Genomic DNA, 144,179 nt, shown 5'->3' on the forward strand with positions numbered 1-144,179 from the left:
ACTTTTGACTCATTATTTGATATTAGTCTTTTAAAAATATTCTGCCAATCTGATGGATACAAATATCTCACTGTTGTTTAATTTATAATTTCCCAATTACTAGTGAGATAGAGTATCGTTTATATATTTATTGGCCAATCACATTTCTTCTTCTGTGAGCTGCTTGTTCATGACTTTTTTACCATTTCCTTATTAGTAACTTTTAAGAAATGATTTGCAATTTTTTATATTTTTCCTATAATGTCATTTGTTAAATATTTTGCAAATATTTGCTTTCAGTCCGTCATCTGATTTTTGTCTTTTTGTATGATGATGTTTCTTGTATAGAAGTTTTACATTTTGGGGAGGTCCAATCTTTTCCTTTATTTTCCAGGTTGTCTTGTCAAGGAAGGTCTTTCCTCCTCCATGGTTATAAAATATTCTCCTATAGTTCTTATTATATGTTCATATTTTGTGCATTTATCTTAATCCCATAATGTATCTGGAGTTTAGTTTTGTATATAGAGTGAGGTGGGGGGTGTCTAAATTTAATGCTTTCAAAGTGGATGGCCAATAGTTTTTGATGCTACTTATTGAAAAGAGCATATTTTCGCCATTGATATGAAATGTCACCTTTATCACAAGTAAAATTATAGGTATGTTTCTGGAATCTATCTTATACCATGAAAGAGCCTTCTTTTCTTGTGTCAATACCATTGTTTTTGTCAATACAACACAGTTTGCTGTGATATCTGGTAGGGAAGAATCCCCTTTCCTCCCCTTATACTATTTTTAATGTTCTTGGCTATACTTACACATTTTATCTTTACATAAATTTTAGAATTAACTTGTCACAGTTTATAGATGATCCAGTTGGAATTATGGTTCTAATTGCATTTTATTATGAATTTATTAACTGGAACAGAACTGACATTTTTATAATATTGAACTTTTATATCCAGGACCATGGTATCTCTACAGTGTTCAGGTCTTTAAAGCACTTTAGTGACGCTAACATTGCTTTTTATCTAAATCTTTCATGTTTGTTGCTAGATTTATTTATTCCTATATAGTCTAGTTTCCTTTTAAATTGTCTTCTCTAAATGGTACTGCCAGTCTTGTTTCAGCAAGATTTTACTCACCTCAGAGGAACTAATTTGTTTGAGTTATATAATATTCTGTCATACTGAACAATATGGTAACATTTATTCTAAGTAGAAGAAAACATGCTAGATTTAGAGTCATGAAACATGAGATTGCACCCACCATTTATTATATGTAAATTATTTACATATAATATGTAATCATAAGGTTTTTTTTGGTTAGATTCTTATCTGTAAAATGGGAGCAATAATTTTAACTACACACAGGGTCATTATGAGTATCCAGTGAGATGGTATTTGGGAATATGCATTATATAAATGTAAAGGACTGTCAGTAGAAATGTTTTCACTAAAACATTTGGGAAAATGGTGAGTGAGTACACATTTTTATGGACTTAATAAGCTCTGGAAGATTCCTATAACTCAAATATCCCTGTATGTTACAATATCCTTTTAAGTTAAAGAGAAGTAAACTTGTCAGAAACCTTTTTCAAAAGTCCATTAGAACCACTGCATAGGTATATTATGAGAGCTTCAGGCTGTAAAATAGCTGTCATTTATTGAGCATCTTCTAGATTCTAGTCACAGCACAAAGCACTTTACACATATTACTTAAATCTACAAGGTAGATATTATTATCTTCATTTCAAAGATTCTTTCCTTCTTTCCTTTCTCCTTTCAAATTTACTGAAAAGTTGCAAGAATAGTAAAAAGGAAATCTGTATGAAGTTTATAGCAATACAATCTTACCTCAAGGAACAAGAAAAATCTCAAATAAACAATCTAACACTACACCTAAAGGAACTAGAGAAAGAAGAACAAATGAAACCCAACGTTAGTAGAAGTAAAGAAATCATTAAGATCAGAGCAGAGATAAATGAAATAGAAACAAAGAAAACAACAGCAAAGATCAATAAAACTAAAACCTGGTTCCTTGAGAAGATAAACAAAATTGAGAAACCTTTAGCCAGACTCATTAAGAAAAAGAGGGAGAGGACTCGAGGGAGAGGACTCAAATCAATAAAATTAGAAATGAAAAAGGAGAAGTTATAACGGACACCACAGAAATACAAAGCATCATTAAGAGACTACTACAAGCAACTCTATGCCAATAAAATGGACAACCTAGAAGAATAGACAAATTCTTAGAAAGGTATGACCTTCCAAGACTGAACCAGGAAGAAATAGAAAATAGGATCAGACCATCACAAGTAATGAAATTGAAAATGTGATTAAAAATCTTCCAACATGGGGCTTTCCTGGTGGCGCAGTGGTTGAGAGTCTGCCTGCTGATGCAGGGGACACGGGTTCATGCCCCAGTCCAGGAAGATCCCACATGCCGCGGAGCGGCTGGGCCCATGAGCCATGGCCACTGAGCCTGCATGTCCAGAGCCTGTGCTTGGCAATGGGAGAGGCCACAACAGTGAGAGGCCCGTGTACCGCAAAAAAAAAAAAAAAAAAAAAAAAAAATCTTCCAACATGGGGAAGGGTAAGATGGGATGAAGTGAGAGAGTGGCTCACTTATGGACTTATATATACTACTAAATGTATGGACTTTAGTATGGGATGAAGTGAGAGAGTGGCTCACTTATGGATTTATATATGGACATATATATGGACTTATATATACTCCTAAATGTAAAATAGATAGCTAGTGGGAAGGAGTCGCATAGCACAGGGAGATCAGCTTGGTGCTTTGTGACCACCTAGAGTGGTGGGATAGGGAGGGTGGGAGGGAGATGCAAGAGGGAGGAGATATGGAGATATATGTATATGTATAGCTGATTCACTTTGTTATAAAACAGAAACTAACACACCATTGTAAAGCAATTATACTCCAATAAAGATGTTAAAAAATAAAAAATCCAACAAACAAAACCCTGGACCAGATGGCTTCACAAGTGAATTCTATCAAACATTTAGAGAAGAGCTAACCCCCATGCTTCTCAAACTCTTCCAAAAAATTGCAGAGGAAGGAACACTCCCAAATTCATTCTATGGGGCCACCATCACCCTGATACCAAAGCCAGGCAAAGATACTACAAAAAAAGAAAATTACAGATCAATATGACTAATGAATATACATGCAAAAATCCTCAACAAAATACTAGCAAACAAAGTCCAACAACACATTAAAAGGATCATACACCATGACCAAGTGGGATTTATCCCAGGACTGAAAGGATTCTTCAATATATACAAATCAATCAATGTGATACACCATATTAACAACTTGAAGAATGAAAACCATATGATCATCTCAATAGATGCATAAAAAGCTTTTGACAAAATTCAACATCCATTTATGTTAAAAACTCTCCAGAAAGTGTCCATAGAGGGAACCTGCCTCAACATAATAAAGGCCATATATGACAAACCCACAGCAAACATCTTTCTCAATGGTGAAAAACTGAAAGCATTTCCTCTAAGATCAGGAACAAGACAAGGATGTCCACTCTTGTCACTTTATTCAACATAGTTTTGGAAGTCCAAGCCATAGCAATCAGAGAAGAAAAAGAAATACAAATTGGAAAAGAAGAAGTAAAAGTGTCACTATTTGCAGGTGACATGATACTATACATAGATAATCCTAAAGATGCCAGCAGAAAACTATTAGAGCTAATCAATGAAACTGATAAAGTTGTAGGATACAAACTTAATGCACAGAAATCTCTTGCATTCCTATACACTAACAATGAAAGATCAGAAAGAGAAATTAAGGAAACAATAAATTACCTAGTAATAAACCTACCTATGAAGGTAATAAAAGACCTGTACTCAGAAAACTGTAAGACACTGATGAAAGAAATCAAAGATGACACAAACTGATGGAGAGACATACCATGTTCTTGGATTGGAAAAATCAATATGGTGAAATGATTATACTACCCAAAGCAATCTACAGACTCAATGCAATCCCTATCAAATTACCAACGGCATTTTTAACAGAACTAGAACAAAAAATCTTAAAATTTGTATAGAGACACAAAAGACCCCAAAAGGCCAAAGAAGTCTTTAGGGAAATAAACGGAGCTGGAGGAATCAGACTCCTTGACTTCAGACTACACTACAAAGCTACAGTAATCAAGACAACATGGTACTGGCACAAAAAGAGAAATATTGATCAATGGAACAAGATAGAAAGCTCAGAGATAAACCTACTCACCTATGGTCAACTAATCTATGACAAAGGAGGCAAGGATATACAATGGAGAAAAGACAGTCTCTTCAATAGGTGGTGCTGGGAAAAATGGACAGATACATATAAAAGAATGAAATTGTAATACTCCCTAACACCATACACAGAAATAAACTCAAAATGGATTAGAGACCTAAATGTAAGACTGGACACTATAAAACTCTTACAGAGAAACATAGGGAGAACACACTTTTACATAAATCACAGCAAGATCTTTTTTGACCCACCCACTAGAGTAATGGAATTTAAAAAACCAAACAAATGGGACCTAATGAAACTGAAAAGATTTTGAATAGCAAAGGAAACTGTAAACATGATGAAAAGACAATGCTCAGAATGGGAAAAATATTTGCAAATGAATCAATGGACAAAGGATTAATCTCCTAAATATGTAAACAGCTCATACAGCTCAATATTAAAAAAACAAACAAGCCAATCAAAAAATGGGCAGAAGACCTAAATAAACATTTCTTCAAAGAACACATACAGATGGCCAAGAGGCACTTGAAAAGCTGCTCAACATCACTAATTATTAGAGAAATGCAAATCAAAAGTACAGTGAGGTAGTACCTCACACCAGTTAGAATGGGCATCATCAGAAAATCTACAAACAACAAATGCTGTAGAGGGTGTGCAGAAAAGGGAACCCTGTTGCACTGTTGGTGGGAATGTAAATTGGTACAGCCACTATGGAGAGAAGAATGGAGGTTCTTTAAAAAACTAAAAATAGAATTACCATATGACCCAGAAATCCCACTACTGGGCATATACCCTGAGAAAACCATAATTCAAAGAGATACATGCACCCCAATATTCACTGCAGCACTATTTACAATACCCAGCTCATGAAAGCAATCTAAATGTCCATCGACAAATGAATGGATAAAGAAGTTGTGGTACATATACACAATGGAATATTACTCAGCCATAAAAGAACAAAATTCGGTCATTTGTAGAGATGTGGATGGACCTAGAGACTGTCATACAGAGTGAAGCAAGTCAGAAAGAGAAAATCAAATATTGTATATTAACGCATATATGTGGAACCTAGAAAAATGGTACAGATGTACCAGTTTGCAAGGCAGAAATGAAACACAGATGTAGAGAACAAACGTATAGAAACCAAGAGGGGAAAGTTGGGTGGTGGGGTGGTGGTGGTGGGATGAATTGGGAGATTGGGATTGACATGTATACACTAATATGTATAAAATAGGTAACTAACAAGAACCTGCTTTATAAAATAATAAAATAAAATTCAAAAATTTAAATAAATTCCCATTTGATAGTCCCTTTCTTTTAATTTGTGAGCTTAATCCATTTTTTGTTTATTCTAATTGCAGTTAAATTGGGACTGATTTTTGTCATTCTATTTCATTTAAAAATTTTACTATATTGTCTTTTTATTTCTATTTAATTGAATTGTCCTAATGATGAATTCCCTAGTTTATTTTTGACTGAATTCATCCTGCTGTTTGTCTCATATATTATGCTCTCAATTTTAAGTACTGTGTTTATTCATATCTGTTATTTTTCTTAATATCTTTTTATGAATATTATTATTACTCATATTACTACTATCTTTCCTTATCTCCCTAAATATATATTTTCATGTTTATTTTAAATTATTAGCCATTTGTTCTGGCTGTTTCTTTAGTGCTGCCTTTCTTTTATAATGGCCATATCTTCATGTGACTTATTATTTTATCTTGTGAGATCACATTGACCTAGGGGTAACAATTACACTGGAAATGAATATTAATGAAGGGCCACCGGTCAGGCCCTAGTCTGTGTCCACCTCAGTGAGTTTGAGGAGAGGGGAAGAAAGAGGGCTTACAACATAGCACCATAAGATCGTTCTTGTTTAGTGCCACTCTACCAGGTAACTTCTCTTTTAACTCTTAGGAAAAAATAGCATGGTGAGGTTGTCAACACTATAGGTGGTAATATTGCCAATCCTGGGGTTTTTAGAGTAGAAGGATAGAATCTGGCAACTGTACCCATTTTCAATAATTCTTCATCTCATTACGGCTACTGAGCTGCCATAAAATCAAGATTTTACCTAGCTGACCCCTGTGGTTGTGCTATTGCTGTAGATTTGGGTGTTGAAGGGACAGGCCATGATTTTTTCAAAGTAACAGCCTGAGAACAAGAAGAGAACTTTAAAGATTTTCTCCAATTTATCTTCTCACTGCTTTTCAGACCATCTTTGGCCCCAGGCTGCATGGATCTGTTTCTTATACAATCGGCTCAAGACAGTCATCATGCTCACCAGGGTTTCTCACGTTTTCTTGATGATTCTGGGAATCCATATTTCCTTCTTATGTCTATGGTTCTATCAAGTTTGACATTTGGCAAGAAGCCAGCAACAACACCTGCTGGTTTTCTATTCAGACAAAAAACTTGTAAAAATTTTTCTACATAGTCAAATGGCTATAATTTCTATTTTATAACTTCTGGGTTTTCAATGCAGATTGTGCATGCAGTTTCCTAGGTTTATTTTCAAGATTTTATTCTTTTTAAAAAATTAAAGTCATTTATCCATCTATAATTTATTTTTGTGGATGATGTAAGATTAGGATAGGGATGACTCTATTTTATTTTTCCAGAAAGACAGTCAGTTGTTTTATCATCACTTAATAAGGTACTCATCCTTTTATTTCTGTTTGGCTATTTCAGTAGCAATACCATAATAAATAAAGTGGCTTTGTTATTAAGCTCTTGAATCAGTAGTAAATTAGCTGCAGTTACTCTCAGGACAGTCCTATCACCAAGGATGGGACTCATATCCAGCGTCACTAATTCTGGCTATGTCTCCCGATTTTAATTGGATATACTTACTGAATCATTTTTTATATGCCAAAATATTTAAAATAAAACTTGCCAAAAATTAGCTTTTGATGTAAGGGTCATCTAGTTTGGTTGGCTTATTGATAAGCAAATCATACCTTTTTCTGTTTTTCTTTTTAAATACCACATTGTTTTTTAAAGTTAATTTAAAAAGCTACATTATTAGTGGTTGCTGCTAAGGGAAAGCAAATGGTATCTTTGATTGTCTTATTTAAGAGGCTTTCCAGTTGGATCCTGGTTCTTCAGCAGATAATCCCAGTGGGGAACACCTTGGTGATGGCTTCAGATGTGGACTTCTGTAAACTTGATATCAGGTGTTCCTTTGGTTCCTGGGAAAGAAGGTACATTATTTATCACCACCAATAGTTTCAGTGGTATCCAAGAAAGAGTGCAGGACTTTCCAGAAATCATTAAATGATAGCTTTCACAAGGGTTTCATCTTAATGCTGGTTGAATCCCACATTTCAAAGACACTGCCTAAAATTTGAAAGCAAATTGTATGGGGGAAAAACAAACCACTAAATACGGTTTCTTTTCATGTGCATATTTATATTCATTGCATCCTGTTTCCATCTGACCCTGACCCACCACTGGTCCAAGAATTAAATCTCTCTATGTATGTCTTAACTCAAAACAACTAGGACTGCAATTTTGCCCAAGCGTATTAAAAAGGAAATGCTTGATTTATGTCTTAAAATGAAAACATATCTATATGAATTGCATCTTCTGTACCCTGCTTCCTCACTACCTAGCTCCTTACGATGATTTAGGTTTCTCTGAATATGACTTAACCTAGAAAATCTCAGATGGTAAGATCTTTAATTTTGCATAAATGTATTAAAAGGGAAACCTTGTGATTTGTATTTTTAAATACATAATGAACACCAAGCAGCTGGGTCAGCACACTGCTATTTCCTGGAGAGAAACCATAGCAATATTTGGGCTCATCAAGCATCATAGACAGTGATATTTTCCATATGGTCTCCAGAGAATGTAAAGCTTAGCTCAGTGCTGCTGCTTACATCATACATAAACAAGCCAAAACACCATTTCTGCATGCATGGTAAATGTTTTTTCATTATATTGATTTCAACAATTTGAGAACGTCTATAACCAGTATCTTCCAGGCCATATCACAGTATGACATTTGGAAATGTCACTTTCTCCAAAAAGAAAAGGAAGGGAAATTTTTCCTCTCTTCTACCTACAAAGTGTGAAATTTGGATCATTTTCAAAAGTTTGTATCCCAAAGTGATACTCTGCTTGTTTATTCAGCAACCCTTCATTGAGTGTCTCCTGGGTGCCATGTATACTGTGTATTATGAGTATAACAATGTCCAGGGAGAAAAATAAACCCAAATAATTAGTTATTCAGAAAACCGTTGTATTGCAGCTATAGTAAATGCTTCCAAGGAAATGTTCAGTTTATAAAGAAAATGTGTGGTAGACAAGAGGCTGAGGAAGAAATATGACTTCTTGGGGCTGACAGACAGATGTAGTTGCTGACCTCTACTAACATAGAATAGGGTAAGGAGACTCTCTGTGACACTTCTTTTGCTACTGGTATACCAAAGGAAAATAAGAAATCTTTGAGAGAGGACAGTGAAACAAGTGCAGACAATGTGTGGCTATTCAAAGTCCCAGAGGCCTTTTCAGTCAGGGTTGCAATACTTCCTTTGGGCCATGTGTTCAGAACAGTGTTTCTTAAAGTGTCATCCATGCACCACCTACAGCCAGTTCCCTGGTATGCTTGTTAAATATCAAGACTCCAAGACCTAGGTCCACTGAATTCAAATGGGGATGTATCGGGAGTCAGCATTTTACACAAGCTTCCCAGTGATTCTTATGTACTCCATAATTTGAGAATTTTGCACTGATTTAGATTCTCATGTTTATTAGACCCCCAAATGACCTTTGTGCCCTTTCACTTTTGTCTGTGAATCAATTCTGGGATTACTTCACAGGGAAAGTAAAGTGAAGCCATTGGTCAGATATCTGGAAGCAGCAAGGAGCCAGCCTAATTCCATGTGAAACTGAAATCCTCGCAATGTGAGAAAGAAAGAAACCTGAACGGGAAACCAAAATATGTGTTTGAATTCTGGCCCTGTCACTCACTATGTATAACCATGGAAAGTAATTTCTCCTCTCTCTTTCTGTTTGTTCATAAGATGATCCACATTTTCCCAACTTCAGTCAGTGGAGTATCACCTTGAAAATAGTATCACCTGTGCTATTAGAAATATTTTTCTTGGGCTTTCCTGGTGGCGCAGTGGTTAAAAATCCACCTGCAAATGCAGGGGCCATGGGTTCGAGCCCTGGTCTGGGAAGATCCCACATGCCGCAGAGCAACTAAGCCCGTGAGCCACAACTACTGAGCCTGCGTGCCACAACTACTGAAGCCCGCACGCCTAGAGCCTGTGCTCTGCAACAAGAGAAGCCACTGATATGAGAAGCCTGTGCACCACAATGAAGAGTAGCCCCTGCTTGCTGCAACCAGAGAAAAGCCTGTATGCAGGAACGAAGACGCAATGCAGCCAAAAATAACATAAATAAAATTTATAAAAAGAAAACACAAAAAAACAAAATCCCAATTCCAGTAACTTAAAAAAAAGAAATATTTTTCTCTTAATTGTTACTTAAGTTTAATTTGAAAAAGGAACTTCATATCATTACCATAAATGGAAAACCAATCATCACGATAATTAGAAAGTCATAAGTATAAAATATATAACAACTAAAAATTTAAAAAGTCTATCCCTGAAGTGCTAAAATAATCAAATCTACTTTTAATATTATTATTACCATACTTGGGGAAACAGCTAATTAAATAGTATTTAAGACCATTTTCTGTTTTATAAATCTAAGGACTTATTGGAGTGTCATGCCAATTATTTCATTATTTCTGGGAGGAAAAAAGTTTAAACTTGAGAAACAGTTTCTGAAAAATCAACCTTGGATGATTATCAGGAAAAAGTATCATAACAAAAGCTATGAAAAAAATGACTTTTTTTTCCTCAAAATAAATGGCATTTAATGTTACTGTAATATTTAATTAAATGCTTATATTAAGTATACAGTATTTAAGCAAGAAATATTTTTCTTAATAACATCTTTTAACTGCATCTGTTTCTTTTTTCAAATGACTAAAACTAGAACAGAATTAGAAAAAAAATTACAGTTTTAGCATAAATGAAATTTGAAATCTGTCCACAGTATACTTATTGTGCATCATTTTTCAGCTTTATTGAGATATAATGGACATATTGTGTAAGTTTGAGGTGTACAACATGTTGATTTGATACACTTATATATTGCAATATGATTACACCATAGTGTTATCTAATGCTTCCATCACATCACATAATTAACATTTCTTTTTGTAATGAGAACATCTATGATCTAATCTTTTAACAACTTTCAAGTAAATATTGATAATACAGTATTGTTATCTATAATCACAGTGCTGTGCATTAGATGTGGTCTCTCTCTATATATAGACCACATCTTTTTTATCCATTCATCTGTTGATGGACACTTAGGATGCTTCCATATCTTGGCTATTATAAATAATGTTGCTATGAACTTTGGGGTGCATGTGTCTTTTCAAATTAGTGTTTTCATTTTCTTCAGATATATACCCAGGAGTGGAATTGCTGGGTCATATGGTAGTTCTACTTTTAGTTTTTTGAGGAGCCTTCATAACGTTTTCCACAGTGGATGCACCAATTTACAACCCACCAATAGGGTATGAGGGTTACCTTTTCTCCACATCTTCCCCAACATCTGTTATTTGTGGTCTTTTTGATGATAGCCATTCTGAGAGGCATGAGGTGATATCTTATTGTTGTTTTGATTTGCATTTCTCTAATAATTAGCAATGTTGAGTATCTTTTCATGTGCCTATTAGCCATTTGTATGTCTTCTTTGGAAAAATGCCCATTTTTGATTGGGTTGTTTATTTTTTTGATATTGAGTTGTATGAGCTGTTTATATATTTTGGATATTAACACCTTATTTGTTAGATCATTTGCAAATGCTTTCTCCCATTCAATAGCTTGCCTTTTCGTTTTGTCGATGGTTTTCTTTGCTGTGCAAAAGCTTTGAAGTTTAGTTAGGTGTTTATTCTTGCTTTTGTTTCCTTTGCCTTAGGAGACAGATCCCAAAAAATTGCTATAATTTATGTCAAAGAGTTCTGCCTATGTTTTTTTCTAGGAGTTTTATGGTTTCAGGTTTTACATTTAGGTATTTAATCCATTTTGATTTTATTTTTGTATATGGTATAAGAAAATTTATTCTTTTACATGTAGCTGTCCAGTTTGAAGAGACTATCTTTTCTCCATTGTATATTCTTGCCTCTTTTGTCATTGACTAACTGAGCATAAGTGTGTGGGTTTATTTCTGGGCTCTGTACTGTTCCATTGATCTATGCGTCTGTTTTTGTGCCAGTACCATAATGTTTTGATTACTATAGATTTGCAGTACAGTCTGAAGTCAGGGAGCGTGATTCCTCCAGCTTCATTCTTCTTTCTCAAGATTGTTTTGGCTACTCAGAGTCTTTTGTGTTTCCATACAGATTTTAAAATTATTTGTTCTAGTTCTGTGAAAAATGCCATTGGTATTGTGATAGGGATTGCACTGACTCTGTAGATTGCTTTGGGTAATATGGTCATTTTAACAATATTAATTCTTTCAGTCCAAGAACATGGTATATCATTCCATCTGTTTGTGTTGTGTTCAGTTTCTTTCATCAGAGTCTTATAGTTTTCCGAGTATAGGTCTTTTATATCCTTCATCAAAGGAATTCATTTAGGTTTTGTAATAACAAAACAATAACATAATAATTGGTTTCTTTAGTAAAAATAAAAAAGATAGTCAAAACTACCTATGGTAAAGACTAACAACTCTCTATGGGACTGATTTTTTTTTTCTGTTAACTGGTAGTATTGAAAAAGTAAAGATGAACACAAACTCATCTCATTTGGATGTAGTGTTATACTAAATAAGATGAGAAGCCTGTATTATCTACTGGGAAAAAGGTAGAACAGTTTCTGCCTTTTTCAGAGAGCTGTTGGGGGGATAAGATAATAGATTGAAAGTATTTTCAAAAGTTGTAAAAGACTAATAGCCTAAGAGATTATATATTTTTTTCTTATAAGGACATAATGAGAATTTATAAGAATAGTTTCTTAATTTTTACATTGGATCTAAGTGAGCTATGAAAATCTGATAAAATTATGATCCTTTGACTCAGAAAAATGTGCACACATACTACACGCATAAATACACCCAGACTTTTACATACATTTTCAGGGTATTCATGTAATTCTCAAAGTCAAATCACTGGACCTAGAAGTCCATGAAAGAGATAGTAAGATTCTTTGGTTTTACAATATAATGACTAGAGTCTGATATCAACAGGCTAATACTATAGCCCTGTATCAACATTACCAATATGGAAAGCACTCAGTGCTATCTACTTATATTAGATTCAAGAAAAATGTTTTGTGAGAAGATGATGGGATCAACTTGTTTCAGGTCCTGACTAAAAGAATCTAGTAAAAAGTGGACTCTCATCAGAGACAGAGGCTGAGGGATTAATTTAACCAAATACTTGAGGACCTACCTGTTGCTTCAGGTGCTGGAATATTTTATTTGACCTTCACTTATCCATTCTCCAATGCTCTTCCTTTATTTCTGTAAAGCTGAGTGTCTGACATATCATTCTCCTTCTCTCTGGAGAACTTCTTAACATTCCTTGCAAGGCAGACTACTTGCAGCAAATCCCCTCAAATTTTGTTTGTCTGAGAAAGTCTTTATTTCTCCTTAATTTTTGAAAGAAAATTTTGCATTCTGTAGAATTTTAGTGTTTTTTTTTTCTTTTCAACCCCTTAAATATTTCACCCTAATCTCTTGCTTTCATGGGTTCTGAGAAGTAGTTACATGTAATTCTTATCCTTACTGTTCTATACGTAAGTTGTTTCCTTCCTCTGGCTTCTTTCAAGATTTTTTCTTTTTCTTTGATTTTCTGAAGCTTGAATATGATATGACTGTGTGTAGCTTTTGATATTTATCCTGCTTGGTGTTCTTTGAACTTCCTGGATTTGTGGTTTGATGTCCGACATTAATTTGGGAAAAATTCTTAGTCATTATTGCTTTAAATATTGTTTCTATTCCTTTCTCTCTTTTTTCTCCTATTTCCATTACATATATATTATATCTTTTGTAGTTGTATCACAGTTTTGGGATATTCTGTTCTCTTTTTATTCATTCCTTTTATTCTTTGATTAATAATCTTGGAAATTTCTATTTTCATATCCTCAAGTTCAGAGATTCTTTCCTCAGCTGTGGCCCCTCTACTAATGAGCCCATCAAAGATATTATTCATTTCCATTATAGTGTTTTTTTATTGTTTTATTTATTGTTTTTTGTTGTTTATTTTTGATTGTTTCTTAGAATTTCCATCTCTGTGCTTATATTATCCATCTGTTCTTGCAAGTTTTCTCCTTTTTTCATTAAAGACCTTAGCATATTAATCATAACTTTAAAAAATTCCTGGTCTGATAATTCCAACTGCCATATCTGACTCTGTTTCTGATACTTGATCAGTCCCTTAAAACTGTGTTTTTGTCTTTTAGTATGCCTTGTAACTTTCTGTTGAAATGTGGTCATGATACACTAGGTAAAAGAAACTAGTAACTAGGCCTTTAATAATGTAGTGGTAAGATGGTGAGTGAGGAAAGTGTTCCTTAGTCTTATGATTAGGTCTCAGTCTTTTGGTGAACTTATGCCCCTGGACTGTGAACTTCACCAGTACATCTCAGTTTCACTCTCTTAGGTGAGACAGGGTGACTGGAGGGGTCTGGAGCTCTGTGTTTCCCTTCCCTCAGGTAGGTTAGGCTCTGATATAGCACCAACAGATTAGGCTCTGGTAACATAGTTTCCCCTGAGGGAAGGCCTTGTTAAGAACAGAATGATCTGGCACATTTTAAAATGGTTCCTTTCCCCTCCCCCTGCTGGAAGAGCAGGGGATTTTTCTCTGATATTCACTATGAGAACTTGTAGAGCTCCTGAAGATAAAACTCACAAAAATGTGAAGGCCTCCCTATGACTGGGGTCCCCTAGAGATTTTCCCTCTTAGATATGTCTACTCTGAGCCTCCAGCAATTTGTCAATTATAAATTAGGGTTTCCTACCCTGGTACTGGTCCTGTGGAAGTTTCTGCTCTGATAAGTTGTGATTTTCTGTACTTGCTTTTTTGTCTGTAGAGTTTGTCACAGCAGTTTACCCTGTGATCTCACTTGTTTGATGGATCTAGGAAGTGTTGTTGATTTTTCAGTTTGTTTTACTTTTTACTTGTTGTAAAGAGAGCAAGGGCTTTGAAGCTCCTTGCATGCTGGTCTGAAAACTGAAAGTTCCCTGCTGGGTTGTTTTAAATTGGTGAATGGACTGATCCTGGTAGAGAATGAAAAAGCTTCTGAGGCTAAAACTGGGTATGTGCATAGATAAAATGTGTTATACAAGTGGAAGAGGGAAAAGAAATGAGGTCCCACCTGACACAAAAACTGAGGTTTTTCTAGATGACTGAGGTTCTGGGGTTGTGACCTAGGATGTAAAATGGAGAGTACTAGTATGCCCTAGCTTCAATCATTTATTCCACATACTTAGGCACTGGGGATATACTAATGAAAATATCTCTGTCTAAAGAGTATATAATCTATTGGACACTGTTGGTTGGCTACTCAGCTTCTAGACTCATGGCGTTCATCTATTTCTTCAGAGGTACCATATTGCCTTCCATATCAGAGCACTTACTCTTTTTGGTCTGCCTGCTATGCTCTCCTTGCCTGTTTTTCTCCTTCACCTAGACAAGTCTCTCCTATCTAGAGCAGACACTGGTGGTTGACTACACATCATCTAACCTTAATCTTCATCCTGATGTTTTAGTTATTTGCTCTTCTCCACACAACCACCTGCACCAGTGATAGAGACTACCTCCCCTGTCCAAGGGCAGATCCTGATTCATCTAAGCTAAACATGGAAATCTCATTTTCTTTTTCAGTCACTAGCTTAGGAGAGTGTATTTGACACAATTGTGGTTGAGAAGGCATGAGAGGAAGCCTGTAGGAGGGGTTCTAGGAAAAGTTTCTCTGCTTCCAAGAAAGAGAGCTTTCTAGGAATGTTTCTCTGCTTCCAAGAAAAATATCAGACTTTTTATTCCTTTTCACACAGCTGTGTCTTGATGTGATGCCTGGAACTTCTGTAGCCATTTTACCAACTTGAGGATGAAGCACACATATGAAGTAAAGCAGAAGCAAGAGAGATACAGAGGAGTGGGACTGACGAAATGTGATGTGGGGAGATTGCCTCATTCCTGGACTTCAAGTGTTGTGAGATAAAAATTTTCTTTATTGTTAGATTAAGAGTTTCTGTTGATGTCAAAAGTACCATTATATATATCATTCTTCATCAAACAACTCAAAAGTCAATTCCTCAAGGAAGGCTGAGCCCCACTCCCTTCAAATTAGTCCTATTCTCTTATTTTATGCTTTTGTAACTTCTTAGACTTTTCATCTATAGCATTTACCACAATTTGTAATTAATTACTTCTGTGATTACTTGATCAATGCCTGATATTACCACTAGACCATTAGCTCTACGAGGGCCCTTATGTCTGTCTTCCTCACCACTGTGTTACCAATGCCTTGAATAGTGTCTGGCACATAGTAGGTGCTAATGAATATTGATAGAATAAATAGATGAATATACAAACATTTATTTAAAGCTCACTGGGATCCAGAGGAAAGGGTGCTTAAGCCTGACTTGGAGAATCAGGGAAGGATTCACAAGAGAGGTGAAAGGAGGAAGACGAGTTTTCCTGGCATAAAAGGTGGTAGGGAAGAATAGTCCAGACAGTTGGAAAAGTATGTGCAGCGACACAGAGGTATGTTCTAAGCCATTTAGTCTGAACAGATCACATTTTCATTGCAAGAACTTTTGGTTCAAATCTATCCTCAAAATGATATTTAACATAAAAGGGTATTTTTGTTCATAAAGTGTCTCCTGTTTATTAGCTTAAATTCTGAACAGAGAAATTACCCTCAGTGTTACTCAGCTTTTCCATGGATTTCCTTCTTTTGCATAAATTCCCTCTAATGAAATTCATTTATTTACCTTTTAATGGTCCATTAGGGGGAGAAATAGAGAACAACAAAGATACCTTGTGACATGTCATTCTGGTGACCTGTGAAGTTATTCTGATTAACCAGCCAAGAAGCTAATATTCTGCAATTCAAATTGGAGAAATAGAACAGACAGTAAGAGTCCGCGCTGCCAAATAGGGGTAAATTCTAATCCAAGTTGCATCAGATCTATTATGAGTTTGGAGGAAAGTCAAATCTTTAGACTATTATATCCAGGAAACCTAATCATCTTCAGTCAGCACCAGTTGTCGTAGCCCATAATATGTCATGTCCTATATAATACTTCAGAAATTGTTGCAATGGCATCCAATCCTTTTGTCCCTTCTTTCCAGGGCAGAAATAATTTTTCATCAGAGAAGGAAGCAGCCAGTCCATGGGGCGCTGGTTTGGAATGTTGTCATCTAGTGACTAAATATGATATGTAAGAGGTCTAGCTGATTTTGAATGTAAGCCACCGCTGATATGTTCAGGGTGTAACTGATTCCACAAAGTAGGCCAATATCATTAGTTTATCATCATATCATGAGGCTTGTAATCTTGATCATGATCACTAAATGTCTCCAGGAAAACAAGTAATGATTTCATCCATCATTTATATACTTTCCACATGCAGATCTCCAATCCAGGTCTCTGTCCTGAGCTGTAGGTATATACAGAGCCAACTGCCAAATGGACTAGTCCAAGGACAATTCAAGTTCAGTCTGTTCAAAACTGGATTCGTTGTCTTGCCCACAAGCTTTCTTCTGCTCTTGTGGCTTCTCTTCCTAAGCATGGAATCACTGTTAATCCATTTTTCTTAACTAGAAATACAGCAAGCATCCTGGACATCTCATTCATTCTCTACATGCCGAGAGGCACCAAGTTCTCTAGATTCAGCCTTCTAATTATCTCTCTGTTCCCTCTCCCAGCATTCTGATTCAATCTTTCTTAATCTCTCATCTGGCTTCCTACAGTAAGTAGATTTATAACCTCATAAGTGGATGTACAGCTTCTAGCCTTGCTCATTTACAATTTCCTCCACAATGTAGCCAGGCGGATCTTTAAAAAAATGAATATCTGACCAAGGCACTTTATTGTTTAAAAACCTTTAAATGGTTCCTCATTGCTTTCAAGATAACATGTCAGCTCTTTAGTGCAACATACATTTTGACATTTCATGACTTGGTCCCTATCTCCGTCTCTGGCATCATATATCTCTTTCCATCCTTATCTACCCTCTCCCTCTACAACCTCTGTTATTATAACTAATTATAGTTAACATCTACTGAGTGCTTACCCTCAGCTAAGAGCCATGCTAAATGCTTTACATTAATTTTTTCCAAACTTCTCTGTTGATGCCTATCACCTGGGATCTTTGCTCAAAATACAGTTCCTAGTTCTTAGCCCAGATCTACTGAGTCCTAGTCTTCAGGGACCGAGTCTGGGAAGTTGTATTAAACATACACACACACACATACACACACACATGACTCTTATCATCTGAGAAGTTTGGGAAAACACTGCTCTACATGAACGTTTACTTAATCCACATAAAAATATAATGAGATAAGAACTATTATTAGTCTCATTTATAGACAGAAATCTGAGGCTTAAGGGAAGAAGTCATTTGTCCAAAGGCACATAGTTAACAGATTATCATTATTACAATTTGAACCTAGGCATCCAATCCCAGGATTTACAGCCCTGCTATACTCTACTCTCTCAGTGCCTGCATTGTGATCACTTTCAATTCTCTGTGCTTCTTCTGCCCTTTGACTTGGAAAGTCATTTTCCCATCTTTGCCAGGAAAACTACTGTTAACACTCATTCAATTTACACTGAAGCTTTCATTAACCTCCCCAGTATTGGTTGTCTCCCTATGAACCGTTCTGTTAACATAACACATTGTCATCTACATCCTTATCTGTTCCTCTACCAGACTATAAGCAGGCACATCCCAAGTCCTTCTATGTCCTTAGTCTAGCACCGTGCCTGATATATACCAGGTATGTGATTAAATATCTGTCAAATGAATAAAAGTCTAACAAGTCACTTTAGTGTTGCAAGTGTTTGTGGTTTAGATGCTGTAAATGGATGGAGCTAGGGTTAGTCCAGAAACTTATTTGTTTTCAGTTATTGAATGCAGTCTCTTCAAATCAAGCCATGCCCCCATTGAACTTACCTGTTTTCATTCTAGAAGTCTCTTAGGAGAGGTGAGACTGAGAACACAACCCATTTCATTTGAAGTATAGAGGAATCAAACATGTGTGGTGTACTATAGTAGCCCCAGGCAAGACCAGATGATGGGAAAGGACAAAGAAGGCCCCAGAAAGGGGCAGTGTTCCAAGAGAAAGAGGAGCCTGGGCAGGCAACATGGACTTACTACCAGAGTTCAGAAAATAGAGGGGTGTGCTGACATAGGCCTAAGACACTTTTGATCCAGATTCCCAGTGCCTTGGGCACACTATGAGTGTGAAACAAAAGTTAAAGCATGGATGGAAGTAGTGTTTTCACTCGGTCTTAAGGTGACAGGTAGAGCGCTACAGTGGTGGCAGTGATTAAGACTTTTGAAATAGGAGGCTTGGTTAGGTCCCAAAATGTATGGACTAAAAATCTATGTACTACCAGGATTTCAGCAAATGGAAATGCTGAGACTCCCCTTTTCGGCAGAGGTAGGGAAGGGACTGGGCACAACCAGAGTGGAACTTTCATGGCTGGTGGTGACACCTGTGTTCCATCACTGGAAGCAAGGCAGTGGCCATATAAGAAGCCAAGACCAGCAAGTCAAGCTGTCCAGAGGTTAACAAACATCATGTCCACTTATGAGTGTTGCATGCATCTTGGTTCTACCTTTTCTAGTTATTAGTTGAAGGCAAGGAGTGAGGAGAACTGATCCACGGACAGGGGTAAGCTATGCTGGCAGTCCTTGGGAGTATTTCTTTGGGGCAAGAGCAACTTGGTGGGGGGTGGAACTAGATTTTCTTTTCATTTGGCATATTCTTGAGTTTGGTATCATAATTTAGGTATTAAAAGAAATGCTGAGATCACCAAGTTGGTGAGGTCTGGAAATTGGGGTCACGTAATTCTGTAATAAGAGTAAACAAAAGAGATCTTTGAAAATATGAAGCCTCTTTCCAAGCATGCTAAAGACAGTCATATGTAGTCATGAAAAATGAGACCCTCCAGGCAACAGAGCAGAAACATGTTTTGAGACAAGTTTATTTGAAACACAACCTCTATTTGAAACAAAAGCTTTATTTAGAAGAAGCCTCACTTGAAGAAAGACTTTGATACAAAACTATTTGAAGGTATTCTGGAGACTCTCAGAGATGTGCAAAAGAAATTAGATCATACATGCAATTGGACAGAAGAGATGCTTTATTTGAAAAAGAGAGAGCATGGCTACAACATCTAAAAAGTTGGCAGTGCATATGACTACAAAGAAAAGAGAACTCTTGTGTTAAAGAAATTAATGTGTTACTGACATGGCTCATGGCCTGTGAAGACAAATAACCTTGCCATATCTTATAAAATACACTCACTGGAATCTTATCGACAGGAGATTCAGTTTCTATTCCGGACACTCTGCCTTAAGATACGAAGCCTTGACATGACCACATCCCAGTCGGCATAAGCTCCTTCTAGATGGCGGGATATCTCAGTTCCTGCTTCATAACTCCGTCGGCCATGAAGTAAGCGCCAGTTATCAAAGGTAATCACATCACCTAGACAAAAGATTTTGTTCAATATGAATATAATTCTATGTGTAAATGATTTTCTGAGCTAGAAAATGTAAACTGCAAAACAGCATTGCTACTTGGTTCACATCAAGACGCAATATGTTTATTTCTTTACATGAAACTGCGCATTTGCTTTTTCATGCAAATCAGGCCCACTGAATGGAGACTGCTTTAGACCTTTTGACATTTGAACTACATAGCTTGGGGGGCCCTTGTAGACACTTTTATAATTCTTACTTAAAGTATTATCTCTGTATAAAACCTTTGAATTGTTCTTCCTAATGGTTACTTATCTCTTACTCAGAAGTGTTTTTTTTAAATTGAAGTATAGTTGATTTATAATATTGTGTTAATTTCTGCTGTACAGCAAAGTGATTCAGTTATATATACATTCTTTTTTATATTCTTTTCCATTATGGTTTATTACAGGATATTGAATATAATTCCCTGTGATATATAGTAGGACCTTGTTGTTCATCCATTCTATATATAATAGCTTTCATCTGCTAACCCCAAATGTCCAGTCCATCCCTTTCCCCAACCTTCTCCCCATTGACAACCACAAGTCTGTTCTCTATGTCTGTGAGTCTGTTTCATTTGTGTCATAATTTAGATTCCACATATAAGTGGTATCATATGGTATTTGTTTTTCTCCTCCTGACTTAAGAAGTATTTATTTCTACTTTAACAGCTTCAAACAATTATAAGGGTAGTGACATTCTTGGTTTGTCTTTCATGTTCCTAGTATTTTATGTACATAATTTCTATGCCTCATAAAAATCTTGAGAGTATTATCTCCTATTTTCATACATGAGAAAACTGAAGCTCTGAACAGTTGAGGCACTTGCCAGGAGATACACTGCCATTGAATGGTGAAGGTTGAATTCCAACTCCTATTTTGGGGGTACTTTTCTCCCATGGTATTTCCATTTTACATGTTGCTGCTCTTAAACTCAACTTGGTGTTGACTTCATAGCAGCGGACTTATGGAGATTTCTAGTATTACCTTATTATACCAAAGATCAATTCAAAAAATAATCACACATGTAAAGTATCTTCCACTTGGCCCAATCAGTAGGAGGGAGAAATTATGCTTTTTATTTTAAATATCAAAAGCCTCAAGTTTGATGTCACTTTATTGAGTAGAGATGGTCCAGACAAACCATAGTGCTTTCTGTTCCTTTATCCAAGTGGCTGGAATACTTCAAGTACTACTTTATTTCAGGTAGCACCATGTTTGCCAGATCAGATAAGCGTAATGAGTAAACCCTACTCATGTACTTTAGAGTGAGACTCATGGAGATAATTTTATTTATTTACCAAGATAGGAAAATTAAGTACAGGTTTCAGTTTGTATTGATTGGCTATCAAAATAGAAAATATAAGTCATCAGTCTTCATATCAGACATGAGATTTTATTTGGTCTGTAGCTTGTCTTTCAATATTTATTCTTTAGGTTAGAGGTTATTAAATTTTGGTGTGCTTAAGGATTACCTAGGGACTTATGAGTATTTTAAAGTCTGGAGAGTCAATTTAGAGGAAGGGTAGGGGCCAGGAGTCTGCTATTTAAGCAAGCTGGCTGCTCACCAAGACTCTGTTGTTAGTGTTCCACACGCCATGTTTGAGAAACACTGCTCTAGATATAGTGCTAAATGGTTAAGGTTGAAGAAAATCCATTCTTTCAGTTGTCTGAGAAAATGTGTTCACTGACCTGGATTCATCTTGAAAGTAAACTTGAATTCTTTACAATTCATGAGGTCAACAAACTCCTTCAGAGCAGCATAAAAAGGCTGAACTCTTTCAACAGGTACGTCAAATATTGTGTCTCTAGTTGCATTATTGAAGTTGATGCGAACCACTTGGCCTTTATCGTCTAATCTATTTTTCAAAGAGAAAAAGTTAAAATATAGAAGTCATGAAGTATCTATTTACATTTGTAAGGGTCATTTCATCTTGGAAGATATTTCTGAAATACAATATTAAAGAATCCAAACACATGTACAGAAGATATTAAGGTTATCTGTGGTACAATGTACTCATTTGTTTTTTTCACATATTCATTTAGCAAGAATTTTTTGAAATCTTACTACGTAAGTTCCAGAATTGATTCAAATTAATTTAAAATAAATGTTTCTGAGAAATTCCAGTTAAAATTTGTTTAGGAAAATAAATTCATTCTTTATTCTTTAAAACAGTAGCTTTTACATATTAAAATATTTTTATGTTACAGTTCATAGGTCAATCACTTTATATGTTTCATCTATGGAAGTTTTAAATATGATTTTACTGGAACAATATTGGGAAGAATAAATTGTTTTTTAAAAATTGGAAATACTCTGTTCTATTTCAATCCCTAGTTTATAGATGGGGAAACTGAGGAACAGAGAAAGAAGAGTCTAGCCTGAGGCACATTCTTTGGATCTTTCCATCTATACTATGTATCTTAGTGTATAGGCTTCTAGAAGACTGATACTGAATGTCATTTAACGTTGTATTCCCAGCAATTAACATAGATCCTGGATATAACAGGCAGTTATTAAATATCTGTTGCATATGTAACTTTGTATATATTTTTTCAGTACATTTAGAGAGTACCAAGGTCTTTTTAGTACCTTGGGAGAGCCTAATATTGTGATCTCTATATTCTTTCTTAGAATATTGATCATGACAATGTAACATAATACTGTTTTCAATGTAACAAATGATAACATTATTTCTAAATTTAAGTTTGCTGGTTATAATTAGCAAGGCATGACCATTTAGACACAGAGACAAAAGGAAGAGACAAATTTTTTTTTAAGCTTATTCGGAAGGTGAACTTTTCTCCAGTTCTAAAACATCAACCAACTTTACCTTTTCTTTAGGTACAGGAGTGATGGATAAAAACTGAAGGTGGGCAAGGATGGTGAAAAAGTGCCAAGAATTACTCCTGGGCCAGCTTAGGAGGTGGTAATGTGAACCAACAGCTGACTGATGGGTCAAACCGAACAGACTGTCACATGTTCCAGGGGTTGGTGACTGATTTGGGGTTTAGATTACGCTTAGCTGGCTGCTCACACAGAGTGAACCATTATTAACAAGCTAGGTTATGGGAGGAAGGATGCAATGGCCTGTGGTATACAAAGTATGGTTATCTGGGCCCCTGTGCTTTGTAGCTCAGATTAATAGTCAATCCTCTGAGCCAATGGCAAATGTAATGATAAACTCTAAGAAATAGTGACTAGCAGCAACTCTTTGCTTATTGAACAGTGACTGAAAACTACCTATTGAACCATATAGGGAAAGAATGTAAGAAAGGAACAGGTTTTCAAAAAAGGCTCTTAGAAATTGAATTTATATATATTGATAAAATACAAATATGACTGAATAGGCAGTGAAGGGCCCTCCCCTGTTGCCCCATCTTCTCCACATAGATAAAGGATGCTCTGTGGCCTGCAGGTTGTGGCTTTATGAACAAAGAATCAAGGAAGAGGACAGTCAGCAGAAGAGACTGTGGACCTCTGGGTTTGAGGGGTACAAAGGACAGTGCTTGGCCTTTCAATTGCCCCATTAGTGTTCATACTGCTGGTTTCAGACCCCTTTCACAGTTTCTGAGGGCATTTTGCCTTTTCATCTTATCTTTAAAATTCTAGCCTGACTGCTCCTGACCCACATTCCCTCCTCTCCCCCTGCATTATTTTCCGTACATATACCAATGACACCCTTTGTGTCATCCTCCATGATACTGACAAGTATGTCACATCTTTGAAACTTCTTGGGGTCTTCCATCCCAGCCGCTCTGGTGATGTTTTTTTTTTTTTCCACTAACACCGTAATTCTTGCATGGGAATGGTTATGCTAGTTATGAGCTCTCTCTTTTGGAGTCCATGTATGTATCCTCACATATCTTTAAAAGGAACTTCGTGATTCATTAATCTCATGAAATCAGAATTGTGTGTCCCATGGTACATTGTATTAAGTTTTCATTTCCCAGAGTTCACACATGTGGGCAAAAAGAAGCAATTTCTCTGTGTGTGTACGTGTGTGTAACACAGCCTCTGTCTCTTTTCACCTGGTATCTACTTTCTATATGAGAAAATAAGAAACAAATTTGTTATTTAGCATTCTCAGTAATGACCTGAGGAGAAATAGAAAGTAAATTTAGTTATGAGGTCTAGAGAAGACGTTATCCTGAGGATTGAAGAATGTTAGAGGAGATGAGTGGCTGGCATCTTGAAGATCAACCTAAAATGCAAAATTGAATCTTAGTAAGCAGGATATTCTGTGTGCAAAAACAGAATGAAAGGAAGGTCTTGATGCAGGATTATATGCTGAGGAAGGGTAAAAAGCCCCCAAAGATGAGGAATAACCAGCTATGTATTAGCTATGCATAAAGGACAAGCATTTAAACAGAAACAAGAAACATGGTGACTGCAAATTAGTAAAAGCAAAACATCATCAGTGATGCCAATAAAAGAACCCAAGGGAAAGACTGTAGAATCATTTCCTACAATCCAGGTGGATGCTGTGGATACACCTCATTAGTTAAAATATTATTTCTCATTGAGAGATGTGATGTGAATTTGTTGTGAGAATATCACTATGGTCTTGCCCACCACATCACATTTTATGCAAGAAAAATTTATTTTAGACTTTAAAAGCATCTCAAATTTTGCAAATGGATTATGTTCCCTCCTTGCTTTGGTCTTTAGAAACTCAGAGCTGAAATTAAAATCTATCACCAGTAAATGTGTTGGATTATGAAAATTATGGCTAGCTAAAATTTATTCTGCCCTTTCTGATCCAGACACTTTGACAGGGCTGTCTGTATATTATCTCTATAATTCCCACTACAATTGTTATGTGGTAAGTATTAATATCACTTTTTTTTTTTTACTGAGAATTACTCCTTTTCGTGGCTTAGCAAGAATAAGTCACTTGACCAACTCACAGATAACAAGAGGAGTTGTGTTCATGTGACTGAATTTGTAACCAGTAGGATGCAACACTATAGCTTAATCTCATTATTATTTTCGTCCTAGTTACTTTGTTTTTTATTGTACTGCATGATACTTAGCTTTCTCAGCAGCCTCCAAGATCTTTTTGTATTAGATAGGACATAAGCATCTCAAAAGACTTAAAAGATTTAACCACCAGGAAAATTAACCCAAACACTCAGGGGACCGAGGCCCTTGATTAACTGAAAACTCTCTTTGTTTCATCTCCTGTTGTTAAAAATACATTTTAAGTGAATTAATGTTAACCACTAGATATTCTCTATGGATATCCCTGAGACCTTGATAACGGCCAAATTCTAGAATGTTATTGCAAAAAATAACAAAAGCAAACTATGATGATAGATATTGTTATTCTCACTCAAGGAGACCTTCAAGATGGCGGAAGAGTAAGATGTGGAGATCACCTTCCTCCAACAGATACATCAGAAATACATCTACACGTGGAACAACTCCTACAGAACACCTACTTAATGCTGGCAGAAGACCTCAGACCTCCCAAAAGGCAAGAAACTCCCCACGTACCTGGGTAGGGCAAAAGAAAAAAGGAAGAACAGAGAGAAAAGAATAGGGACGTGCACCAGTGGGAGGGAGCCGTGAAGGAGGAAAGGTTTCCACACTCTAGGAAGCCCCTTCGCGGGCGGAGACTGTGGGTTGCGGAGGGGGAAAGCTTTGGAGCCGCGGAGGAGAGCATAGCAACAGGGGTGCGGAGGGCAAAGCCGAGAGATTCCCGCACAGAGGATCAGGGCCGACTGGCACTCACCAGCCGGAGAGGCTTGTCTGCTCACCCGCCAGGGCGGGCAGGGTTGGGAGCTGAGGCTCGGGCTTCTGTCGGAGCGCAGGGAGAGGACTGGTGTTGGCGGCGTGAACACAGCCTGCAGGGGGTTAGTGCACCACGGCTAGCCGGGAGGGAGTCCGGGGAAAAGTCTGGACCTGCCGAAGAGGGAAGAGACTTTTTCTTTCCTCTTTGTTTCCTGGTGCGTGAGGAGAGGGGATTCAGAGTGCTGCTTAAAGGAGCTCCAGAGACGGGCGCGAGCCGCGGCTAAAAGCACGGACCCCAGAGACGGGCATGAGATGCTAAGGCTGCTGCTGCCACCACCAAGAAGCCTGTGTGCGAGCACAGGTCACTATCCGCACTGCCCATCCTGGGAGCCTGTGCAGCCCGCCACTGCCAGAGTCCCCTGATCCAGGGACAGCTTCCCCGGGAGAACACACGGCGCGCCTCAGGCTGGTGCAACGTCACTCTGGCCTCTGCCGCCGCAGCCCAGCATTCCGTGCCCCTCCCTCCCTCCAGCCTGAGTGAGCCAGAGCCCCTGAATCAGCAGCTCCTTTAACCCCGTCCTATCTGAGCAAAGAAGAGACGCCCTCAGGCGACCTACACGCAGAGGCAGGTCCAAATCCAAAGCTGAACCCCAGGAGCTGTGCGAACAAAGAAGAGAAAGGGAAATCTCTCTCATCAGCCTCAGGAGCAGCGGATTAAATATCCACAATCAACTTGATGTACCCTGCATCTGTGGAATACCTGAATACACAACGAATCATCCCAAATTGAGGCAGTGGACTTTGGGAGCAACTATATATATATATTTTTTTCCTTTTTCTCTTTTTGTGAGTGTGTATGTGTATGCTTCTGTGTGTGATTTTGTCTTATAGCTTTGATTTGACCATTTGTCCTAGGCTTCTGTCTGTCCATTTTTTTTTTAGTATAGTTTTTAGCACTTGTTATCATTGGTATATTTGTTTTTTCATTTGGTTGCTCTCTTCTTTCCTTCTTTTTTTTCTTTTTTATTACTTTTTAATTATTTTATTTTTAATAATTATTTCTTAATTATTTTATTCCTATCTTTCTTTCTTTTTTTCTTCCTTTTCTTCTGAGCCGAGAAGGTGGGAGAGCTGAGGTCAGGACATTGGTCCACTAGAGACCTCCTGGCTCCATGTAATATCAAACAGTGAAAGCTCTCCCAGAGATCTCCATCTCAACACTAAGACCCAGCTCCACTCAACAAACAGCAAGCTACAGTGCTGAATATCCTATGCCAAAAAAATAGGAAGACAGGAACACAACCTCACCCATTAGCAGTGAGGCTGCCTAAAATCATAATAAGGTCACAGACACCCCAAAACACACCACTGGGTGTGGACTTGCCCACCAGAAAGACAAATCCAGCCTCAACCACCAGAACACAGGCACTAGTCCCTTCCACCAGGAAGCCTACAGAACCCACTGAACCAACCTTAGCCACTGGGGGCAGACACCACAAACAACAGGAGCTATGAACCTGCAGCCTGCAAAAAGGAGACCACAAACACAGTAAGTTAAGCAAAATGAGAGGACAAAGAAACACACAACAGATGAAGGAGCAAGGTAAAAAGCCACCAGACCAAACAAATGAAGAGGAAATAGGCAGTCTACCTGAAAAAGAATTCAGAGTATTGATAATAAAGATGATCCAAAATCTTGGAAATAGAATGGAGAAAATACAAGAAACGTTTAAAAAGGACCTAGAAGAACTAAAGAGCAAACAAACAATGATGAACAACACAATAAATGAAATTAAAAATTCTCTAGAAGGAAAGAGTAACAGAATAACTGAGGCAGAAAAATGGATAACTGACCTGGAAGATAAAATAGGGGAAATAACTACTGCAGAGCAGAATAAAGACAAAAGAATAAAAAAATTGAGAACAGTCTCAGAGACCTCTGGGACAACATTAAACTCACCAACATTCGAATTATAGGGGTCCCAGAAGAAGAAGAGAAAAAGAAAAGGATTGAGAAAATTGAAGAGATTATAGTTGAAAACTACCCTAATATGGGAAAGGAAATAGTTAAGTCCGGAAATCACAGAGAGTCAAATAAAGGATAAATCCAAGCAGAAACACACCAAGACACATATTAATCAAACTATCAAAAATTAAATACAAAGAAAAAATACTAAAAGCAGCAAGGGTAAAACAACAAATAACCTACAAGGGAATCCCCATCACGTTAACAGCTGATCCTTCAGCAGAAACTCTGCAAGCCTGAAGGGAGTGGCAGGACATATTTAAAGTGATGAAAGGGAAAACCTACAACCAAGGTTACTCGACCTGGCAAGGATCTCATTCAGATTTGACAGAGAAATTAATACATTTACAGACAAGCAAAAGCTAAGAGAATTCAGCACCACCAAACCAGCTTTACAACAAATGCTAAAGGAACTTCTCTAGGAAGGAAACACAAGAGAAGGAAAAGACCTACAATAACAAACCCCAAACAATTAAGAAAATGGTACTAGGAACATACATATTGATAATTACCTTAAATGTAAATGGATTAAATGCTGCAACCAAAAGACATAGACTGGCTGAATGGATACAAAAACAAGGCCTCTATATATGCTGTCTACAGGAGACCCACTTCAGACCTAGGGACAAATACAGACTGAAAGTGAGGGGATGAAAAAAGATATTCAATGCAAATGGAAATCAAAAGAAAGTGGGAGTAGCAATTCTCATATCAGACAAAATAGACTTTAAAATAAAGACTATTGCAAGAGACAAAGAAGGACACTACATAATGATCAAGGGATCAATCCAAGAAGAAGATATAACAATTGTAAATATTTATGCACCCAATATAGGAGCACCTCAATATATAAGGCAAATGCTAATAGCCACAAAAGGGGAAATTGACAGTAACAGAATCATAGTAGGGGACTTTAACACCCCACATTTACAAATGGACAGATCATCTAAAATGAAAATAAATAAGGAAACCAGCTTTAAATGATACATTAAACAAGATGCACTTAATTGACATTTATAAGACATTCCATCCCAAAATAACAGCATACACTTTCTTTTCAAGTGCTCAAGGATCATTCTCCAGGATAGATCATAACTTGGGTCACAAATCAAGCCTTGGTAAATTTAAGAAAATTGAAATCATATCAAGTATCATTTCCAACCACAACGCTATGAGACTAGATATCAATTACAGGAAAAATATCTGTAAAATATACAAACACATGGAGACTGAATAATACACTACTAAATAACCAAGAGATCACTGAAGAAATCAAAGAGGAAATCAAAAAATACCTAGAAACAAATGACAATGAAAACATGACCACCCAAAACCCATGGGATGCAGCAAAAGCAGTTCTAAGAGGGAAGTTTATAGCAATACAATCCTACCACAAGAAACAAGAAACATCTCAAATTAACAACCTAACCTTACATCTAAAGCAATTAGAGAAAGAAGAACAAAAAAACCCCCAAAGTTAGCAGAAGGAAAGAAATCATAAAAATCAGATTGGAAAGAAATGAAAAAGAAATGAAGAAAACAGTAGCAAAGTTCAATAAAACTAAAAGCTGGTTCTTTGAGAAGATAAACAAAATTGATAAACCATTAGGCAGACTCATCAAGAAAAAAAAGGAGAAGACTCAAATCAATAGAATTAGAAATGAAAAAGGAGAAGTAATAACTGACACTGCAGAAATACAAAGGATCATGAGAGATTAGTACAAGCAATTGTATGCCAGTAAAATAGACAGCATGGAAGAATGGACAAATTCTTAGAAAAGCACAACTTTCAGGGACTGAACCAGGAAGAAATAGAAAATATAAACAAACCAATCACAAGCAGTGAAATTGAGACTGTGATTAAAAATCTTCCAACACACAAAGCCAAGGACCAGATGGCTTCACAGGCGAATGCTATCAAACATTTAGAGACGAGCTAACACCTATTCTTCTCAAACTCTTCCAAAATATAGCAGAGGGAGGAACACTCCCACACTCATTCTATGAGGCCACCATCACCCTGATACCAACACCAGACAAGGATGTCACAAAGAAAGAAAACTACAGGCCAATATCACTGATGAACATAGATGCAAAAATCCTCAACAAAATACTCGCAAACAGAATCCAACAGCACATTAAAAGGATCATACACCATGATCAAGTGGGGTTTATCCCAGGAATGCAAGGATTCTTCAATATATGCAAATCAATCAATGTGATAAACCATATTAACAAACTGAAGGAGAAAAACCATATGATCATCTCAATAGAGGGAGAAAAATCTTTCGACAAAATTCAATACCCATTTATGATAAAACCGCTCCTGCAAGTAGGCATAGAGGAACTTACCTCAACATAATAAAGGCTATACATGACAAACTCACAGCCAACATCATTCTCAATGGTGAAAAACTGAAACCATTTCCACTAAGATCAGGAAGAAGACAAGGTTGCCCACTCTCACCGTTATTATTCAACATAGGTTTGGAAGTTTTAGTGACAGCAGAGAAGAAAAAGAAATAAAAGGAATCTAAACTGGAAAAGAAGAAGTAAAGTTGTCACTGTTTGTTTGCAGATGACATGATACCATACATAGAAAATCCTAAAGATGGTACCAGAAAACTAGTAGAGGTAATCAATGAATTTGGTAAAATAGCAGGATACAAAATTAATGCACAGAAATCTCTTGCATTCCTATACACTAATGATGAAAAATCTGAAAGAGAAATTAAGGAAACACTCCCATTTACCATTGCAACAAAAAGAATAAAATAACTGGAATAAACCTACCTAAGGAGACAAAAGACCTGTATGCAGAAAACTATAAGACACTGATGAAAGAAATTAAAGATGGTACAAACAGATGGAGAGATATACCATATTCTTGGATTGGAAGAATCAAAGTTGTGAAAATGACTATACTACCCAAAGCAATCTACAGATTCAATACAATCCCTATCAAACTACCAATGGCATTTTTCACAGAACTAGAACAAAAAATTTCACAATTTGTATGGAAACACAAAAGACCTGAATAGACAAAGCAATATTGAAAAAGAAAAGCAGAGCTGGAGGAATCAGGCTCCCTGACTTCAGACTATAGTACAAAGCTACAGTCATCATGACAGTATGGTACTGGCACAAAAACAGAAATATAGATCAATGGAACAGGATAGAAAGCCCAGAGATAAACCCATGCACATATGGTCACCTTATTTTTGATAAAGCAGGCAAGAATATACAATGGAGAAAAGACAGCCTCTTTAATAAGTGGTGCTGGGAAAACTGGACAGCCACATGTAAAAGAATGAAATTAGAACATTCCCTACACCGTACAGAAAAATACACTCAAAATGGATGAAAGACCTAAATTTAAGGCTAGACACTGTAAAACTGTTAGAGGAAAGCATAGGCAGAACACTCTATGACATAAATCACAGCAAGATCCTTTTGGAACCACCTCCTAGACTAATGGGAATGAAAACAAAAAGAAACAAATGGGACCTAATGAAACTTCAAAGCTTTTGCACAGCAAAGGAAACCATAAACAAGATGAAAAGACAGCCATCAGAATGGGAGAAAATATTTGCAAATGAAGCAACTGACAAAGGATTAATCTCCAAGATATACAAGAAGCTCAGGCAGCTCAATATCGAAAAAACAAACAACCCAATCCACAAATGGTTGGAAGACCTAAATAGACTTTTCTCCAAAGAAGATATACGGATTGCCCACAAACATATGAGAGGATGCTCAACATCACAAATCATTAGAGAAATGCAAATCAAAACTACAATGAGGTATCACCTCACACCAGTCAGAATGGCCATCATCAAAAAATCCACAAACAATAAACGCTGGAGCAGGTGTGGAGAAAAGGGAACCCTCTTGCGCTGTTGGTGGGAATGTAAATTGATAGAGCCACTATGGAGAACAGTATGGAGCTTCCTTAGAAAACTAAAACTAGAACTACCATACGACCCAGCAATCCCACTACTGGGCATATACCCTGAGAAAACCATAATTCAAAAAGAGTCATGTACCACAATGTTCATTGCAGTTCTATTTACAATAGCCAGGACATGGAAGCAACCTAAGTGTCCACTGACAGATGAATGGATAAAGAAGATGTGGCCATATATACAATGGAATATTAGTCAGCCATAAACAGAAACAAAATTGAGTTATTTGTAGTGAGGTGGATGGATCTAGAGTCTGTCATACAGAGTGAAGTAAGTCAGAAAGAGAAAAACAAATACCGTATGCTAACACATATATATGGAATCTAAAAAAAAATAAAGTTTCTGAGAAACCTAGGGTCAGGACAGGAATAAAGATGCAGACATAGACAATGGACTTGAGGACAGGAGAAGGGGGAAGGGTAAGCTGGGATGAAGTGAGAGAGTGGCACGGACTTATATATACTACCAAATGTAAAATAGATAGCTAGTGGAAAGCAGCTGCATAGTACAGGTAGATAAGCTTGGTGCTTTGTGACCATATAGAGGGGTGGGATAGGGAGGGAGGGAGGGAGACACAAGTGGGAGGAGATACGGGGATATATGTATATGTATAGCTGATTCACTTTGTAATAAAGCAGAAACTAATACACCATTGTAATGCAATTATATTCCAGTAAAGCTGTTAAAAAAAAAATCACTCAATAGCTAAGTGTTGTTTTCTTTTCGTTTTTGTTTTTTTGCCTCTGTTCTCTAGCCCTGAAGAGTCTGCACCCATATTGTGTCACAACAAAATGGTAATTTGTCATAGGGTTTTAAGGTAACTTTTTTTAATTGTTGTATTTAGCCCATTTATATTTAATGTCATTATTGATAAGGTCATGATTAAATCTACAATCTTACCATTCATTTTCTTTTTTTCTTGAATTTTATTATATTTTATTTTTTATAAAGCAGGTTCTTATTAGTTATCCATCTTATACATATTAGTGTATGTATGTCAATCCCAAACCCCAATTCATCCCACCACCACCACCCACCCCCCTGCTTTTCCCTCTTTTTGTCCATACGTTTGTTCTCTACATCTGTGTCTCATTTCTGCATTTCAAACTGGTTCAGCTGTACCATTTATTTAGATTCCACATATATGCTTTAATATATGATATTTGTTTTTCTCTTTCTGACTTACTTCACTCTGTGCAAAAGCTTTTAAGTTTCATTTGTTCCCATTTGTTTATTTTTGTTTTTATTTCCATTACTCCAGTGGGTGGGTCAGAAAAGAACTTGCTGTGATTTATGTCAAAGAGTTGTTCTTCCTATGTTTTCCTCTAAGAGTTTTATAGTGTCCGGTCTTACATTTTGGTCTTTAATCCATTTTGAGCTTATTTTTGTGTATGGTGTTAGGGAGTGTTCCAATTTCATTCTTTTACATGTAGCTGTCCAGTTTTCCCAGCACCACTTATTGAAGAGACTCTCTTTTCTCCATTATATTTCCTTGCCTCCTTTGTCATAGTTTAGTTGAGCATAGGTGTGTGGGTTTATCTCTTGGGTCACTATCCTGTTCCATGGATCCATGTTTCTGTTTTTGTGCCAGTACCATACTGTCTTGATTACTGCAGCTTTGTAGTAAAGTCTGAAGTCAGGGAGTCTGATTCCTCCAGCTCCGTTTATTTCCCTAAAAACTGCTTTGGCTATTCCGGTCATTTGTGTCTCCATACAAATTTTAAGATTTTTTGTTTGAATTCTGTAAAAAAATGTCATTGGTAATTTGATAGGGATTGCATTCGATCTGTAGATTGCTTTGGGTAGTATAATCATTTTCACAATATTGTTTTTTCCAATCCAAGAACATGGTATATCTCTCCATTGGTTTATATCATCTTTGATTTCTTTCATCAGTGTCTTATAGTTTTCTGAGTACAGGTCTTTTACCTTAATAGGTAAGTTTATTCCTAGGTATTTTATTATTTTTTTGCAATGGTGAATGGGATTGTTTCCTTAATTTCTCCCTCTGATCTTTCATTGTTAGTGTATAGGATTGCAAGAGATTTCTGTGCATTAATTTTGTATCCTGCAAATTTACCAAATTCATTGATTAGCTGTAGTGGTTTTCTGGTGGCACCTTTAGGATTATCGATGTGTAGTATCATGTCACCTGCAACAGTGACAGTTTTACTTCTTCTTTTCCAATTTGTATCCTTTTATTTCTTTTTTTTTCTCTGATTGCCATGGCTAGGACTTCCAAAACTCTGTTGAATAATAGTGACAAGAGTGAACATCCTTGTCTTGTTCCTGATCTAGAGAAATGCTTTCAGTTTTTCACAATTGAGAAGATTGTTTGCTGTGGGTTTGTCAAATATGGCCTTTATTATGTTGAGGCAGGTTCCCACGGTTTGCCCACTTTCTGGAGAGTTTTTATCATAAATGGGTGTTGAATTTTGTCAAAAGCTTTTATTGCACCTATTGAGATGATCATATGGTTTTTATTCTTCAAGTTGTTAATATGGTGTATCACATTGATTGATTTGCGTATATTGAAGAATCCTTGCATCCATGGGATAAATTCCACTTGGTCATGGTGTATGATTCTTTTAATGTGTTGTTGGATTCTGTTTGCTAGTATTTTGTTGAGGATTTTTGCATGTATATTTATGAGTGATATTGGTCTGTAATTTTCTTTTTTTGTAGTATCTTTGCCTGGTTTTGGTATCAGGGTGATGGTGGCCTCATAGAATGAGTTTGGGAGTGTTCCTTCCTCGGCAATTTTTTGGAAGAGTTTGAGAAGGATTGGTGTTTGCTCTTTTCTAAATGTGTGATAGAACTCTCCTGTGAAGCTATCTGGTCTGGGGCTTTTGTTTGTTGGAAGATTTTTAATCACAGTTTCAATTTCATTACTTGTGATTGGTGTGTTCCTATTTTCTCTTCCTGTTTCAGTCTTGTAAGGTTATACCTTTCTAAGAATTTGTCCAGTTCTTCCAGGTTGTCCATTTTATTGGCATAGAGTTGATTGTAGTAGTCTCTTAGGATGCTTTGTATTTCTGTGGTGTCCATTGTAACTTCTCTTTTTTCATTCCTAATTTTATTGATTTGAGTCCTCTCCCTCTTTTTTTTGTGTGTGTGTGGTACGCGGGCTTCTCACTGTTGTGGCCTCTCCCATTATGGAGTACAGGCTGCGGACGTGCAGGCTCAGCGGCCATGGCTCATGGGCCCAGCCGCTCCACGGCATGTGGGATCTTCCCACACCGGGGCATGAACCTGTGTCCCCTGCATCGGCAGGCGGACTCTCAACCCCTGCACCACCAGGGAAGCCCAGTCCTCACCCTCTTTTTCTTGATGAGTCTAGCTAATGTTTTATCAATTTTGTTTATCTTCTCAAAGAACCAGCTTTTAGTTTTATTGATCTTTTCCATTGTTTTCTTTGTTTCTATTTCATTGATTTCTGCTCTGATCTTTATGATTTCTTTCCTTCTACTAACTTTGGGTTTTGTTTGTTCTTCTTTCTCTGGTTCCTTTAGGTGTATGGCTAGATTGTTTATTTGAAATTTTTCTTGTTTCTTGAGGTAGGATTGTATTGCTATAAACTTCCCTGTTAGAACTGCTTTTGATGCATCCCAGAGGTTTTGAATCATCGTATTTTCGTTGTCATTTGTCTCTAGGTATTTTTTGATTTTCTCTTTGATTTTTTCACTGATCTCTTTGTTATTTAGTAACGTGTTGTTTAGCCTCCATGTGTTTGTGTTTTTAACGTTTTTTCCTGTCATTGATTTTTAATCTCTTAGTGTCATTGTCAGAAAATATGCTTGATATGATGTCAATTTTCTTAAATTTACCGATGTTTGATTTGTGACCCATGAAGTGACCCATACTGGAGAATGTGCCATGTGCAATTGAGAAGAAAGTGTAATCTGCTGTTTTTGGATGGAATGTCCCATAAATGTCAATTAAATATATCTGTTCTATTGTGTCATTTAAAGCTTGTGTTTCCTTATTAATTTTCTGTCTGGATCATCTGGCCATTGGTGTAAGTGAGGTGTTAAAAGTCCCCCACTATTATTGTGTTACTGTTGATTTCCTCTTTTATAGCTGTTAACATTTGCCTTATGTAGTGAGGTGCTCCTATGTTGGGTGCATATATACTTAGAATTGTTATGTCTTCTTCTTGGATTGATCTGTTGACATTATGTAATGTCCTTCCTTGTCTCATGTAACATTCTTTATTTTAAAGTCTATTTTAACTGATATGAGTATTGCTATTCCAGCTTTCTTTTGGTTTCCATTTGCATTGAATATCTTTTTCCATCCCCTCACTTTCAGTGTGTATGTGTCCCTAGGTCTGAAGTGGGTCTCTTGTAGACAGCATATATATGTGTCTTGTCTTGGTATCCATTCAGCTAGCCTGTGTCTTTTGGTTGGAGCACTTAATGCATTCACATTTAAGGTAATTATTGATATCTCTGTTCCAATTTTCGTAATTGTTTTGTTTTTGTTTTTGTTTTTGTAGGTCCTTTTCTTGTCTTGTGTTTCCCACTTAGAAAAGTTCCTTTAGCATTTGTTGTAGAGCTGGTTTGGTGGTGCTGAATTCTCTTAGCTTTTGCTTGTCTGTAAAGCTTTTGATTTCTCCATTGAATCTGAATGAGTTCCTTGATGGATAGAGTAATGTTTGTTGTACGTTCTTTCCTTTCATCACTTTAAATATATCGTGCCACTCCCTTCTGGCTTGTAGAGTTTCTGCTGAAAAATTAGCTGTTAACCTTATGGGAGTTCCCTTGTATGTTATTTGTGGTTTTTCCCTTTTTGCATTTAATAATTTTTCTTTGTCTTTAATTTTTGTCAATTTGTTTACTGTGTATCTCAGCGTGTTTCTCCTTGGGATTTCCTGCCTGGGACTCTGTGCTTCCTGGAGTTGGGTGGCTATTTCCTTTCCCATGTTAGGGAAGTTATTGACTACAATCTCTTCGAATATCTTCTCAGGTCCTTTCTCTCTCTGTTCTCCTTCTGAAACCCCTATAATGTGAATGTTGGTGTGTTTAATGTTGTCCCAGATGTCCCTTATGGTGTCTTCATTTCTTTTCATTCATTTTTTTTTTCTGTTTTGCAACAGTGGATTCCATAATTCTGTCTTCCAGGTCACTTATCTGTTGTTCTGCCTCAGTTATTCTGCTATTAATTCCTTCTGGTGTATTTTTCATTGCAGTTATTTTATTGTTCATCTCTGTTTGTTCTTTAATTTTTCTAGGTCTTTGTTCTTTAATTCTTGTAGGTCTTTGATTAAACATTTCTTGCATCTTCTCGATCTTTGCCTCCATTCTTTTTCCGAGGTCCTGGATCATCTTCACTATCATTATTCTGAATTCTTCTTCTGGAAGTTCGCCTATCTCCACTTACTTTAGTTGTTTTTCTGGGGTTTTACCTTGTTCCTTCGTCTGGTACATAATTGTCTGCCTTTTCATTTGGTCTATCTTTCTGTGAATGTGGTTTTTGTTTCACAAGCTGCAGGATTGTAGTTCTTTTTGCTTCTGCTGTTTGCCCTCTAAGTTAACTTTTAAACAGTGAAAGCTGTCCTATTAAAACTGGGAATCTCAGGAGCTATTTTATCTTTTTCCCACCTCAATGACCTACCTCTCAGGGTATGTTATTATGAACTAGGATTTATTTTTGACATGTGTCTTTCTCTCACACCATCATTCAATTTGTCATGAAAATATGCTGTTTCGATATGCAAAATATATCCCCAAGCAGACCCTTCTCCATACTGCTGCTATCGCCACCTGGACCACTCATGTTCAAGTTACCCTCATCTCTGACCTCTGGTTATGTAGGAGCTTCCAAGCTGGTCTTCCTGCTGCTGCCCTTGCTCTTGTACACTATATTCAGCACAGCAGCCATGGTGATCCACTTAAAATGTAAATGACTTTATATAAATATAGATGCCTCTCTTTTGGTCAAAATCTTCCAGCAAGCCCTTTTTTCACTAAGAATTAAAGCTAATGTTATTACAATGACTAGTAAGGCTCTATATAAACTTACCCCCACCTGGCCTCCTTTGTAATACTATCCCCCATTGGCCTCATTGCTGTCCCTTGAACACACCCAGCATCTTCTTAGGGTTATCCTAGGAACTTTTCTCTAGCTGCTCATCTTCTGGAAAAACTCCCTCACTCCTTTAAATTTTTGCTGAAATATCGCCTACTCAGTAAAGCTTATCCTTGACACACTATTTAATGATACAAATTTTATCCTCCCTAAGTCTTTGGCTCTACAGATTCCCCTATCCTGCCTTACTTTTCCTTTTTTCTTAAGCACTTAAAATATTTTAATATTCATTGCAATTTACTCATATATTTTAAAATTCCTGATTCTCCCCTCCCCTATTAGAAAGTAAGCTACATGAAGGCAGGAATCTTTGTTTTGTCCACTGATGTATCCCAAGCACCAAGAAGAGTGACTGGCTTCAGTAAATATTTGTTGAATGAATAAATGAAGATCATATGTGTATATAAGAAAGCTGAGTTAGTATACTGGGGATTTGATTATTTATTAAATGAGTTTATTTTCATATTATTTGGTTATTTCTCCTAAAAGAAGAATACAAACTCAGTTATAAAATTGGAAAACACCCCAGCATTCATTAACTGAGGTTGGATTAAATAAAACATGTCCTAGAAACACAATGTAGGATAATTCTCATATAAGAGAATAAATGTGTGGTCCTTGTAGATACTTGAAAAATTATTGTGAAATAATGTTAAATGAAAAAAGCACACAGAACATTCTGTGTAGGGAACATATGAGTTTTTGGCATCAGTCTGGGGAGATGTCACTGTTTCATTCTCAGCCCTTGTAGTTCAGGTGAGCCTGACCTTACTCCAGAGGTGAACATGTGATCCAGGGACAGCCAGTAAAAATTCTCTGACTTCCTAGCCATGGTGATTACTTCCAGTATAGACTTGAACACATGTTGAGCAGCGAATCTACATCTTTGTGTTAGCTATTGGGAAGTAAGTGTTTTCTGTGTGCTGTGATTACCAGCTCTAATAACAATGAAAACTTGGAGCTTCTATTGATTATCTTTGAAAATGAAGCCAACACAGAGGATATGCTGGCTAAGAGGTGAAGGAAAAAAAGAGATCAATATCAGATGATATTTTAAAACTCCTGGACCTACCTAATTTGAGTTATATTTTTTTCACTTCTGAAAGGGTCCTGATTAGCATACAATCACACTGATTATAACTCTGTAGAACTTATATTTTTAAAATGAAGTATACATGAAGTCTTAGTTACTCTTCTTATATTGATTAAGAACAGGGAACTTGATAAAGAATTTTTTTAATGGTGATAGTGTTCTTTTTTCCTCTTTCATTCAAGAACTGGAGTAAACAGTTAATAAAAACTAAAGTTCATGAGTTAACTGAATTTTTCTGTTGTTTAAGCTTTAGGTTAATGAAGCCTTTGCTGTCAACAGTTTTACTGCTCTGACAAATTTAGAAACAGTACTTACTCTATAATTTTGTGTTTGGATTGTACGGAGAAATCGCAGTAATCCACTCCAATGTCTGTAAAGTCCACAAAGGTGGAGGACAGAATCTGGAATGCCCAAGGATTTTTTTCCTTGAGCTTTTGGCATACGTTAAATCCATCTACAATTTCTGAATCACCCCCAGTGACTGTTTGCTTTATGCAGTGCAGAAGCTGAACCTATGAAAAGAAACAGAGAACTATGTTTTAAAATGGTATGCACTTAACATTTTTGACAGTTTTAAGAAAAGATTCATAAGAGTTACTGAATTAAAATCAGCAAACCTTTTATATCTGTCTCTTTGGTGACAACAGAGAAAGAGGTTAGGGAGAAAAAGTTGCTTATAATCAATAATTTATAGTTCAAACATTGTTATAGTTGAAGACAAGGGCACAGGCATATAATGTTCATTAGTAAACAAAAGGCACAGATCATAAGAGCAGTGATCTTTTGAGTGGGCACTCTGTGTTGACTTTACAGAGGAGGTGGGATTTAACATGGGCAAAGGAGGATGGATAAAATTTTGGATACATAGAATGGAATGGCAAGAGCTAATCAGGTGGCAGTGTTGATGGGTATGCGAAAATGCATACTCCACTGGGTCTCAAAAAGTTTGGCTGCGGTAGAGGGTCACAACTGGGAATAGTAGATCCAGCTGGAAAGGTAATCTAGGATTTCATCAGGAGAGTCTGGAATGTCAGATGAAAGATATTGGACTTTCTTGTGCACAGAGGGGAATTGTTAAAGTCTTTTGAATATGGAAGCAACGTAGTCAAGACTGAGTTGGAAATTATTAGTCTAGTGGTGTTGACAAGAGATACATTTTTTAAGGGGGGGAACTAGTGAGAGAGTAACTACTTGAGAATCTAATGCAGTAGTTCAAGCATAATGATAAGGGAATGAGGAAGGATGTGGCTATGGGGATGAATAAGCCCAGGGTACACTGGGAATGAGAAACCAAAAGGAATGTTAGTTACTTTTACTAAGAGTTAGGGAAAAATGTTTAACATTATTTCATTTTGAAAAACTAAATGCAGTAATATTTTAACAATATTCTTCTGAATGGAGTTGATTTGTTTTCCTCAGTTATATGATTCTTTTTGGTAAGTCAGCATGGGTGGGTGATTTTGAATACCTTTTTTTTTTTTTTTTTTTTTTGCGGTACGTGGGCCTCTCACTGTTGTGGCCTCTCCCGTTGCGGAGCACAGGCTCCGGACGCGCAGGCTCAGCGGCCATGGCTCACGGGCCCAGCCGCTCCGCGGCATGTGGGATCTTCCCAGACCGGGGCACGAACCCGTGTCGCCTGCATTGGCAGGCGGACTCTCAACCACTGCGCCACCAGGTAAGCCCTGAATACCTAAATTTTTAATACCTAAATTTAGACAGTAATCTTTCTGCTTAAAGAAATTAACACTATTCAGCTTAAAGAAACTAATACTATAAACTAAAACTTCCTCTTTACTGAATAAAATAAAAATAAAAGCCAGTGTCTGACAGTTCTTGTAGAAAGGAAGAGGCAAATATGATCAAATACTCAGACTAGGGGGATATCAGTATAAGGGGGAAAAATATCTATTTGGCTTGGTTATCTCCGTAGATGGCTAGGGCAGTGCTGTCCATTAGAACCATCTGTGTTGATGGAAATGTTCTTCTGTGCTGCCCAATATAGTAGTCCCTAGTCCTATACAACTACTGTGCACTTGAAATGTGGTTAGTGTGACTTAATTAGCTTAAATTACAATGTAAACAATCATAGATGACTAGTGAGTACTATATTGGATAGTGCAGATCTAGAACACAAATTCTGCCTCCTCCCAAGTCCACACAAAATTTCTCAATATTTAAAATTTTATACATACTTGATCTTAAATTATGATGTTATAATGCATATTTATTAATTCCTCACAACAGTCCTTAGAATTCGATAATTTCATCTCCATTATATAGATGAAGAAACTGAGAGTCAGGTGTAAACAGTGGCCAGCTAGTAAGAACTCTGCTAATACATGGCAAAGCTAATGTTCAAACCTCAGCCTATTTGCTTCAAAGTCCTCATACAGCAAGTTCCTTTCCTGTAATAGAGGAAGTCCCTTTATAGTACTCTTACTAATTTGGTATTATGTGGTGTGTGTGTTTATGTGTTTTGTAAACTTAAACTTCCATTACGGGTTGATAATACCTTATTTTCTGCTATTAGGAGATAACTGATCTAAATAAATAATGGTTCAGTCCTTAAACTTATGCCATTTTTTTTAAGCTTGAAAAAATATGTGCATAAGCTGACCAAGTCATTGTAGAGAATTATCTCATCGCCAGGGTAATGAGGGGTGAAACAGCATGATTAAAAAGAAGATGAAATGGAAATATCAAACTCAAGTCTTCCAAACTCCAAGAAGGCAAAGCAATAGCATAACTTTGTCTTTGGGAGGATCTGAGTGTTCTTTAAATCCTTTTATACTCTGCCATAATGAAGTCACAGAATATTGCAAATACAAATCTTAAAAAAAAAGGTCAGCTGATGTCTTTTACATGTGGCAAGGCCAACTAATAATCTTCTTTTGTACATTTACATTTTAATGCCATCTTATGAAAGAAAAAAGACGATGGAGCCAGACAATACTTTCATCATGAATTCAAAAGGTAAATATACGCCTGATGTGTATAAAACCAAATTTGATGTCATGTAAGTCATTCAGAACCAAAAATATTTTCTTTTTAAATGTTACTTTATGGCAGCATGTGACTTTTGGCCCAGACAAAGACAGTGAAGGAAGCAACATCTGTGTTTCATTAAAGATGTCTCCTTATCCTCCCCCATGTGATTGAAATTGATCAAACTGAACTCTCAACAGGTAACTCATTATCCAGATCATTTCATCTGTACTGAAAAGAGCATTGATTTATTTTATTTGTTATAAAAGAGCTCAAACTTTGGTTTAATCCCTGAATAATTCAAAATGGAAATTTAAACAATAGCACAAGCAGGTGGCTACATTTTATTCATTATTTTTACCAGAATCTAGACATTTCAGGAATCATTTTTTATTTAAAAATTTCCTATCAGATCACTTAGATTTGGATATTGCACTTGCTGGTAGAGATTGGTACAATTTTGTGGCATTTTTAAACCTCTTTTTGGCATATTTATTAAGTCTCTATTACATGCAAGGTGCTGGGTTAAGTCTTGAAATTTATGGAAGTATGATACAATTCCTGTATTTCGAGAGTTTGTAATATATGACAATGTCTATAAATAATCAACATTTTATAGAAATTATGGTAATTAGAAAGTCCAACTCAAGATCCCTATGGTGTGGTGAAAAAACTTGATGGAGGCCTGGTTTCAAGTTCAAGTTCCCTATTAATCAGATGTCACCCTGTGAAAGTATTTAACCATGCTGGGTACCATTTCATCATTTAACATAAAAAGACATGATGTCTCCTGTCTACCTTAAAGGAATTCTAAGAGGCATCAAATAAAGCAATATAAGTAAAAATGCTTTGAAAGAATATAAAATGCAGAAAAAAATATAAAATGCTATGAAAATGTCAAACCTTATACTTCAGGGACATTTATGAAGTCATTTAATCACTTTTCCATAGGCTTTCAATTTTAACCCAGAAACAAACATAAACTCATAAAAAGCAGACAATTTAAAAATTCAAATAGAATCTAGTCTAATTTTTAAAACTTTATTCCATTTAACTTCTGCAACCTGTCTTTGGCAGATGAACTGAGCTGATTAGTTTGGCTTTTAACCCTCAGGGTTTTAGAAAATTTCTGGACCACGTTTAAAAGAAATCACATTGTGTGCCTTCCCCTCAATCCCTACCCAAAAAGGTGACTATTGTGGGTCATTTCACTGTCGTCATTTAGTTCAGAGAAATCATGTGGTGTTTTACAATCAACAAAATAAAATATGTGAAGTCAAATACTAGACTAGCTTAGTTAATACTGATGAGGACAATGGGTAACAAAGGCACAGGGAAAATGTGTCCAGTCAATATGATGAAAAACACAGGAATTTTGATTTTCCCCCATTTCACCTTCATTAGCTAGGGAACTGCCCCAAATTTCCATTTACTGTTGAAGATATAAATTTCTGTGTGGCTATTTCATTTAGCTCTAAAAATAGGAACAAAATATCTTTTCAAAGGTAGTTTCCTGACCATTTATTTCTTGGTTTAACAATGATGCTTTTGTAAAAATGTAGCTGGTTTAGTAAAATGGTAATTTTGTAACAATGTAGTGGAAGAGGAGGCTTCCAGAAAATCTGGAGGATTTGTGGTTCCATGGTGAACATCTCCCTGCTCAATGAAGTATCTGATAGCTGGGAGAGTAGATGATTTCCACAACCAGACAGGGTTATTCTGCTTCTTGTATTCATACTCCTTTGTAGTATATCTTTGCAGCTTCTCCCATAAAAGGTGGCCTCTATTTCCTCACCCCTTGAATCTGGGCTAAACTTATGACCTGCTTTGACCAATAAAACATGGCAGAGATGACATTCTGCTGATTGAGAGGAGAGGATGACAGATCAAATGGAGCAGGGGCAAGTCATCTCAGCTACCACCTAGGTCAACCAGTCCCTAGCAGACTTAGCAACCGCAGAACTACCCAGCTGAACATAGCCCAAATTGTAAAGACATGAGCTAAGTAAATGGCTGTTCTTTTAAGCTGTGAAGTTATGGAGTGGGTTTTCTTGTTGTTGTTTTGGGGTTTTTTTTTGCAGCAATAGCTAACTGATATGAATGGTGGCCATGTGACTTTGTGGGAAAAACTCTACATTGTGTTCCCTGGTTTTATTTTCTCTTTTAACTCTCTTGGGAATGGTAAATGTTCAAAAAGACCTCAAGATGTACCACTGTGGTAAAATGTCTTGGCAAAGCAACAAATGCCAATAGTTATTTCCAGGGAGAAATGAAGAAATGTTAAAACAAAACAAAACAAAACAAAACAAAAACATGAAAATCTTCTATTCCTTGGGAATATGAGGCTATTCAGGATTTAAGTACAGAGATTTTCTGAGTTTGGATTGTGTTTGGAGAAAGATCTACATAAGACAAATTAGCTAGTGAAACATATAATCTTCTAGGCTCAAAATGTAGGAGGATATTAGTCCTTGGCCTGCCTTGTGGAAAATATGTTGAAGCTCACCTTACCCCAGGTGGATGATGGAGGGCTGGATAATCAGTGTGAAAGCTTAGCTTCCCAGTTGTGTAAGCCACATTGTTTGCATCGATTTTGTCTTGCACTTGCCAAGTGTGTCTGTAAAATACATGAAACGTGTTTAAACAGGCTGTCACTAAGTCAGAGGAAATGTGTTAGAATGAACTTGAGACATGGGGCAAATGGAAACTTCATTTTATGAAATAATTACCATAATGACTATGAGTCAGGAAAAGAGTCTGACCTTTCTTTGTCCAAAGTAACCGTTTCAGAATCAGCATCTCCTCATTTCTCTTCTCCTCTCCAAAAAAGAGTGCAGAATTTATAAAGAGGTGTATATGGGTGTAGGTTATGTTTTTTAGTAGCTTAATGCAGTTGAAAAAATGATTCATTGAGGCAAAATTTACAGAACATAAAATGAACCACTTTAAAGTGAACACTTCAGAAGCATTTAGAACATTTACAATGTTGGTAACCAACACCTCTTTCTATCTAGTTTCAAAACACTTCCATCACTCCAAACTAAAACCTCTTACCCATTAAGCAGTTTCTGTCCTCTTTCCAGTCTCTGGCAAACAACAATCTGCTTTCTATCTCTATGGATTTACCTCTTTTGGCTATTTAATGTAAATAGAATCATACAATATGTGACTTCTTGTGTCTGATTTCTTTGACTTAACATAATATTTTTGAGATTCATCCATGTTGTAGCATGTATCAGTACTTCATTCTCTTTTATGGTTGAATAATGTCCTATTGTATGGATATACCACAATGTTTCTATCCATTCATCATTTGATGGACATTTGCGCTGTTGCTACTCTTTGGTTATTGTGAATATTGCTGGTTTGAACATGTGAACATGTTCAAGAACATGCATTTATTTGAATGACTGTTCTCAAATTTTTTTGGGGGGTAATACTTAGGAGTGGAATTATGGGATTATGTCATAATTATATCTTTAACTTTTTGAGGAAACACCAAATTGTTTGCCACAACAGCTGAACCATTTTACATTCTCACCAGCAATGTGTGAGGGTTCCAATTTCTCTACATCCTCACTACACTTGTTGTCTGTTGTTTGTTTTTTTAAAATTATTTATAGCCATTTTAGTCGGTGTGAAGTGGTAGCTTGTGGGTTTGATTTGTGATATCCTAATGACTAAAGATGTTGAGCATTTGTGCTTGTTGGGCATTTGTATATCTACTTTAAAGAAATGTATTCAAGTATTTTTCCCATTTTAAAATTGTCTCTCTTTTTTTTTGTTAAGTTGTAAGAGTTCTTTATATATCTGAGATACTAGATCCTTAGATACATGATTTGCAAATATTTTTGCCTCTTCTGTAGGTTGTCTTTTCATTTTCTTGGAATGTCCTTTGATGTTCAAAGTTTTTAATTTTGATGAAGTCCTATTAATTTATATTTGTTGCTGTTTTTGGTGTTATATGTATGAATCCACTGCCTAATTCAAGGTCATGAATATTTACCCCTATGTTTTCTCTTAAGAATTTAATGATTTTAGCTCTATAATTGATCCACTTGGAATTACTTTTTTATAAGTGGTGTGAGTAAGAGGTCCCAGTTCATTCTTTTGCATGTGGGTATACAGTTGTCCTAGTACCATTTGTTGAAGAGAGTATTCTTTCCCCATTGAATGGTTTCAGCACCCTTGTTAAAAATCAATCAGCTATAGATGTACGGGTTTATTTCTGCACTTTCACTTATATTCTATTAGTCTATATGTCTATCCTTATCCCAGTACCACAATATTTTGATTACTGTTGATTTGTAGTAAGTTTTAAAATCAGGAAGGGTAAGTCCTCCAACTTTATTCTTTTCAATATTGTTTTGGCTATTCTGAACCCCTTGCAATTTCCTATCAATTTGAGGATTGGGTTTTCCATTTATGCCAAAAGGCCATTGGAATTTTGGCAAGGACTGCATTGACTCTGTAGCCCACTTTGGTTAGTATTGATATCTTTAACTATATTATGTCTTATAATTCATGAATATAGGATGTCCTTCCATTTATTAGATCTTTAATTTCATTCAGCAACATTTTGTAGTTTTCATTTTACAAGTCTTTCACCTCCTTGGTTAAATTTATTCATAGGTATTTTATTCTTCTAGATGCTATTATAAATGGAATTGTTTTCTTAATTTCCTTTTCAGACTGTTCATTGCTGATATACATAAAACAACTGACTTTTCTGCATGGATCTTGTATCCTCCAACTTTGTTGCATTCATTTATTAGCTCCAGTAACTTTTTTGTGCATTCTTTTGGGTTTTTTACATACAGGATCATGCCATCTGAGAAGAGAGATAGATTTACTTCTTCCTTTATCATTTGGATGCCTTTATTTCTATTTTTTGCCTAATTGCTCTTGTCGAAACTTCTAGTACAATGTTGAATATAAGTGGTAAAAAAACAGCATTCTGTCTTATTCCTGATCTTAGGGAGAACTTAATGAAGTTTTAATTACACTCTTGTAACTTCACTCAGATCAAGAAACAGAACTTTAAGCTCAAACATATGCCCTGTCCCAGTCACCATCCTTTCTTCTCTAGAATAACCATGACTGTGACTTCTATATTTATCATTTCTTTGCATTTCTTTACATTTTTATTCGCTGAACATGTATCCTAAGACACTATGTTTAATCTTGCCCATTAAAAACAATTGTTATGTCTTTTAAGTCTCTTAATCTATATGTTTCTCTTCCAGCCTATACTTCTTACAATTTATTATTTGAAGAAGTTAGTGAATTTGCCCTATAGAGTTCCTCACAGCCTGGACTTTGCAGATTGTATACTCATGGTGTACTTCAACATGTTCCCTGTCCTCTGTGTTTCTGGAAAATTGGCAGCTAAATGCAGAGGCTTGGGCAGACTCTCTCTTCTCTCTTGGACAAAACTGTAGATGTGATTGTATTCTTTTATTACAAGGCACAGAATATCTAGATGTCTTTCTTTTTGTAATATTTGTTGCTCGTGCTCCATAGCTAGACCCACTAATTCACTGGGGATTCCAAATAGTGAAATACCAAATTAATAATTTCTTTTTTATTTATCAGTTGGAATGCTTTTAAAAAGATTCATTTTCCCTCATCTACTATTTGTTTACCCCATATAATAGCTTAAATAGGGATGATGAGATAAATGCTTGATTCTTTCCTTTATTTACCATTTTGCTATGTAATGGGTTAGTTTTCTACCACTCCAAGATGAATAATAAGTTTTTAAAAAAGTAACATCATTGATGAAAATGGATTAAAATTAAATAGAGGTAATGGTTTCACAACATTGCCAATGTACTAAATGACAGAGAAATGCACATGTTAAAATGGTTAATTTTATGTTATGTCAATTTTACCTCTATTACCAAAGAATAGCTTGACTTAAACGTTATAAAAAGTTAATTAAAAAATAACTAGAGATTACTTGCAACTCTGTGGCAAGAGAAGCAACCGTTATTCAGATTTTGTAAGGTTTTTCCTTGGAAGATTGAAACAATGGGTAATTGGAAGGAAACTGTGTCTCAAAATAAACCAAAGCTGATTTGAAAAGATGTCACTATACATGCATGCCATTTTATTGCTGTTATAATGTCTAATTGTTAATTTATGTTCATATTAAGTCATTTTCAATAAATATATATTGAAAAAACCTATTCTATTCCAGGTATTGTTTTAGCATTAGTAATATAGTAGGGAACAAAAAGGACAAACAAGTAATCACCAAATCTAATATCAGATAGAGATAAGTGCTATAAAGAAAATAAAGCAAGGCAAGGAGATAAGGTTTGGGGTCAGGAGAACATCATGGTGGAAATGATGCTTTGGGAAGTACTCTAGAAAGAGCTGAAATTTTTCATAGAAACCTGAATTAAATAAGGGAAGGAGAAATGTGAGTGTCTGAGAGATGTATTTGAGGAAGAGGAATCTGAAATGAAAAGGTTGGGCTTCTTCCCCATTCTCTGGGACTGAGAATGAAACTAGCTATTTTGCTCTGTTTTATTTTTTTTTCTCATTTAAATTTAGGGTGGAAAGCCTGGTATAACTTTCATTAAAATTAAAGAGCCATCCATATGTGGGCATAAACTGGAAAAAGACATAGTGAAAGGAGAAAAGGGTATGTATAGCCTGCTGCAACTCAAGTATGAGTCAGGCAATCCATTATATTGTTGTGACTATAGCCAAGAAATACATGTTCTCTATGAAGTTCATGTCACTCCATGCTCCATATATAATACAGATTCAGATTATTGTCAACATCAGCATTCCAAGAATAATCTACATATAGGAAGGGATTTAGGTACAAAAAGAGTAATTTCATCAAATTATAGAATATATAATGTCTTCTAAGAAGATGATGCTGTTGACACTGTCAGGAGGAAATGACTTTATTTAGATTTTCTGTCCAAGAGTGATGATTGTTTTGCTTTGATCCATCTACATTCTCTTTCCTGGTTCCTCCTACGATCAAGGGTAAATGAACTGAGTTTTGCTGTGGCCAAGAGCTGGCTGAGATTCAAGGTGCAAGCTTTAGGCAGGGAACAGATCTTTTCTTTGACACTAACTGGCTTCTACAGGGATGGGGCTTGTGACTTGACTTCTTCAAAGCAGTTCTCCAGCCCTCTGAGCTAACTGGCAGGGGATGGTAAACATTTTATAGCCCTAAAGTGTCTTAGGCACGGTATGGGATGTATAGCCTAAAAGTCTATGCTCACACATAACGATAAATCCCTGGAAAGGAGCTTGCCAGTTCCAATCATAAAATCTTCTCTTAATAGTTATAGCATAAGTCTGGAAAAATCTTAGAAATGTCATTTGATTTACCTTTCTACCTCCTTATAGAAATGAGTCATGCCAGGAAGGCTTCTATGACTCTAAGCTTTCACTTATCCTTCTCAAATCCAAATCTCCAATGAAACATAGCAGAAATAAATGCAAGAATGATCCATTGGCCTGTGTAGAAAGCATTTTTAAAAAGTCCGCTTGTGGAGGCTTAGTGAGATTAGGGTGTACTTACATGCACCTTTTATTAGTGACATATTCTTAGGTTGTTCTAAGAAAGGAAACAACTCAAGCAGATTATCAGGAGCTGTCATGCAATAGAAGTGCAGGACCAGATTGTTCTAAAGAGGAAGAAACAGGCTCAGTGTAGCATTAAATCTGATGGTGTAGACTTGCTTGTAATTGTACTTGGGGCAGGTAATTGTCACTGTACAAATAATACTGCTTTTGCCAAAGATGTTATTAAACAAGCCTAAGTATTTTCACTGAGCTATTCATGTCATTCTCAACATTTAATTAGAACTTTCCCTATTTTTCCTCATCTATTCAAGAATTTTGTCAAAATCTTCTGTACATTAAAATCGTGATGTTAAGGTAGCACTGTATTTCATGGGATTGGTTTGAATGCTAATTTACTAGATTCACCCTAATCTAGATGGCCAGTCATAGATACCATGGCATTTCATGATATTAATAGTGTTTTGTGACAAATTTGAATCCTTCAGTATTTATGGAATGCTGAAATTTTGCTTTCACTAGATTTTTTCTTTATAACCTGGGTGATAGATTTTATACTCTTTTGGTTAGTGGCTCACACTTGGAAAATCATGCTGAATTTATTTGTAATCTTTTTCTTTTTTGAAGTACTATTTATATGAAAAGATGTTCTAAACCTGCAACCTGGATTTATTGTTCCCAGCAGCTACAACCTCCAATGTTGACCTGCTGCAAACTCTTATTGTCAGATATAAGAAAGAATGCCTTTTTGAACATCATTACTTATCCCATTGTATCAAAAACATAATGTTCATATCTTATTTTTATTTTTTAAGTTTTAACATGGAAAACGCTCTCCTAGCTAAAATAAACCAAAAAAATTTATAGTTAACCATCTAAAGGAATACATATTGCTTATTATTTCTAACTATAGTTGTGATGCTTCCACATGTGACTTGCTAGATGCAGTCACTCATCAGACATCCAGATATTTATTTTTCCATTATCATTTATTAGACACATACAATGGGCCAGGAACTGAGGATGCAGAAGTGAATAGAATAGTCATGGTACTTGCACTTCATGGAACTTACAATCTATGCAGAAGACATATTAGTGTGATTTATCTTCCAAAGCTAATGTACAAGGTGTTATGAGAGTAAAGAAGTGACAGTCAGGTGGAGACCTGAAGATTGAGTAGGATTTACTTAGAAGGCTAAAGGGCATTGCAGGCAGAAAAAAATAGCTTGTGAGAAGGCCTAGTGGAGGGAAAGAATATGATCTATCAGAGGATGTGAGAGATGAGCAAGGAAGATTTGCTCAATGGCTATTCTTGGCTTCTCTTCAAATTTCTGCTTCCCTATAGTCCTGTAAAGTCTTACAAAAAAAAAAAATCTCATTACAGCAGGGAACTGAACAGCTCCATAAAACAAAGATATGAAGTAAACAAGGAGGATTCTGGAATGTTGGTGGTGACAAAGTTTTTAATCTCTCTGAATTCTCTCTGCAAGACATCTAGAGTACAAACCCCAAAACTCAGTGACAATATCTAATTAAAATTAGGTGACAAGTTATTTCCATGAACCCCCAAAATGAGTGAGTATAGAGATGGGCCTTCCAAAGCAACTGTGTAGGAGGAAGCAGAGGGAAGTAACTAGATATCTGATGGACCTGAAAAATTCCCAAATTACTGACAGATATTCACTGGAAAGTGCAGTAGGGCAACTTGAGAATGGTAATTAAATCTGGGAGGGGATTTTGACATTCCACTATAGCTGAATACAAGAGGTCTATAGTAAGGAGTTGGAATAGTCTGAGCACCATGAACGCTAAAATCTTACTAAATTCCCTTCCATGATAAAGCTTCCTTCTGAGAAAAAGATCCTATGTTGAGCATTACAGGGACAAAGGAAAAACGTCTAGATGAAAGTAAAGGAGAAGGACTGGGAGGTCTTAGAACGTTATTGCCCATAATTTTGAAATATAGCTTAAAACTATAACTTATAAAAGGTTTCTGAATCACATCTCCCTTTAATAGTTAAGAAAACACATTTTATATAAAGATAAGCAACATACAAATGATTAAGGTTTAGTCTCATAGTTAATTTATAAAAGAGAAAGAAAAAATAGTGAAATAGCACACCTACAGAAAATACATCATTGATAGAAGGATATGCCCCTAAAAGATGAAAAATATATTTTTTTCTGTTTCTAACTTCTATTTTCTACTTATAGCTACTTCTAATGAATCCAGAAGACTTCGGTACAATATATGAAAGAATAACTTACATAAGAAGCAGAAACTCAAAAATGGGATGACATACTCAGAAAAGAAAAAAAAATTAAAAATAATTAGGAAATGAAAACTAAATTAGAAGAAATACAAGATCAAATAAGCATAACAAATAATGCCTTTGGATGACTACAGGATGAAAGGGAGGAAAATTTAAATGTCCAAAAAAAAAAAAAGAAAGAGATAGGGGACCTTCAAGGTGGCCTGAGGAGTAAGATGTGATCACCTTCCCCTCCAAAAATACATCAAAAATACATCTACACGTGGAACAGCTCCTACAGAACACCTACTGAACGCTGGGTGAAGACCTCAGACTTCCCAAAAGGCAAGAAACTCCCCACGTACCTGGGTGGGGCAAAAGAAAAAACAGACACAAAAGAATAGGGACAGGACCTGCACATCTGGGAGGGAGCTATGAAGGAAGAAAAGTTTCTACACACTAGGAAGCCCCTTCACTAGTAGAGACAGGGGGTGGGTGGGAGGGAAGCTTCAGAACCATGGAGGAGAGCACAGCAATGGGGGTGCAGAGGGCAAGGTGGAGAGATTCCTCCACAGAGGATCGGTGCTGACCAGCACTCACCAGCCCGAGAGGCTTGTCTGCTCACCTGCTGGGGTGGGCAGGGGCTGGGAGCTGAGGTTCGGGCTTTGGAGGTCAGATCCCAGGGAGAGGACTGGGGTTGGCTGCGTGAACACAGCCTGAAGGGGGCTCGTGTGCCACAGCTAGCTGGGAGGGAGTCCGAGAAAACGTCTGGAACCGCCTAAGGGTCAAGAGACCATTGTTTTGGGGTGTGTGAGGTGAGGGCATTCCTTCCCCGAGTGCCCACAGAAGGCAGAGCACTGCCTAAACGAGCTCCAGTGATGGGTGCAAGATGCTGGTATCAGCGCGGACACCAGAGACGGGCATGAAACGCGAAGGTTGCTGCTGCAGCCACCAAGAAGCCTGTATGCAAGCACAGGTCACTATGCACACCTCCCCACCTGGGAGCCTGTGCAGCCCACCCCTGCCAGGGTCCCGTGATTCAGGGACAGCTTCCCTGGGAGAACACACAGCGCGCCTCACGCTGTTGCAATATCATGTTGGCCTCTGATGCCGCAGGCTCGCCCCGCATTCTGTACCCTTCCCTCCCCACTGGCCTGAGTAAGCCAGAGCCCCCAAATCAGGTGCTCCTTTAACCTTCTCCTGTCTGGGCGAAGAAGATATGCCAGAGGGCGACCTACATGCAGAGGCAGGGCCAAATCCAAAGCTGAACTTCCAGAGCTGTGCGAACAAAGAAGAGAGAGGGAAATCTCTCCCAGCAGCCTCAGAAGCAGGGGATTAAATCTCTACAATCAACTTGAGGTACCCTACAACTGTGGAATACCTGAACAGACAACAAATCATCCCAAAATTGAGGTGGTGGACTTTGGGAGCAACTGTAGACTTGGGGTTTGCTTTCTGCATCTAATTTGTTTCTGGTTTTATGTTTATCTTAGTTTAGTATTTAGAGCTTATTATCATGTGTAGATTTATTTATTGATTTGGTTGCTCTCTTCCTTTTATATATATATATATATATATGTATATATTTTTCCTTTTTCTCTTTTTGTGAATGTGTATCTGTATGCTTCTTTGTGTGATTTTGTCTGTGTAGGTTTGCTTTTACCATTTTCCTAAGGTTATGTCTGTCTGTTTCTTTTAGTATAGTTTCTAGCACTTGTTATCATTGATGGATTTGTTTATTGGTTTGGTTGCTCTCTTTTTAAACTTACTTTTTCATTTTTACAATTTTAATTATATAATTTTTAATTTTAATAACTTTATTTATTTTATTATTTTTTCTTTCTTTTTTTCCCTCACTTTTGTTCTGAGCCCTGTGGCTGAGAGGGTCTTGGTGCTCCAGCCAGGTGTCAGGTCTGAACCTCTGAGGTGGGAGAGCAGACTCCAGGACATTGGATCACCAGAGACCTCCCAGCCCCATGTAATATCAATCGGCAAGAGCTCTCCCAGAGATCTCCATCTCAATGCAAAGACCCAGCTCCAATCAACCATCAGCAAGCTACAGTGCTGGACACCCCATGCCAAACAACTAGCAAGACAGGAACACAACCTGACCCATTAGCAGAGAGGCTGCCTAAAATCATACTAAGTTCACAGACACCACAAAACACACCACCGGGCACAGTCCTGCCCACCAGAAAGACAAGATCCAGCCTCATTCACCAGAACACAGGCACTAACTAGTCCCCTCCACCAGGAAGCCTACACAACCCACTGAACCAACCTTACCCACTGAGGGCAGACACCAAAAACAATGGGAACTACAAACCTGCAACCTGCCAAAAGTAGACCCAAACACAGTAAGTTAAGCAAAATGAGAAGACAGAGAAACAAATAGCAGATGAAGGAGCAAGGTAAAAACCCACCAGACCAAACAAATGAAGAGGAAATAGGCAGTCTACCTGAAAAGAAAGAGTATTACAAGAGACAAAGAAGGACACTACATAATGATCAAGGGATCAATCCAAGAAGAAGATATAACAATTGTAAATATTTATGCACCCAACATAGGAGCACCTCACTACATAAGGCAAATACTAACAGCCATAAAAGGGGAAATCTACAGTAACACAATAAGAGTAGGGGACTTTAACACCCCATGTTCACCAATGGACAGATCATTCAAAATGAAAATAAATAAGGAAACACAAGCTTTAAATGACACATTAAACAAGATGCACTTAATTGATATTTATAAGACATTCCATCCCAAAACAACAGAATAAACTTTCTTCTCAAGTGCTCATGGAACATTCTCCAGGATAGATCATATCTTGGGTCACAAATCAAGTCTTGGTAAACTTAAGAAAATTGAAATCATATCAAGTGTCTTTTCTGACCACAACACTATAAGATTAGATATGAATTAGAGGAAAAAATACACACACAGAAGCTAAAAAATACGTTACTAAATAACCAAGAGATCACTGAAGAAATCGAAGAGGAAATCAAAAAATACCTAGAAACAAATGACAATGAAAACATGATGACACAAAACCCATGGGATGCTGCAAAAGCAGTCTAAGAAGGAAGTTTATAGCAATAAAATTTTACCTAAAGAAAGAAGAAACACCTCAAATAAACAACCTAAACTTACACCTAAAGCAAATAGAGAAAGAAGAACAGAAAAAATCCAAAGTAGCAGAAGGAAAGAAATCATAAAGACCAGATCGAAATAAATGAAAAAGAAATGAAGGAAACCATACTAAAGATCAATAAAACTAAAAGCTGGTTCTTTAAGAAGATAAATGAAATTGATAAACCATTAGCCAGACTTATCAACAAAAAAAGGGAGAAGACTCAAATCAATAGAATTAGATACGAAAAAGGTGAAATAACAACTGACACTGCAGAAATACAAAGAATCATGAGAGATTACTATAAGCAATGATATGCCAATAAAATGGACAGCCTGGAAGAAATGGACAAATTCGCAGAAAAACACAACCTTCTGAGACTGAACCCAGAAGAAATAGAAAATATAAACAGACGAATCACAAGCACTGAAATTGAAACTGTGATTAAAAATCTTCCAACAAACAAAAGCCCAGGACCAGAGGCTGCAAGACGAATTTTATCAAACATTTAGAGAAGAGCTAACACCTATCCTTCTCAAACTCTTCCAAAATATAGCAGAGGGTGGAACACTCCCAAACTCATTCTACGAGGCCACCATCACCCTGATACCAAAGCCAGACAAAGATGTCACAAAAAAAGAAAACTACAGACCAATATCACTGATGAATATAGATGCTAAAATCCTCCACAAAATACTAGCAAAGAGAATCCAACAGCCCATTAAAAGGATCATACAGCATAATCAAGTGGGGTATATCCCAGGAATGCAAGAATTCTTCAATATACACAAATCAATCAATGTGATAAACCATATTAGCAAATTGAAGGGTAAAAAACATATGATCTTCTCAATAGATGTAGAAAAAGCTTTTGACAAAGTTCAACACCCATTTATGATAAAAACCCTCCAGAAAGTAGGCATAGGGGGAACTTACCTCAATGTAATAAAGACCATATATGACAAACCCATAGCCAACATCGTTCTTAATGGTAAAAAACTGAAAACATTTCCACTAAGACCAGGAGCAAGACAAGGTTGCTCACTCTCACCATTATTATTCAACATAGGTTTGGAAGTTTTAGAGACAGCAACCAGAAAAGAAAAAGAAATAAAAGGAATCCAAATTGGAAAAGAAGAAACAAAAGTGTCACTCTTTGCAGATGACATAATACTATACATAGAGAATCCTAAAAATGCTACCAGAGAACTACTAGAGCTACTCAATGAATTTGGTAAAGTAGCAGGATACAAAATTAATGCGCAGAACTCTCTTCCATTCCTAAACACTAATGATGAAAATTCTGAAAGAGAAATTAAGGAAACACTACCATTTACCATTGCAACAAAAAGAACAAAATATCTAGGAATAAACCTACCTAAGGAGGTAAAAGACCTGTATTCTGAAAACTATAAGACACTGATGAAAGAAATCAAAGATAACACAAACAGATGGAGAGATATACCATGTTCTTGGATTGGAAAAATCAACAATGTGAAAATGACTATACTACTCAAAGCAATCTACAGAGTCAATGCAATCCCTATCAAACTACCAATGGCATTTTTCACAGAGCTAGAACAAAAAATTTTACAGTTTGTATGGAAACACAAAAGACACTGAATAGCTGAAGCAACTTTGAGAAAGAAAAATGGAGCTGGAGGAATCAGGCTCCCAGACTTTAGACTATACTACAAAGCTACAGTAATCAATACAGTACAGTACTGGCACAAAAACAGAAGTATAGATCAATGGAACAGGATAGAAAGCCCAGAGATAAACCCACACACATATGGTCACCTTATCTTAGATAAGGGAGGCAAGAGTATACAATGGAGAAAAGACAGCCTCTTCAATAAGTGGTGCTGGAAAAATTGGACAGCTACATGTAAAAGAATGAAATTAGAACACTCTTTAACAACATACAGAAAAATAAACTCAAATTTTATTAAAGACCTAAATGTAAGGCCAGACACTATCAGACTCTCAGAGGAAAACATAGGCAGAACACTCTATGACATAAATCACAACAAGATCCTTTTTGACCCACCTCCTAGAGTAATGGAAATAAAAGCAAAAATAAAGAAATGGGACCTAATGAAACATAAAAGCTTTTGCACAGCAAAGGATACCATAAACAAGATGAAAAGACAACCCTCAGAATGGGAAATAATATTTGCAAACGAAGGAACTGACAAAGGATTAGTCACCAAAATATATAGGCAGCTCATGCAGCACAATATCAAACAAACCAGCAACGCAATCCTAAAATGGGCAGAAGACCTAAATAAACATTTCTGTCAAGAAGATATACAGATTGCCAACAAACACATGAAAATATGCTCAACATCACCAATCATTAGAGAAATGCAAATTAAAACTACAATGAGGTATCACCTCATACCAGTCAGGATGGCCATCCTCAAAATGTCTATAAACAATAAATGCTGGAGAGGGTGTGGAGAAAAGGGAACCTTGCTGCACTGTTGGTGGGAATGTAAACTGATACAGCCACTATGCAGAACAGTATGGAGGTTCCTTAAAAAACTAAAAATAGAACTACCATACAACCCAGCAATCCCATTACTGGGTATATACCGTGAGAAAACCATAATTCAAAAAGAGTCATGTATCACAATGTTCATTGCAGCACTATTTACAGTAGACAGGACATGGAAACAACCTTTGTGTCCATCGACAGATGAATGGATAAAGAAGATGCACATATATACAATGGAATATTACTCAGCCATAAATAGAAACAAAGCTGAGTTATTTGTAGTGAGGTGGATGGACCTAGAGTCTGTCATACAGAGTGAAGTAAGTCAGAGAAAAATAAATACTGTATGCTAACACATATATATAGATTATAAAAATAAATGGTTCTGAAGAACCTAGAGGCAGGACACAAATAAAGACACAGATGTAGAGAATGGCCTTGAGGACACGGGGAGGGGGAAGGGTAAGCTAGGATGAAGTGAGAGTGACATGAACATATGTACACTGGAAAATGTAAAATAGATAGTTAGTGGGGAGCAGCAGCATTACAGTGGGAGATTAGCTTGGTGCTTTGTGACCACCTAGAGGGTGGGATAGGGAGGGTGGGACAGAGATGCAAGTGGGAGGGGATATGGGGGTATATGTATATATATATAGCTGATTCACTTTGTTATACAGCAGAAACTAACACACCATTTTAAAGTAATTATACTCCAATAGAGATGTTAAAAAAAGAGAGATCTGTATCAAATTACCCATTATATTTTTCACAGAACTAGAATAAATTATCCTAAAATTTATATGGAACTATAAAAGACCCAGAATTGCCAAAGCAATCCTAAGGAAAAATAACAAAGCAGGAGGCAAAACCCTCCTACACTCAGACAATACTACAAAGCTACAGTAATCAAAACAATGTGGTATTGTCACAGAAACATACATATGCATAAATTTTACAGAACAGAGAGCCCCGAAATAAACCCACACTCCTACGGTCAATTAATCTTCAACAAAGGAGGGAAGAATATAAAATGGGAGAAAGACTCAAAGCAAGTGGTGCTGGGGAAGTTGAACAGGAGTATGTAAATCAATGAAGTTACAATACATCCTCACACCATACACAAAAATAAACTCAAAATGGCATAAGATATGACACCATAAAACTCCTAGAAGAGATCATAGGGAAAATATTCTCTGACATAAATCATATCAATGTTTTCTTAGGTCAGTCTTCCAAGGCAATAGAAATAAAAACAAAAATAAAGAAATGGGACCTAATCAAACTTACAAGCTTTTGCACAGCAAAGGAAACCATAAACGAAACAAAAAGGCAACCTACGGAATGGGAAATAATATTTTCAAATCATGACCCACAAGGGCTTAATTTCCAAATTATACAAATGACTCATACAATTTAACAACAAAAAAGCAAACAACCCAATCAGAAAATGGGCAGAGGCCTAAATAGACATTTCTCCAAAGAAGATGTACAGATGGCCAAGAGGCACATGAAAAGCTGCTGAACACCCTTAATTATTAGAGAAATGCAAATCAAAACTACAATGAGGTATCACCTCATGCCAGTCAGAATGGGCATCATCAGAAAATCTACAAACAATAAATGCTGGAGAGGGTGTGGAGAAAAGGGAGCCCTCCTACACTGTTGGTGGGAATGTACACTGGTGCAGCCACTATGGAAAACAGTATGGAGGTTTCTTAGAAAACTAAAAGTAGAATTACCATATGATCCAGCAATCCCACTCCTGGGCATATATCCGGACCAAACTATAATTCAAAAAGTTACATGCCCCCCTATGTTCATGTTGGCACTGTTCACAATAGCCAAGACATGGAAACAACCTTAATGTCCACTGACAGATGAATGGATAAAGAAGATGTGGTACATATATACAATGGAATACTATTCAGCCATAAAAAAAAGAACAAAATAGTGCCATTTGCAGCAACATGGATGCAACTAGAGATTATCATACTAAGTAAAGTAAGTCAGAAAGAGAAAGACAAATACCGTATGATATCACTTATATGTGGATTCTGAAATATGGCAGAAATGAACTTATATATGAAACAGAAACAGAGTCACAGACATAGAGAACAGACTTGTATAATTACCTGGCAGGGAAGATACCATGATCATGAGAAGAGACTTGTGGCTGCCAAGGGGGAGGGGGTTGGAGGAAGGATGGATTGGAAGTTTGGGGTAAGGAGATGCAAACTATTACATATAGAATGGATTAACAATGAGGTCCTACTGTATAGGACAGGAAACTATATTCAATATCTGAGATAAACCATAATGGAAAAGAATATAAAAAAGTATATATGTGTATTACTGAGTCACTTTGCTGTATAGCAGAAATTAACACAACATTCTAAATCAGCTATACTTCAATTTAAAAAATTTTTAAAAAAGGTAAGAACATTTGAGAGAAAGTAACAAATTAAGAGGATAGGCAAAGATGGTTTAATATATACATAATAGGTGTCCTCAAGAGAAGAAACTCAAAGTAAAGAACAGAACAAATACTAAAATCTACAACTCAAAAGAATTCTTGAAATTAAAAAAATGAGCTTCGAAACTGCACACTGAAAGATCAACCCATATACTCCCTGAAAAAGTTACCCCAGAGCAACCAACATGAAGAAATAGTCTATAAAATTATTGGTCTTTAAAGAAAATAAAATCTTTTGAGAATCTAGGTAAAAATATCAAATTATTTATAAGGAAAAGAAAATTAGATTACCAATAAAACCATACTGACATCTTAGAGATGCTGTGAGACAAGAATTTGATATTTAGCCAAGCTGATTTTCAAGTATAAAGGTCTTAAGTTGCTTTCAATATGCAAGAATTCAGAGAGTATTGTTCCCATGAGTTCTTCCTGAGGAATTTATGAGAGAATGGGCTTCAGGCAAGCGAAGTGAATAGAAATACATTGACATAGCACTGGTGCTGATTAATAAATTTATGTTTACAAATAGAACTGATTGTAGGTAAGGAAAAAAGATATCAGAAAACTAAAAAGTTGGGAAACCAAACTGTAGTGCTAAGGAAGTCACACTTGGGTGCTAATACTTTAAACTAGAAAACCATGTAAGTGAATATGATAGTGAATACCTTAAAGTTCAGGGGCGCTATTACATGTGGGGAGAAAAGAGAGGTTTGTGATTGGTTAGGACTTGTGGATGGGCTGTAGAGGGGCTGGCAATGTTCCATTTCTTGACCATTTCTTGACCTTAAATGGTATTTAAGGGTGTTTGCCTTAGTAATTCTTTAAGCTATACATTTGTTTTATGTGATTTTTCTGTATCTATATTCTACCATGAGAAGTATTTTTTGAAAATTTATTTTTAAAGGTTAATAATACCCCCAACAATAAAAATGAAGACAGGTAATGATAGAAAGATGGCAGCTGCCTCTAAAAACATAAAGAAAAATGTTACAGCAATTTGCTCCAAAGTTCCAAAGGCCTTCATTAGGAAAAACTTAGAATGTAGTACATTGCAAAAAAAAAAAAAAAAAACTATAAGATTTCCACATTTACCATATTTAATAGTTTTTCGGGGGGTGAAAGGAAAACTGTGCTTAATTTATTTCATCAGAACAAGAATTGGATGCTAGTTTAGATTATTAATGTGAAACATTAAAATATAAACTTTAGAAGCAAGAAAAACTACAATCCTGCAGCCTGTGGAATCAAAACTACAATGAGGTATCACCTCACACCAGTTAGAATGGGCATCATCAGAAAATCTACAAACAACAAATGCTGGAGAGGGTGTGGAGAAGAGGAAACCCTCTTGCACTGTTGGTGGGAATGTAAATTGATAGAGCCACTATGGAGAACAGTATGGAGTTTCCTTAAAAAACTAAAAAGAGAATTACCATATGATCCAGCAATCCCACTACTGTGCATATACCCAGAGAAAACCATAATTCAAAAAGAGACACCCCAATGTTCATTGCAGCACTATTTACAATAGCCAGGTCATGGAAGCAACCTAAATGCCCATCGACAGACGAATGGATAAAGAAGATGTGGTACATATATACAATGGAATATTAGTCAGCCATAAAAGGAACGAAATTGGGTCATTTGTTGAGACATGGATGGATCTAGAGACTGTCATACAGAGTGAAGCATGTCAGAAAGAGAAAAACAAATATTTTAACGCCTATATGTGGAACCTAGAAAAATGGTACAGATGAACCGGTTTGCAGGGCAGAAATTGAGACACAGATCTAGAGAACAAACATATGGACACTGAGGGGAGAAAGTGGCGGGGTGGTTGTGGTGGTGGTGTGATATATTGGGTGATTGGAATTGACATGTATACACTGATGTATATAAAATTGATGACTAAAATTAATAAGAACGTGCTGTATAAAAAAATAAATAAAATAAAATTTAAAAAATTTTAAAAAAAGAAAAATAAATACAAACTTTATCTTCTCTTGTGACAAGTTATCTGTTTGTCAACTGTCATTTTCCCTTTGCATAAACAGTTGGCTATAATTTGAATTTAATAGAGGGGAAGGGAATGAATAGTCTGGTACTGTCATTATGGTTTAGTTTGAGAACTTTCCACATAATCCTGTCAAATTATACCCTTGCATCTGGACTAGCAGTATGAGTTGAAGACACATTTGATAGTCAACAATTATTATGGCATTAGGGATTATGGGAAAATGTTAATATCAACAAACCACCGCAGTGGTGTGTTGTAAAGGAAAGATTACAGACTGTTGAGTCAAGTAAACCACAGTTTGCAGCTGATTCTTCTGCCTCAGTTTCTTTACTTTTAAAATAGGGATAATGATTCTTACCAAAATCGTCAAGATTCAAGATCATGATGGTAAAGCATGGAGCTCAATACTTAGCACATAAAAAGTGCTTAATAGAAAATTATTTTCTCCCATCTCAATAACAGCAGCTGCCTGTCTTGGCTGCACAGAGTATAACCAAAGAGGTAATGGGGATCAGAGGGCTTGTGGAAAAGCAACTGCCTTAGTAGGGTAGCCTGTAAATTTTCTCAAGTGATTTCTAGAGGAGCATGAGATACAGACATTATTTTTCCTTTCATTCATGAGATGACCTCATACTCAAGTGGTTTTGTTGGCAGCTACTTTACCGTGAAACCCAAGATAACAAACGGAACTCCAGAGACTGGCTCTTGGCTGATAACGTAAACTGGGATTCACAATGGCCGAAAGAACACAGCTTGTTACTCTGCTTGGGAAACCCTAATACTCAGGAGAATACACATTTTAAAACTTCCCCAACCCAATCCTCAAATACTGTGATCAGTACTAAATCTAAAACAGCTCATTAAGAAATTTCAGGGTAGATTTTTCACAAAGTAGGATGAAATTACAACTCAATTCAGAACTCAGACAAGTTTTCTTCCCAAGTCTGAATTGCTTCTAGGTTAGTTTTTATTTTATAGCCATTTTTATTCAAGAAGGGCTGTGTGGTTTTCTCAAGCAATTGCTTGGCTAGAAACTTCAGCAAAATGGGTAAACTTGTTTTTTCTTCCCCTCTTCAGTCCCCACACTTCACAAATGTTTTCTAGTAACATGTATATCAAGCAAGTAGCTGTTTCAAAGTCAGATTTGGAGGAAGTATTAATGGTAGGAGCAATTTCTAAGGGGCCAGATGCCAAAGAATAATCATATTTTTCACTCATATGTCCTCAATCTCTAATACAAGCTAATGTGTGAAGTGCTGCTGAGCTGGCTTACAGAAATGCTAGCAGAAATCCAGTGAATGCTGGAAAGGAGATATGTTTGTTCTCCCCAGAGGCTATTTCAATAATGTTAATTTTTAACTGGCTTGGCTGGTGCATTTGACAAACAGCCCAATAGAAACATTTGCTGTTTGACATTATTTTATTCATCTCATGAAGCCTGCATGCAAGGTACTCATGCAGATGCAAAACTCAGCAGTAATAGTAGCATTTTTAGATTTTTTCCAGCAAATTTTCATCCAAAGGCCTCAAAGGGCATGATAGGTATTAAAACACTCCTTTAGAAAGAGAAACAAGGCCTCAGTAGAGGAGAATCATAGAACTCTGGGAAACTAAAAGTTTAGACCAACTTCTCACCTACAAATAGCTGGTGGTGAAACCATGATTAAGCTCTGCTTCCCTAGTGGTCCCATGGGCAGCTCTCTGGGTAGTAAGGCAATACAGATGTTCTGGGGCATTGGGTCCTCAATTCTTCCCTAAACTTTATGGAAGGAAGTGTTTCAAAGTATTTATTTATTTTCCACTACAATTTGTGGCCTTATAAGTTTTATTTAGCATTTATATATCTTTCATGCTGTCTCCACAAGATAAAATTTGACTACCACCAAGATTCATAAATTTCTTTGCTTTTACACCTATTCCTCATTGTCTCTCATCATCTTTATTTTATTCCTGATGTTAGTGTTTCAGAAAAATATATTTTTTAATTTTCACCTGATTATCCTTCTTAGTCTAATCCTTGTTACATGTGTTACTGCATCTTGCTTGTGCTAGAAAATAAAATATTCTTAGAGAGAAGAAAGAAGAAGAAAGAACTGAACTTCTGGGCTCTGATCTGGAAAAGAGGAGTTTTGCTAGCTAAGGTTGAAATTTGTATTTTTCTTCCTCTTGACTTTCTGATGAGTTGTTCATGAGGTTAATTTTCTAAGGACTGATAAATGTCGACAATGCTAAGAAAGAATTTTTGATGTCTTAATCAAATGGAATTTCTCAATATCATAGCATACATTCCCTTTCATTAACATTTCCTGAGAGATAAGTGTGTGTGAAACACCAAGCTAGTATTGAGCAGGCCACTGTTTCTGCCTGCAAAGAGCTCAATATGACGGTGGCAATGGCAATGAGATACACATGCCTTATTTTCAAAGGTTATCCTGGCTAGTAGTCACAAGAAAGGTAACTAGTTAATACACAATATTAATGGTAAACACTAAAAAATACGATGTCGAACCCTCCTCTCCCACCCCATCTCTGTGTCACACACACACACACACACACACACACACACACACACATACACCACACACAAGTATATATAAATAGTAATACCCTGACCACACCAGTTAATTTAGCTGTCCAACTAATTAGAGAAGAAATTCTCAGGTTATGCTTTTGCCTTTTTAGGGAAGAGCATGTGAACTTCTCATTGTTGTCTTAATTACAGTCTCAAAATATGATGACTAGCAAATATTACTACAACCCAGCAAACTAACAGTAGTGATATCTTACAACACAGTAGTTTATTTTCTTTCACACTGCATGCATTATCCCTAAAAGTGGAATCTCCCACAAGAAACAGAAATTGCCTAACTAGATATTAGGAATATATGGGAGAGAAGGGAATTTCCACCCCTCTTTCTGGATGGACGGTTCAGAATGCAAAACTGGCTCCTAGGATGAGTAGTAAAGTACTTATTTTGTTTTCTTGTAATGCCTGGGCATGGGGATGTGGCGCTGGTAGTGATCTCACAGAGCTGAGGCTGGGAGAGGGGTTCTCTCCCTTAAAACTGCAGAGGCTACCAGATCAAGGGAAGATGTAGCAGGGATGGTGGTTGGAACACAGGAGGAGAAAGATTAATAGGTCAAGCAACTAGGGCACGAAAGGCCAAAAGCAGCCAAAATCAGAGGAGGGCTTGGAACATGTTGTTTGTAGACAGGATAAAGGAGATGGAAAAGCGAGGGAGATGCATGCAAGAAAGAAGGTGTTAAGTTGGAAGGGAGGAAAGCAACCTGAGCAACGTGAGAAAGGAGCTATGGCTGTAGTTGTTCCCCACCAACTCTCTTTGGTGGATAAAATGGTTTGCATCTAGGGCTTCCCTGGTGGCGCAGTGGTTGAGAGTCTGCCTGCCACTGCAGGGGACATGGGTTCGTGCCCCGGTCCGGGAAGATCACACATGCCGCGGAATGGCTGGGCTCGTGAGCCATGGCCGCTGAGCCTGCGCATCTGGAGCCTGTGCTCCACAACGGAAGAGGCCACAACGGTGAGAGGCCTGCGTACCGCAAAAAAAAAAAAAAAAAAAATGGTTTGCATCTAAGTTGGGCTAGCTTGAGATGTGGAGGAGAAGTATAGAATTATATAGTCATAATTAAATATGTATGTAGTAATGTCACCCCTATTTATACAGTGGTAGCCTGTGTAAGTTTGAGGAGTCTGGCTTCATTCTCTCTAGCTGCCATATTGATAGCTGAATATCACCCCATCTTCACCTTGCTTTCACCAGGTTGGGAGAGTATCACCCTTGAGCTATGTGCTACCTTTTAATTACTGTTGGCATGTATTGACTATCTTTTTCCTCATTTATAATGCCAAAAGTCCAGGAGTACTTTACAGTTTTTTCCTTGGTTTTATGGAATATTTATTGTTCCAGATTATCTAGATGAAGTCAACTCAACTCTTTATATTCACCCATATACAGCAATCACCAAAGATAGTTTTGCATAAAGTAGAAACCCAGATCTAGTTCAGAACAAAATGCCTGGCATGGTGCCTTGCATGTGGTAAAGTATTCAAGGAATGGTTGTTGTATGGATGAGTAAGACGACAATACCACTGACCAGGACATTCTCTTTCATTGACAGTGACTGTACTTTCTTTAAGATTTACTCTGTGGGATACATTGTCAAATGCATTATTCTAACTTGCATTCAGTCATTGAAGATGGCAGTGGAGTGTAGTTTACAATGACTATTTCCCATTGGGTTAAATTATGTCATAAAATTCAGATATTTTGTTCAATAAAGAAAGAAATGATCCAGAAAGCTATTTTCATTCCTTTTGTGAGGGTGGGGTGTGGTCAGGGACATGGGATGAGGCTTTTGGCCTCATTCTGTAAAAACTACATTGTTCCAAGTCAAAGGTTTAAATCCTCCTGAAAAGGTCATCTTTTTACATACTGCTCCACATGTATATGTATTTGACAAAATTGACAATGGGGGTTTCTTTACCAACTCTTATTCTTTTCTCCCAGGAAAGATTTCATCATTAAGGCAGTAAGGTTACTGAGCATTTCATATGGCTGCATGAAAAAATATTGCCTAGATGATGCACTATCAAAAAATGTCAAGTATCTGAGAAAATACAGCTGTGGAAAATGATGTAAACATATATCCTCAAAGCTATTGCCATTTTGATAGGTGGACATAATTTTATAACATGAAATGCTCTAATAATTATTGCATTCGTCAGCTGCTTTATAGTCTTTTAAAAACTCGGTGTGAATTTATTCATTATATATTTATTCCTTGCCTACCCTATGCTAAAAATACAGAAAGTTCTGGAATCTACTGTTTTTGTTTATCCAACCAACAATCTAACAATGTAGATGACAGCCAAAACCCCAAAATAGACATTATAATTCTCACTTTAGACCCACACAGTTTAAATTCTCTAAACTAGTAACCCTATTTGAATGGAAAAGTACTAGGTTAGTTTCCCAAGGCAAGCACATGTGAAGTAGCATCAAGTTATTATTGTTTTTGGCAGCTAAGCAAGAGCGGAAACCAGGCTCCTTGAAAAATCTACCCGGAAAGCAAAGTTTACCTTTAACATTCCCCACTTTGCTTTCTCTGTCTCTTTCCTATTTCTGGCATTATTATTATTGCCTTCATTATTTATTGCCTTCATTTATTCTTTCTGTTCACTCAATCACCAACCAGTTATTTTTCAAACAAGAGTAAGGCCAGGGCTTCCCTGGTGGCGCAGTGGTTGAGAATCTGCCTGCCAATGCAGGGACACGGATTAGAGCCCTGGTCTGGGAAGATCCCACATGCCGTGGAGCAACTGGGCCCGTGAGCCACAACTACTTAGCCTGTACGTCTGGAGCCTGTGCTCCACAACAAGAGAGGCCGCGACAGTGAGAGGCCCGCGTACCGCGATGAAGAGTGGCCCCCACTTGCCGCAACTAGAGAAAGCCCTCGCACAGAAACGAAGATACAACACAGCCAAAAATAAATAAATAAATAAATAAATAAATAAATAAATAAATAAATAAATAAATAAATAAAAAAGAGTAAGGCCAGTGGAGAAACAAAGATATGAAAGGGAGAGACCCTGTCTAAGGCAGCTACTGATTCTGTTCTAAAGTCACGTCCAGGCATTACCACAGTACAAAGAAGAACATGACAAGTGCCATTTAGTCTACATAATTGTGAGAGTTCAGAGGATGTAAAGAAACCAAGCTCCACACCTCCTGTGACCTGCCTTCTCTTGAACTACCCTTCCTCTCAACCAGAGGCTTATGACCTTTGCTGCAAATGAGCATCTCCTGAAGTGTTTCTAAAATTCCTTATACCCAGGCCAAATCCAAGTCCTGTTAAAAAAAAATATTTCTGGAGATGGGACCCAGATGTCAGTATTTTTTAAATTGGTTATTCCACTGTGCAGCCTAGGTTGAGAAACATTGTCCTAAATATCTCCCTTTTTTTAAAATCTCATGTTACCCTGACTTCAGTATAGAAAAGGCAAGTAACTTCGGGGAAAATATTCACTTTTCTCATTCTGTTGACAAAATCCCCCCAAACAAGTAAGCAAACAAACAAAATCAAAGCTACTACAACAACAACAACAACAAAACTGTTCTCTTCATTAAGTTCTTGAGGTAGGGAATTCGAAATTACCAAAAAAAATTAAAAATTAAAAAAAGAGATCTTGGCAATTATTGGTGGAAGAAGCAGTAAGGTGGAAAGAAAGGCATTTTCTGGAGTGTGGTATAGTTTGAGAGATTTAGGGAAGAAATGTGATCAACTGCTGAAGGTGAAATTGTGTAGGTAAACTCTGTGGTCAGATGCAAAGATCTGGGACAAAGGGAATGGAAGAGTAGTAGGAAGTCTGATTTGTTTTGACAACAAACCTTTAGTATTCATTCCAACAAATTTCACAATATTAGATCAGTGGCCAAATTATTAAGCCTTTTTTAGGATTTGTAACAACAAAACAAAATAAAACACAAGTTATAAATCAGGACTAAGAATCTGACCCTTAATGTGATGGATGGGGGTGGAAATTAGGGAGCCATAACAAAGAGCCCCAAATTTGGCCACTGTAATGAAACTGTGAAATGTGTTGGCCTCAGTGCAAAAAGTCTGTTGTCAGCAAATAAAAATGAAGTAAAAAGAACTTAGAAGATATTTGAAGTGTTCTGTTTACCTCCAGTGCCCTAAGGCATCTTTTCAATGTGCTTCCTTCATACTATGATTGATAGTGAGGTAGATTAGAAAGCCCAGGGATGGGACAGACACAGATTCCAACTCTGGTTCCTTGTTTACTATCTGTGGAAACTTGGGTTTATACTTTAATTCTCTGGGCTTCAGCTTCCTCATTAGTGAACTCAGGGATAATATCTATTCCAGAAAGTTGTGAAAAATAGAGAGAAAATAATACAGTTGGGGCTCTTAATAATTTCAAGACTCTTCCTCTTTCCTTTGTCTGTTGTTGCTGCTGTAATCTGTTAAAGCAGCTTAAATTCTTACAGATGTAGGGGAGATAAAAATTTTGTATGACACAAACTCGCTAATGGTAAAAGTTTGTTCTTGGGATGGGGGTGGGGACTGGGTCATCCAAGCCTAAACATGATAGAGTCTTCTACCATGAATAAACATGCTCAAATCATTGAAGGCAAGTGACTGAATATTTTTGACCTTCTGTTTACCTACAGACGAGGTCTTGCTCTAGATTAGCAAACCTAAGGGCAAAGTCAAAGGCTAGCAGGGCTCTTGCAGGTCTGAGGTGGGAGTTGGGGGCAGAATTCGTGAAATTGGAGAGTGAGAATATGCTCTCTTCAGGGCTCAGCCTTTTCTTACCTCCTGCAGGTTGCTGGCAAGCAGGGGTTTAAGCTCAATTGTTGCTACATTTGATTTTTCAAGAAAAGTCAGCTCCATATTTAATGTAAAATCTTCCAGTTTTTAAGTGTTGATCCCATTTTTTTTCAACATCATGTGAGCCAAACAAAACACATCTGAATACTGCCCGTGTGCTACCAGTTTGCAAACTTTGCATTTTGCAGGTCCTTTTCACTTTTCGTGCCCTCTACTCTGAGCCCAAGAATAAGTGTCTCCATCGCAAATGAGAGGCTCACCCTAAAGATTAGAAATACAGTCATACCCCCACTTCCAGGTAGTGTTTCCTGTTGCTAGTGTTTTCTTTATCCGTAATTAATGTTACCTCCCAGGCAATTCTTATGCAAACAGCCTCTTGTTCCAAAGTTAAAATCAATTGTATTTCCTGTTACTTGTTAAAGTGCGTAGACTTAATTTTCTGCATGTTAGCTTTATTTAAAACATCTGGTGGCTGGTTTCATTTCCCCAGGGCCCAACCTAATTTTGTGCCAACTCTTGGGAGGTAAAACTTTAATGAACGTTCACATTTGTAAAGCTGAATATTTTTAAAAAGCCTTAGAGAAACAGTCTTCTATCCCACTTGGTATGGACTGAATTGTGTCCTCCCCAAATTCATATGATGAAACACTAACCTTCAATGTGACTACATTCGGAGAAAGGGTCTTTAAGGAGGTGATTAGGGTTAAATGAAATCTTTTTTTTTTTTTTTTTTTTCGACCAGGGATTGAACCCAGGCCCTCTCCAGTGAGAGCGTGGAGTCCTAACCACTGGACTGCCAGGGAGTTCCCGATTACATGAAATCTTAAGGGCAGGGCCCTAATGCAGTAGGACTGGTGTCCTTATAAGAAGAGGAAGAGATACCAGGAGTGCTGGTACCCTGAGGAAAGGCCATGTGAAGATACAGTGAGAAAGTGGCCAACTGCAAGTCAGGAAGAGAGGGCTCACCAAGAACCAACCCTGCCAGCACCTTGATCTTGGACTTCTGGCCTTCAGAACTGTGAGGAAATAAACTTGTATTGTTTAAGCCACCCAGTCTAGGGTATTCTGTTGTGCGGCCCTAGCAAACTAATCCTCAACCTTTAACTATCCTGTCTTTGGCGTCTGACGTCATTCCAGTCATTCTCAGAGAAATTCCACTTTTAGATTCTCATCTGACTTCCTGTCAAGACATTGTGGAAATTTCTATATCATCAATCAAAAGAGTCCCTGTCTGGAAAGTATATCAAACCCTATATATGATGGCAGAACACCAACTATTGGGTGACTTACCCATAAAATGTGAGATAAAGGAAACCAATCCTTTTCCCAAGTTTTAAAACTTCTCCTCGTTTGTCAGATGCTCCTGTGAGTCGCACTATGCCGACTTTCTTGAGCCTGGAGAGCCACCTGTACGCATGCTCATCATCTTTTAAAACATCTTCAAAATCCAGAGTAGGTAGCTGGAACTCTGAGCCCCAGTACTGACGTTCTGTGAATTAAGAAAAAGAAGAAACCAGATGGGATTGCACTGTTTTTAACATACAATGAGAACCTCAGAGAAGGGACTAGTTCATGGAAGCTGACCTTTGTTCTATCATGGAATTGATTAAATTTCAGTCATATTAGAAATGCCTAAGTTACCAGCTCTTCTTCCCTGGACCCAAGCCAGTCTACTCTATGCTTTCTGCCTACAGCTGTGGAAGACCCATGACAGGTATTCACTATAGCACATTTGTCAAGAGAATGTTGTTTAGCTTGTGATGGCTCTTGATACATAGGTCCTTAGGGCTTCTTTGCCTGGACATTGCTTAGAAATAGCCTTGAAATATTGTGTATTTTAACAGCTAAGTTATATTGTTCAATTCCAAATAGAGATAAAATCAGAATCATGTGCTAGAACAGCGTATGCCTATCCCTGGGGGTCGGGGTGAGAAGTGTTTGCCATGGTAGGAATTGCTCCTTCTTCCTCTTGTTTTACCTGATAAGAAGCTTTCTCTAGGGTCAGCTTGTTCACAGGAGTCAGCAAAAGCTGTCCATGGGGAGGAAAAGATGAAAGTTGTGCTCATGGCATGCACAAACACTTTGGTGACAATGCCACATGAGATAAAGTCAAATGCCTTTCTTTGTTTTCTGATTCCTCATGATTTATGGCTCATAAAAATGTTTACTTGAAAAAACAGAAAGGAAAACAAATGTAGAAAATAATTTGCTTACAAACCAGGCTCTCTCAAAGGAAGTAGAACATAGAGGAAACATAATTTTGCCAAGGAAAATAACTCAGATATTAACAACTGCATTCAGCAAAGACCACTCTAGCTAATCCACTTGATTTCTTCATTTTGGGGGAAAGAATTTAGCTTAGGAAGGCAAGCCTTCCTAACAAGTGACAGAATGAGGTCTTATGATCTCAAAATCATCCTGTGCAATGCCTCCCTTTTCTAACTGGGAAATACATGTCATGTTACAGAAAACAACCCCAGAGCCTCCAATTTAAGACAAAAGATTGGGTCAGTGTTCCATTGTAGTAGTTGTAGATTGGGAATCATTTCTTCTTTGATGTCAGCATGGCTGTTTCTGCAGAACCAAGGATTCCTCAGGAGTCAGATGTTGGTTTAGTAGTAGCAAAGATACTTACAGGTGCAGGAAGCCACTTCCTGATCTCCCATCAGCAAGTTGCATGAGGACATTCACAGAGATGAGCAGGTGTGTGTCGGGGCGGGGAGGGGGGGGAGAACTAATCAGATTATAAACACATATATTGCCAAAGTTTGCATAATATTGCATAATGAGGCAGAATTTTCAGGGCCTAAATTGCAAACTCTAAATGAGTCCTCCCTAGTGGTTGCATTCATTATTTTGGACAATGTTAATATTCTTCAGTATTGAATACATTCCAGGTGACTTACTGTATCTTCTCAGGAAGTCAAGTTTATATTCAACCACTGGTTCCTAATTTTTGTTTTAACTCTTCTCTTTGTGGGACTAACCGTAACTGAAAGAACTATAGCCGTTCCTGTTCCTTTTTTTTTCAGTGTTTCTTATCAAGTGCTTTTAGAGAAAAACCTTAGAATTTACTATTAAACCAAGTCAGCTTGGCAAAGAGAAGCAGCTCAGCACATGGGCCAGAGCAAGTTGGCTAAAGCGATAACAATGGGGTGTGAAGGGTTTGGGATATAATCATAATTTTTTTTGGAGGGTGGATGGTGTAAAATATTTTACCATGTCGTGAGACACAGTGATAGGCAGTAGGTTTTCAGGAACTCATAGTCTATGGGAGACTTGGACACGGAAACTGACAATTAAAACATAATATGGTAGATGCTATAGTTGAAGTACGTTCAGGATACCATGGAGATATCAGATCTTCTGATCCCTTACCTAATGCTCCTTCTACGATGCCAGCTGCTCTTTTATATGCATGAAGTTCCTCAGGTCTGTCCCTCATGCCTCAACTATTTCTTCTGAAGTCAAAGTTGGTTTTATGGGCCCAGCGCGGTTCTGCTGCACCACTCTGCTCTCTAACAAGAGTTGGCTTTATATGAAAGAGCTTTTGTTCAAAGAGGCAATCTATTTGACTTTGTTTTGAATATTGGATTATATGGTTGTTTGCTTTGCCACTCCCATTTGCCCTTCGCATTTACAGTCTCCAGATTGTAATATCTGGTACTAATCAAAAAGGTCTGTGAAAAGAAGGTGATAAATATCATCAATATTACTTATTGGCTACCACGCTAGAAAAGTCATTTGGCTTCCAGTGAAGAGAAAAATTTCCTGGGCAAAATATCATCATTAATGACATAATAAATCACTATCTCCTCTTTCCAAAGCTTACACCTAAGTAGACTACACCCAGAAACTTAAAAAATATTGAAAACAGCTTTAAGCTTGTTGAGCCCCAAATGAAAGTTATAGGTCCATAGAGTATTAGAGGTAGATGAGAGGTGGAGACTCATCTTGCATTTTCACATTGGCTTTAGGATTTCCCATCCCCATGGGTTCTTATTATTGAATAAAAAGATCATCTAGACTACAGCGGAGGATTCTCCTAGTTCTTGGGCACTGTGATGATCTGGCCAAGGGCAAATTTTTCATTCCTGTGTAGACTGTTAGATGGATTAGCTACAATCTACATGGCCATCTATAGCAATGTGTTGTCTTTATTACAAAGGGTTAAGTCATTAATTGATGAGCCTTTGTTATAATATTTAAAAGAAAAAATTTGTTGTCCTATTGAGAGCAAACCAGCCTGGAGAGATAGTATGGTCTAGACTGCAATATTGTCAAATAGAACAGATGAAGGAAATATTCTCTATCTGTACCATCCAGTATCATAGCTACTAATAACATGTGGCTATCGAGACTTGGCATATGGCTAGTGGAACGAAGGAATTAAATATTTTCCTTCATTTAATTCAAACTGATTTAAATTTAAACTTAAGTAGCCACATATCACTGGTACTGTATGAAACAGGACATGAACAGAATAAAGAACATGGAGCTAAAGAGGCCTGGGTTTGAGTCATTGTCTTGCTTTTTACCAGTTTGTTTCCTTATCTTTTCACTGATCCTCCAGATCTTAATTTATAAAATAACTGTACTTATATTTACCTTGCAGGTCATATGTTGACCATGCAATGAGATTATGCAAGGAGCTTGGTACAGTGCCTGGCACATAGTAGACTAATAATAATAATATAATAGTTAATATTTGCTGAATACTTTCTAGGTGTCAGGTACAGTGCTAGGTGCTCTCCATACCTTATTTCTTTTATTGTCCATAATAAATATATGCGATAGATGCTCTCAGTATTCCCATGTTACAGAGAAGGGAACAGAGATCCAAGTCTTTCAGCTAATGATTTGCAGAGCTAGTTAGGCAAATTCAGGTGACTAATTCCAAAGTCTGTAATTTCAACAGCTACACAGAAAATAAACATTTAATGCCTTGAAATACTGTTGTTACATGTATTCTTAAGTCCTATGTCTGAATGTCCACAGCTTATTCTATCCCTTACAAAGGAAATCTACTTTCTAGATGAAAAAGAAAGCAGGGCAAGTTACAATTAGGAACACTCTGTCTGGACATGTTCAAGCATGAGTGTTTAAAGATAAACCTTGGCTCCCAGTCAGGATTTTAAATGCAGAAAAGGCTTTATGACTAGGCACAACTCTTTGACAGCATTGCTATTCATTGCTTTTGTGAAATGAACCAAGGCTTAAAAATCAGCTAGCTTCATTTTTTAAATTTATGCCAGTATATGTCAGTGATCCATGCCAGTCTGGTTTTACTTAAGGCCTTTATCACTTTCCAGAGAGTTTTGGTGACTGTGTAGCAGGGAAATGTAATAAATAGAGATGGAAAAAACACTTTCACAAGATGTAATATTTTCAAAACTTTTGTATTTTGAGCATTTTGTGGATTCAAGAAGGCTCTGCTAAGGGCACACACTATATACATCTATATATAATTATAGCATATTTTAATGAATTTTTGTTTCTACATGAGTCATTTTCCCATTAGAGAATAACACACACGCACACACAAACACATGCTCTCAAACACACACGCACATACACACAAGATATTCTTTGTTTTAAAATTACAAAATGAGTTAGATTCTTTGAATAAACTTGTTACTCTTTACATGTGTAAAATTAACCATATTCACACCAAGACTCAGTATGAAACTCAGTATGAGGCTGTTCATATCATACATAGCATAGTCTGTACTATATATAATTTCAAGTTCATAGGATTTTACAATCAGGGGTTGGTCACAATACCTTTTACGTTCTACAGAGTTTACAGTTTTCCAACTATAGCTCCTATTTTGGTGTGCCTTGGCAGGAGCTTTGAAAAAGTCAGTGACCAAGGGCCACAACCCATCACAGGATCTGTTTCCTAATACGAGACACTCACAGACTCAGTTATGCCAGTTGTGACTTTCAGAGACAGCACTATGACTAGCCAGTTTCCAAATTCATCAAAACATCCCCGATATAAAATACTCCAATCTTCCGGGAGAAATAAACTACATCTTCTTAATAAATCCACCAGTAAGATCATTCTATGATTTCTGTACAGAAACTTCGACATTGCAAAAGTTATTTAGAAGCATTTTCCCTGTCTCCCCGCAACTGCAAAACACCACTACTGGGGACCATAAGAAAACATGCTGGCCTAGAGTAAATCATTTGTTAGGTGAATACATTAAAAGAAAATTTAAATTTCACACTTGGGTCTGGAAACATAAACAGTGTGGAAAATGACGGAATATTTAAGGCATGAACCACCCTTTCTAATTTAACTTACGGACTTACTAATAAATGCTTCCTTGAACATGTGCTTCACACATCATAAAATTTATGAACAGGCTACATGCTGGCTTTCAAGACACCATTTGTACAAGGCTTCCTTTTCAGGATTAAGCCTCACATTCCTGGATCCTGAGTTGTATTTCAAAAAAGGAAAAGACACAAAGAAGCTCTTCAGTTAAAGATTCATGAGTACAGCGTGCAGGGTTGCAATGTGTTATTTCAAGAGTTTAGGACCTTCTGTCTACCTGCACGGAACTGTGCTGTTGGCTCTGAAACAGCTCATCTCATGTGCTGATGAGCAGCTGATTGCTTACTGTCTTTTCCTATAAATATCTTGCAGGGGCCCAGCCATAATCAAAATCTGACCCCCAGATTTTGGGACTTTGATTCTCTTCTCTGCACTAAGGAAATTCTGCCCTCTTTGGAAATTCTTTTACCTCTTGCCTAGTGAACTCGACATGCCTTTCAAGATTCTGGTCACTTGTCCTTTTTTAGATTGAGATCTTCCAGAAGCTGACCTTGAGATGAGGATTTGAATGCAAGCAATTTACTAAGGAGGTCTCCCTGGAGGCACCAATAGGAGGTGGGGAAGTGAGAAAGGGAAGGGGGCCTCTGGAAGGTGTTTTGATGAACGGGTTACTTCTTTTGCAGATGGGGCTCAGCACTGCTGGACCTCATGGCAACACTGTAGACTATACTCAGATACAGAGTTGTCCCACCCAGGGACAAGGAAGCTGAGATGCAGAGGCCACCCACACCTACCCCTTATTGGTTGAGAGCTGCTTCTGGGCGTTCACTCCTTGGTCTTTCTGGCCTTCCCTGTGTGTTGGTCAAGCATGCTCCCTCAGGCAGACAGAACCCTCCAGGAGCTTGGCAATCTCGCAATAGCAAGCTGTTGGCAAGTATGGGAAGAGTGCTGAGGAGGTCTGATGGGGCAGTGACAGCCTCTGCAATGCCCCCCTTCAGGATCTCCAAGACTGGGTTAGATGGCTATCTTCTGTGATTCCCCAGCACCAATACACACCTCAGCCCCTGTGCTCACCACCTTAGGCCGAAAGGATCTTTCACTTACTCCACACGTATTTGCTGAAAGTCTGGCTATGCGAAAGAGGTTGCATTGGTGAATAAAAATAGATGTGGGGCTTCCTTGGGGGCGCAGTGGTTGAGAGTCCGCCTGCCGATGCAGGGGACACGGGTTCGTGCCCCAGTCCGGGAAGATCCCACATGCCACGGAGTGGCTGGGCCCGTGAGCCATGGCCGCTGAGTCTGCGCGTCCAGAGCCTGTGCTCCGCAGCGGGAGAGGCCACAACAGTGAGAGGCCCGCGTACCGCAAAAAAAAAAAAAAAAAAAAAAAGATAGATGTGATTGTTGCCTTTGGGATGGAAAAAGTGAATAAACAACCAAGCAAACGAATAAATACACAAAAATAAACGTTGTAGTAAGTGCTGTGGGCGTAACGAATGGGGTATATTGACAAATAATCATTGGGAGTGGGATGGAGAACTTATTTGCTTAGACATGGAGGATAAGAAAGGTGTAACTGAAAAGAAGCTTTTTAAGCCACATCCTGAGAGGTGAGAGAAGCCAGTCTCGCAAAGGGCAGGGAAAGTGTCTAAAAAGGAAAGACAGTAGGAAGAGGGGTGATCTCTTAGCTTGTTGGAGGAACTCAAAGTCACTGAAGCTAGGACCCACGAGACAAAGAGGTGGATGTCGCAGATGAAGGGAAAAAGTAAGCAAGTGTGGGTCAGGCAGGTCCTTATCTTTTTCCCTCTGCCACTGGACTGTACCGTCCTTGCAAACTATAGAGATCCTGTTGCTTATCTTTATTTCCTCACCACTGTTGCCCCCTTACTCTTCCTCCCCCTGGTATATAGCCCAGGGCTTGCACCCAGTAGATTTTCAGAAAACTGCTACGTTCTGTATCCTAAACAAATCTTTGTTTATTTCCTAATGATGACTGGAAACAAGAAGCAACCCCTGAAAAAGTAGTGTTTGAGCACACTTTAGTATTTTAAAAGATGGAGAAATCCATAAAACCTCTCCTCTAGGTGATAATCCCACCAAATTTGAAAAGTCTCCCTGAGAATGTACAAAAGATGCTTCTAAACAAGTTTACGTTGCTTGAAAGAAGAGAAACACATTTTTGTTTTGAACTATTAAGTACCCGGTAATATATATATGCTCAGCCCCATATATATAATATATATATGACAAGAGTGACGATTTAGTTGGAAAAAACAAGAACTCATGAAATAATGAAGCAGCACTAAAGGGGAGTGTGTGAAAAACACTTGAAAAAATGAGAGTGAACACTTATTGGGCACTTATAATTCCAGGCACCCTTCTAAGCACTTTACATGGAGTGATGCCTGTAATCCTGACAACAACCCCATAACAGAGGTTCTATATTATTCCCCCTTTATAGATTAGACAGGCATCAGGATCATACCTAAGTTAGGCAACGTCACACAGCTAATACATGTCAGGGCTGGGATACCCACATGAAGAGCTAGACTCTGGATATGCTGAAAAAAATTTGTCAAAGGATAACAAGCACCAAAGGATGTTGATAAGGGAGATTATTATCTCAGACTCCATTGGAATCGGCAGGACTAACAGAAAATTCAGTTTTACCCTCTGTCCCTGTTGTGACTATCCCCTCTGACATCTCTCAAAAGGTTATAGAACACCCTCTTGATGGCTTTTAATTCCAGAGCACACATCTCTCTACGGCACAGCCTATCCTGGTTCCAGACGGCTCCAATCAACACTATCTTCTTCCTTATGCAGAGGCACATCTGCGTCTGTCACCTTCTTCTAGGCACTAATTCTGTGCTCCAGAGTCACGCAGAATATGGCAGTCTTGGAGACGTGTATAAAGACAGGCCCTGAGCTGAGTTTTTCTTTCCAAGGCTAAATAGTCTCTTTCTCTCCCGTATTTTTCATGTTTTATGGCTCCCAAGCCCTGCACTACCCTCTCTGCTCTCCTCCGGATGATGCTTTCAAGTTTGCTGATGTCCCACAGCAGCCTGGGCGTCTCAGATCAGACATAACACTACAGGCGTGCCGGCACGGTGGGCTCGCTACTACATTTTTATTCCGGCCGCCTAAATCTAATTACCTTTGTTTTGGCAGTCTCAAGTCTGTTGACGCATACTAACTTTTCGGTCAACCAGAATGCGTACGAATTCCTCCTCAGCCAGGTTTCTGAAGCTAGTTCACTGAGAACATACTAAGCACATACAGAGTTGAGGATGCGGGTCCAATGTGATAGGGACTTTGTGTCAAAATTCATCACTCAAGGTTTGAAGGTGACAGATGTGGATTCAAATCTGAATTCTGATACTTCCGTCTACGTGACCTTCAGAAAGTGATGCATTCTCTCAGTTCAATTTCTTCATCTGGAAAATACAGAGTTAAACAACCTGCAGGGTTGTTGGGAAATTTAAATGAGATGATACCTAGAAAGAACTTGACATTGTATACTTAATTAAATCTGCACTTGACCCAGAGCAGCTGAACATGGCTGGAGGAAAACATACCATGATGAGTGATTTTATTGCACATCCGTTAGTCTATAGTTAACTCTATCTCGTGCTCCCCTAGCTGACTGTTTCTCACGTTCCCTGTCCTCAAACTTCCCACGCTTCCTCCTCCTATTCATGCTTAGCTGATAACTTTGCTTCCTATTTCAGTAAAAAATTAGGACTCAGAAGAGACTTCCATACACCCCATCGCCACATCGACCAACCTGCCTGTGTCCAAGTCCTTATGGCCACTTGATGTAATGTAGATAAATTGGTAAATTTCATGATCTCTTTCTCTACCAAAATGTAAACTCCTTACAGATAAAGTCTACCTCTGTTTTGTTCATCAATGCATTCCCAGTACCTAGAACAGCGGCTGGTACATAGCTGACACTCATTAAGTACTTGCTGAATAAATATAATGCATGGAAGATGTTCAATAAATGGTACCTGTTATTAATATTAGCTATTTCGCTGGATTCCAATTGTCTAGTGGGGATGACAGTCAAATACACTGACATTGACCCTTCAGTGCAATAATTGCAGCGACACAAAAAGAGTAGCCGGCACCAATTGCTGCAAGCACAGAGAAGAGGTGGATGACAGAAAGGCATTCAGTAAAGCAGATGTTCTTCAGTCAAATCTTGGCTCTGTTACTTCTTTGCCTCTTTGATTTTGGACTAGTTACTTACTTTTATCAGCCTTATTTTCCTCATGTGTAAACTGGTTACAGTGATGTTGCCTTTGTAAAGTTGTTGCTAGGATTAAATAGAGTAATACATATCAAGCATTGAGCTCTGTGCCTGGCAGATAGCAATGCTTTAAAAATATGAAGAAGGAAGACTGGCAAAGGATAGGGGAAGAGGAAGGGGAGGAAGAGGGCGTATGCTGTTGGTAGTTCAGATGGAGGGTTGGTGGTGGAGGTAGTGAGATGTGGATGGATTCTGGATTGTTTTGGTAATAGGGCTAGTAGATTTTCTTGACACATTGGGTGTGTGGTATAAGGGATAATGAGGAGTCTAGGGTGGTCCTGCTGCCTGAGAGATGGAGTTGCCATCAACTGAGATGGGAAAGACTGTGTGTGAAACAGGATTACCTAAGACCATCTGCTCCCATCAGAGGATTCACCTTTTCTCTGGTTTTCTTCATTTTTTCTTATTGCTCCAAGTAAATCACTTTATAAATCTCCTTTTTGGTTGTCCATCATATATTGTGCTTGACCAATTTATTCTGGGCTAGAAACTTCCATCACGTCTCAGTGAAGTTAGAGTTGAGAGACTCTGCTTCCTCCTTGCATGAGCAATTGTTCTCTTTAGATACGTTTCTTCTATCTTCCTTATTCATATTATCTGTTTTCTATATGGTGATGAGACTGTATTTAGATGGGTCTGGAATTTTTTTCATCCAAGTATCTAGGTTTGTACATGAAATATATCTACTGAGTGCTGGTATTTTCATCTGTAGTGATCCTTGACTAACTAGTAGATAACTCACCACTTTTCCCCAAGTTTGCTGATCATCCCAGCTTCACTAAACATTTTTACAACACTGATTGGAATTAGGGTCATAGTTGACCAGTGTTTTCATTGCCTTCCTTGGTATTATTTAAAGGAAACTATCTGTCAGGTAGGCAAAAATTTGGCCCAGACCTCAAACCAATGTCTGAATAACTAAAATCCTTTTCGTGGCAATAATTCACCTCTGAGTCACTCGCAAGTGTTTAATCGGATTATATCATGATTATTCGTCAAGTAAGGGGAACTCACGCATAAGAGGTGATCATGCCACTGTTGTTTCTCTCTCCTGCCCTTACCTGAATGCTCTTTACTATGCCTCTGCTATGTTCATGGCTCTCTAAGTAGAAGGAGAAGGGAAAGTAAAGGACCTAACAGGGTTTGAGCATCCACAGTGTGGCAGGCAAAGTACTTACATTTTTCCATTTATTCTTCACATCCTGGAGCTGAGAGGCATTGCCTCTTTTACATATGGAAAAAGTGAGAGTCAGATCATTTATGACACTAGGTCAGGTTCACAGAGCAGAAAGTCAAAGCCCCTCTGCTGACTCCAAAGCTGTTCTCCTTTCAAAACACTGTGTTGTTTCACGGGGGGAAGCGCTTTCCTAGCAGACCACATTCTTTCACTTCTTCTCCTAACAAATTCTAACAAAATTCTTTTAGAAAAAATATATGCTTCCATTGTTACATTATAGCTTTGCATTTTAGTGTTACCAGTGAAATTATGTCCATTTCCTGGGCTTGCTTTCTTTCTGGTCTCTATTTTGTAGTTTGACTTGGGGATAAATATAAATATAAATATAGGGTAGGTTGGTAAAGGGCTTCTTTGGGATGTGAGTTACACCTTGCAGGATGGAAAGGTGAAGTTTGGCCAGACAGAAAGAATAGAATAAGTGATCTGAGAAACTAGGAGTTTGGACAAAATTAAGAATCCACATGCTTGCTGAGGGGGCACTACATTGTGGGATGATTAGAAAGTCCCAGGGAAGACTTTGGACTTTATTGTGCTGCAGTGAAACACCAGAGCCAGGGGGGAAGAAAGATGATGGTGGGCATCGGGAAGATTACCCTGCAGAGTTGTGCAAGCTGGGAGTGAACACAGAGGATTCAAGTGTGAGATAATAAAAGGCTTCAACTAAGTTGTTGGCAAGAAGGACAATCTATATAACATTTTCCCCCTAAAACCTTTTGAATGTCAGTCTTCTCTGGGCAAACAGGCGATGTGCATGGAAGCTTGACAGCTAATGGAAAAAAGAGAAAGAATTTTACTAATAGGATTCTACGTTTTTTCATTTCATATGTTTCATTGAACAGTAAACATATACTGTTCAAGAAGCCTCTCAAGGCTGTTCTCTGTAGTTATTTACAACTGCTTTCAAGGGAAACTTGTGAAGATGAAGTGAGTTAATATGTAAAGTGAGACATTGTTTTTCTCTCAACATGGCGCTACTCAAGGTGATAAGTAGGTACCATCATGCAGTTAAAGATTTAGGGGCATAGACAGGTTAAGTACATTGCTCAAGATCACAGACCTAGAAAGACCTAAGTTCAAGAGCACTTTTAATTTCAGTGCTACACTGCTCTTTTGATTAAGAGCAAAGTTACAGATTGAGAAATATACGGAATTTTGAGGAAAAGAATAAAGTTAGAGAATTCATTCAATGGAGCAGTGATTAAAAATTATTTACCTAATTTGCTCAGCTAGATATTAGGCAAATACACAGAATGGGTAAATAGCAACATCAAGATTCTTTTTAAAAATCAAATTTTTCCTACAGTGATAGAAAACTTTAAAAAGAAATTAAAAATCAATTTTTTCCATGGGCATATTTGAAAGTTTGGGACTGGAATCTTAAGGAAGAAATTTAAGTAAGATGAAGATATCGACTATCCCAAAACTATAGTTGTTCTGCTGTGTTCTGTCATCTTGAAGAACAAAGTAGAACCAGAAGTGAGAATAATTGTTTATAACTTATGTGTAGGTTTGGTAAGAGTGAAGCTAGCATGTAAAGCAATCCAACTTTACTTCTTGAAATTGCCACACTTTGGAATTTTCTAAATTTATAAATTCTAAATTTGCAGTCCAATTGCCAATGTTATAAAACTTATTGCTGGGCTGCAAGAAGAAGTAAGTCTTGTTTGTGAGAAATGGAAGTTCTTCACTCACTGAAAAAAGCCCACTCTACCCTGTTTGAGAAGAAAAAGGAAGGAAAAAAAATAAATTTACTTTAGTGTAACTCTAGAAAATTACTTTTCCAAGAATAAAATAGTTAGTATATTTTTCTTAATTTTTGATGTGGTAAGTATACTGAAAAGATATGAAAAGGGAATACAACGTAATAATTCTTCCTTAAAATGGATTTGTTTTAGATTCTCAAAAATATCCTCAAACTTTTTCAAGTCTTTTAAAGATATCAGCTTTTGAAGACACCAGCTTTTCAAAATACTATTTCACACTAACATTGGATGGTGACATGATTCTTTGTTTTATGAAGTTGTTGAGTAATAAAAAATGATTTTTTAAAAAGAATATAATGTTTATTACCTAAAAATTAAAAAAAGTAATAGATGTAGTACACAGGCCTTTTCCCCCCAGTATTTCTGTAATGTATCTAGTTGTAAAATAGACATCTTTAATATTCGATTGGACAAAAATTTCGTTCGGGTTTTCCATAACATCTTACGAAAACCCGAACAAACTTTTTGGTCAACCCAATACTTATCTCTGAGTATGTGGTTATGTATTTTCTAATTGGAGGTATGGATGGAGATGAGAAAAGGCAAAAGAAAAAGGATCTGACCTAGAGTTTACAAGTGGAATCAAAAACTAGGCAGATAGCTGTGGGAACAACCCGCAGATTCGGGGCCTCTGCTGGGTACACAGCACTGCAGGGTACTTCCCAGTCTTGGAATCTTGAATCTCCCATCTTGAACTCACCCATGGAGGGATATTAGACCCTTTACATATTACTCCCACGTTTACCAAGTACAATGCAGAAACTGAGTGGGATAAATGATATGTAATTCAGAAAAGAACAAGACACGTTGGAAGACATCACTATGGCACAGAGAAAAAGTGAAGCAAAATATGCATTTGTAAACTCACAAGCATTTAAGATACCTGTATTCGTTTCATCAAAACCCCAAAGACATTTCTCTGAAAGTCAATAGGTTCATTTCACATATGGCAGGCAAAGTAGAATAGAGACTAGCTTCTTAAACTTACGAAGACTTTGAACCATTCTCCCACCTGTGCATCAGACAATGTGAGCCTGGATGACCTCAGGGAAGGAATTTTTATAAGGTCTTTCTTGGGAAGGGAATGTATTTTGGTACATAACATGGTGAATTGATTGCTCTAATGCAACCGATTTAACAGAACTCTTCTGAAGCCATTCTGACCTGGCAGTTCTGATACAGTTGGAACGTTCTAAGGCAGCTTGAAACAAACAAACTCCCAGTCCTTTTTATAATTACCAAGTAATATGTGAAAAAAATGCCCTCACCCATCCCCGACATGCACTGCAGATTCCCACCTCTAGGGGTTTAAGAAAGGGAGAAGGATGGGGCAAAGCTTAGGGACATGGGTGAAATATTACATGGGAGTTAGGCATGTTTATTCTGTACATTACTTGTTAATTTTTTTTAGAAGATAGTGATTTTTTTCTCTTTTGGAAAGTTTCTGTAAAAGTAGCCTGGATACCAAACCAATTCTGTTCTTTGCACTATAACAGAAAGCTTCATCTTCAAGGAAACACATGCCCTCTTTAAGAAAGGGGGAGCTCTGTTTTTTGGGTTGTTTTTGTCACCATGTGCAAGGCACAGAGATCTTAGAGGGACCTTATAGCTCCTTGAGATTTTTCACTCCTCTTGTAGCATATTCCTTTTGAAACAAAGGAGGGAGTCATAGCTATGTACCAAAGGGTTGTAGTCTGATAAAGTACACAGGTGAAGACTTGCTCTGCTAAAGTGGAGCATATTGAAACAAGGGGAAATATCCTTTTCTGACCGTGCAATGTACTCACTCCCTGCACTGCTGAGAAAACTGAGCAGACTGCTTCCATAGAACAAAAGATTTTCTTCAAATTACCACATTTTAAATCTCAATTTGCAATGACAAATACTACTGATGTCAGAGAATAATATACAAACATTTCAGTACCAGTTCAAGGAGATAGATAGGAAAACAAGCATTCATTCTGCCTTTGAGTGTTAATAAGAAGAACAGGTTCATATATATATATAAGATCATGCTATGTATTGATTTTTTCCCCCATTTTAGTCTTATCAATTTTATTTTGGGAATTTTGCATCATGAAGTTAGTCACAAAAAATGAGTGTATAATTATGTCAATTTCACATGGAGGTTAAAAAACAATTACGTTAAAAAATCTTCATATTTCCAATGTTTTATTAAAGTCTTCCATTTCATCCACCTATCTGGAAACACTCACATGCAAGGCTTCAACAGTCTGGTTTTAAATTGGTAGAGATTAGAGGGTCAGCAACCTCCTGTCCTCCAGGTCAATGATATGTTTCTCTTGAGTACAAATTCTACCCCCATCCTCTCTGCTACTTCCCTAGTTTAAGTTCTTAATGGCTCTTACAGGACAATTTCTAGGCCATGCTATGGTTACCTTGCTCCCAGGCACTACCCACGCCAATCCATCCAGCACAGATGACCATGACCAAGACCTTTCTACAACACAGAACTGATCACTTCACCATCTTTAGTAAGATAAGTACAAACCAAGAACCAAAGGGCTACACTGGAGGGGGAGAGAATGCATCAAGAGAAAAAGGAAGCTAAGAAGACATTCACAACCTTGTAGGCATTTATGAAATTATATGCATTTGGTAAAAATCAGAAAGATACAACTCTGAAAATATAAAATGCATCCTAAAGAAAATAAGTAAAGCAATCTTCTTAAACTTATAAAGACCTTAAACTCATTTCTCTGGAATTTTAGGAAGAGAATCAGCCTGGGAAACTAATGGAAGGAAACATACTTGACCTCTGTGCTGGGCAAACTTCCTTGCCTAAGGGTTTAGGGCTGAGCTTCTTAGTAGGGTACTTAAGCCACTTCCTTCCTTGTTGCCTAACAATTTTAACTTCACCCATATTTTAAACTAATTGCAGTTTCCCGCACCTACCCTGCCCTTTTATGCTTCTCTGATTTTCTACATGCCCTTTTCTCTGTTGAGAATTTCCTTTCCTTCTATCTTTGTCTGACAGATCCTTCAAAACCCAGCTCAAGTATTAGCTCTTATTTGAATTCCATTTCCTTGTTTCTTCAGAGTCCTTCTACATTCTAATTAACCTTCTATGCACACTTTCATGTACTTAAAATGATGTACTATACTTATTTGTTTCCATGCCTAGTGTCCCCTTCTAGGCTGGATAAATCCTCTAGGGCAGAATCCATGTCTTTTTAAAACCTGGTATTTCCTTACAGCTTCCCACATGAGATAGGTGCGCGATATACGTGCAGTTGAATAGAAATTTATGACGGAATGATCGTTACCCATGCCTTCTTTCCAGCTGTGGCTGTCCCATGACAAGAGTTTTTTCTGGCTGATGGTTTTTTCATTTTTGAGTTCAACATCTAGTGCCAAGCAAAGATCAAGGAAAAGTGATCTTCATCTTGACGCCAGATTTTAAAAGTGTTTCCTCACTCTAAGGAAATAGCAGTAGAGGAAACATTGCCACTGAGGACTAAAAACAAAATTCTTTGACAAATGTAACTGAGTTTGTTTACTTGTTCTGAGTATGAAAGTTTGAAAATATGCAATGGCAGGGAAATAAGGTGTCAAATTCTACAGGCAAAAAGCCATAGAAGCAATATTTCAAAAATGGTCCATTAATTTCTTCTTTCACCTACCAATTGCACAGCTTGAGAATATATTTTCAAAATCTGATCTTGTTTTAAACCATTAAAATAGTTTCCGTTGTCTAACTAGCAGCCAGTCCTCCTTATATTATTCATGATTGCAGCCTGTGAGTGTGACTAGTTTTTTCCACTGTTTAACTGAATGTAGTATCATTTCCATCCTGCTACTGCCTGATAGTACTGAGAAATGTAAGCTATAAAACTGAACCCGTCAAGAAATATTAATGGAGGGGGTGGCCATATACTTTTACAATGCTTAAAAGCATAAGCTGTAATAATAAAAAGTTGGCTTTTATTCCCTGAAAATAATCAAAAGAAGAACTCGAAGGAAATTAGAGTAAAATCCAACGGGATTACAAAATTAGGGCAGAGTTAAGGAAAAATATTTTGAGTACCAGAAGAAATCTAAAATAAATAAAAAATAATAATATACTTGTGATATTGCTATTTGACCCAGACAGTTGCCACTCAGTTTTGTAATTGAAGACTCTTTGAAGAATCTAGCAAAGCACTCACTGGGGGGAAGGCAGGAAAAACATCTTTCCCTTGATACCCATCTGGATTCCACCAGCTAGCTGGACTAGATAAAGAGGAAAATGGATTCCTGGTGGTTTAGACAGAAAGCACTAGAGCAAAACATTGTCAGGTGTCAGAATGTTGAGATTAAGAGAATGGAGGAAGCTAGCTCTTGATAAGACTGGACTATGCTCGAACAGGAAGGGGACCACGTCATGCCCTATTGATAACCATGGGACAAGGTGAAGCTGTGGGGTTCAAGTTGGCTATTTAGTAACATCTCCACACCCAGTAAACTGTTGTAAGTCTAACACTGAAAACCATGCAGTTACCACACATGTTTGAGAATTTCAGATTCGAAAGGAGTAAGGTAAAATCTCTATCTTGGTGTATGACCCAGAAATCCCAGAAGAGGTGTGTATAAAATCCAACAAGGCTGGTCAGTTGCCCAAAGGGACAGTGGTCCAATATATCTGGTAAACAGCAGAAAAGAATGTTCAGGGAAAGTTGGCTTGTTAGTGTGTTTGTAGAAGTCAAGGTTCTAGTAAATACATATGAATCAGCATGTTTTCAGAATTTGAAAACATGAATTTGTGGGCCTTTGACCCACATCATCTTATGACACAAATCTTCAAAATACACAGAGAGTAAAGTATTAATACTTCCCACTTCTCCCCAGCACCTCTGTTTGAGCTGTATTACTGTGTACCTCCAAAAATCGTATTTAAAAAATAACTTTTTATCTATATTAAGTATTTACTTTGTCTCTCAGATCAAAAATTAAGTCTTCTTCATAGAGAACAGACTCATAGTTGCCAAAGGGGAAGTGGAGGAAGGATGGAGTGAGTTTGGGGTTAGCAGATGCAAACTATTCTATATAGGATGGATAAGCAACAAGGCCCTTCTGTATAGCACAGGGAACTATATTCAATATCCTGTGATAAACCATAATGGAAAAGAATATAAAGAAGAATGTATATATACATATATGCATAACTGAATCACTTTGCTGTACAGCAGAAATTAACACAACATTGTAAATCAACTATACTTCAATAAAAAAAGAAAAAAGACTGAAAGCAAATTTTAAAAAAACCAACAAAGAATAAAGTCTTCCTTTTCCACCGAATCTTTTTACTGGAGATTTTCTGAACGTTTCTGTGTTCACAGATTCCCTTGGGATTCATATAAACTCTCCCCAAGCAATTTGCTGTGCACAAGCCTGACACACACACACACACACACACACACGCTCACATGCACACTCAGTGTTGTCAATGTTGTGTATATCATTTCATGAGGTTCATAGATCACATAGTTTTATCTGATGCCAGGTTAGGAATTTCTGCCTTATTGACTCTGTGTGGTTCTGGCCTTAGATAAAATTCTTAAGGGCAAGTCTGCCTCTGGCTCATCCTGCTGCTTTGCAGGGGACACTTACGGACATCGACGGTGTGCTGGTTTTTGTGCTAGATGACAAGGACAAATATTCGCTGCATTTCTTTTCTTTCTGTCTCTTTAGAATGTCTAGAACTCCTCTATGTTTCTTTCCATCTCTACCTACATGATCTGTGTTGGTAAATCATTAAACGTTCCACCTAAATTACAATAACACTTTAACCAAAGCACAAGGGTTTTAATTTGCTTCTGAGCAAATTTCTTACCAGACAAGTTTTAAAGGACATTGAAGACCATAGCAAGGTTACCTGGCAAAAATAATTCTCTCTGGAGCTTTTCTCTGGCCTGCTGTGAAAAGCATCTTTTCTTCAGCCAATCAGCTTCATATTCACTGTAGTGGTCGTTTGGCCACGTGATATGAACCTTATAATACAGGAAGCAAATATCACTTAAACGTTTATTATGCTTCTATGTCCTTTGGTTCTCCACTCTTGCTGTTTCTGAATGTTATTTAAGGTTATCGGGGAATCGAATGAGCTCTTGCTCTTTTTTCTTTCTGTTTTTTAACTTATATACTCACAGGCATAGAATAAGCTTTTGGAAAACAAGGAAACTGAAAGCCAAGGGGATACAGCTGAGATCTGAGGCCCTTTAAATATCACAAAGAAATAAAACCTGGCTAGATCTGAGTTCTTGTTCTATATTCTGAAAACCTGTGGTCCCTAAACTTTCTGTGATGGTTAGAGATCAATTAATATTCCTGCCAAGAGTATCAGAAATAGTAATGACGATGATGAGGCAGATAATAATAGTAAGAATAACACCATTTTGAGTGTATACTATACAATGAGTGCTATAAATATAACCCACTTAGTCCTCATACAACTTGAGGGAGAAGCGATAACTAATACTCACATTTTTCAGGTGAGCAAAGTAAGAGGAAATAACATGTCTAAGGTCCCACAGCTAGCAAGCACTGAACCCTGGGGGTAAAGTCCTTAATTTGAGATGGAGACAAGAGTGGGAGAGGATGACCTTGCTGGTCACACTTGCTCTTCTGATAACTATCTTAGCAAATTTGGAAGAGAGAAACACAGGGTGAGGCCACATCTAGTTTGTGGTTTTGAGAGCTATGCTCTCAGGAATCCCGTACAAAGCCTTACACATTTACTCACGAATTTGACTAAAAATATTCATCAATACAAGTTTTTGAGCGCTCACCATATGCCAGCCACATGCTAAGAGTTTTACTCATATTAGCACATTGAATCTTCACATCATCTCTAGGAACAAATTTTGTTAGTATCCCTCATTTCTAGCTGAGTAAACTGAAGCCCAGGGGCATTCCTTTTATTAGAGACATAGTTTGATTGTGTCTTCAAGGCTGCCACTCACTGAAGGAATAATGAGCAACACTGTATGTTTTATTAAAATAATAGCAGTAGTAATAAAAATAGTAATAATAATAGCAGAAGCTTCCATTTAGTAAGCATGTGGACTTCGCACCAAGGACTATGCAATCACGGCTTTATTTATAAAATATGATCTAATAAAATATAATTCATCATGTAAATTATTGGAGACTAGTTCCTTTATTTAAGTTGAGAGAGAAGGCAGAGATAATTTAGAGATAGTTACCTTTTTCCTGTCAAACGTCAAGCCTTTGATACCGATGTTCACATCAAGAGCTTCGATGAGAAGTTTCCGTGCTTTTGCAGAATCCAGGTAGCAGTCGGGACACTGACAGTTGTCCCTCAGCCACACAGCAGGGTAGACAGACTCTATACCATCCTGCCAGAGGATTCGCATCAAATGAGCCCCATCCAGCGCTTCTGCCTTTTGGATGGCACAGTGCATGTTTCTGGTCCTTGAGGGTAAATCTTGTCAGCTACCTGCTATGACAAATCAGTGTTAAAAGGACTCTCAGGAAGATCGGCTCGAACTTGACTTCAATTCAAATGGACTCTGGCTTCTGCTATTTGTTTGAGTTTGTGGTTTCACTTATCAACGCTAGGACCTTTGTTCTGATGAGAGTATTTCATGAGCTGTAAACAGAAACACAGTGACTGAAAGTAAACAAGATAAACGTGCTGAGTCAGGATCCAGATGAAAAGAATTCCTTGTTTTTCTCACAGTAATTTTAGATCATAAGTTCAGAACGAAAGACACAGGCACTTTTATGTTTGCATAAAAGCTCTGGAAATGTTTTAAGGGAGAAAAATACTCCACAAATTGAAAGTGTAATAATCATACCTGTGCTATTTTAACTGATGCCCAAGTACACTGGCTCCAGCCAAACTAAATATTTTCTATCGTTCAACCTCCATACTTTCAAATCTCAGTTCCTCAGCTCATTCTGCCCCCATTGCTTAGGATGACCTTTCACAAACTTTTCTTTTCATGAGCCAACCTATCTGTATCCAGATGATTTGACAAATAGAGGCTTAAATAAGCAAGGAGTTTATTTTTCTTGTGTGAAAAGAAGTCCTAACATGACTGTCCAGTGATGGTAATGTGATTTCACAGAACCATGGGAAGCCCAGGCTACTGGTAGATTTTCTCCTACTTCTTGCCTCATGTTTGCAAAATGACTGCTGCATCACCGATACCACATCTACATTCCAGAGAGGAAGAAGGGAAAAGGAAAATCATCATGTGGCAGCTAAGTCTACCTCATTTTAAAACATTTCCCCATCTAGCAACTTCCAAGTATATTTCATTGACCAGAATTATATCACAATCTAACCTTAGCTACAAGGGAAGCTGGGAAACAGAGCTGTTTACTAGTCACATGCTTGCTCTGCAGAAATCAATGTTTTATTAGTGAGGAAGGAGAATAAGATAGAGTTAATATGCATTCAGCAGCATTGATCACACCCTTTAAAACTTACTCATATAGACATCTTTAAGGAGGCATTTTGGAGCCTTTCAGACAACTATCAATGCCATTTGTGCCCAGTCTTCCTTATTTTTTGTTTACTTTCATAATTATCTCACTTTTTTTTGAGATCTGAAACTTCATGGTGATCTCTGTATCCTCTAGTGCAGCAGACACATAGAAGATATTTAATATATATTTGAATGATAACTCTAGCTTTACATATGAGGAGGAAAAATAGAACTCTATTCTGTATTTAAGTAAGATTGTATCTGCTGAAGTAAAAGCATGACTTACATAACTTGATCAAGGGCAGGCAAAGTACTGCCTGTGGGCCAGAAGTTTTTGTACAGCTCATGAGGTAAGAATAGTTTTTACATTCTTATAAGGTTTGAAAAAATAAAACAAGAACATGTGACAGGGAATGTATACAGCCTGCAGAGCCAAAAAATATAATATTTGCCCTTTTACAGAAAATATTTGCCAACCTCTGAGCTAGAGAAGAGTTTACTATGTTTATTCTTTTTGTTCTTATGTGTTGTATGCTATTTAAGGGTCTGGTTATATTATCCCAAATTAACTGGAAACATCCCTGCCCAGTGAAAAATCTATGGCAATTACCCAAGTAAACAGCAGGAGAAAGAGGTTGGGGAATACCAGAATACAGATGATACCATCTTAAGTTCTCCCAAGGAGTAAGACAATTAAGGAAAAAAACCTTCTTATTTTTATCGTTAAACTTTCATGTGTATCAGTGTATATTCTAAGCTTAACTCATTGTCAATAAAGTGTTTATTAATGAGCTTGAAAATGTCTTGGTAGAAAGGATTTTTATAAATTTCACACATTGAATTGTTTTTAAACATTTTTATTGGGGTATAATTGCTTTACAATGGTGTGTTAGTTTCTGCTTTATAACAAAGCGAATCAGCTATACATATACATATATTCCCATACCCCCTCCCTCTTGCATCTCCCTCCCACCCTCCCTATCCCACCCCTCTAGGTGGTCACAAAGCACTTAGCTGATCTCTCTGTGCTATGCGGCTGCTTCCCACTAGCTATCTATTTTATATTTGTTAGTGTATATATGTCCATGCCACTCTCTCACTTCATCCTAGCTTACCCTTCCCCCTCCCCTTGTCCTCAAGTCCATTCTCTACGTCTGTTTTTTCATTCCTGTCCTGCCCCTAGGTTCTTCAGAACCATTTTTATTTTTTTTTAATTCCATATATATGTGTTAGCATATGGTATTTCTTTTTCTCTTTCTGACTTAACTTCACTCTGTATGACAGACTCTAGGTCCATCCACCTCACTACAAATAACTCAATTTCATTTCTTTTTATGGCTGAGTAATATTCCATTGTATATGTGTGCCACATCTCCTTTATCCATTCATCTGTCGATGGACACTTAGGTTGCTTCCATGTCCTGGCCATTGTAAATAGTGCTGCAATGAACATTGTGGTACAGGACTCTTTTTGAATTATGGTTTTCTCAGGGTATATGCCCAGTAGTGGGATTGCTGGGTCATAACACATTGAATTCTTAATGGATACATTGTTTGAAGGGTGCATCTCCTACCACAATACTGTTCTGTACTTAACTTGGCACCGTGCCAAGTCACACTAACTGTTGAACTGATCACACCGATAGATGTATCTCCACTAACAGACACTAGTTACAATCCAACCTTCCTTTTTAGGCTTTCTCTCGCTTTTTTCTTTATTTTTCTTCTTCTGCTTAGCAAATTTGAACTGGAGAAGGAAAGTGCATTCCCAGGTATTAGGGGAACCTGAGACTCTTCCCCCCAGCCCTCCTGAAATGGATGTTCTGAGGAGGGTATTTCGAGAGCAGTGGCCACATCAGGAGGGTGGTTGATGGAGGCTGCCTGAGGCACCTGGGAGAGGGTGGAAGAACTGGAAAGACCTGGGTGTTGCTGAAGTTAAATTGTTTGGGTATCTATGAAGGAACTTGGTGGGTTACTTCTACACTTCACAATTCCTTTCTCAACTTCATGACACATGTGAATGGTCATCCAAACAAAAGCAGGGAGCAATGGGAAAACAGTTTCCCTCTTCAACTTTTCTTGATTTATTTAAAGCTGTATTGGGGCAAATGGGCTGAAAATTTAAACAGGAAGAAACCATCAAGGATCATCAGAACTTGAAAACAGATTCTTCGTGAAAATGAATAGGCTTGTACGTGTGTGTGATTTGTTGAAATCTGTTTTTCAATTTGACTTGTTAAAATTGAGCCCTGTTATCGAGACCAGCTCAGAGCTTTGTGACCACCTAGAGGGGTGGGGTAGGGAGGCTGAGAGGGAGATGCAAGAGGGAGGGGATATGGGGATATAGGTGTAAATATAGCTGATTCACTTTGTTATACAGCAGAAACTAACACAACATTGTAAAGCAATTATACTCCAATAAAGATGTTAAAAAAAACCTGAGCCCTGTTGAAGCATAATGACCATTTAGTTATTTGATAAACTATTGTTTCTCTGAAGAAAAGAGAAAAAAAGAAAAAGTTTGATGCTCCTTGATATGTATGTATATATATCTATATCTGTATCTCTCTCTCTTTATATCTATCTCAGTGTGACCTTTTTGCTGAATTAAAGAGGTCCTATAAAATGAAAATGTTTATTTATTTTATACTTAACTATTCTGCTTATTATTCACAAGTATAATTTAGTTTATGAAATATCAGCTTGACTTTTGTGGGAGGAAGTAGTTTTACCTGTCCTGGAAAATAGACCTTGGATTCAGGTCAGGGGGGATTACCATCTGATGGGACAGATTTCTTTTAACTTCATCCCATCACTTGATGTGTATGTGTTGTTGTTTTTGTTGTTTTCCTTCCTAACTCGCTTACATATTTTTCCCCTTCAGAGTTATGGAAGTGTGTTTGGCACTCCTGTTTTGCACAACTAAATTGTTTTAGAGATTATCTTACTTAAGCCATGGGTGTGATTTTTGTCATCTTTAAAATTTTATAAACTCAAATTTTGTCAGCTGGTTTGGAAAATCAAGAAAGTAGCTCTGAAAGTTATCTTATGTATTGATCTTGGAAATAAAAGAAACTTAGAACTAGAAATCTCAGAGCTGGAAAGAAACAATCTTCAATATCACTGGGTTAAGTGCCCTCTATTTTTATGCAAGGAAAGTGGAAGCTCAGAGATGTTGGGTATGATTTGTCCAAGCACATACTGCTGGCTAGAGGGAGAGGTTGCCCCAAACCTGGATTTGCCAGTCCAGTACACACATAGAAAGTGAACAACTTCTGGTTCTATACAAGAGAGTGCAAAAATTCCTCAAATGCGAATTACAACTAATTTGAATCAGAGGTTTTAGTTAGGATTCTCAGGAAGTTGATGTAGAAACTACATAGTTACTATATATAAAATTAAGATTGCTGGAGATTAATAATATGCACCTGAGAAGGCTGATTCATCTGCTAGATTACTCACCCTCCAAAATAAAAGGCCGTCATATTTGGACTGATTTTTATAATGGAAGACCAGATAGAGTGGACTCATGTTATCAAATGTCAGGATCTGTTAATATCTATTTTCTCTTCCTCTGGTAAGTCATCAGACTTGCTGTCATAGAACAGGATTCTCTGTGTTTGACCTTCTGCTTTTAGGTATTAGGATCAAAAAAATGATCAAAATGCAAGAAACATGCAAATCATATGGGTAGGTGTGCGAGGTGTATCACAAAACCATGTATTTAGCACTTTTTATGTTCTAGCTGCTCTAATGATGCTTTCGACTGCACAAACCTTATTTAATCCTCCAGAAAACATTGTGAGATCCGTTCCATCACTTCCCTTTTACAGATGATCTTAAGCTTCAAGAGGTAAAGAAACTGATTTGAAGGCAGAGGAAATAGAAATTGTGACCACTACACAGGACTACCTCATGGAGAATCTGTAGCTGAATAATTTTCCAGGCAATAACTTCAATTTACCAAAAAGGTACTGTTAAAATAGTAGCTAACTCTCATGATTATTGGTTGTTGATTGACCTCACCATCCGACATTTCATCATTGAAAGGAGAGGACAGGAAGAAGTTTTCAGACATTACACCATAAAGGCTTAAAATATTATTATTCCTTTATACACAACCTTTAAATCATAAAACTCAGTTTCCACTTGGTAAGGTAGAAGTTGACCAAACTGCATTTGTAGTGTGTGAACTTTAATATGGTTTGAATACATACATACTCTACTCATTACATTTGCTACCTAAGTCCTTTTAACTTTTAGAAGTTATTGCTTTTTTTTCTCTACCTTGATTTAATAAGTGGCTGAGTTACTTAATAATTCATGAATATACTCTCATGGGAATAATGAATTCTATGAAGCCATTAGTAAAACTGGACCATTCTCTTGAGTAGGTTTACCCTTCTGACTGCTCCCTTATTTAAAGTACCAGATTTTTTTTAAGGTATCACATTTTATGCAAACACTTCCTTCCTAAATTATAAAAAGGAAAATTTTAGCTTCAGTCTGGTGGCATTACTACATTCAGATTGAAACTCAAATTATCAATTCATTTGTTTACCAAGGTAAAGCAGAGTACTGGGTCTAGATTTTAAGAAGGTTTCTAAATCTTTGCAACAGAACATATATTCATTATGAGAAATTCTATGTTTTCAAATAAAATCAATTCAAAATACCTGTCCTATGTCTTCTTGAGCTATATTCAGGAAGCAAAATAGCCTTAATTGACCAATATTCTAAAAAAGCATGTTACATTCAGTTTGGGGGCTTAACAAAGGGCCAAGGTGTAATATACAGTCACTTTCTCTGGGCTGGGTGGTGGATTAGTTAGTGAACATTTCCAGTTTCCAGCCAGAACCCCCCTCCCCCTTCACCCAGTCTACTTTTTAGACAGTATCCTCTCTGTGCCCTCTGTATGCTTCCTGGATCAGCTTAGGGACTGCAAAGTAATTTGACTACGAGACTAAGCCAAACATAATTGGGAAAAGGAAGCTGCCAAGAAGCAATCAGATCCACTGCATTCCAAAATCAAGCCTATTCCTAATGCCGGATGGACCATCCCCATCTCAGCCCACATGGCCGTGAGATGCATGTGACTGGATTTCCAATCGGATACTCCCCCCACCCCACCCCCAATCCGTAGACCCGAATCCACAAGCCCTTCAAAATAAGGGAAAGTTGAGCTCAGTTATACCTGTTCTCAGATGTGCGTTGTGTGCCAAGTCATGCAAAATTTACCAAGGAAAGAAAACATCAGCTTTGATCTTCAATGTCCTTTGGGCAGGTAGCCTCCTGATGCCCGTCACCTTCCAGATGTATCTGCCCCCAGTTTCCCTACGTCTGATGTACTGCTCTGACTTGGAAGCCTTTCTTCCTGTTCCTGGCAGCACCACTGCTGCCCTGCCCCCAGACACAGCTGAGGTTTGCAAATGAGGAAGGATGTCCCAATCTGAAGGTGTAGCAACTCCTGACGGGAGCTTGGAGATTAAAAAAAAAAAAAAAAAAAAAAAGTGAAGAGCTTTTATGGCCTAGAGGAGAAGGAGTTAGAAAGAGAAAATACTTTCACTTCTACTAGTGCCTAAAACCACAAAACCCCAGGACTCACTGCAATGCATTGCCGTAGTTAGAATCTTTCCTGGTAAAAGGAGAACAGTTCTCACCTGTCTTATCTCCTGCCCCTGAGGCAGCAGCAGCAAGTGAAGGAACGCCTTTACTCCTGTCCCACCTGTTCAGGGCAGCAGCTTTATTGCTGAAAAACCGCACTTGGAGAAAAGACATTGAGATGCACATTTAACAGGGAGGAGCTACTAGCTCCCACCTGAGCAGAGATGAGGCGGTACCTCCGTGCCCATAGAATATTCCATATGAGTCTCTTTGGAGGGAGCTTGACTAGTTCTCAGGGGCTAGTAGGAAGGCTGGGATGGTCCCTCCTGAGCCCGATGCCCTCCTTTCTCTGCCACTTTGGCTGGAGTGAACAGTAGCGGCCAGAGAGCATGGGGCTTTTCTGAAGGCACCTGGTTGCCAAGTGACTTGACTCCCAACACACAGCCCTTAGGGCAACAAAAGGGAAAGACCAGGGTGGGCAGCCTGCCAGGGACCCAGAGCCTGGCTGCCGGGCCTTCAGTAGGTGCGTGCCCGGTGCAGGGGGAGGGCTGGTGGGCAAGTCTCAGGTCCTAGTTCTTAACGGGGGTCCAGATTCCATTAAAAGAAAGTCTGCAGGTGGCAACTGAAGTCCAGGAAAGTGACCTATGAGCCCTCTGCCCTCCTCTCACCAAACACCACCCTTCCCAGGAAGACACCCAAACAGCCTCAGCCCACTTGTTGTTTCTTGCCTGAAGGACTCCACAGCTGTGAGACTCAGACAGGCAGCCACAAAAGAGCTAATGAGAGAGAGAGAGAGAGAGAGAGAGAAGAGAGAGAGAGAGAGAGAGAGAGAGAGAGAGAGAAGGAGAGAGAGAGACAGAGAGGGAGAGAGAGAGAGAGAGAAGGAGAGAGAGAGAGAGAGAGAGAGGGAGGGAGAGAGAGAGAGAGAGAGAGAGAAAATGCAGATCCATTCTCCGTGGCCTCTTCTACGGTCTCCTGCCCAGGATAACTCCCCCCTTCCAGAACTGCAGCGTCCCCTCCATTAATGATGCCCTGTCAGCTCTTTCACAGTAAAATTTAAACTGTGTCCTTTCATCAGTGGTCTCCTCCTCCATCTTCCTTCTTCCCTCCCCCAAGTCTCCAGGTCAAAAGACTGACATGCAGGAATCCAGTGAAAATCAGGCAGGTTTTGTTTCCCACATATGGGAGGAGAAGGTGTGTGGACATGGGGGTCCTCCATCAGTGTTGCCAGCACTTTAAACCCACAGTAACTGAGATGATAGGTATGCCAGAAGCAATCAGTTAATTATATTTTAAACATTAAGATGACATAATAGTGTAGAAATACACTCCACTGACTTTTTAAAATTTAACTTAATTTAATTTACTTTTTTATACAGCAGGTTCTTATTAGTGATCCATTGTCTACACATCAGTTTATACATGTCAATCCTAATCTCCCAATTCATCACACCACCACCGCCGCCCCCTGCCGCTTTCCCCCCTTGGTGTCCATACACTCCACTGACTTTTATTTCACACTTTGTGCTTTAGTAACAATTACTGGAATAAATTAGGTAAATTCTGTTCCAGCCTTCAGAACATTGTTGAAAAACTGGGTTGCATGAACACGGTTTCTAACAGAAGAGTGAAAGAAAACAAAACGACAACAATAAACAAACCTGTTAAGGTTAAAGTTTAAACACCTGCACATAAAGAATTAATTCCCACATTGAAAGCAAACAGACAAATCCTACTCTTGACTGAGAAGCCTCTTTAAGATTGAAAAAAAAAATAAAAAATAAGCGTTTCCCTGAGGCCTCTCTTCTATCTGTATTAACCCTTTACAGTTTTCAGCTTGCTTTCATATGTGGTCTCTCAGTGTACTATCCTGGCAGTGGCAAACAATGTTAAAATTCTGGGTTTCAGATAGAGAAAATGAGACTGTAGAGGTTCATTGACTACAGAAGGTCACAAAATGCGCAAGAGGTGACATCCGTACCAGAGCCAGAAATGTTGATATTTTGCCCATGTGTTTCTTTTAGGTTTAGGCTGAAGAAAAATTTATTTTAAAAGTTAATTCCATGTTAAGTACAGCTAATTGAACTTAAGTACAGCCAATGAGTTAGACATTAGAAACACATTGTAACTCCGTTTTTATTTTAAACAGAAATAGAATGAATGATGCCCTCATTTCAGTGAGCATGCACAAATGAAAGATGGTCTTGATTACGTGAAAGGCTTCTTTGGTGTCGTCCAAGTGGCAGAATTTGATGAGACTGAGCAAGATCTCACTTGCAGATTTGAAGGTGGGCGGTGTTTCCAGAGGAGGAAAGCCACTGGAGCCTGGAGACTCCAGTGGCAACATACCTGTATCATATGTAGCATCTGGTGATGCTAAAGAGGGTGACTTGGGCTTAAGAAAACATTGCTAACTGGCAGGACTCTTTAGTTTCAGTGAAATCTAGTGCCTATGGAAAGATTCTGCTGTTTACACCATTTCCACTTTTGAAGGAGGAAAAACTAACAGGATTTGCACATGATACTTCCTATACAGTCAATAGATAGTAGCATTCTTTCTGTTTAAATTTTAGTCATTTCATAAAGGTTGAAAACACACACACAAAAATTAATGATATTAAAAAGACTATAATTTATACATACTTCTCTATAAAGAAGAAAACCAAAATGACCCATAATCCCACTGACCTCATATTATTATTCAGAAAAATATGGAAATACAATCAATGAAAAGCCTTCCTTCTCTTTCTTTTGAATTACTTTTCCCAAAAGTAATAGCTGTTAAAAATTTTTTTTAGTCTACACTGAAGTATTTACCATACATATGTGTAACCCAGTGGTATGCTGGTAAGCACTGAAAAACCAGCTCTCTGTGCCCACAAGTTTCTAATTTTCAGGTAAATAACAAAACTACTTTCATTATCTAGGGTGATGGGACCCATGAGCAAGGAGCAAGCCCAGCCCAGAATCTGCAAAAGGACTCATTCAGGTAGGTAGAAGGAACACTTATATTGAGTGGGAAGCTGTCCTGAGTCCTTCCTCAGACATCATAACAAATACTGTGATGAAAAGTAAATATTGGTAATCATTTTGTGAACTAAAATCAATAGCCAAGCTCTGAATTTTTAGTCAGTCTCCAAGAACTTAGTAATTTCTGAAAAAATAATCTGTCCATAAATAGTCACCATTAATCTTATGATTAATAGTCACTACTAATCTTAAAGAGGGGTGGTAATATAACCAATTTGATCTTGAAAATAATTTTTTAAAAAATATTTAAATATTTGATATTTAAACTATTATATGTCCTCTTAGTGATATATGAGCTCCATGAGGACTTTGAGACTTCTGTATTTAGTATCATTCTTAGAACAAACAATAGAGGACTCTATGCTGTGCCCTGTGTTTTAGGGGGCTCTACTCTGGCCCCTCTCCATCCATACCAGTCCCCATAGGTGACTTCACATGGGACCAGGGGACCCACCTGGAGCCTGTACCATCCCTCCATTCTAGGTGATGCTCTGTGAACACAGACCCTGACATTTCAGACCTGCAAAGACTTGTGTCTGCTACCAGGGTCTGTAACCATTCTCTTCTCTTCTGCTAGGCCACTGAGGTTGTACAGCACCCCTGATATGAAAAACCCTAGGCCCAAGGGGTGGTCCAGGGGCAGCTCTGCATGTGTGTGTGGTGTACAGATAGATGAGCTTACATGTGTTTTCTGGAGTGTCCACATGATCTTCCTCCCAGTGAAGGGTGAAACCTGAGATTGATGAGAAGTGGACAGAGCTGTGGCCTCAGGTTGCCGGCCGAGGGCTAGAGTCTACGGGCTGGCTCTCCCTCCCCTGTCAAAATCTGGTGCAGAACAACAGGAATCTGGGAATTATAAATTCAAACTTGGCCTCCTAGATTATTTTGAAGGTATATTTTTCAAGGTTGGGGGATAGAACATATTTTATTCAACAGTTAGGTTGTCACAAGCAGTGGTATGCTGGTCAATGTTTAACAAGAGGCTCTCTGAAAACAACAGCAGCAACAACAACAATGAACCAATTTGTAGTGTTTTCCATTTGCCATGGTGTAAATTCTCCCACCACGACCAAATTCAAACTGCCAATGCAACATTACTGAATGTGAATTTGGGAGGAGATGCATACAGCTGGCTGTATGCAGGACCCACCCATTCTTCTTGCATGGCCCTGCAATAAATCTTTCTCTGCTCCAAACTCTGATGTTTCAGTTTGTTTGGCCTCATTGTGCATAGGTAACATTTATATTTTAAATATTTAGCTTTGTAGTATAGGAGCCTCAATTTGTACTCCCATTCTTGGAACCCCCCCCCCCACAGCCGAATGTTACTGATGCACCCTAGTGCATAGAAAAGTGCTGGAATATAGTAAACCTTAATAACTATCTCTTGGCTAAGAGGCCTTATAGGTGCATGACTTTAGGTAAGCCATTCAGCTATAAATTCATCTGTACTTTACAGAGCTCTTGACCAAATGATACAGTTCATGTGAAAACATCTAGCACAGTTCTTGGCACCTTATATACAATCAATAAATGTTGTTGAAAGAATGAATAATAGACTTTCAATAAATTTTCATATGTTTTTTATTATCATATTTGGGAAAAATTCAAGTTTTTTAGTTTAAGCTGTTCTTAGGTTTTTGTAATTTTCTGCAGTTGTCTATAGGTCAAGACAAATGCCCATTTCTTTGAGGGTTTTTCTTGGAGAATCCTTTGTGATAGACATCTCATTTTCATACAGTTCCCAAGGGAACAGTGCTCACACAATGTTACTCATTTTAGAAAGTTTGGTAAAATTCCATTTGGCTACAAGTCTGTTATTCGAGCTCAGGGGAGGAAAGGCTGTGTTTTATGCTCTAACTTTGTTCTCAGCTGTATTTTGTATCCTGGGATAGTGAAGAGAAAAAGGGCTTTGAATTAGTAGTTGAGATTTAGTCATTCCATATACTATCCTCAGTGAGGAATTCAAGATGAACATGTGAGAAATAAGGAAGATTCAGCAGAGGCATTCTCCCTCTCATTTGCTTGGCTAACTGAATAAATCTTAATGATGAGTAATCACTTCTGCTGAGAGAGTTGTTACCTGTGAAACATAGTCCATTGACTGGTTGTTGATACACTTAGTTTAAGCGTTGCTTTTTCTCAATCATTCCTAATAGCAGATATTTTACTTTTCATGAGGGTGTTTTCTTCCTCCCAAAGTATTTCAGTATTTCTCCCATGTGCTCAATGAACCATTATTTCCCTCCTCAATATTTTTTAGCCGATAGTCATGTTTTCTTTCTTTTTTTTTAGGTGTAATTTTTCTTCCTTTCCTTTTTTTTTTTTTTTAGCCATGTTTTCTTTTCATAGTGTCACCAATAGCTTTTTGTTTTACCTCCCAATTTCTATGAAAAAAGTTGAGTGAGCTCTGTTTCTATTATCTCAAAACTCTGGGAAAGAAATCTCTTGTAAATAGCAAAAATATGTCTGGGAATCTTCCTTTACACTATCAAAAAAACAACACAGTTCTTTCTCCAAAAGATCTCCAAAAAAGAATATCCTAGGATCAGACCACAAAAGTGTTGAAAACTCATCTGAACAGGCTGCTGAATGGAAACACAAATGGATCCATGCGCACATGAACCTAAAGGTAGCACTCAGGAAAATCATCAGTAAATGGAGAAGTACAATTGAAGTTGGGAAGAACCTTAGACATCTTCTGATCTAAAATCTTAATTTATAGATGGTGAATCTGGACTACTTCTGCAGGAAAGAAAAACCAGATAACATCAAGAGTGATATCATCTAGGTGTCCACTCTAGAGATTTTCATTTCTATGTTAGTGAAGATAGCTTGGGTTATGGTGCATAAATAAATAACTGCAAAAGCTGAATGGCTTAAAGCAACTGTGAGGTATTTCTCACACACATGACATGCCCATCATGTGTGGGCAGTGGGGTCTTCTCCATGAACTTGGGGATCAAGACTGATGAAGTCTCTACTACCTGGCATATCACCAGATGCTGTAGCAGAGGGACAGTAAGCATGGCTAATTATGCCTGGAATTTAAAGACTCCCATCTGTAAGTGTCACATACCACTTTCACTCATTTTATTAGTTAAGCAAGTCAATCATCACACATCCCTTCAAGGAGGTAAAGAACTGCAATCCAACCGTGTTATTGGGAGGACGAAAATGGAATACTTTTGAACTGTCCCAATGTCTGCAAATCCTTATCACTCCTACAGTCACTGACAATTTTCAAATGTGTGAACTCACAGACATAGATTGTAAACATAATATATACTAAGACATAATAAGACCCTAACAATAAGATGTTTTGAGAATACAATTATAGAAAATTAATTCTAGGAAATTAGCATAGAACTGAGTGGCTGAAACATTTCTTCCAACTCTCACCTGTCTGAATTAGTAAGATCCAAGCAGTTGCAAGATAAGTGATATTAAGATTATCTAAGGAAAGTGACAATTGAAGGTGAGGAAACATTAAAAACCAGGAGTTAGAAGAAGAAAGCTGATAGCACCCCTCCAGCACCACCAAAGGATTTGGCAATGCAGATGGATGCATTAGTGTCTGACAGCATATATCCAGTAACGTTTGAGACCCACAAATAGTTCTCCTTGCCCACCAACATATTTTTATATCAAAATTTGGCTTTCACAGATTTTTTTTCATAGAGGGGGAAAATGGACAGCTTAGGCTAATAGGAATATTTTCCATCTCAAAGTTAAGAGTTCTTGTTCTAATTCAACAAATTGGTCTCTAGTTTATATGCTTCAGTGTGGACATTGCAAGGCAGTCTCACTTAGTGTTATCAACTCCGAGAAACTGACATTTTTTGGGTCTGCAAGGCCAATACTTGATTAAGATAAAGTCACCCAGGAAACGCTGCTGGATAAGACCTTCTCCTCACCAATATCTGACCTCCCGTCTCACCCTCTAAAAGACAGTTCTTCCTTCTCCATTGGAAACACTGTCTTCAAACTATGATGTGCAGGGTGCTAGTTAACTTCCTTTCTTAACATGATCTCTTTTCTGCCAAAAGAAACTGCACTAGTAATAGGCATCCCATTGATTGAAAGGCAAGCATCTTCTCATTGAGATTTAGTCTCTTCCTGAGATCTTTTCAAATGCAATTATCCTTTGAGAGAAGCACTACTTTGTCACTAATGTTTACTGAGCATTTCTTGTGGAGCAGACACTTTAATCAGTGTTTGATGCTCTATTTTGTTCAACCTTCACAAAACCCAATGAGGTAGACACTATTATTCTTACTTTACAGGTGAGTAAACTGGAGTTCAGAGAAGGTTGTTAACTTGCAAAAGTTTATTCAGCTGGTAATTATCAAGGCTGGAATTCAAATACAGTTCTGACTTCAAAACCAGAGCTCCCCATCACTATGTAGCAATGAAGAGACTAAAAGTAATTGCAATATTCATTTACTCACTTCTTCAACAAGCATGTTTAAGAGCCCACCATAAACACTTCGAGATGCTCCTCAGGGAGCTATTATTCCACTGAGGAACATAGACAATAAGGAGGAAATAAATTAATGAGATAATTTCATAATGAGATAATTTCACCAGTTAGTGGTAAGTGCTGTAAAAAATACTAAACAGGGAAATGAGGTGGAGAGAAATTTGAGTGAAAATATATTAGTTGTGGTGGTCAGGGAAAGCTTTTTTTTTAAATGCAGAAAATGCTCAAGCTAAGAAGCGAATGATGAGAGAGCCAGCCTTTGGGAGAGGATGAAAAACATTGCAGGCAGAGAGAACAGAGGACAGGAGAGTATAAGAACATTCCAGGCAGGGAGAAGAGCAATGGAAAATGGTTTGAGAGAAGGGTCAGTCTGGTGCCCTTGAGGAAAAGACGGGCCACTGCAGATGCACATGGTGATAAGGGGAAGAACTGGAGGAGATGAGGTTAGACAGATGAGCAGGAATCATTTAGGGCAGAAGATGGGAGGCAGGGAGCAGCATCTGCTCTTGGATGAGAGTGAAAGAAACGAGAGGGAAAAATTGAGAAGTCTTGGAAGACAGAGGTTTAAAAAAATATTTCTTTCAAGGGACCAATCTTACTCCCAGAGATTCTTACTTTGTACCCACCCTGCCAAGACCTAGTGACATGTACTACAGATTTGGATTTAGCTATGCAAACCATTGCATTCCTTCAAGCACCTGTTGAACACAAGACACAAGATTGCCTATAACATTGAGCACAGTTAGGTCAAGCATGCATTATTACAAACAGCTGTTTGTAATTAAGACTGTCACATTTAGAAAGATGTGTAACACACTGATGGTGGTTGAGGTTAACACAAATAGCTGGAAATGGGACTAAATAAATGATACCCATGGATTTGAGGACATAAACTGATAAACATGCCTTCCTAAGATTATCAAATGGTTCCCAAATCAGCACTGTAACATGGGTCTGAATCCTATAGGTTCACCTTGAAATTAGGGGGTTTCTAAGGCAAAGGTTCAAGTGATTTCAAAGATGGAACATGTTTCTTATTCTGTGGCTAAATTCTAGGAGACCCAGGGGGATCCAAGGGAACTTTCCTTGTTGTTTTCTTGTGAGTGTATCTCCTGCATAAACCTTTTTCTGCAAGCCAGCAATCAAATTCAACAAAGTAACAGATAGTTCTGTTTTCTGATTTGTTGTTTAACAAATGAAGTGCTCTCCAGCCTGTTTGGATACCTCAACAAAAGACTTAAACATATGTGTGGGTAAATGGATTTAGGGTTTGATAATATACTGTGGAAGATGAATTTAGAATGTGACTGGAAGAAAATATATACTACACTGAAATGTCTTAAAGAACCTCGTCCAGTGTGTGCAATCTGTGGGCAGACTTGCACTTGAGAAAGTATATTAAGTGTCTTTTGTTCCCTTAACACTAGATCCTAAATCTCACATTCCTTTCTTATCCAGATGTATTTACAATTCTTTAAATTTTTTCTTAGCTTTGTAGGGTTCTATAACATTCTTTGTTTTTCTTTCATGATCATTTTTCCAATTAGCTCACAAGGCTCTGATGGCATTTTTGGCAGAAAGAGGGTAACTCCTCACTCACTACATGATTTGAACAGTGGGAAACGAGAGTTAACACACCATTTATATAAAACATTTGGGAAACAATGATTTGTGGGTTCATTATTTGTCTAGCCAAATTTCAATTTCTCAAAATACTCTATTTTTTTCCTACTTCAGAGAATGTCATCTTGAGTATAAAGAGTCACTAAAAATGCTTCATCCAGACATGTGTCCTTGATTTGCAAACGTAGGAGTGAGTTTTAACTTTGAGATGTTTTTAGACAGATAGACTAGAGCTATAAAAACATCTCAATGGAAAGGCTTTACTCTTCTAATAAATTACTTAAAAGGGTTGGGCTGGCCCATTAATGGCTTTAAAAAAATTAATAAACACAGAGCTCTGAGACTGAAATACAATGGAAATCTGGAATTCATTTGTTTTATAGTACACTAACATTCCAAATATTTTTATTATAACTTACCATATTTGATATATTACTAAGTTAAAAAACATTAATGATAAATACCAGGCACAAAAGAATTGTGACATGTCATATGAGTATACTAATTTATTGATTTCTTAGTGAGTTTGGAAATAAAAGAAATCATTAATGGAGATTATGGCTGTATAATTCTGGATAATGAAGATCTTTGTTTTATATTTAAGGAAATATTTTTATCTGTTTCACTTTCTTTTCTTATAAAATCTTACATGATCATAAAATTTTAAACAACATGGAACTATATAAAGTACAGGACTGAAGTTCTCTCCTGACTCTCTTGTCCCCAAATTAATTTGCCAGAGAGAATCATGGTAACAGTTTGGAGAATACCTTTCCAGATTTTTAATGTTTATATAGATTTACATAAAGGTATGCCTACACACACAGTTACATACATACATACATTTATACAAGAGACATGTATAAGTTCATACATGTATATAAGAAATGAGATTATACTATATACATAGTTCTACAACTTGCTTTTTCACTTGGATTGTGGAAAACTTTCCCTATGAGCACATGGAGTAATGCCTTACTATCTTCAACCATTGATATTGAAAAAATGAGACTTTGTTTTTCCCTCTCGGCTTGGTAAAATTGGAAAAGATTGTTAAGGCCTGTCTTTAGGAGGGCATGGAGAAACAGGCCCTCCTAGGTCCAGTGGGTGGGAATGTAAATAGTGATGATATGAAGAGCTCTAACAGCTTTCCAGGGAATTTAAGCAGTATATAACAAAGTTTTAGTGTGCAATGTCTTTGGCTCAGAAATTCCTCTTTAGTTTTCTAGCATATAGAAATAATTTTCATATGTAAAATGATATATTCAAAGAGATATTTATTGCAGCACTCTCTGAATTTAAAAAATTTGAGAAGGTAAACAACCTAATGCCTATAAATATGGTGGAATGGCTACATTAATTCATATCCATCCTTTTTTTTTTTTTTTTTGCAGTGGGTGGGCCTCTCACTGTTGTGGCCTCTCACTGTTGTGGCCTCTCCCGTTGAGGAGCACAGGCTCTGGACGTGCAGGCTCAGCGGCCATGGCTCATGGGCCCAGCCCCTCCATGGCATGTGGGATCTTCCCGGACCGGGGCACGAACCCGTGTCCCCTGCATCGGCAGGCGGACTCTCAACCACTGCGCCACCAGGGAAGCCCATATCCATCCTTTTATTTCTCACATTGTGCCAGTTGGTTGGGCTACAGCAGTTCTAGACTGGGCTTGGCTGTAGTTCATGAGTTGGGTTCATGTCCTCTCCATGGGTCTCCCATCCTCTTTGGACCAGTGACCACCTGAGACATGTTCTTCTCATGGAAAAAAGCAGAGGTGCAAAAGGGCCAGCCAATCCATATAGTGTTATTTGAGTTCTTGCCAACAATCCATATGCCAAAGCAGGTGCTATAGCTGAGCCCAACATGAATGCAGGATTCATGCCATTATCTTCCAGTCTATGGAGGAGGTCAAGGGGGAGGGAGTGACCATTTGCAAACAATCTAATGAAATCGAATAATCTAAACAATTTTAAACAGATCCCACAGGTTTCCAATAAATTTTAGGTACAAAGAAGTCCAATCCAGTCTAGTCGAATTTAAAGCTTCAATGTCATATTCAATTTACTGCTTATGTTCTACTCTTCTACATCCAACTTCAGCTTGATTTAGGGCTGGGGCACCTGTTAGATCTCTCTCTTCTTTATCTTCCTTTTCTTGTTCTCTCTAGTATGGAAAAAGACGGAATAGTACAAGCATCGCTAACTGAGCAGGTCTCAGCAATTCTCCATGTCTCTGGGCAATCTCTGAGTCGCTGGCTAAGATGGACTGGCTGCTGATGCCCCCATAAGGCAAACATGCCGACTCTATTGTGGGGTACAAGAGGCCCCTTTGAGCTTTCCTTACTGCCTAGTTTTTTATTATGAGATTCTTTCTAGCTTAACTGTTTTGAACCCATGCAGCATGTGCTCCTGGCCGTTTATCCCACAGCTTCTTGATGCTCTTGATATCTCACTGGGTGCCCAGCCCTCTTGGGTGTGTTACCAGCAAGATATTTCCTGTTCAACCACCTTTTGACATGCCCACTTAACCTTGAAAATTTCACACATCTTTGCCAAATCTCACCGTTGAAGTCCCTCTCTCCATGCTGCCATCTCTCTCCAGTCCCTTTGCCTTGCTCAAATAGGCAGATTAGCATGATTATTGCCTAAGCAAAGGTCCAACCAGGGAATGAGATAACAATTTCGTGTTGCTGTGGACACCCTCAGGCTCTCAGATTGTCTTCTATGTGCCCTCCTCATTAGCTTTGGGGTGGGGTAAAGTTAGGAGGCACCTTTTCTTTCTCCAAAAGAAGCTGGAGTTGGGGAGTCAATGACTCTCTACTCCCACACACCACTAGCTCTCTGTCTTTTTATTTAGGCTGGTTGTTGTGGCAGGGAAGAGAGGAAGATGACTCAGGTAGCTGAGATATGGTTGGGTTTGGAAGAGCCAGATCTACTGCTTCTAAATAAGCCTTGGAGAGAATTTGGCTCACCTTTGTTTTTTGCTCTTTTTAAAATGTGGGGTACTTGTCACTTCTTTGTCATCAGCAGAGGCTCCCAAGAGTCAATTCTAAGGAAATGGGAAAAGTTCATTCAATTTCATATTACTTAGTATATGGGATTTCCAGTCAAGAGCAGCCATGCTACTAGGGAAAGTATTATACCTTCAGGATATAATTTCAGTGCCCTGGAAATATCCTGTCTTGGATAAAAATGCTCCATCTTAAAATTCTTAGTTGGTGGGATCCTAGAGATAAGCATTGCTTCCAAAATGACTAAACCAAGAGAACATCTTAATCTCTTCTATCCTCAGTTCAGCTGTCTGGCACCCTATGTCTGAGTGGGTCAGAGTTGGGTGGCTAATTGGAACCATCCTGAGAGGCAAGATGCAAGGATATCACTTAAACTTACCATATATAGTATCAGCTGTAGCCTTCCCAGTAGAAACACTCTAATCAAAATAAGGAAATCATCATTCTTTTTGATACCTTGTGAATAACATTATTGACTCTGAGCTGGTCTTCTGGCTACTGATCATGATGGGGTAGAAGAAGGGTGTTGGAATCAGAGAGATCTACATTCTAATTCTGATCTACTCCTTCCTAGCTGTGTGACCTTAAGCAGTTAAACCAAGTTCAGTGTCTTCATCTGAAAACTGGGAATCCTAACAACGACCTGATAGCATTATTGTAGTTAAATGATCTAATGTATATAAAGCTATTAGCACACAGTATGTGCTTAATAAATGGCTACTCTTATTTAGAAAAGCATGAAAGCAGATAACTGATTGAGTTAGTATGACATATACCTGCTTACTTAGAGAATATCTGCTACTGCCCTCTAATAACTTAGGCACACTCTATAGAAATTTTTAATCTTGTTTGAAAAACTCTCTCTTTTTTACAAGTCCTAATTCTGAAGAACCTATAAATAATATTAGTAATTCTTTAATATATCAGTCTCTAATGGACTAGCCAAAATTAAAAACAAATTTAAAATATGTTATATTTTATGAAGTAAAGCCCCCAAAAATGGTCTTGGATGACAACCAACATATACTGATTTTCAACATTATGATTGTTTACATTTTTCATTACTTCCTTGTATTCATGCCAATGCACACATACCCACTACATTAGTCAGTGCAGTTTCTCTCCTATAGTTACCAACTGAAGGATGGCCAACTCTATGTATAATGCAGTTGTTTAATATGCATCCATGGATTTAAGCATAAAGAGGAAGCACCTCACACAGCTTCGCTTGGGATATGTTTCTTTTATACTCTAGTAAAATGAATACATTTGTTCAGGGAGCACATGTGCCCTAGTATCACAGAACTTGTGGCACATGGCCTGCCATTGTCTTCGAGGGAAGCAACCTGTTACATTGGAAAGATTAAAAAGAGCATGAGATCTGGAGCCTGTGGTGGAAGTTGCCATCTGTCCACCCAAATTCACTCTTCCCACATTTCCCAGCCCCCCTCACAATTAAGTGTGCTCATGTGACTTCATTTTTTTTTTTTTTTTTTTTTTTTTGCTGTACGCGGGCCTCTCACTGTTGCGGCCTCTCCCGCTGCGGAGAACAGGCTCCGGACGCGCAGGCTCAGCGGCCATGGCTCACAGACCCAGCCGCTCCGCGGCATGCGGGATCTTCCCGGACCGGGGCACGAACCCGCGTCCCCCGCATCGGCAGGCGGACTCTCAACCACTGCGCCACCAGGGAAGCCCATGTGACTTCATTTTTGCTAACACAGTTTGAATAGGAATAATGAGTATCCTTCTAAAGCTGGCCTATACGACTTCCCCAATCTGTTCTTTCATGTTCTTTCCTGTACACGATGATGAAGATTTAAAGGGTTATAGAGCCACAAGACAGAGAGGTTTAGTCCATTGATGACCACATAAAGGAGAGCTGCCCCACTGACTCAACTGATGCTCCTGGGGCACTTATGTGAATGGGAGGCTTCTATTGTGTTAAGCCACTGAAAGTTTGGGGGCTAGTATCACTGCAGCTGAATCAAACTAATACATAATCAGGTAAACTTAAGTCCAAATCTGATACTTACCTTTTATTAGATATTTGGTGTTGGACTCTTCACTTATCCTCTCTGATCCTCTCACTTTGTATGAAATATGGATACAAAAATAGCTACATTACAAATTCTTATTAAGATTTTAGAGAAAGTAGATAAACCATCTAAGTTAAAGCTTTAAAACCATTTTTTCCTTCTATTTTAGACCCAGGAGCACAGGCTTGGATTAATCATAGTCTTTAGCTACGAAGCACTCTCATCACTGGCTCATGAATGGTTGCATTTGTTTTGTTGTTTGTTTATAATTATTCATTTATTTTCAATAATACAATAAACACTTGAGGACTCACCATTCAATATAAGAACTAGAATACTGCTTGAAACTACCCTTTGCTCACCAATTATGGGATAGATTACAGTTATTTGGCATAACCAGATGTTGGACTATAGAAGACCCTGGTTCTTGGGTTGTGGGGCTTTTAATCTCTATGGTTAAGGGTGCTCCAGCTCCTCTGCCAATGTGATCAGATTCCAGAATAAAATAGCAAAGTAATATAGCAAAACTTTTAGTCCAGCCCTATCTTGCTAGTTGAGTCTTCTCAGTAGAGGGTACCATTAGCCTTTCCCTTGCAGTGATCAGGAGGTCAGGGTCCCAATCTATGAGTTGCAGCTGTATGATGATGTGAGTGAATGGAAGAATTTGTCACCTGGCAAGAGTATTCATGTTCACAGAAGCACCAGTCCATCATGGGGCAGCATCAGTGTGCTGGGGTCTAAGCCTTGAGGTTAACTGGGATTGACGTCACCTTAAGTATTTGACCAATGCTGGTTTCTACGAAGTTTTGCAGGAAGTCATCTCTTTTTCTGGGAGATCAGCCTGCAGTGGATTGGTCTCAGAGAGTTAATATGTACCTCTCAAACTTATTATCTAAATTCTTTTCAACACTTGGCACTTGTCAAAAATTATTACTACTATTATTATTTTGCCAATCAAAAGGGTCTCAAATGGCATCATATGTTGTAATTTCCAGATATCTGATGATACTAGATCTTTCTCTGTGTGTATATTGGCAACACGCATTTCCTTAACCTCGAGGTGTGTGCTCATGCCTTTGACTATTTGTTAGTGTGTTACTTGTCCTTTCCTTATGATTTCCAAAAGTTTTTTATATGTTGTTATCAATTTTTTATTGGTTATACATGTTGAAAATATCTTCTTCCAGTTCATAACATGTATTTTCACTTTCTTTAATGTGTCTTCTGATTAGCAAGTGGCCTTAATTTTAATATAGTTAAATTCATCCATTTTTTCACTTACATCAGCACATTTTGTATTTTAAGAAATCCTTTCTACATTGAGGTCAGAAAGAAATTCACTTATATTTCCCACTAAAATCTTTACTTTTGACATTTAGTTCTCTAATCCATCTGGAATTGATTTTTATGGGGCAGGCAGAAATCCAATTTTATTTTTCACTGTATGGATAACCAATTTGCGATGGTCTTTCTATTACATCATTTGTACTTCAGGGATTTGAGTTTGACATTCTACCTGGGTTAACATCATGCATGATATAGAATGGGCCTCATTATTTCTTCCCTTAGATAAATTCTCCCCATCATAACTGAGTGGGAAAAGGTTCTGTCCTCACCAAGGCTAATTTTTTATTTTTTAGTGAAGCTGATTAAACTGTTTTTTATATTTTTCTTAGTGGCAAAATTATTTGATTTGATTTGCTCTAAACCATTTCTCTTAAGTTCTTCCAACTGGGCCATATTATTGCCTCCAAATCCTCCCTCCCTGATCACAATCATTGATGAAAGATGAAGCATGTGTGCCTTGAGTGTCTGGTCTCCTTCGGTAGAGGTTTCATCCAGGGTATTCAAGGATCACTTTGAAGAAAGTATAGGTTTGAGTGTTCTGAAAAGCTGGGGAAAGACACACTGGTTCAAAAGTGAAAAACTGTTGAGATGGTATGTTCTGCATGGCATATATGCACCCAGTATAAGTGTGTGGTGGTGTTTAGTGAGTTCCGTGGCCTCATTGATGAAATTCAGATCTCTGTGGTCAGCAAGATCTGGTGGTTTCCAATGATGGTTCTCTCCAGGGAGAGAGGTTCATTTTCAGGAAAAAATAAAAATACTGGTTAACAAAGTTAGCATATAGTCTTGTTTTGGTAAACTTTTGAGCCACATAAATATGGACCACTTTTTTAAAAAAATCAAAGTCTATTCTTATTATTTTAAAAAGTGTCTTATTGAATAGGTTGCTTAAGAAGTGTTCCCCATGAGCATAACTTTGATCTCTCATTTTTCTTTAACAATCTTTTGCACAACTGCAAAATAGCATTGATCTAACGCTGGATAAGGTATGTACTATAGAAACCCAGTAACAGAGAGAGAAAACAATAGAAACCCAGTAACAGAGAGAGAAAACAATAGAAACCCAGTAACAGAGAGAGAAAACATTTTTTTTTTCTGAGCTTCAGGCGGAAAAAATCCAATCCATGTGCTGTTATCTGCAATTCCTATTCAGCATACATTACTCCATCTGATTCTGCAAACCAGTGTTGCCGTTGAGTCAGAGTCTGTGGTTAAACCAGAGCCCCAAACTACACTGCAGTCTGTTATGGCCACTTCACGATGACACACCACCTACAAACACAGGTAGTTGCTTTGGAAAAACATTTTACTTGGAAATCCTTGCCAGAAATCCTAGTAATGTAGTGCGACACGTAATTTGTCTGAGAAGTGTTTAAATAAGGATTTCCTGAAACCTTATCTGTCAAGATTCCTGTGAGCACAATTTTCTGAATGGTGGTCAAATAATCTAGTTTTATAGTTACTGTGGGTCTGAGAAAAAGCCTGTCCATTCATTTCAATTTGATTCAATTCAGGGCAATTCAATTCAATTCAACTATAGTTGCTGAATAACACATAATAGTTCAATTATGCGGACTTTATTGAGAACATATTATATACAAGGCAGTGTACTGGGGGAGGTGAAGAGAGACCATTTTGCTGTATTCTTTTTACACGAGGAGACTAAAACCTCCTTGGTAGCAAGCAATACAAATCCCTCTGTCTACTTTAAGCAAAAGGATTTAATGGAAGTGTTCAGGGGTCATAGAACACAGAATTATTATATCTGGCCATTTACAGCACTCATATAAGCAAATAGCCATATAAGCAAAATTCATACGACCATGGATGACTTAAATGCACACTTATCATTGTACATTTGTCCTTATCTCCAGATATTCATTTTTGTGAGATATACAACAAAATAAACATCAAAAGTTTATAAAAATGGCTCTGACTATACAGATCCTTGTTTATGCCTTTTAGAATTTAGATTAAAATGTTTGAGAAAACACGGGTAGTGATGCATAAATGTTATTATCCTTGAAACTTTTTTTTTTTTTTTTTTTGGTGGTACGCGGGCCTCTCACTGTTGTGGCCTCTCCCGTTGCGGAGCACAGGCTCCGGACGCGCAGGCTCAGCGGCCATGGCTCACGGACGCAGCCGCTCCGCGGCATGTGGGACCTTCCCGGACTGGGGCACGAACCTGTGTCCCATGCATCGGCAGTCGGACTCTCAACCACTGCGCCACCAGAGAAGCCCCTTGAAACAATTTAAATACTATTACTGAAGGACTAGAGAATAGGGGGCATGTAGAAAGTTAGTCTTTTATTGTTTTCTTCTATGTATTAAGAATTTCATTGGTTTGTCTTGTAGCTAATGAGATAGTTCAATATGAAAAACTGAGTACAATATTGAAATAGTCAATGTGCTTGAGCTTGTGGTTTTGATTAATCCCATAGCTGGCCATGGTGTTATGTCAGAGAAACCTGACTTCTCATGCAAAGGGATTACCTAGCCAAGACCTCAAACTCAAGATTTTTATTGAAAATGTCCTTAAATGCAATAAAATGGTAGTAAGTAGACTAGGCTCAGGAACAATAGGAACCAATGTATAATATAATATAATATAATATATAAATGTATTATGTAATAATAATGTTATATATTATATACTGTATACATTCTATAAAAATATGTGTATAATATATTTATCAATCCAGAGGCCGAAAAAATGCAGGAAGATTGGACCATTTAACAAATATCTCCAGCAAGACCAAGAATCTTGCATGCTGGTGATGTTGTAGTCATTGCCACTTCATCCTCCCCTTGATAAGAGTAATTGCCCCTCAAAGTTCCCAAATCATCTGATTAGTTGAGATTTGGTCACAGACCTATCATGGCTGAACCAGAGTCTGGTCCATAATTGGAGGTGTGCATTTGCAAGCCAGGAATTACCCTTCTATCAACTTCAAAAACAATGGGGGGAAGCTAATTCCTCCCAAAGAAGCTGGGTACTATTGAGAAAAGAGATGATGCTGGGAAATTCCTAGTGCAGGCAAGGTGGACTTTGTCACATTGCTTAGAGAGGAAGGAGAAGGAGGACGGAGAAGGAGGACCAAAAAGGGGCCATTTAGTTTGAAGGTGTATTAGAAGGTCATTATTGTTGGTGATAAATGGGGCAACAATGAAGTGCCCTCTAAAAACACACACAAAATGAAATAAGATGGCCACGTGAGAATTAAACCATAACATGAACACTTAAGCTTTGATCCATCAGAGATGGTCAAAGCTACATAAAGAAGAAAGAGTGCCTTTCAGGCCAGTAAGACAGGACTGAAACTTGATTGAAGGAGTTACCTTATCTAAGGAAAGAATGTGTCATTTCAGAAGGGATTTTGACCAGCAAAGAGAAGCAGAGAGACACAAGCCAGAGGGGAGAGTGCTCTGATTAGATGGTATAAACATCCATTTCTCACAGGCAGATGCATCCTTATCCTGGAAGCAGACATGCTGGTGTCATTAAACATTCCAGTCACCAGAGTTGACTGCAAGACACCCAGTTCTTGGCTGATCAAGGTACCTCCTGATAAACTGGCTTCACATGGCTTTTCTACAGGGAGAGAATGTACAACAGAAAGAGAGTGTCCAACTGTTCTATTTCTTTTTTAACACATACCCTGGTTTAGATATCCAAATCAGTACAAGTTGTCATCCCAAATATAATTAACTCTGAAAGACTGCTAAAGCCAACTTTATGGGTAACTTTTGAGAAATGAATCTCAATAAAGAGATGGTTAGATGAAGCCAGACTGCAGGGGATTAGAGCATGAAAGTGTCTTAATAATAACACTCCTCTATATTTGTGTAGTGTCTTGTAGTTTTCAGAGCACTTTCCCTTATATTATCTCATTTCACTATTTTGTGAGGGAAGCAAAGATTTCAAAACCTACTTGAAAGTAAGGATGCTAGTATTTAGAGATGAAATGATTCACAGGTGAGAACTGGCAGAGAGAGAACTATTTCTCCTACAAGTCCAGTGTTTTCCCATTGGTCTATGCTTTCAATCATTTCTTTTTTTTTTTGTGGTACGCAGGCCTCTCACTGTTGTGGCCTCTCCCATTGTGGAGCACAGGCTCCAGACGCGCAGGCTCAGCGGCCATGGCTCACGGGCCCAGCCGCTCTGCGGCATGTGGGATCCTCCCAGACCAGGGCACGAACCCGTGTCCCCCGCATCGGCAGGCGGACTTTCAACCAGTGCGCCACCAGGGAAGCCCCTATCATTTCTTCGGCATTGTGCTACTCACCATGGACTTGGAAAAGGTAAGTGAGACACTGTCTGGCTTTCAAAGGACAGGCAGTGCTGCAAAGCTACACACATAATGTATTTTGTATTTAAGCTTTAAGAGGTATCAATTCAGTCATTCATTAATCCAATCTAAGCATTAGAACTATGGTGAACAATAGGCAACTATGATCTTTGCTCCCATCAACCTTTCAAATCTGGAAGATATTGGTTGTCTACTTTCTGTTCACTTCAAGGCCCAGGGACTTGGAACTCCAAATTATTGAATGTCTATGATGTGACAAGCACGATCCTGGAAACCTTTTAAGTATTATTTTACAAAATCCTCTCAACTACATTATAAGGGAACTTTTCTTAAAGATTTTTGAGGAGATTCCCAGATCATTTATAATTTACTTTCGAGATGTCTCTTTCTCTGGTTAAAATCTAAACTCCATGAGGACAACAGCTAGCTCTCTTGCTCCCTGCTGTAGTGTCAGAACCTAGCATAGAAGGTTCTTCAAGCATAGAATATTTCTTGAACTGAATAGAAAGAACTTGTCCTTTATTTATTTATTTTTTCCTGACATTAAAATTTTATATTATAGACATTTCAAACATATACTCAAGTAAGGAGAATAGAACAAAAAAGTCATCTATATCCAGTTTCAAAGACTGCTAACTCATGGCCAATTTTATTTCACCTTACCCACATCCCCTCCCACCTCATGACCTTTCCTATTAGATTATTTTAAACCCAGTCTCAGACATCATATTATTTCATGCATAAATACCTCAAAACATTGAAAGAACCTGTCCTTTAGAGATAAAAGGTTAAGTAGTGCTCTCAGTTTCTAGAGATTGTAAGTGGTGGATCAAAGATTCAGACAATGGTCCAAATAAAGCCAGAGTCTCTGTTTACCTGTTGATCTGGATCTCGTTGTCTTTCTGTGTACTGAATTGATAGTATTTTTCTTTTCAAACTAATCTCAGAGTCTTATAACCATGGATTTCTCTTCCTTTCATGCTGTTTATCTTTTTCCATTAAAACAACCCAAAACAAGCTTCAAACAAAGATCAAAACAGTAATTAAAAAAATTTTTAAAACAGATAGAAACTCAAGATACATGTATATATTTATAGATATGCATGCATGTATATGTGTGTGTGTATAAAACTAACATTTATAAAATACATACAACTATAAGGAAGAAAATAGGTTTAATTCTACCACACACTCCATATATATTTTACACACATAGCAAAATTGCTATCAGCTCCATCATTTCCTAACTGTTTTCATTTTTATCCTTTTCTCTTTCTGATCTTTTCTTATCTTCATCTTTTGGCTTTGAAGGAAGGGTCTCAGCTGCTTACTCACCAACTCACTCACAGCCCTGAAACTATGTGTCTACAGCATTCTGGTTTTTGGTTCATGCAACTCCAGAGTTCTTCTGATTTCCTGTTTCCCAGCAAGGAAACATTTTCCAGGAAGAAGGAGAAAAAAGATCTTTCCATGTTTCTCTCTCACTGACTCTCTTCTTTAAGAACTCTTTCTTTCTCCCTGTAAAGTTTCTCAAATGGACTCTACACTTAGGAAACACAAAATATACCTCAAAATTTCCTCGCATTTAGAAAGAGGTACTTTCTCAAATTGAGGAAGAAGAATTTTCCCTTTCATTCAGATTTCTAGCAGAGGACTAGAGCAGATTCCACATCTTTTCTTGAGTAGTTTTTGTAAAATTAAATTTTTTATATAATTCAGGAGATTACTTACCTACTTAATATCTGGATCCTCAGAAGGTTGCTCTAAAAATATTTTGAAAAAATTTGTATGCTCTGCCACCATGGGAAGTTTAAAGTGATAATGTCACTTATAAGAGAATGATTAATTGAACAGTAACTAGAAAGAAAATAGCTCCTCTCCCACTCTCCTCCTGAACAAATCATGTGAAGGTTTTATCAGAACAAATCTCATCCTTGACTTCCCTTTCCAGGTCTAATTCCCTTATTACAAACTGTTTTAGCAACATCTACTTCTCAGTTATCTCATCTATCATAGTTGCAACTGTCCATCTATTCATTTAATCTACAACGCTTACTGAACATTCTGCTCTGTGTCAGGCATTGTTTTAGGCACAGAAGTTATCACAGGAAACAGTATAGACAAGGTCCCTGCTCTCACAGTTTTCTCTTGCTGGGGGAGACAGACAACAGAAACCTAAATGGAATAATTTTAGGCAGTGATAAGAGCTATAAAGAAAACAGGGTAATGTGATAGAAAAAGAATGTGGTGGAAGTCAATCTCAGATATGATGTGTTTTAGCTAGCTATTGCTGCATAACAAATGACCTCCATGTTTCTTGGCTTAAAATGATGACAATTTAAATTTTGTGCAATTCTTTTGGTTGACTGTGTTCAGCTGGGTGGTTTTTCTATTCCATATTCTGTGATGAGGTCATTCATGTGGCTGCATTCAGTTGGGGGCTCAGTTGGCCCTGTCATGCCTATCATGGCCTCTCACCTTCCCTGGTCTCTCTCCATGTGGGCTCCTTCATGCAGTAGTCTAGCCCAATGTTCTTCACACTTTTGTGGCTAGATTCCAGGGGGAAAGAGTGGAAGCTGCTCTTGGCCTTTTAAAGTTTGGGCCCAAAACTGGCACAGTGTCACTTACACCACATTCTATTAGTCAAAGCAAGTCACATTGCCATCCAGATTCAAGGGGAGGAACGTAAAATGCCACCTCCTGATGAAGGAAGCAGCAAAGAATTGGGACTGTCTCTAATTCATCAGAAGGTAAATGATTATTTGATTAGTGATTCTTTCCACTAGACTTTAAGCTCTGAGAATGCAGGGATAATATCTACTGTTGCTCACTATTGTTATATTAATGTCTATAATGGGTACCAAAATGAATGATAATGTCAGTAAATGTCAGGAAAGGATGAGGAAAGAAAATACTTGATTTACATATTACCTCCTCCCCATCTTGTAATTTTAAAAGGTGCTGTTAATAGATCATAGAATTCTTTCTCCTTATATTGATAAACCTTTAATATCCTACCTGACACAGTGATCCAGGTAGTCTTTATTAATCACAGTTGCTATGCATTATATCACCATTGACAGGAACCCTAGAGAAGGCTTTAGGGAGGTAGTATGAGCTGGGCTTGGAAAGATATGTAAGAACTGGAAAAGCAGGAAAAAGGGACCACATTCTTCACTGGTTTATATTGTTCCTTTAGATGCATTAGAACAAGGTGTCACCTCTTGGTAGATGACTAAAAAAGAAACTAAAAGCAAACAAAAATACAATGTTCCCCTTCTGGGTGGGTGCATTCACTTGAGTTTGTGAGCAGACAGTAACTTGTGCATGAAGAAAAAGGAGCCCTGTTCTCCAGGCAGATATATTCCTTGTCCAGGGAACATGGCTTGATCTAATGCTTTGGTGGATTACACAAACTTCCCAGGAGTACATTGAGAGTGTATTTGGATATGAGCAATCACAGGGCGACATAAATGAGGGTTATGCTTGAGTTCTTCCTTTTCAACTCTAGAGCTCCTCTTTCTTATAAGCAATGGTCTTTCAGGTTGAAGATTCATACCTACAATTCTTTATTTTAGGACCAGTTGAGTACCCTGCCATCAGCTAGGTTTACAATGATGACTAGCCAACATCCAACAATGATTATGTTTCCTCCATATCAAAACCACCAAGTGCAAAATGAAAGTGCCAATCAACCAGATGTTTTGTCTACATCATGCCAAACTATTATTTAGAAAAATCAACATCCCTCATCCCTTTTAATTGTCTTGCCAGAGTGTAGAGGAAGCCCTAACCAATGGAAGGGCCAGAAATCCAGTTGTCTTTTGAAGCCAAGGAGATAAAATTAGCCTCTTGATAGATGCTTTCACTTTTCAGCCAGATGTTGGGGCATTATAACCATGATACTATATAAAATACGTGAATTTGCATCAGGATGCCTGAAAGTCTCTAGTATCTCTGAGTGCTAATATGTTAGACAAACCTTTGTAATACAAATCTTCCAAAATTTGTACTTTCTTTGTGCCTTGAATTCTATAATACACCCATTACGTCTGGGAAGAATTTTAACCTGATATTCAAGATCCTCAATCTAACTATCACATCCCTATTGTCTCCCTGCTCCCTTATGTCTTACATATTATAGACCAGGGTTTCTCGACCTTGGCACTACTGACACTGCAGGCCAGATAATTCTTTGTCGTGGGGGTTGTCCCGTGCACTGTAGGATGCAGATCAGCATCCCTGGCCTCTATCCCTTTCCTTTCATGTCACACTCTATCCCCCTAATGCATGTGGTTCTTCCTCCTTCAAAACGTTTTTGTTGGGAAATGGGGTGGATCATGTGTCAGTGTGGCTTTTTTCCTTTTGCCAAGAGCCAGGAAGGAGATAGGAGGAGAGGAGGGGCCAAACAGGTAAGGGACAGGAAAAAGAGTGTGGACTCTACCTTTATTACACAGCAGAAACGAACACAACATTGTAAGGCAATTATACTCCAATAAAGATGTTAAAAAAAAAAAGAGTGTGGACTCTAGGTGTTAATCATTTTGATCCCATCGTATTCATAGGACGAAGACTGCTTACTCTTTGTCCTTTTACATTTATGAAATAGGGTAACATACATGCCAGATCATATACCAAGCTGGAGTCTCTCATTTGGTTCTCTTCAAAATACTAGGAGATAAGGACCATAATATCCATTTATAGAGAAGAAAACAGGCCCAGGGGGTGTAGTCATTCGCCACAGATAACCCAGATGACAAAGGAAGAGCCATGATTCAATGCAAGGCAGTCTGTGCCCAAGAGCCCCTTCTTAACACTCTGTTGAAGTTTATATGCTTTAAAAGATATTATCCTTGGGCTTCCCTGGTGGCGCAGTGGTTGAGAGTCCGCCTGCCGATGCAGGGGACATGGGTTCGTGCCCCGGTCCAGGAAGATCCCACATGCTGCGGAGCGGCTGGGCTCGTGAGCCATGAACACTGAGCCTGCGCGTCCGGAGCCTGTGCTCCGCAACGGGAGAGGCCACAAGAGTAAGAGGCCCGCATACCGCAAAAAAAAAAAAAAAAAAAAAAAGATATTATCCTTGAGACAGTTTGCTTTGGTTTCATCTTCCTGTTACTGAGAGATGGATCACCTGGGAGAAAAAGCCAACTGAATTCCCATCTTCCTTGTGTATTTCTATTCCAGGGCTTTCATTTGCCTTTAATGACTTTCTCAGGTCTTTCTCTTGAGAGTGAGACCTTCCAGGGCTGAGCTCAGCCCAAACATGAAAGTTTTGGGAAAGAGTTAGGAAAGTCTGTTCAGCTGTTTTTGTAGCTGGTGAGGGGGTGGGGAGGGATAAGATAGAAAGTACCTTTTCTCCCATTCCCAAAATAACTTAGTGTTTGGACTTTCAAATTAGCATGTGGTCAGACGTTTATGAGAAAGTCCAGAATTAGTTGAAAAAGATTTGAATTCAAGACTCCTCTTGTTCCCTTACTGAGCACAGCCATGAGCATGAACTACACGGCTTATCACGTGGTTGGTGAACTTGTGACAGAAGGGCTGAGGATGTCCTGCACGGAAAGGTCACCAGTCGTAAGCCGTGGCAGCTTTGGGGTAATCATTCGGGCCTCTCCTCTTCATTCCTCCTTTGGCCTTCTCCCCAACAGGGTCTTCCCCAGATTTGCAATTCTTTCTATACAGCTCCCTTAACAATGCTGAATTTATACAAAGACCCAACCTGGGGTTTGTTCATTCATCCATTCAGATCTATTTGTTGAATTCTTACGAAGTGCTAGGTGTAGTGCTTGGAATTTTATTCATGTTATTTCATTTATTCACCCCAACAATCCTATGTTGTGGATATCATCATCACCAGTTCACATAAAAGAACCCAGGTTATGGTCAGAATAAATAAACTGTCCTTGGATGTTTGTGTTGTAAATGTAAAACTGAGATTCAACCCAGAGGTTTGTCGGTTTGCAAAGCCCATGCTTTTAACCACTGTAAATCATTGCTTGCTGGTAATAAAGTAGAGCAAGGAGACCTTGGTTATTATGCTACAGAAGGAAAGGTTGGAGGCTATGGAGCCTGGCCAAAGGAGCTGCCAGGTCGTTGATTAAATTGATATGGAAAAGGGATAAATGAGGCTGTGGGTCCCTGAATGGTGGAAGCTCCATGAGGAGAGATTTAAGTTCAAACTACAGAAGAACTTTCTAAGAGTTGGAACTCTCTGACAATTGAATGCACTCCTCCAGAGACAAAGGAATGCACCACAATTTGAGGAGTGCAAGCATGTGGGCTGTATTATCACTTGGCAGGGCTGCCATATTATAATATAAGAAATTCAGGCAGCTGACGACTGACCAGGTAAATGGGATGAACTTGGCCCCTCGGGTTGTGATTCTGTGACATCCTGGCCTTAATACCATGAGTTTATATGACCTGGAATAAATTTCTTCACTTGTTTGGACCTCAGATTCTCCATTTGTGAAGGTTATTTCTAGCTCTGGTGTTCTCAGACTGTGTAGCTCTCAGGGCCAAAACTGTATCTAGGGATGTAATTACAAGTACGGTTCTATTTCTATTTTAGCCTGACAGAGGTTAACATAATGTTGAAATCTTGGGTTTCATGATCAGGTTGGCTGGCTCAATCCCGAAAACTTGAGCTTGGGGTCAAGGTCTTCTCCTGCTAACTTTCTTTCTCTAACATTTCTTTCTCAGATAATCTAAAGTTTGTTTTATTTAACTCCCTGGATCACTGAGGAAGAACTTTCTCCAAATATTCCTGAACTCCTGATTTAAAGACTGCTCGATCCTCCCAGAATTAGCATTCCATTAGAAGGTAGGAGGGGTCAGATCAGGAGAGGCTGGTAGCCAGAGAGGGGACTCTGGCAAGGCTGGGGATCAGGGAAGAGGCAAGAAGAGGGGTTGGCATTGGCATTGGTGACATTCTAGAAAGGTCGTTGAGCAATTTACAAGCAAACCTTCTGAAGGGTTATTGCAAGGTTCACCTGTGTTAAATAAATGTGATATGCTCAAAATAGTGTGCTGGGCACATAGTAAGGAGTGTAAAAACATTTTCTATTGTTTTATTATTATCATTATTATTACAAGTATTATGCTCTGAATCTAGTAAAGTAATTGCACATAGTAGGTATTCAATAAATATTTGTTGAATGAACAGAAAAATGAATGAATAGCCCCTCTGAAAAATAGTTGTTTAACAATGAATGAAAGGCAAAGTGGTGGCTTTGGTAATGGTCAAAGTTTTACAGAGTAAATGGGAGAGCCCTGTAAACGCTGACATCCTGGTACTATTACATCATTATTGCGAACTGGCAGTCCAGATTTTTCACTGCAATTCTTTTTATGACAAAACTCTTGGAAATTAGAGGGGCTGTGGAAAATGTGATTATGGGATAAGTATTTATCATTAGTATGGCCTTTGCCAATTTCTGAGCCTGAATGAGTTTTTGTTTGAGTCAGTTAAAAATTGTTCTATTTCTGAAGTTTCCCAAGTGAACAGAATGCTTCTAGAATTAGAAAAGAACTGTTGCCTATTTATTCCTTAGATTTACTGCTAAATATATGCACAGATTAGCGTTCACTGGGCCACACGGTCTGCTTTTATACTGAAGAGGATGTAGACCCAAGTCTTCTCTGAGTGTATCTGCAGGGATCACCATGCCCTATCCTGAGTCGTTGTTCAACTGACCCAGGGCCTCTTCCATTGCAGCGCAGGTAGAGAGTGCATGGGGGAGAGGCAGGCAAGCTAGAGAATTACTAACTTCAGAAATTCTCACTTTAGGAAGTCTGCAAGCTGCATGCAAATGTCCCCGGGTCCTCTTAGTGAAGACCGCATATGTCCGAGCTGAAACAGGGCTTAGATCAGTACAGTCTACCAGCCCTGGCAAGCTCATGACCTGGAGACTATAGAGTAGGGGTCCCCAAGCCCTCTTAAGAACTGGGCCACACTGCAGGAGGTGAGCGGTGGGTGGGAGAGAGAGCGGAGCATCCCCTGCTGATCCCCTTCGCTCGCATTACGGCCTGAACCATCCCGCCTTCCCCCCGCCCCACCAGTGGAAAAACTGTCTTCAACGAAACCGGGTCCTGGTGCCAAAGAGGTTGGGGACCGCTGCGATAGAGGACTACCAGGCAGTTAAGGCCAGTAAATCCCACAGCAAGAGTGTGGGTTTACATAAAGAAAATCATGCTCTCACCCTAATGCTTTCCATATTGAGATCACCACAAATGGGCTCTGGTTTTAGTCTGACAGGCCTGAAACTGGACTTGTCCAGGGTACCAGGACCAAATATGTAGTTAGTGCTCAGTAAATATTAGGAATTAATATTCTTATTCTCTCTCACGTGGTAGCCCTGTTGCCAAGGTTTGCGAGTTCTCTCACTGTAGCTGCCCAAGCACTGCAGTTCCCGAGTTTCTTTCATGTGCATCGTTCCTGTGCTCAAGGCAAGAAGCAAAGGCACTGTTAACATTTGGAAAGGAAAGGTAAGCGAGTTTGCTAACTGTTATTTCCTGCAATAGCATTCATTCTCTTGGCCTAGATAGGGAGGAATGTTTGAGGTATACACACATACATGCAAAGGAGCTTCTCTTACACGAATGGGAACAAACACGTCTTTGGCTTCTGAGATGCCTGCCTAGAATGGGGAGGTTCATACAGGTTCATGACACATACATACAATGTCTAAGCCTTATTTGAAATACATCTTTTTCATTTTACCATAAGAACACATAAGGTGTCCCTTCTTAAAGGAGGGTCTTCGATGAGCTACCCATGGCCAGACAGCATGGTTATAGTGGCACGCACCTGGGCTCAGTATTATAGTAAGTCCTCTTCATACAATGGCATATCAAGTCCTCACAAGAACCCTGCAAACTGTGTGTCATGATTCCCACTGTACAGAGGAGGAAACGGAGGCTCTGAGAGGTTAAACGATTTGCTTAGTTTCTGCAGCTAATAAATTGCAGAGTCATGATGTGAATCCGAATTCTGCCTCTACTTCCCATGCTCCTAATAGCAAAAGGAGAGGGAGAGATGGAGAGCAAAGGAGGAAACAGGAGAGAAAGAGCTTTGCTAGGACAAGGGGGAGGGGAAATCAGGGCAGGAGAAAACAGACACTTGAAGGGTAGGCAAAAATGTACCTCAGAGCAGAGCGAACCCACTAGATTTTCTGCTCTTTATAATTTAATCTGTAGTCGAATCATGTGGAAAATGTTAGTGGTTGACTCAGTGGGACTGCCAGCAAAGCATACATTTTGAAAGTTGAGCAGAGTGCCTGCATTTAGAGTCGGGCAAAGATCAAAGCAAGAAAAGACATTCAGGAAACACATTTCCTTAACTCCTGCAGGAGGAAACTTTTCACAACTGGAAAATGCAAGCCATTACTGCCAATCCCAAAGCATGGAGGCTCTCCCTCATTAATCATAACTGTCAGGTTCTGCTCTGTAAACAGCAAGCTATTGACACACAAAATGTCTTCTGTTTTTCGTGGAAAGGCAAAAATGAGACATGGTGAAATGTACAAGCCATACGAGTAAACACTGTGAGAGTCAAAATAGGATGCTCTGTGCCCTTATCGAGTACGAGGCAATGACAAATTCTGAAGTCATTTGAAAGCCTCAAAAGAAAAGTTATGTATTTAGATATAGCTTATCTGTCTTAAAACTCCTGTGAAGAAAAATGCAGAATAAATAGAGATGCAGTGGTGATGCCTGAGCTCATTAGTAAAGGGGAGATGTCTAAACTTTAGTGAGATCACAGTTATCTTTGTGTAATAGGCAATCGTGTGAGTCATGCCTGTGGTTTGAATGCAAATCTCCACCTTTACAGGTCTGTCCATTCCAGCCTAAAAAGTAGGGTAGACAGGGCTTGGGCTGGTGGGCCAGAGTTGGAGCTTTGAGTGGGAGGGGTCAGCTGGGGTCCGTATATTGCCTGAGGTAGCCATTCATACATATCCAGCCACCTTTTGGTAGGGGAAGGTGGTCAAGAACCTGAGGGAGCCAATGCTAGAGTCACATCCAAAAGGGGAGGAAGAGAAGTGGAACCAAGAGTTGGGAAATTGGATCAATGCAGAAGAAGGTTGGGAATAATGACACACACTCTTCTGCGGCAAAAGCAATAATGAGACATATTGGTAGAGGATCAAGGCCAGTTCCTGCTGTCTTTCCCATTAGCACCTTAGCCCAAGCCTTCGTCATCTCTCACCAGCATGACCTTGTAGCCACCTATCCAAGTGGCTTTCCTGCTTCCACTCTTGCTGCCCCACATATAATCTCCTCCCAACGTGGTCTCTTTAGTGTAAATCATATCATACTACTCCTCACCTTAGACCTCCAAGTGCATTGAAATTTGAATAATATCCAAAAGGAAATTAGATCATTGAAATTTGAATAATACCCAAATATTATCTAATATTACATTAATTAATATCTAAATAGATGCTCTCCTTAGACTTCAAGTGCATTGAAATTAGAATAATATCCAAATTTCTTGTGATAACCATGTAGTTCCTATACTACCTAGTCTCAGTTCTCCTCTCTGACCCCAAGCTCTTTCTTTCTCTGATTTACTCTGCTATCATAAGACGTGTTATGATAGAAAGTGATAGTACATGTGAAAGTGATTGGAAAAATGTCATATTTAGAGAGAAACCAGTTGTTCTTAGGCAAAGAATCACAGAGTGACACAGGTATAAGGAGATACTTGGCCCAATAAAATCAAGCAGAGAAAAAAGTTCTCTGAGAGAAATTGGGTTTAACTTTTTTTGGTTAAGGTAATCATATAAAGAAAATGTTCATTTCACAGGCCACATGTCATAGATCCTGGAATAGGCAGAGAGTTAAGAAATCATGTGTCCAGTCTCCTGCTTCCAGAAAGGAAAAGCATCATTAGTGGTTATGAGGGCAATAGAGAAGTCAGATTGCCTGCTTTTGAATCTTGACTCCACTCGTGTTTAGCTGCGAGACCTTAACCTCTTTGTGTCTCAGTGTCATTATACAAAAAGTTCAGAAACTATAACATCTACCTGAAATATGACCCTGTGAGGATTTTATAAGGTAATGTATGGAAAACACTTTGAGCTGTGCCTGTTCAGTAAATATTAGCTATTATTGTCTGCATTTTGCAAGCAAAGTGACTGAATTTCAGAACATTGAAGGGACTTCTTCAAAGTTGCATAGCTAACATGTGTTGGGCCAAGATCTGAATCCAGAACTTCCACCTCCTGAAGCATGGTGGATAGATTTAAGCATTTTTAAAAGATTTATGCAATTGAGCCTATTTAACCTTAAACTTCACATTGGCTACAAAACAATGCATTATTATAATATCATTTTTTCTAAAAAAAAATACAATACATAGATATGTGTGTAAAGCACTACAAGAATGCACACCGAAATGCAAATAGTGAGTGTATGGCAGGGAGAGTTTGAGAATATGAACGATTTTGTTTTCTTTATGTTCTGTTGTTTGCCACGTTATTAGAATTCAGCAGGTATGGCTTATATAACTAGAAAAAAAGTTATTTAAAAAGCAAAACAACAACAATAATAACAACAACAATGAAACTCCTTTATCCCTTGAATATGTGGTTATACAAAATCCTTATTTGATTTACACTGTTTTACATTGTCCAGACAATTCTAGTTTAGACTCTTGCTGGACCTTGTACATACAAATCCACAGTGTGCCAAGCTCACATCAGTTTATAGGTGTCAGTTTCCTCACATGCCTGAACACAGTTGTCCCTCTGTATCTGAAGTTGATTGGTTCCAGGACCCCCGTGGATATCCAAATTCAGGGATGCTCAAGTCCCTCATAAAAAGTGGCTTAGTATTTGCATATAATATACTCACATCCTCCCATATACTTTAAATCATCTCTATACTACTAATACCTAATACAACATAAATGCTATGTAAATAGTTGCCAGTGCACTATTTTTGCTTTTTGTTTTGCTTCTTGGAACTTTCTGGAATATTTTTTCTTTCAAATATTTTCTATCCGAGGTTGGTTGAATCCAGGGATGTGGAACCCGCAGATACAGAGAGCCGACTATACTATTTCTATCCTAGTTACCTCATATGGTGGAACTTAAAAAATGTCTGATAGGGCTTCCCTGGTGGCGCAGTGGTTGAGAGTCCGCCTGCCGATGCAGGGGACACGGGTTCGTGGCCTGGTCCGGGAAGATCCCACATGCCACAGAGCGACTGGGGCCGTGAGCCATGGCCGCTGAGCCTGCGCGTCCGGAGCCTGTGCTCCGCAACGGGAGAGGCCACAACAGTGAGAGGCCTGCGTACCGCAAAAAAAGAAAAAAAAGTCTGATAAATAACATATCCTTGGGGATTCTGACTCTGGAAATAGTATTCCTAAGGACCACCCTGATTCCAAAATTACTAAGATGATTTGCAGAATCTCATTCTCTATACTGGTGAATGATTGTTATGTATTTCTGTATTCTATTTCTAACCAAGATTTTTATGTCTCCAGTTGTTTTTCCTTTTATATTAAAACATTTATAAACCACATTTACCATTCATATTTCACACCCTAGTATTATTCTTTATCAAGAAGATTTTAATAATCATACTCTGAAAAATGTCCCAAGGAAATTTGTCCCTACCCTTTAGGGAGATTTCATATCTTTAGTAGTTTTCATGGATGCTTTTATTACTTGTTAAATAGTTTATAATTGAAGTTTCAAGGCTTCTCTAAGAAAGTTTTTTGTCTGTTTCCTTAGCAGAATTGTAAGTGAGAGTTTAAAAGACAATGAATGTATATAAACTGTGGAACAGCCTCTCCGTGCTGCCATGCATAACACACCCACACCTGCCAGCTTCTCCGAGTGTGGCTTTGGTTTTTGCAGAGGCTAACGTGGCCTGGTGTCTTTTATCGGCAGACTATAGATGGACAGATATCTATGGAATTCTTCAAAGTAGGTATATAGCAGTTTTCACATGGTCAGATTGAGAGTGTGAGGATACTGCACCAATGCATTACATGGAGAAAGTATCAGTGAGGAATTCTGTTACCAGTGGAGCCACTCAGCTTCTGACTGACAGCTCTCAGGCATCTGAACTGCTGTAGGCTGTAGGCTGCCTGGCCTAGAAGGGACAATGTTTGGAGTGGACAGCTGGCAGCTCCACTGGACCCTTACCCTCCACATTCTTCTTTTATTTGATCATATAATCCACTAGATAATCATCAGCTTAAAAAGTGAGAGAATAGTGAAGCAAATAAGACATCACTGTTTTAACCTTGGGAAAATTACCTAGGCTTTCTGGGCCTCAGTTATAAAAATAATGATAATAATAAATACAGTAAAGCAACAACTAACATTTATTGAGGATTCACTCTGTGTCAGGTACTATTCTAAGCCCTTGGCATATGTTAATTCCTTTTATATAATCCTTTCCTCACACAGTTTGTTGTTAGAATTAAGGGAAATACCCTGGCAAAGTTCTTAGCACAGGCTCTAACCAATAATGCTGAGTTGAGTTCTCAAAAAAGTTGGATATTTTGTTGTTGTTGTTAACAATAATAACAATGACAATAATAATAATAATAATAAATGTCTCCTACTCCAAATAAAAAAAAGCCCTAAGAGGTTTTTTAAAACTTTCAGTTAGTTGGTGTCCCAACACTTTGTAATATCTCAGAATTACCCACAACCTAACCTAGTGCCTGACACATATTGAGTGATCAACAAATATTTATTAAAGAAAGACTATCCTACATTGAATGTTCTTATAAGTAGATTTCTCAGGGAAGAAAGTATATAGTTTTCTTCAGATTCTTAAAATATTTCATGGTCTAAAAAATAACGAATCACTACTTAAAAAAAAGAATTTGTCACTGTGTGAGTAATAAAGTCTTAGTAAGAATAATAAGGAAGCAGAGAGGAAAGATCTGCGTGGGGCTGGCTCCCTGTCATAAGAGGATTTGGAAACTCCTTGTGATACTAGCCTCTGGGTTGATAGTCCAGGATGGCTTGCTTTCCCCACCTGGGAATTCCAATTTGCCCTCTGGGGCCATTTACATAAGACTCTGTGAGATTACTGGCATTACATCTGGCCTTGAATGGATGATTCAATGTCAGATAATTTCATTCTGGTTTTGTAGGAATCACAGAATGTCAGCACTGGAAAGAACCTCAGACATTATCTATTTTTGGGTTTCCAAATTTGTAGCAGATGTGTCACCACTCGCCTTCCTGCACGCATGGAAGATATCTCTAATTGGGTACAGCAATCTTTACATCTGTGTCATTTAAATCCTTTTTGATGTATTACTGTATGTAGTCATTCCCAACGGATTGAAATTAGCATCAAGAGGAAATCAGTTTTCCATTGTATCATGAGTCTAATATCCTTTTATTACAACTGGGAAAATTAAGGAGATGACATTTAATACGTCTGTGGATTAGATGTGATTGCTGTGAAGTGAGTGATATGAAAGTTTTGAGATAGGAAAGGTTGTGACTACAAACTACAATCATTTAGGTACCAAATATCATCTCCTTTGCCTCTGCTGTTACTTTTTTCCTCATCTTTCATGGAATAAAGATAGAAACCCTCTTAAAAGATCTTTACCTTTTTCCCACACACCAGTCTTCTCCCCATACACTAGAGGCAGCTAAAAGAAATGACAAATGATTATTTGAAGTATTATTCCATATTTTGTTCCTTTTTATTTTAAACAATGGAAGAGTTATGCAAAGCCTCAGGCCTCAAGCCACTCCCTCTCATCTCTCAGCATCTTTGAAAAGAGCAGTGTGGGAAAGTCCCATACTTAAATCTAGGAGACTTGGTGCTGTTAGAACTAACTGAGGATCAGTCACTTTCTGGACCTTAGTTTCCCCTATTGTCATAGGAGGATGTTGAACACTTCAGAGGGATAGAAAACTGGATTCCTCATGCATGGGAGAGAAAAAATTGCGCCCTGTTGGAGAATAGATTATGAACACTTATTTCCCAGTGTGTGTGTGTGTGTGTGTGTGTGTGTGTGCGCATATGTATGAAAGGAAAGCATATTTAAGGGAAGGGTGAGGATTGGCTGGGAAAAGGTATGAAATAAAGTGCATTTCCATTTTAAAAATCATTAATGAAATAACGTAGACCTGTCTTCAAAGTTATTAGACATCACTGTGATTCTTACAGCTTAGAATGGAGCCTTCCCTCTGCATTCTGAGGGCATATAAGCTCTGAGCCTTGCCGTAAACTTTTCCAATTAATTCTAGGGGAAAACCAGAGAAAATTGGAGGTTTTAGGCAGACCAGCAGAGATCAAGTTTTGGCACAGCCTAGATTTTATTTTTTCCTTTTGAGGATGGTAAGGGTGGCCAGGGAAGGGAGGATTGCCAAATACGTAGCGGTCCCTCTGTCTTCTTTATCATATACTCTAAGTAAACTGGCTTCAATCCCAGCCTTCTCTTCTCTTTTGCACTGGCTCCTCTTTGCAGTATGAAAGTTATGAATATAAATTAGAAGATAAGCAGGTATTATATGAGAACATATTTATTGGCTGAATAATAAAACTTAGTTAAGGAGTTATGAGAATTAAAATTCCCTCTACTTGAAGTACAAATTTTCAATAAGCAAACAGAAGCAAAACCCTTAAATGAGAAAGAATACACTGGTAACCTAAATCACAGGCATTTGGGGGGGTGTCAAGGCAATCTACCTACTTCTTTGTAGTGGACTGCAGTGCTGATGACACAGACACACAATGAGAGACACAGCAAATCAGCATATCACAGGAGTGCATAATCACCACAAACCTTAGACTTCTTGAATGTGACCCCTTTAACTTACACATACCCACAGAGGCACAGCGGACATCTCCCTGCAAAAGGTGATTTGCATATAGTTTCTAGCCAATACTTAAGAAAAAACAAACCAAAAAACCCAAATCCAAAACCAAAAAGAAAACAACTAAAGACCATGGTTAATAAATAAGAAGGAAAAGGAGAAGAAACCGGCAACTTCCATCCTCTGCCAGGCATGCTGAGAAGCACCTCTGACCTCATCTGATAAACAGGCGACTTTGACAGCTTTCAGAGCCCAGGAGAGAAGGCTGAAGGCAGAAAGGAGCTGTGCACATGCTCCCTGGGTATTTTCACATAATCTTCAGGATGAGGAAGATTAAACAGTCCCTACTGCATAAACTGTGTCCTTTCAGAGGTGGCTGAAACAGGTGTCTCTGCAGAGATATAAAGCCCTTCTAGGAAAGGCAGGAGACATGGTTTTAAATTCTTCTTTCCAGGTGACAAATCAATAGCAATCACATAAATAGTGTACAAAACTAAAACCACTCAACTCTCACTTCTTTCTTGTTAAGATCACATCAGATCACTCTCCAAGTGCAAATCTGGTTATAGAAATTAATAAGTATATGGGAAAAAGCCCCGTCTCTGTCCCCCACCTTCCACCACGGGTCTGATGTGATTCCCTCTCCCTGGAAGTTTGCCCTTCCACCTACACTTTAAGATAATCGTTTTTCAGCCGACCTAGCCGGGTCCCGTGGCTTCTGATGGTGAGGGCCAGCAGCTCGTATTTGTCCCTGAGCCCCACGGAGATGTCGAGCGTTTCCTTCAGCAGGGACCTGGTGTGGACCAGCATCCCCAAGAAGTCCTCGTTGAGCCTGCTCTCTTGCCGGCTGTCCTGTTCCTGGCCCTGCTTGAACTTGCTTTCCAGCTCAGTGAGAGACTTGTCCGAGTTGGAGTAGGCATCCCCGATCTGGTGGGACTCCCGCCGCAGATACTTGCCGTAGCTCTGCTCCCCGTCTAGGTCGTAGGAGATGCTCTTACTGATGCCCTCCAGCACGCGTCCCGCGTCCTCCACCTGGCGGCCCAGCACGGTGAATTCCTCCCGCAGGGTGAGGCTCAGCAGACTGCTGGCTGGGCTGCCCTCCCCTTGAGAGCAGCGCCGTTGGTCACTCACCCTGAAGAGTAGCTGGCACTTCTCGGGGTCATCGTTCTCCTCGTAATCCCCGTCGGGCACAAAGTAGTGGTGCAGAGACCCATTGGACATCTCTGGATAGAGAGGGCCATCGAAATAGCCCTGACACAGGTGGCACAGAAAACCCATCCAGAGGAACTTCATGAACACCATCCTGGATATTCAGGATGACCGGGGACCCCTGGAGAAGACTTTTCGCCCAGGCGCGAGGAAGGGGGTCCCCTAGGGAGTCAGCGCCTCCCTGAGACGGCGTCAGCCTCAGTCCCAGTAGCCTCGCTGCACCCTGGCACCCCCTCCCCAACTGGCTTCATGTGGCTGCGGCACCAGAGCCTGGGTAGCAGCCGCCGCGCCCGCAGCCCAGGATGCACCCTCGCTCTGAGCTCCTGCGCTCGCTCGGGTGGCTGGAACTCAGCCGGCTCCTTCCAGACGGGATCCCGGCACGGGTGGGGAACCCCTGCTGCAGCTCTCTGGCTGGACGCTGGCTGGCTCCGTTGCCCTACTCTGGCTCTCTGAGTTACCCCTCGCTCCTTGGGAAATGGAGCCTGTAGCTGGAGAGAAAGGTTCTTGCCCTCTGATACTATTTCAACTCCTGGACTGGGTGGGAATGCGGAGCTTTTCCTTTGGCTAATGATATCCTGAGGATCTCTTTGCTCTCAAATTACAGCTGGTTTCGTCACTTGGAAGCCAGGGAACAAGTTTGGAAAGAAACCTCTCACCAGGTCTGTGCTATTAAAGGTACAGGGTCTCTTTTTGAGGATTGGTAAGGAGACCCCGGAAAATAGAATTTAGCTTGAAGGAGAAAATGGGAAGAGGATAAATAGAATTCCCATAACAGACAGACTGTTTTGCTATTAACGAATCGGGAGGAAGGGTAATTACCCTGGAGAAATGCCATTTCACTATTTAAAATTGTTTCCAAAACAATAAAATAAATGTCAGTTAGATTGCATTCTGTAGGTATGTCTATTTTTAGCATTAAAAAGTTTATGGCTTTAAAGGAAAATTTGAAGTGTATGAAATTGCAGTTTTGTTTGGAAATGGTTAATTAAAGTTACAATAACTTTAATACTTTGGTATAAATAGGAATATAGAAAACTGATTAATGTATGGTTGCCAGTATGTATAGGAACAAAAGCTGATAAATGGAATTTTGCCAGTTTAATAAGTCAATGGGCAACTGAGATAATTGTTTAATTTCATGAAAGCCCATCCTTGCTAAGCTCCTCCATTGCATCTTTAACCTAACACCTTTACAGCTATTGCCTCTTTTGGGACACTTAAAAGTTTTTGAAGAATATGGGACTGGCACTGTTATCTCCAGTTTTCTGGGTGGAGAACCCAAGGGATAGAAAGTTAAACAAATTATTTGTTATCACAAAGATTGCAGTTCAGCCAGCCAGTACTCATTAAGTCACTGCGTCTTTTAATTTAATTTAGAAAAAAAGTATTTTTTTCACCAGGCCGTCTTAGTTTTTGATTTATGAATTGCTTAGCATATTGCCATCCTTCAGGCCATCTCATTTGTTCATCAAATGTTTATTGAGCATTTAGCATTCGCCAGAGTCTATTTTGTTCACAGAAAGAGCAGTGAACAAAAATAGAGAGAAATCCTTGCCTTCCTGGAGCTCACATTCTGGGACATGGAAAGAAAATTAATATAAATAAATAAGAGATATTGTATGTCAAATAGGGGAGTGGAGGAGAAGACAGGGAAGGAGTGGGAAAACAGAGGCAGAGTCCCTATTTCTATGGTTATTTCCTCTTTCTGCCTTGAAATGTACCTGAAACACTCATGTGATTTGCCTGTGTTTATGCTTATCTCCCTCTCAGAATCATAAGGCACTGGTGTCATTTAGCGCCACAGTGCCATACTTGCTGCCATCACTTTCAATGACATAAACAACCCTGGCTAGACAGTGAGAAGTCCAGTTAAGTAATTGGATATTTGTTGATGTGATGCCACATGCACAGATTTTGAGGAGCGTGTTGACCACACATTTTAATTTTTATCCAGAGACTTGGCATCGTGAAAACGTAGGTCACATGAGTTTTCTTAGGGTTTATGCTAACTAAAGACTATGACATTTTCACTGTGTTTCAGCAGAAAACTCCAACTTTCTCCATTTAAGAGACAGGACTCTTGGACTCAAGAACCATATTGCTTCATTCCTTTTCCCCTGGCACCTTGACAAATGACAACAGATGGATTCAAATTGGCCAGTCAGCCAAGAAAAGCAAGCAGAATTTACTCTGATTCACTCTACTTCTTGCACAATCCCTTCTCTGACTTGCTAACCAATTCAACTAAACAAGCCTATTTTAAGCACTTATTACTACTTGCCCCCTACTATGTGCAGGGCACAGTGTTAAGTTAGCTACAGATACAAATGTGTGCAATAAAAAGTTACAGCCTCCAAAGAGCTTGCTCTTTGGTTGAAGAGTCAGACGTGTATATACACACACAGTATTTGCTTTTTCCTGCAGTTACCTCCTTTAAAAGACAAACTGCATGTCATGAAGCTGGAAGGAATCATTCTGGTGCAAGTAACTGAAGGTCCAATTTAATCAGACTAAAGGCAAAGGAAATTCCTTGACTTACAGAAAGTCTAAGATTAGATTGTTTTCAACCCAAACCTGCCCAGAATCTAGTTTTTCTCTTACCATGTTTTCATTCTACTTCTTCAGTTTATATTCATTCTTGGGCAGTCTCTTTCATTTGTGGTTCCAAGATGGCTACCAGTGTCTTCTGGGGTTACAGACTTCTTTGTTCATGTCTAGCAGGAATGGCAGGTTAGATTTTCTGGTAGCTCAAATACAGGTCCTTCAGATCAGCCTCAGTGGCTACAGTTGGACTGATTTAGAAGATGAATCCGTCCTTGAACCAGGCTGATCATAGTCAGAAGTTTGGGATAGCCACTGGGCTTAAGACAATAAACCCAGTTCTGCAGCCGAATGCAAGTTACCATGAAAACTATATAGTTGGGAAACAGGAACCTGCTTAACAAGGGGACAGCATGAGAATAGATTCTGGGGAAGTAACTGCAAATATTCCCCCTTCCCCATGCTTTTGTCTTCAGTACCCACTTCTGAAAGACATTGGCACCCTATTGCAGTGCTGTGCTGGTAAGCATTCAACAGTAGGCTTGAGGGGAGGAAAGAACCCCCTTTCTAGCATTTGCTGATTTCCATGGGGTAAATACTCTCACCATGGCTGATGCCATTGAGTGCAGAGTTAGAATGACATGGGCAACGACACATCATTATATAGCATTCCTATCATACAGATACATTAGACACAGATGACCACTAAAGCATAGAATATAGTAAAATGTAGTAAAATAATTAAGAACTGATGAGTTTTACTTATGCATTCCCTTTAATTTAGTATAATTTATTTAATTATAAGTTTAGATAACTTAATTTTTAATAATGGTGATCAATGTTTAACAACTGACTTGCAAAATTCCTGAAAACCTAACAACTGGCTCTCATGAGCCAGTACCAGCCAGCTCCAGCCCGCTGTAGCCTTTTGCATTAAATGCTTCATTTCGTTCACTTTTTATAAACATTTGTTCATACATTCTTCGTATATGCCCAATTCCATCTTGGGCTGTTCTACCAGGATCAGAGTTAAGGTGGGCTTCTGACGATTGGTCTAAAACAAATGGAGCCAGAGGAAACATCTAAACACAGACAAGCCACATAGAGGACTTTGAAGAGTAAAATCAAGAAGCACCATCTGCTGAAAGGGACAGCAGTTGAGTTTAGGGCTGAAGATTAGAGACAAAGTTAAGGGACAGGAACTAGGTGAATTCAAGAATAAAGGAGGAACTCAGGGTCAGGGGCCAGAGTCATATAGATGTCATATAGATGAACACCGTTGCCCAGTACCAGCTTCTTATATGCAATCCTTGCTATGCAGTACCAGCAGGTTTGGCTAGCTTAAAACTTGCTTATCCCTTATCCTTTTCAGTGCACTTTAAAATCTTGCTCCTTTGGTCCAGTTACCACTTCATAGAAGGAAGGAGGAATTCAGGTTGGCACCCTGAGCCTAAAGACCTGTAAGATTTCTTAAGCTCTGTGACTTACCCCTGACAGGTTTTTTGTGATCCTCTGACTGTTTCTGATTATGGTAATGGTAGAACTTTTATAGAAAAGGGCCTTGTATGCATTAAGTATAAGAAAGGTTGGGGAGATTAGGTTCCACTGTATAGTCTTTTAGACTATATTTGGTTTCTAACCCGAAAGGAGTCTCTGGGAAGTGGAGGCTCCCAAAATCCCCCCGAAACTGTCAGGCTGAATTCACCCCTGGACCATGTCAAAGAAGATAAATGAACAAAGGGAATTAGCCTGGGCCAGAATCGGGTCCTGGGGTGGGACAAGAAGGGAAAAATAAAGGGGGGAAGATGAGGACACAATATTTAGCACTTTGGGGATTATGTGATCAATTAACATGTCAGTAGCTTTTATTGAGCAGCCATTGTTTACAAAGGGTGGGAAGGAGAGAGGAATAGAAATGGATGAGAAAGAAAGAAAACAGAGAAGTAGGGAATGAGGAAGGTAGCAAGGAAAGAAGGAAGAAAAGACAGAAGGAAGAAAATAAGGAAGAGAGTGGAATGCATTTTGATTTTCTAGTCAACTATTTGTCACATTAACTCAGTGAAATGGTCATTATTATTTACTTTAAGAACATTGGTTAGGGGCAGAGGAGAGTTAATTAACAAGAACAGTCACACAAAGTTCCCATCAAAATTAGGCAATAGGGCTTCCCTGGTGGGGCAGTGGCTAAGAATCCGCCTGTCAGTGCAGGGGACACGGGTTTGAGCCCTGGTCCGGGAAGATCCCACATGCTGTGGAGAAACTAAGCCCATGCACCACAACTACTGAGCCTGCACTCTAGAGCCCACGTGCCACAACTACTGAAGCCCACATGCCTAGAGCCCAGGCTCCGCAACAAGAGAAGCCACCGCAATGAGAAGCCTGCACACCACAATGAAGAGTAGCCCCCACTTGCCGCAACTAGAGAAAGCCTGCGTGCAGCAACAAAGACCCAATGCGGCCAAAAATAAATAATAAAATAAAATAAATAAATTTATTAAAAAATAGGAACAAACTCACCTATGAAATCATAATTAGAATGGTTACAAGGAAATAAGTATAATGTGTGAAGAGAGTGATTAGTTCTCCCATCTTTCTCTATTAGTCAGAATAGGCATGATATGCTGTGGTAACAAGCATCACTAAATGTCAGCACCAAATTCAAGTCTTCTGCAGCTCAAGGTGACTCAGTAACTCTCCTCTATGTGGCAACTCTACCTGACCATTTACAACATGAGACCTCCCTGGTTAACGTGGCAGAGGAAGAGGGCTCCAGAGAGACACGTGCTGCACTTAAATGCATTGGCTCAGAAGTGACACGTGCCACTTTGCACACTGCCTATTGGCCAGTGACATGACCCTGCCTTGGTGCAAAGGGAAGGGGAGTCTAATTCTTTCATGTGCCCAGAAGGAGAGGAAAACCAGATGTGGAAGAACACTAGGTATCTCTACCACACTTTCCAGAAAAAAAAGCTGTTAGAAATATTGTAGAACTACCAAACAGGAAATGAGGATGTAGGTTGTGAAATAGATTCTACAATAATGCAAATATTTCTTATTTGCAGCTAGGTTAGAAAATACTCTCAAAGAAAAGACTATAAGCACTTCTTTTATTGTCACTACCAGATTCAAGGAATCTGTGATCCTATCCACCCATTTCACCCATCAACACAGTCTATGCTAATCATAGAGGAAAGAGCTAGGGAGAGTCAGAGAGGTGGAGTAGGAGAGTCTGAAGGAAGGGAGGGAGGTCAAGAGTATGAGGAGGGTTTCCAGGAAGGTACAGGGGGAAAGCATGGTATCAGGTAGAGGACCACCCTTAGCTGAAGGGGATTCTGAGGACACAGGTACAAAAAATAATGCATATGGTGGTGGGGAAGGGAGGGGATGGAGGGGGGCAGTTAAATTCTCAGGGAGGAGACGCACCACTGAAAATAAGAGCTAAGGGGTCCAGAGGAGAGAAGGAGAGTGCTACTAAGAGGCTGGAGCCAGGGATCAAATAGTGTCTGTCTGTGCAGCACCATGCCATGTAAGCTAAGCACATTGTAAGGATTCAGAGTCATTTGGGAGGGATTTTGTCCACCATTCTAGATGCCTCAATGGCGTCCCACTGCACTTTGACTGAAATTCAGCTTCCTTAGTTAGCCTACCAGGTCTTGCTCTGTCTGATCCCAGCTTCTCAATTTCCACCTTCTGCAATGCCCCACTTTGTTCACTATGCTTAAGCCATATGGGATTCTTGTTCAAATTTGTTCTCATCTGAAAGTCTTTACTCATTCTGTTTTCCCTGCCTAGAACCCTCTTACCCAACTCCTGTCCTGCTTCATGCATACTCTCTCATGTCTTAACTGTAATGTCATTTCCTCTAAAAGTCTCTCCTTGATTTCCAGATTTTACTTAGTTCTCTTGAACATTCCCTATCATACCACCCTGTTCTTTTCCTCGTGGCATTTTCCACTATTTATAATTGTACTTTATGTATTTATTTGTTCTAGGTTTGTCAGTCCAGCTCAACTTACAGCATATGAAGATAGGAGCTATGTTCACTTCTCTCTCCCCAGTGCCTGGCACAGTGCCTGAATCATAGGAGGTGCTTAATGAGTTTTCGTCAGCAAACCCTAGGTTAAGTTGATCACTTCCTATTTAGTGTTTGACAAAGTGTTTTTGTAGTATTTCAGAGGTACTTTTTCTTTGTTTTTTTGTGTGTATTGCATTGCTTTGAGTTTCTGTTAAACTGGTCTATCTCCCCTACTTAACTGTGAGTTCCCAAGTGTAAGGATGTGTTTTACTTACCTTTATTTTCTCTGTGATTAGCACAGAGCCAAGCGTATAGCAAGGACCAAATACTTGTTAGTTGTTATGATAGCTAAACTGTAGAATTCAAGGAATTCTATTATTTAATGATGGTCAGATAATCCATCTTATTTGAGCACATGTTTTATCCAGCCAACAGTCAGCCAGTGATGTCTCACACTTAATCTGGATGATCCTGGCAGGAGAGAAGGGAAGAGCCCTATGCATTCCAATATTCAGAACATTCAGAAGGGAGTATCACTCAGAAGGGTGACTTTTGACCCACTCTAAGTAAACTATGCAGCAGTCTGTACATGTGATCCTAGTGTTCTGGTCTATAAGCTTCAGAAGCATCAGACCACCCTGCAGGGTAGTTTGTTATTTGCCTGGTAAAGATTTTCTCTTTTCTGCTGTTGAAAGCACATGCCTGGGTTGTAATTGAACCGGGTTGGAGAAGAATCTGGCCTTGTTTATTTCCCCTCTTTAAGCAATGTTTTTATTTTTCCTTATTTTAATTCTCAGGTCCGGTAGAATCGGGGGAGATGAGAAAAGGTAGAGACAGAGTATGAGAGAGTAAATTTATTGGTCTCACTTCAATTCTGCAGGCACTTTGTTCAGCAGCCCACATGGGGAAATAGGAGGAGTAGATGCAGGTCTACACTCTGTGGAGGTTGTGGGAAACATGGATGCAAAGAGTCCGCAAATTGAAGTGTACAGTGAGGATCACAAGGGGGTCCCACAAAGACTGTGATGATTTTAGGGAGTTGAATCTCACATCTGATTGGGTACAGGACAAGTGTCATGGAATTTTTAAGCCAAGAGCCACTGACTGAGGTTACCGACGAACAAAGGGGCTGAATCATTCCCCTTATTTAAGGCGTTCTGTTGTTTCTGGTCTCAATAAAACTTACAAAGGAGCCCATGAAATGGCCAAAGAGGTGCCCCTCAGAAATCAGCCTGGGCAGGAAATGGAGGGTTGTGGCAGGGTTAGTATTCACATTGTTCTTTCTTTTCTTTGTTAGAAAAGAGGAATATCTTCCACACTTGCGTTTCTTTGTTCTTGGCTGCCTTTTCTTTTTCAAGATCTTGAGGACTTTTAAAATGTCCTGCAGTGAACAAGTCCTTGATTATGCTTTAAATCCAAATTCAAATCTAATTTTTAATTCTAAAGAAATGCAGTTGGAAGAGGATGATAGAGGCTATTTTGAAGGTGAGTCAAAAACGGGCTTGTCATGATTGCCTTTAGGAGAAGAAGTCTGAATAGACTTCACAAAGCTTATTTCCAGACTCTAGCTCCAGGCTGGACATGATTTACTCCACAACGTGTTTTGCAGCTTTGTTTATGCCACCTAATGACCCACGCTTTTTTTCTCATTTTTTTCACCTACTTCTCATTGGACCCTTATCGCTAATGACCCCAAATGTCAAACAGATGGAGGGAGAAGAGCCAGCCCATCTAGACGTTTGTCATATAACAAGTCACTTAAATATGCCTGTTAGGTATTGAATCTTAATTTAGGGCATGTGCTTGTTTGAAACTGGGATGCTTTTCAATCTGACCATGTTCAGAGTAGGTGCTCAGCAAATATTTGTTGATAGAAGTATTAAACAAATGATCATGAGATAAGTGAGCCTATCAATTTAATAATGACCATATGTTTTGAACTATGGCTGTAAGAGGACTCAATGGTATAGATTTGAGACACGATTCATTAGGGTGGTTAAGACTCTTCAACAGAATTTACATAACATGTAGCTAAAGATGATTTAGACTGAGCAAATATTCTCATTTACTGATGAACTTTTCCTGCAAAATTTTGTTCACAACAAACAACTCTTGATTTGTTGGGAGTGAGTCTGAGTCACAGCTTATCTTATCTTTAGCATGCTATTGCAGCTCTGTAATGATCAGCAAATAAAACAATGTAACGAGCTATAAAAGGAAAGTATGACATATTTGGTTACATAAAAAAGTGTACGTAAAAATTATTATATAGCTGATAAGGGGCTAATATCCAAAACATATAAAGAACGCATACAACTCAATAGCAAAAAAGTAAACCACCTGATTAAAAAATGGGCAGATCTAAATAGACATTGTTCTAAAGAAGACATATAAAATGGTCAACAGGTACATGAAAAGATACTCTACATCCTTAATCATCAGAAAAATGCAAATCAAAACCATAACGAGATATCATCTCGTTAGAATGGCTATCATCAAGAAGACTAGAAATATATATATTTCTAGTATATTCTAGTATATATTTCTAACATATATCATGTTAGAATGGCTATCATCAAGAAGACTAGAAATAACAAGTGTTGGGCAAGGATGTGGAGAAAGGAGAAAACTTGTGGGCTGTTGGTAGGAATGTAATTTGGTGTAGCCACTGTGGAAAACAGTATGGAGATTCCTCAAAAAATTAAAAATAGGACTCCCATATGATCCAGCAATTCCACTTCTGGGTATTTACCCAAAGAAAGCAAAAACACTAATTTGAAAATATATATGCACCCACATATTCATTGCAGCAGTATTTACAACAGCCAAGATATGGAGACTAAGAGTCCATCAATGGATAAAAGAATAAAGAAATTGTGATATGCACATACAATGGAATATTATTCAGCCACAAAAAGAATGAAATTTTGCCACTTACAGCAACATGGATGGACCTCGAGGGCATTATACTAAGTGAAATAAGTCAGAGAAAAATATGCTCTCTCTTATATGTGGAATCTAAAAAAAATTTTTTTTTAATTTAAACAACTAAGCTCATATAATAGATTGGTGGTTGCCAGAGGCAGAGGATGGTGGGTGGAAGAAATGAACGAACTGCTGTTGTTGTTTTTAGTTTAAATAAATTGACTTAAAATTTATTATAGTTGTAATTAAATAAATTGGGACAATATTTACAGCACATTTTGATAAGAAATGCTGCATATTCTTCGTGTGTATTGTGTTCATAGAACTCAGTAAGAAAAACACTGTCACACAAGAAGATAAATGAGCAAGTGACATGAATAGGCAGTTTTCAGTAGAGAAAATTATAGACCTGTTTAACATATAAAGTATGCAACCTTGCAAGTAATGAAAAGCCAAAAATTAAAATAACAATGAAATAATGTTTGTCTTAATACCTTAGTATAAAATAATTATAGTTCTTAATGCTTTAATGTCACAGAAAAACAAGTATACTCACATACTGAAAGTGGGATATTAATGGGTTTGACTTTTCTGTAAAGCAATATGGTTATTTTTATCAGGAGATTCAAAGGTTTTCATATCCTTGGACCTAGTAATTTTGTTCTTAGAATATATATCAGCAACATAAACAGAAATGCACAGAGAGATTTATGAGCAAAGATGTTCATCACTGCATTGTGTCCAAGAATAGGCACCTAGAAACAAGCAAGACATCCAAAAGAGAAAAAGTTAAATACATGGCACACCGTATGTTGGAACTATTTTGCCTTTTCTGAAAAGTAAATTTAAAGATTTTTTAATAAAATGGGAAACAATCATGATACCATAATCTATTTATATATTTATATAGAGTATGGTATCATGATTG

The 144,179-nt window shown here is 38.3% G+C and overlaps 2 protein-coding genes across 4 annotated transcripts; both read right to left on the reverse strand.

Moving 5' to 3' along the window:
• Positions 1-19,547: 19,547 nt before the first annotated feature.
• On the reverse strand, positions 19,548-96,660 carry BBOX1 (gamma-butyrobetaine hydroxylase 1). Of its 3 annotated transcripts, none has more exons than XM_060157747.1 (8): positions 96,511-96,660; positions 90,066-90,322; positions 88,736-88,850; positions 70,554-70,752; positions 44,474-44,579; positions 39,293-39,489; positions 21,759-21,925; positions 19,548-20,032 (listed from the first exon to the last, which is right to left on the reverse strand). In XM_060157747.1, the coding sequence occupies exons 2-8, from the start codon at positions 90,282-90,284 to the stop codon at positions 19,872-19,874; spliced, it is 1,164 nt and encodes a 387-aa protein (XP_060013730.1). In that variant the 5' UTR covers positions 90,285-90,322; positions 96,511-96,660; the 3' UTR covers positions 19,548-19,871. The 3 variants fall into 3 exon arrangements, with proteins under 3 accessions (XP_060013730.1, XP_060013729.1, XP_060013728.1); XM_060157746.1 differs by having other exon boundaries at positions 90,066-90,472; positions 96,511-96,659; XM_060157745.1 differs by having other exon boundaries at positions 90,066-90,319; positions 96,511-96,658.
• Positions 96,661-132,251: 35,591 nt separating this feature from the next.
• On the reverse strand, positions 132,252-134,318 carry FIBIN (fin bud initiation factor homolog). Its single transcript, XM_060157748.1, has one exon. It carries the CDS (start codon positions 133,861-133,863, stop codon positions 133,228-133,230), a length of 636 nt encoding a protein of 211 aa, XP_060013731.1. The 5' UTR covers positions 133,864-134,318; the 3' UTR covers positions 132,252-133,227.
• Between the last annotated feature and the right edge of the window lie 9,861 nt (positions 134,319-144,179).

Source organism: Lagenorhynchus albirostris, chromosome 9 (genome assembly GCF_949774975.1).
Source record: "Lagenorhynchus albirostris chromosome 9, mLagAlb1.1, whole genome shotgun sequence".
Taxonomy (NCBI): Eukaryota; Metazoa; Chordata; class Mammalia; order Artiodactyla; family Delphinidae; genus Lagenorhynchus; species Lagenorhynchus albirostris.

Coding starts and splice junctions, on each gene's coding strand:
- FIBIN (XM_060157748.1), bottom strand. CDS start 133,863: ATGGTGTTCATGAAGTTCCTCTGGATGGGTTTTCTGTGCCACCTGTGT.
- BBOX1 (XM_060157747.1), bottom strand. CDS start 90,284: ATGCACTGTGCCATCCAAAAGGCAGAAGCGCTGGATGGGGCTCATTTG. Junction 88,851..90,065: donor TGACGTTTGACAGGAAAAAG/GTAACTATCTCT, acceptor CTGTATTATAAG/GTTCATATCACGTGGCCAAA. Junction 21,926..39,292: donor TCCAAACACAAAATTATAGA/GTAAGTACTGTT, acceptor TTTGAAAAATAG/ATTAGACGATAAAGGCCAAG.